The sequence below is a fragment of the Aquarana catesbeiana genome, linkage group LG01 (assembly GCF_042186555.1).
Source record: "Aquarana catesbeiana isolate 2022-GZ linkage group LG01, ASM4218655v1, whole genome shotgun sequence".
Lineage (NCBI taxonomy): Eukaryota > Metazoa > Chordata > Amphibia > Anura > Ranidae > Aquarana > Aquarana catesbeiana.
The window spans coordinates 825343024-825487202 of NC_133324.1; the positions used below are offsets into that span (position 1 = coordinate 825343024).

Genomic DNA, 144179 nt, shown 5'->3' on the forward strand with positions numbered 1-144179 from the left:
CCATCAAACACAGCCACTGTGCCCATCAAACGCTGCCACTGTGCCATCAAATGCTGTCACTGTGCCATCAAATGCTGCCACTGTGCCATCAAATGCTGCCACTGTGCCCATCAAACGCAGACACTGTGCTCATCAAATGCTGCCAGTGTTCCCATCGAACGCTGCCAGTGTGCCCATCAAATGCTGCCAGTGTGCCCATCATATGCTGTCAGTGTGCCCATCAAATGCTTCCAGTGTGCCTATTAAATGCTGCCAGTGTGACCATCAAATGCCGCCAGTGTGCCCATTAAATGCTGCCAGTGTGCCCATCAAATGCTGCCAGTGTGCCCATTAAATGATACCAGTGTGCCCATCAAATGCCGCCAGTGTGCCCTTGAATGCCGCCAGTGTGACCCCCGCCCGCTCGCCGTCTGCCCGGCACTTACCCTGTCTTGGTGGGGCAGCGGGTGACGGCAACAAGCGGGGTCCTTCATGCGTCTCCTGCCATCCTCATCACCCGTCCTCTCCTCCTGATAGGCGTCCAATAGCGGTGCCTGTAGTTTCAGCCAATCAGGTGATAAGTAACAGACCCAAGCACCTGATTGGCGGAGAGGCAGTTCAGTGTTAGGAAAGCGCATATTTATTCGCTTTTCTAACACAGCTGGGTGAACTGTGAGGGCCAAGCACGCTGTTTCCCTTTTTCATGCCTATAAGAGCCTATGGCTCTATACAGGTGCTCTATACAGGTGCTTCAAAAAAATACTCACTCTCTGTAATTCAGGTGCCCGGCACCCGAAAAGGGGCCGGATGCCTAAATAGGGGGTGGCAAAGGCGGTCATGGATAGATTCATGCAATGCATGAATCTATCCATTGGGCATAGAGGGGGTGGCTGGAGAGAGGGGGCGGCCCCCGTGCACCCTTATGGATATGGAAGCACCACCACTGATCCTGACTGCTTATCCTGCTTGTGTAATCAATGACAGGATAATCTGATTCATTCTAAAGCCTCGTACACACAGTTTGATTGTTGAAAGGGGATTGTCTGTTGACAGACTGTTGTCCTAAATTCTTACCGTTAGTACACTCCTTTAGACAATTGTTTTCCAATTATCGGCCAACAAATGTAGGATGACAGGCTAGTAAATTTTTGTCAAATGACAGCTCCACGTCAGATTTTTGTATGGTCAGTACACAAATCCGCCACACAAAAGTCGAAAGTACAAACACGCATGCTCTAAATCAATGCTGACCAAACACGAAATTAGCAGAAGGGGCCCAAAGGATGGTGCTCAAGAGCTGAAATTCCTCGTAGTACATCACTACGTTTGTGTTTGTGGCACGACAATTGTGTACCATTAGTATGCAAGACAAGATCCTGGCACACGCCCTTTTGACAAAAATCAGACGCTCGGTTGTCCAACAATTGTACCGTGTGTACGAGGCTTAATGCCTCATACACGCGGTACGAAAATCAGAAGGAAAAGTCTGAAGACGAGCTGTCTGCAGATTTTCGGATCGTTAGTACGGTGCATTCGACAGACAATTTGACTTTTACATCAGACAAAAGCTGGATGTGCAGGCTATAACATTTTTGTCTGATGTGAACTCAAAGCCTGATTTTCGGATGGTCAGTACAGAAATTGTCACACAAAAGTCGAAAGTACAAACACGCATGCTCGGAATCAAGGAAAGACCCGGAAGAGTCTGGTCTTGTAAACTACTGTTAGTAATCTAGAATTAACATTCGTTACGCGGCAATTGATGAAATGTCAAAATTCTCATCTTCTTTAATGGGATGATAATGAAGCTGCTTTGCATGTAGTTATGCCAAACGTATTTTAAAAAGCATTTGTTTTGTACGATCTGAAAATCACGAATCAACGCTCACCAAACTTCTACTAACATGAAATTAGCAGAAGGGGCCCAAAGGGTGGCACTTGAGAAATGAACTTCCTCTTTATACTCTCATAGTTTGTCACTACGTTCGTGTTTGTCAAACAACTATTTGTGTATAGTTAGTATGCTAGACAAAATCCTGCACACGTGCTTTTGACAAAAATCAGAGGCTCGGTCATCCAACTATCAGACTGTGTACAAGGCTTTAGCCTCTAAGGGCTTGTACATATGGGCTTCAGCTTGTATAACAGCAGTGTTACAGCAAGCTTTCATGAAGCAGTATGGTTGAAGCCTTTAAAGCAAACCAGTTCCTGTTTGGGGAGGTAAAACATAGATCTCAATGGGAATGCTCACTGTCAATTTACACAGCTGGTAGTAGGCTTTCCTTAAGGTCAGCTCCACTTTTACACGGGCGCCTCCACTAAGCAGAATCTGCTTGCTCAGCGGGGGACCTCTCCGCTGATCCCCTCTGAGCAGGCAGATGACAGGTCCGTGTCTGCTCTGCATAGTTCCGCTCTCCTCTACGGGGCAATCGGATGGAAACGGACTGCCTGTCCATTTCCATCCAATGCCATCTGATCTGATCTGCAAGACGGATGGGGAATAGGACTACCATCTGTCTGTTTTTAGTGGACAGGAGATGTGTCCCATGACATCCGCTGCTCCATAGAAGAGACTAGAGGGTACGATCAGGTCCACTTGAAAAACTGACAAGCGAACCTGATTGGACAGCCCATGTGAAAGGAGCCTAAAGCTCGTTGAGAGCTTGCTGAAGCCTGCTACCAGCATTAGTGACAGCCAGCATTCCCCTGTTTAGTATCCCCATCCTAGAACTTAAAGTGAATCCTGGAATAAAATACAAGGTCCACTTACCCTCAGTTCACACTATAAGTCGCACGTAAATCGCACAGGAACTGCACTGTATTCCTGTGCAATTCACATGCAATTCAGTGAGGTGCAATATGAGCCCATTCATTTTGAATGGGCTCAAATTGCACCACATCGCACCAAAGACATGTATGCAAGATGCAAAGAAAGTTCTGGTTGACAGCAAATCTGGTTAAAATCTCCTTAATTGTAACATATACAGTATCTCACAAAAGTGAGTACCCCTCTCACATTTTTGTAAATATTTTATTATATCTTTTTATGTGACAAATGACACTTTGCTACAATGTAAAGTAGTGAGTGTACAGCTTGTATAAAAGTGTATATTTGCTGTCCCCTCAAAATAACTCAACACACAGCCATTAATGTCTAAACCGCTGGCAACAAACGTGAGTACACCCCTAAGTGAAAATGTCCAAATTGGGCCCAAAAGTTTCAATATTTTGTGTGGCCACCATTATTTTCCAGCACTGCCTTAACCCTCTTGGGCATACAGTTCACCAGAACTTCACAGGATGCCACTGGGGTCCTCTTCCACTTCTCCATGATGACATCAGGGAACTGGTGGATGTTAGGGACCTTGCGCTCCTCCACCTTACGTTTGAGGATGTCCCACAGATGCTCAATAGAATTTAGGTCTGGAGACATGCTTAGCCAGTCCATCACCTTTACCCTCAGCTTCTTTAGCAAGGCAGTGGTCGTCTTGGAGGTGTGCTTGGGGTCGTTATCATGTTGGACTACTGCCCTGTAGCCCACTCTCCGAAGGGAGAGGATCATGCTCTGCTTCAGTATGTCACAGTACATGATGGCATTCATGGTTCCCTCAATGAACTGTAGCTCCGCAGTACCGGCAGCACTCATGCAGCCCCAGACCATGACACTCCCACCACCATGCTTGACTGTAGGCAAGACACACTTGTCTTTGTACTCCTCACCTGGTTGCCGCCGCACATGCTTGACACCATCTGAACCAAATAAGTTTATCTTTGTCTCATCAGACCACAGGACATGTTTCCAGTAATCCATGTCCTTATGCCGCGTACACACAAGCGGACTTTTCGACCGGACTGGTCCGACAGTCTATCCGACGGACTTTCAGTAGACTTCTGACGGACTTTCCTAACGAACGGACTTGCCTACGCATGATCACACCAAAGTCCGACGGATTCGTACATGATGACGTACGACTGGACTAAAATAAGGAAGTTGATAGCCAGTAGCCAATAGCTGCCCTAGCGTCAGTTTTAGTCCGTCGGACTAGCATACAGACGAGCGGATTTTTCGACTGGACTCGAGTTCGTCGGAAAGATTTGAAACATGTTTTATTTCTAGGTCTGTCGGACTTTTGGGGAAAAAAAGTCCGCTGGAGCCCACACACGATCGAATTGTCCGACGGAGTCTCGCGGAAAGTCCGCTTGTGTGTACGCGCCATTAGTCTGCTTGTCTTCAGCAAACTGCAGGCTTTCTAGTGCATCATCTTTAGAAGAGGCTTCCTTCTGGGACGACAGCCATGCAGTCCAATTTGATGCAGTGTGCGGCGTATGATCTGAGCACTGACTGGCTGACCCCCCACCCCTTCAACCTCTGCAGCAATGCTGGCAGCACTAATACATCAATTTACCAAAGACAACCTCTGAATATGATGCTGAGCACGTGCCCTCAACTTCTTTGGTCGACCATGGCGAGGCCTGCTCTGAGTGGAACCTGTCCTGTTAAACCGCTGTGTGGTCTTGGCCACCGTGCTGCAGCTCAGTTTCAGGGTCTTGGCAATCCTCTCCTGTGTCCTTTGGATTTCAACATATATCAGTGTTTATGAGATGGATTTTCATTTTCTTCAACCCAGTATGCCTATACCTCCTTGCCGTATACCCCTACCAGCCATCAACAGCATACCTTGTCAATAATTTTTCAATCATATGATTTTTCATGATTTTGAGTTGTGCAGGTTTCTGCTCTTTTACATCATTCCATAATAGGACTGCCTGGCCCTACGTCTGGTGTTGCCACACTGCTTATACATAAAACAGTACTTTTATGGCCCATATAGCAAGTGCAGTGTAGACGTTTCCTTAATTGTTGTTAGTCTGTCAGTCCATCTGTATCTGTCTCTCCACTAACAACGTTGTCATTAGATGGTGAACGGTGGAGTTTTCATTGATTTTATTGATCACTGTTTATTCATACAATCAATAAATTTCTATTTTGTTACAATTAATTAGTATAATTTTTCAGACACTATATCTCTGTGGCTCTATATGTGGCATCTTTTTCTATGCCTCTCCCTTCGGTATAGTTTCTTTCCTTCAATCTTCTTATAGCCTATGCCATCTTTATATAGAGCAACAATTCTTTTTTTCAGATCCTCAGAGAGTTCTTTGCCATGAGGTGCCATGTTGAACTGCCAGTGACCAGTATAAGCGAATGAAAGCGATAACACCAAATTTAACACACCTGCTCCCCATTCACATCTGAGACCTTGTAACACTAATGAGGGAAAATGGCTAATAATAAAATATTTACAAAAATGTGAGGGGTGTACTCACTTTTGTGAGATACTGTATATAAAAGCAACTCCAAAACACAAGAATGGGGGCGACAAAAGAAAGTGACCAGTCGCATAACTAAATATCAATGGCATGCTTCCATCCCGGGTTCATATATAAAAGAAAAAGAGAGGGGCAAGTGGGACTTTAAATGAAGCATGTCAATTGAAAGTATAATAATAATGAATACATGTGAGTAGGTAAAATGATTGGATTTAATTTATAGTCAAGTCCATGATTTTGATGCATACAGTACCAATAAAGTAGTATAGATACAGACATAGTCGCATGAATTGATATATAAGCATATTTAGCAGTAACAATCATTGCAGACTCAGTAGTGTAAAACAAATCAATGGACATACATATATGCAATTCATAACAGAAATACATGAATTAAAATCGCCAATCAAAATCACAAAATCGCATGAAATGAGAAAACTCGATAAAAAATTGATAAATGTCAGGGATATGATTTAGGCTTGATAGGGCATCCTTAGTTTGCGAACCCGACGCGTTTCTTGGCTTCTTGCCAGTCATCAGGGGTGGGATGCATAATTTAACTGAGAAAAACAAAGGAATATCATAAATATTGATACATGTGGAACCTCCAGCAAATAGAGAAAATCGTATCAGAAATGTCCATTGTCTACTTTGAATAGAGAAGCTACTTACAAAATAGCCCAAAAGTCAAGGAGAGTCGCCAGCAATGGGATCTGTTAGGGTGTGAGATATAACCGTCTCAACCGGGGTTGAGGCAGGGCACCGACCATCCTCCCAAAGTGATTGGAGGGTGGGCCAGGAGAAACCACAGCCAACTGATTCCTGAGCCCTCAATATACTGGTCAATGAGTTGTAAATGGGAAAATCTGCAGAAAATTGAAGAAAATGGAATGTGTCAAAGAAAGTAAATCTAGAGTAGAACGTGTTGGATGAATAGAATGACTGAAAAAAATATGTACTAGGTACATCTGAAAGAGTAAATGTGTGAAAAATGAGATGATAAAGGGGAATAGAAATAAAATAGATGCATAAAAATGCACGTGAAAAGAGATAGAAAAAGAAATCCCTAGGAAATGTGTGAAAATAGAGAGTGTCGTGCGCCAGGTAAATGGGTGAGAGGATGGGAATGTGTGTACTGTAAGCAGAAAAAAAGATATATAAAAAAAATAGATAAAAATATATATTAATTACCCATGTGTTGAATAGTGGCTGCTTAACAGAGCGGTCCCTTCCTAGCGAAGCACAGTGAGGGAGTGAACCGTCAGTCTGTCGGTCCCAGCTGATATACTCTGGCCCTGGGCGGGTCCCTGCCAGCGTCATGCATGACGTCATTGGCAGCTGAGAGACGAGAGAGCAATCACAGCTGAGAGTAACTCAGTGGATGTCTACTCATCAAAGCTGTAGGCGTCAGATGGAGAAAAAAAAAAAAAAAAAAATGCATGGCGCCGATGCGTTGAGATCGGGCCCCAGCCGCCCCGAAATAAATGAGGGGAGGTGCTGTTGCGATGCTGTTCCCCCATTCTTGTGATTTGGAGTTGTTTTTATATATATATACATATATATATATATATATATATATATATACATATATATATATATATATATATATATATATATATATATATATATATATATATATATATATATATATACTAATGCAGCTGTACCCCCATAGGAGCTGCTAAGAAATTTGGTTTGTCTGTCACCCTGCCCAGCCCTGTATTCACTCTCAGGGTGACATAAAGACATAAAGCAGTCAGTGAACTTTGTTGTTTTTGTTTTATTGAGGGGTATAACTTGGATGGGTATAGGAGATATGGGATGCCCAGCATGGATTAATAGCAATTGGTTTTGGAACAACTATGTACACTCCCTGTACATACTCCTTCAGCTTCCTCCTGCACAACTTGCTTGAAGCTCATAACTCCTCACTCCACCAGCACACCAATTGCTGCAGACTATTACCTTTAGTCACCTCCAGAACTTCACTTGGTTCCCCAGGGACAGCTAGTACTATTTGTTGGTTAGGCCTCACACTGACTCGGCCAGGCCTCAGCAATTGCCCTTTGCAGGCTGGGATCGCGGGCTCCAATGATGTAGCAGAAAAGTCATTGTGCTAGCTGCCCTAACTAGGCTACAGATCCCAGTTAGCCCTCTTCAGGCCCTGGCAACCCCCCTGTCATGAAGATCCTGCCAGTATTAGGCGCTCCAGTTCCCGTGGGTCGCAGCCGCAGGTGCCGTTGCGTGTGCGCGCGCCCCTTTTGGTGCCAGACGGGTTATTTAAACCTGTCTGTTGCAGACGGTCCCTGCTGTCTGCTCTACAGTGTTGTGTGCCTAAAACTTGATCTGTGATTGTTACCTGTGTTTAGACCCGGCTTACCTGTGACCATCCTGTTATCCGCCTGCATCCGACCTCAGCCTGTTTGTGACTACTCTTCTGCCTGCCTCCCTGTACCTTTGCCGCCAGCCTAATATCCGACCCGGCCTGTTTGACTATCCCTGAGCTGACCCTGTCTGCTGAGCTGATCCAGTCTGCTGCACTGATCCAGTCTACTGTGCTGACCCTGTCTGCTGAGCTGATCCAGTCTGCTTCACTGATCCTGTCTGCTGAGCTGATCCAGTCTGCTGTACTGATCCTGTCTGCTGAGCTGATCCAGTCTGCTACACTGATCCTATCTGCTGAGCTAATCCAGTCTGCTGTGCTGATCCAGTCTGCTGCACTGATCCAGTCTACTGCGCTGACCCTGTCTGCTGAGCTGATCCAGTCTGCTGTGCTGACCCTGTCTGCTGAGCTGATACAGTCTGCTGTGCTGACCCAGTCTGCTGAGCTGATCCAGTCTGCTGCACTGATCCAGTCTGCTGAGCTGATCCAGTCTGTTGATCCTGCCAGGCACCCGTGCCATTCCTTACTCCTGTGTCTTCTGTTACCTTACCAGGGGACCGAGAGTGGGAGCCGTAAGGGAGGCCTTCCTCTGCAATTCGGGCTCAAACCATCAGGTACGTGACAGAAGCAGACAGCCATGTCTGAGCCCAAGCAGGGAGCCTCTGCTATGGAAGAACTCTGTCAACATCTGGCAGGACTGACTGAGGCAGTTAAGAACCTCCAGCAAGGCTACACCCGGCTGGAAGAATGGGTGTTAGTTCTATCCAGTCCCACCAGTAAACCGGGAACTTCTCACCCATCAACTTCTTCAGCCAGGACAGGACCTGCACCCGCAGTCGTAATGCTGCCTCCAGAACCTAGAGTCCCCACACCTGAGAGGTTCTCCGGGAATCGTAGCAGCTTTAGGGCGTTCCACAATTCCTGTGAATTGTACTTCGCACTTCAACCACGGACTTTCTCTCTGGAGGCCACCAAGGTGGGCTTCCTGGTGTCCTTACTTACCGGAGACCCCCAGACCTGGGCTCACCGCCTTTTAGAACAGAAGGATGCAGTTTTAACCAACCTCACTACCTTCTTTGACGCAATGGCCCAGCTGTACGAAGACCCTCAGCTTTTAGCAACTGCGGAAGCCGCCTTGTGTGCCCTTCAGCAAGGACGAAGGGCAGTAGAGGATTACGTGGCTGAATTTAGGCGGTGGAGCGCAGATACGAACTGGAATGACGCTGCTCAACGTCATCAGTTCCGCATGGGACTCTCCGATTCCCTGAAAGACCAACTTGCTAGAGTTGGTATACCACAGACTTTAAATGCGCTGATCGATCTGGCCATACAGATCGATTGACGCTTAAGAGAATGAAGGGCCGAAAAAGCTACGGGGTTTTCTCACCCAACCTGGATGCTTCCAAGGGTCCCGAGTTATCGGAATCCAGCACCTACTGCTCAACCAGTCTCCACTTCTGATGCACCTGAGCCCATGCAGCTTGGGGTCCTTCGTCCTTCTCTTACCCCAGAAGAACGTCAACTACGTCGAATGAACAACCTGTGTCTTTATTGCGGAGAATCCGGACATTACATCAGAAACTTCCCCCTAAAACTTCATAAGTGTCTCTCTATGACTACACGGATCCTCTAGCCAAGATCTCATCTCACCTTGCCCTTTCTATCTCATTTCAGCTACCAGGAAAGACTTTGCAAACACCCGCCATTATTGATTCCGGAGCATGCAGCTGTTTCATGGATTCATCTTTCGCTGCCAAACACCAGATTCCTCTCCTTCCTAAGACTTTCTGTTCATCTGGCCGATGGGACTGCCATCAAATCTGGCCCTGTAGTCCAAGAGACTGTTCCTTTACCTGCTCTCATCTCCAGTTCCCACCGAGAACTTCTACGAATGGACATAATCTCCTCTCCATTATTTCCCGTAATCCTTGGTATGCCTTGGCTTCAGGCCCACAATCCGGCCAGCAACTGGGCCACAGGGAAGGTTACCTTCTCCTCACCTTATTGCCAGCAGTTCTGCGGCTCTCCTGATTCTCCGAGGCCATCTACCTTGTTATGTCTGAACCCAGAATCTGAATTACGTCAGGCCATTCCTGAAGTTTACTATGACTTTCTTGATATATTCAGTAAACAGGGGGCCCCCACCGAGCCTATGACTGCCCCATTGAACTGTTTCCCGGAGCTGAAATCCCAATCGAAAGGGTTTTTCCTTTAACAGAGGTAGAGCAAGGGAGGCTAAAAGAATATATTGATGAGAACCTGAAGAAGGGGTTTAGCCGCCCGTCCACGTCACCAGCAGGTGCGGGCATTTTCTTCGTTGAGAAGAAAGACCACACCCTCCGACCCTGCATGGATTACCGTGACTTGAATAAAATTACAGCAAAAAACGTTTACCCTCTTCCTCTAGTACCAGAGTTAATTCAGAGACTGGGGGGCCGCTGTTGTCTTCACCAAACTCGATCTCTGTGGAGCCTACAATCTGGTCCGTATCAAGGACGGGGACGAGTGGAAGACCGCATTCCGTACCCGATTTGGGCACTTCCTGTACTTGGTGATGACCTTCGGGTTGTGCAATGCCCCTGCCACTTTTCAATACTTTATAAAAGATGATCCCCGGGATTTTTTGGACTTATTTGTTATCGTCTATTTAGACAACATTTTAATATTTTCTTGTTCCCTTGAATCCCATCGCAGGCATGTCAAGAGTGTGCTGGCCCAGCTTCGATGACACGTTTGTATGCGAAAGCCGAGAAGTATCAATTCGAGCAGGAGAGTATACCATTCTTGGGTCTAATTATCTCCAGTAAAGGCATCAAGATGGACCCCCAGAAGATTGCTGCCATTCTGCCATTCTTGACTGGCCAGTACCAGCAGACAAAAAGGGAATCCAACGATTCATTGGATTCTCCAACTTTTATCGCAAGTTCATCAAAGGGTTCTCCGCTATTGTTGCACCAATCACTCAGTTAACCAAACAGGGAACCCATTTCCATTGGTCCTCTGAGGCCCAAGAAGCCTTTGAGACCCTCAAAAGGCTCTTTACCTCTGCCCCCGTTTTGAGACATCCAGATTCCTCCCTGCCATTCGTTCGGGAAGTGGACGCATCCGAAATTGCCGTAGGAGCAATATTATCCCAAAGACAAGGAGCCAAGGCCCTGCTTCACCCTGTAGCCTTCTTCTCACGTAAACTATCAACAGCCGAGAAGAACTACGACGTGGGGCATCGTGAATTATTAGCGATAAAATCTGCACTGGAAGAATGGCGCTATCTACTGGAAGGAGCTTCCTATCCAATTCTGATATTCACCGACCACAAGAACCTGGAATATCTGAGATCCGCAAAAAGACTGAAGCCACGACATGCCAGGTGGGTGCTCTTTTTCTCCAGGTTTTCCTTCCATGTTACATATCGCCCAGGTTCTAAAAATACAAAGCCTGACTCTCTGTCACGGATGTTCCACAAATCCAAAGAAATTTCCCCTCCGGATACCATCCTCGCTCCTGGAAATTTTCTTCTGCTTCAGGAAAATCTACTTTCCTGACTCAAACAAGCTTCTCTGGGGCAGATGCCTTCCTCTGAACCAAAACTGCAGGCCAGAGACGGGTTACTTTGGTACGAGGACAAGATCTACATCCCTGAGGACCTACGGGTACCTGTATTTAGAACTGTGACCATGCACTAGCTGGGCACTTCGGCATAACCAAAACCATCGACTTGGTACAACGTACCTTTTGGTGGCCTCAGTTACGGGAGGACTGTAAAAGATTTGTAGATTCCTGCACTACATGTATCAGAAATAAGAGTCATAGAACCAAGGCTTGGGGCCTACTTAAACCTTTGCCTGTCCCAGACAGGCCATGAAGGATGCTATCCCTAGATTTCATCGTTGAACTACCCCCAGCAGAAGATCATACCACTATCTTTGTGGTAGTTGATCGTCTGTCAAAGATGGCACACTTTGTTCCCATGAAGGGCACTCCTTCAGTCCCTGAAACGGCACAGGTATTTATTAAAGAAATTATCAGACTTCAAGGGGGACCAGCCAACATAGTCTCAGACCGGGGGGGGTGCAGTTCACCTCCCGATTCTGGAAGTCCCTCTGCAAGGCTCTGGATATTGAATTGTCTTTTCCTTCTGCCTACCACCCCCAGTCTAATGGGCAAACTGAAAGAACTAATCAAACTCTTGAGCAGTATCTACGCTGTTTTTCCTCTTTTGCACAGGATGATTGGATTTCACTGCTTCCATTGGCCGAATTCGTCTACAACAATTCTATTCACTCCGCTATCAAGCAGACCCCATTTTTCGCCAGTTATGGCTTCCACCCCTCGTTTCTGTCAAATTCCCTTCACGAATGTACGGTGCCAGCAGTGCAGGAAAAAATGAACTTCTTCTCAGCCAATAACCAACTCTTGAAAGAAACCATGACTAGAACCCAGGAGCACAACAAAACAACCTTCGACAGAAAGGATCGAGGGGAATTGGTATTGGTGCCCAGTGATTCGGTGTGGTTATCCACAGTGAACTTGAAGATGGCATGCCCTTCGAAGAAGCTGGGCCCCAAGTTCTTAGGACCATTTCCGGTTAGAAGGAAAATCAACGAAGTAGCTTACAAATTGGAACTTCCAGACTCATTAAAAATCCATCCGGTATTCCATGTATCGCTGTTGAAACCTTCTATTCCCAATCCGTTTCCAAATCGAAGTACCATTCCTCCAGACCCTGTCATAGTAGATGGTGAGGAGGAATTTGAAGTGGAAGCTATCCTGAACTACAGAAGAAGAGGAAACTAGAACCAGTTCCTGATTAAATGGAAGGGGTATGGGCCTGAAGAAAATTCTTGGGAGCCCAAGAGCAACATCCACGCTAAGAGTCTGGTTCAATCCTTCAAGAGGGCCCATCCCGAGAAATTTGCCGGAGGCTGCCCCTTGGGGGGGGGGGCAATGTCATGAAGATCCTGCCAGTATTAGGCACTCCACTTCTCGTGGGTCTCGGCCGCGGGTGCTGTTGTGCGTGCGCAGGTGCACGCGTGTGTGCGTGCGCGCCCCTGTTGGCGCCAGACCGGTTATTAAAACCTGTCTGTTGCAGAGGGTCCCTGCTGTCTGCTCTACAGCGTTGTGTGCCTAAAACCTGATCTGTGACTGTTACCTGTGTTTAGACCCGGCTTACCTGTGACCATCCTGTTATCCGCCTGCATCCAACCTTAGCCTGTTTGTGACTACTCTTCTACCTGCCTCTCTGTACCTTTGCCGCTAGCCTGATATCCGACCCGGCCTGTTTGACTATCCCTGAGCTGACCCTGTCTGCTGAGCTGATCTAGTTTGCTGCACTGATCCAGTCTACTGTGCTGACCCTGTCTACTGAGCTGATCCTGTCTGCTGAGCTGATCCAGTCTGCTGTACTTATCCAGTGTGCTGTACTGATCCTGTCTGCTGAGTTGATCCAGTCTGCTGCACTGATCCTGTCTGCTGAGCTAATCCAGTCTGCTGTGCTGATCCAGTCTGCTGCACTGATCCAGTCTGCTGTGCTGACCCTGTCTGCTGAGCTGATCCAGTCTGCTGCACTGATCCGGTCTGCTGAGCTGATCCAGTCTGTTGATCCTGCCAGGCACCTGTGCCACTCCTTACTCCTGTGTCTTCTCTTACCTTACCAGGGGACCGAGAGTGGGAGCTGTAAGGGAGGCCTTCCTCTGCAATTGGGGCTCAAACCATAAGCAACGTGACACCTCCTGGTTGCAGTTGCCTCTTTCCACTGCCCCTTCCACCACAGTCCACACTTCTGGTTCTGCACCAATTTCAGACTGCAAGTCCTCACAGGCATGCTTCTCCAGTCCTCCTGACTGTGCCTCACTCACCTGCCCTCCTGGCTGTGACCAGTTGTCCTCCCTGGAGTCTCTTAGCAGTGTTGTGTGCCTAAAACCTGATCTGTGACTGTTACCTGTGTTTAGACCCGGCTTACCTGTGACCATCCTGTTATCCGCCTGCATCCTCAGCCTGTTTGTGACTACTCTTCTGCCTGCCTCCCTGTACCTTTGCCGCCAGCCTGATATCCGACCCGGCCTGTTTGACTATCCCTGAGCTGACCCTGTCTGCTGAGCTGATCCAGCCTGCTGCACTGATCCAGTCTACTGTGCTGACCCTGTCTGCTGAGCTGATCCAGTCTGCTTCACTGATCCTGTCTGCTGAGCTGATCCAGTCTGCTGTACTGATCCTGTCTGCTGAGCTGATCCAGTCTGCTACACTGATCCTATCTGCTGAGCTAATCCAGTCTGCTGTGCTGATCCAGTCTGCTGCACTGATCCAGTCTACTGCGCTGACCCTGTCTGCTGAGCTGATCCAGTCTGCTGTGCTGACCCTGTCTGCTGAGCTGATACAGTCTGCTGTGCTGACCCTGTCTGCTGAGCTGATCCAGTCTGCTGAGCTGATCCAGTCTGCTGCACTGATCCAGTCTGCTGAGCTGATCCAGTCTGTTGATCCTGCCAGGCACCCGTGCCATTCCTTACTCCTGTGTCTTCTGTTACCTTACCAGGGGACCGAGAGTGGGAGCCGTAAGGGAGGCCTTCCTCTGCAATTCGGGCTCAAACCATCAGGTACGTGACAGAAGCAGACAGCCATGTCTGAGCCCAAGCAGGGAGCCTCCGCTATGGAAGAACTCTGTCAACATCTGGCAGGACTGACTGAGGCAGTTAAGAACCTCCAGCAAGGCTACACCCGGCTGGAAGAATGGGTGTTAGTTCTATCCAGTCCCACCAGTAAACCGGGAACTTCTCACCCATCAACTTCTTCAGCCAGGACAGGACCTGCACCTGCAGTCGTAATGCTGCCTCCAGAACCTAGAGTCCCCACACCTGAGAGGTTCTCCGGGAATCGTAGCAGCTTTAGGGCGTTCCGCAATTCCTGTGAATTGTACTTCGCACTTCAACCACGGACTTTCTCTCTGGAGGCCACCAAGGTGGGCTTCCTGGTGTCCTTACTTACCGGAGACCCCCAGACCTGGGCTCACCGCCTTTTAGAACAGAAGGATGCAGTTTTAACCAACCTCACTACCTTCTTTGACGCAATGGCCCAGCTGTACGAAGACCCTCAGCTTTTAGCAACTGCGGAAGCCGCCTTGTGTGCCCTTCAGCAAGGACGAAGGGCAGTAGAGGATTACGTGGCTGAATTTAGGCGGTGGAGCGCAGATACGAACTGGAATGACGCCGCTCTCCGTCATCAGTTCCGCATGGGACTCTCCGATTCCCTGAAAGACCAACTTGCTAGAGTTGGTATACCACAGACTTTAAATGCGCTGATCGGTCTGGCCATACAGATCGATTGACGCTTAAGAGAATGAAGGGCCAAAAAAGCTACGGGGTTTTCTCACCCAACCTGGATGCTTCCAAGGGTCCCAAGTTATCGGAATCCAGCACCTACTGCTCAACCAGTCTCCACTTCTGATGCACCTGAGCCCATGCAGCTTGGGGTCCTTCGTCCTTCTCTTACCCCAGAAGAACGTCAACTACGTCGAATGAACAACCTGTGTCTTTATTGCGGAGAATCCGGACATTACATCAGAAACTTCCCCCTAAAACTTCATAAGTGTCTCTCTATGACTACATGGATCCTCTAGCCAAGATCTCATCTCACCTTGCCCTTTCTATCTCATTTCAGCTACCAGGAAAGACTTTGAAAACACCCGCCATTATTGATTCCGGAGCATGCAGCTGTTTCATGGATTCATCTTTCGCTGCCAAACACCAGATTCCTCTCCTTCCTAAGACTTTCTGTTCATCTGGCCGATGGGACTGCCATCAAATCTGGCCCTGTAGTCCAGGAGACTGTTCCTTTACCTGCTCTCATCTCCAGTTCCCACCGAGAACTTCTACGAATGGACATAATCTCCTCTCCAAGTTCATCAAAGGGTTCTCCGCTATTGTTGCACCAATCACTCAGTTAACCAAGCAGGGAACCCGTTTCCATTGGTCCCCTGAGGCCCAAGAAGCCTTTGAGACCCTCAAAAGGCTCTTTACCTCTGCCCCCGTTTTGAGACATCCAGATTCCTCCCTGCCATTCGTTCGGGAAGTGGACGCATCCGAAATTGCTGTAGGAGCAATATTATCCCAAAGACAAGGAGCCAAGGCCCTGCTTCACCCTGTAGCCTTCTTCTCACGTAAACTGTCAACAGCCGAGAAGAACTACGACGTGGGGCATCGTGAATTATTAGCGATAAAATCTGCACTGGAAGAATGGCGCTATCTACTGGAAGGAGCCTCCTATCCAATTCTGATATTCATCGACCACAAGAACCTGGAATATCTGAGATCCGCAAAAAGACTGAAGCCACGACATGCCAGGTGGGTGCTCTTTTTCTCCAGGTTTTCCTTCCATGTTACATATCGCCCAGGTTCTAAAAATACAAAGCCTGACACTCTGTCACGGATGTTCCACAAATCCAAAGAAATTTCCCCTCCGGATACCATCCTCGCTCCTGGAAATTTTCTTCTGCTTCAGGAAAATCTACTTTCCTGACTCAAACAAGCTTCTCTGGGGCAGATGCCTTCCTCTGAACCAAAACTGCAGGCCAGAGACGGGTTACTTTGGTACGAGGACAAGATCTACATCCCTGAGGACCTACGGGTACCTGTATTTAGAACTGTGACCATGCACTAGCTGGGCACTTCGGCATAACCAAAACCATCGACTTGGTACAACGTACCTTTTGGTGGCCTCAGTTACAGGAGGACTGTAAAAGATTTGTAGATTCCTGCACTACATGTATCAGAAATAAGAGTCATAGAACCAAGACTTGGGGCCTACTTAAACCTTTGCCTGTCCCAGACAGGCCATGGAGGATGCTATCCCTAGATTTCATCGTTGAACTACCCCCAGCAGAAGATCATACCACTATCTTTGTGGTAGTTGATCGTCTGTCAAAGATGGCACACTTTGTTCCCATGAAGGGCACTCCTTCAGTCCCTGAAACGGCACAGGTATTTATTAAAGAAATTATCAGACTTCACGGGGTACCAGCCAACATAGTCTCAGACCGGGGGGGTGACTTCTGGAAGTCCCTCTGCAAGGCTCTGGATATTGAATTGTCTTTTCCTTCTGCCTACCACCCCCAGTCCAATGGGCAAACTGAAAGAACTAATCAAACTCTTGAGCAGTATCTACGCTGTTTTTCCTCTTTTGCACAGGATGATTGGATTTCACTGCTTCCATTGGCCAAATTTGTCTACAACAATTCTATTCACTCCGCTAAAAGAGACAGAAAGAGACGAGGGGAATTGGTATTGGTGCCCAGTGATTCGGTGTGGTTATCCACAGTGAACTTGAAGATGGCATGCCCTTCGAAGAAGCTGGGCCCCAAGTTCTTAGGACCATTTCCGGTTAGAAGGAAAATCAACGAAGTAGCTTACAAATTGGAACTTCCAGACTCATTAAAAATCCATCCGGTATTCCATGTATCGCTGTTGAAACCTTCTATTCCCAATCCGTTTCCAAATCGAAGTACCATTCCTCCCGACCCTGTCATAGTAGATGGTGAGGAGGAATTTGAAGTGGAAGCTATCCTGAACTACAGAAGAAGAGGAAACTAGAACCAGTTCCTGATTAAATGGAAGGGGTATGGGCCTGAAGAAAATTCTTGGGAGCCCAAGAGTAACATCCACGCTAAGAGTCTGGTTCAATCCTTCAAGAGGGCCCATCCCGAGAAATTTGCCGGAGGCTGCCCCTTGGGGGGGGGGGGGGCAATGTCATGAAGATCCTGCCAGTATTAGGCACTCCACTTCTCGTGGGTCTCGGCCGCGGGTGCTGTTGTGCGTGCGCGGGTGCATGCGTGTGTACGTGCGCGCCCCTGTTGGCGCCAGACCGGTTATTAAAACCTGTCTGTTGCAGACGGTCCCTGCTGTCTGCTCTACAGCCTTGTGTGCCTAAAACCTGATCTGTGACTGTTACCTGTGTTTAGACCCGGCTTACCTGTGACCATCCTGTTATCCGCCTGCATCCAACCTTAGCCTGTTTGTGACTACTCTTCTACCTGCCTCCCTGTACCTTTGCCGCTAGCCTGATATCCGACCCGGCCTGTTTGACTATCCCTGAGCTGACCCTGTCTGCTGAGCTGATCTAGTTTGCTGCACTGATCCAGTCTACTGTGCTGATCCTGTCTGCTGAGCTGATCCAGTCTGCTGTACTTATCCAGTGTGCTGTACTGATCCTGTCTGCTGAGTTGATCCAGTCTGCTGCACTGATCCTGTCTGCTGAGCTAATCCAGTCTGCTGTGCTGATCCAATCTGCTGCACTGATCCAGTCTGCTGTGCTGACCCTGTCTGCTGAGCTGATCCAGTCTGCTGCACTGATCCGGTCTGCTGAGCTGATCCAGTCTGTTGATCCTGCCAGGCACCTGTGCCACTCCTTACTCCTGTATCTTCTCTTACCTTACCAGGGGACCGAGAGTGGGAGCTGTAAGGGAGGCCTTCCTCTGCAATTGGGGCTCAAACCATAAGCAACGTGACACCTCCTGGCTGCAGTTGCCTCTTTCCACTGCCCCTTCCACCACAGTCCACACTTCTGGTTCTGCACCAATTTCAGACTGCAAGTCCTCACAGGCATGCTTCTCCAGTCCTCCTGACTGTGCCTCACTCACCTGCCCTCCTGGCTGCGACCAGTTGTCCTCCCTGGAGTCTCTTAGCAGTGCTCTCTCCCAATGTCCTCTCCTTTCCCTCTCTTGTGCCTCTGGTCCAGCACCTCTTCATGTGTTCCTGAAAGTGGTCCTGACTGCACCGGAGTCCAGGTCCCAGGTCACCCCCCCCAGACTGGGGGGCTCCCTCAAAGGCCCCGACAGCCTGTGCACCCTCTCACTCCAGCTATTCCAGCCGACGACTCCTCCCCAGCTGGGCTGATCCTGGGTATTGGCCGGGGCTCCTCAGAATACCCCAGGTGGCTCCACCTCCCCTCCAGCCTCTCTTTCTGGAAAACACTAGAAGATTATAGAAAGAAGTAGGAGGTCCTAGTGATGCCACCTGTGAGTCACCCAGCACTTACTCTGAGCCACTCCCAGCCTGGAATGAAAACAAACAGGCCTAGCTGCCAGCCAGGCCTGCTTAAATTTACCTATCCTCTCTAGCACACTACTAGAGGGTGCTACACTACAATAAATGTAATTTTAACTGGACTTGCGGCCAACCAGAACTTTCTTTGCATCTTGGAACCTGTGACGGACAGGGCTAGCACCTGGTAGTGTGTCAGTGGGGGTGGAATCAGGAGACCGACCTCAAGTGGTGTTTGCTTCTATTTAAAGACATGTATGCACCTTTTCTGGAGCCACACTGCAACAGGATTGCATGGTTGTTCTGCAATCTGGTGCAGGCAAACGCAGGGCATTTGTGACCTACTTTTGGGATGTTGTTAATTTTGTAGTGACACCCGCAGCGAATCACCTGTAAAAATTACCCTAAGATAAGGCAAGATACCAAGTGGAAAATTCACCTGTAAAGAAAAATGTTAGATTTATACTTCTATTACTCAAATATTCAGCCTGTGGTGTCTAGGCAACGGTGATATCGCACTCCATCTGGTAAGATTCTGGGGAATGCACTGCAGCCCAAACCATGCAGGAAAACACTTCTCCACTGGACTTAGAGACTCTTCTAGCTCGATTTGGTCTATTCTGTATTACCCACCCAGGAAGGATCCTGGAAGAATGGTGAGCAAACACAACAATGTAGAAGACCATGGAGAAGTAAGTATGTATTTTTTGAGCTATACGGGTACCTTTTGCACCTATTAAACGCAAGTGAATTTTACAAAAGTAGAGGGCCCAGAGATTCTAAGCAAATACTTTGTAAAAGCTTGCTATACAAATTGCTCTTTCACACACTGAAGTACATACAGGGTCCTATGGAGAACACAAATTTCATCAGTAGAATTATATTGCCCTGTGAAGATTTATTACACTAAATTATATATATATATATATATATATATATATATATATATATATATATATATATATATATATATATATATATCACCCTCTAGTGCAGGGGTAAGCAACCTCGGCCCTCCAGCTGTGGTGCGACTACAAATCCCATCATGCCTCTGCCTCTAGGAGTCATGAGTGTGATTGTCAGGGTCTTGTAATGTCTCATGGGATATGTAGTTTCACCACAGCTGGAAGGCCGAGGTTGCCTACCCCTGCTCTAGTGTGTGCTACTAGTGTTAGTACAGGCAAAATATAGTTTGTAAAATTCTGTGCTTAGGTGTAGGCTGAGCTGCTGCCTCCTGCAAGTGGCTCCAATGATGGAGCAATAGTTGAAAATTAAAAGATTAATAAAGGGGTAGGTGGCGCTGCCCGTCCCCCAAAGTGTGAACCTGCAATGGTGAGTCACACTTCTCAGGTGAAAGTGCAGGTCCTAGACAAAGGTTAATGTGTACCAGTGATATAAATATTGGTTGATTATAAACTCATATAAACATTAGTGTTCTCAACCTAATGTACTTATAAAGTGCAAAAAATGTTGTATGTTTGAGATAAATAAGCACTGAAAGGTATTTTCAGTGCTTATTTCCTGGGGTGTGCATATGTATCCCAAGCACACAATAACGTGAAGATAAAACATATAACAATAAACAAAATCAGTACATTTCATCAAAAAAATTAAAAAAGCAGTCCATATGTGAAAGATGCATATAAACACATATATGATTAAGTCCAGTCTTTAGTGCAAATTTGCAAAATTCCCAAGTGACTTGTGCAAATATCCAAAAGGACTTGTGCGTTCACTTAATCAAAAATCATGTGCTGGAAGTGAAGTGACATTCGTGCTCCCCTTCAGTTCCACACTCACCAGATCCTTGCACCCCTGCAGGTGTTAACCGCATGTAGTAGGTATAATTATAGTATCCAGAATGATCACCTCCTCTGTGGCACTTCAAAACCGTTGGGTATCCTCATATGCATAAAAGAGATGGGCATTCATACCATAAGTCCGAATAGGTTGAGTTTATTGTGGTAATGCATTAAAAGCAAGGCATACCATAGCCAAATAGCATAACAACTATAGCAGTTTAAGAAATCCAGGCTGGCGTGTACTCCACAGGCTGGTACAGCACAAAGCGGAAGTGACGTGGGTGTGTACTAGGCTCCACCTTACGCATTTCATCATAGCACGTCGTCTGTTGGCTCTTGGCTAAACCTGAGTCATTGAATCTGGGTCAGGGTTACTAGAAGCCAGGCCAGCATGACTCACACAGACAGCCCTCTGGTGCCTCCCTCTGGTATCTGGAAAGTTGGAGAACATTCTGGAACTAGTGGGTGGAGGTGAGGAGGGGCTGTTCTGCATATTTCTCTGATTCTACAAGACATCTCTGATATTTTTGATCAACTATACTAATGCTAAATACATCTGCCACATCCACTTTATTCAATATGAGATACACAATATAAGATTATCATGTTATCCTGCTTGGAAAACTTCTGCCAATGATCATGCATGTGAATATAGACAAGGCAACATCCTATCCATAGCCAGCAGGAAACAAGATTAGCTCTGCTCTCTATAAGGTCCAATACTTTGGCTTTAACTTTCTCTTCCCATGCCAGACAAATTCTGAATGTGCTGCCAGTGAGACTGGCCATAGACCACTCCCGCCCTTTGTTTACACTGTGTAGTGTGTTATGGATGATATGTTTCTTTAAATGCAACTCTATGGTGCATTTCTGTTGTACTTCTTCCTGTGTGGTGTTTCCTGTTCCTACTGGGTCATTCAGTAAACATGGCTTCTGTACAGTAATGGCTTGTGCTGTCTCTTTACATATATCACATCAAACATGATGTCAGAAGATTTCTGGATCCATGCTCTTTCTACACACTTGATGCTGAGAGCCTGCTAGCCTTGATGTGAGTGTTCTTTGAACTGATTGTGCCTCCTAACAATTGCAGTCCTGACCTGGATGCTGAGTATTTGCAGCAAGGAAAACAGCATTATGGCAGCTAACAGCATTCCACTGCATGAGGCAATGAAGGTGAGTGGAGATGTCAGCAGTAACTGGGACAATTTCAGGGCAGAGTTTGAGGACTACTCCCTCACCCCAGGGTTAAATGAAAAGCCTGCAGCAGTGCAAGCAGCCACACTGAGGAGGGTGATGGGCCTCCATGTTTACAAGCATAATCTGAACCTCATAGAGGAGCAAAAGAGGGACACCAAAACCATTCTGGATGCATTAGAAGCCTTCTTCAAATGTAATTTATGGAAGATATATATTTGGCTGCTGCAGGGTTGGCGCAAGGATTTTTGACACCCTAGGCGAAACCTAATTTTGCCGCCCCCCTTGGCTCCACCCCTGACCCCACCCCCTTTGCCCTGCTCATGTACACCGCAAATTTTTTTGAAGCGCCCATTAAATGCAGCCTCACCAGCACCCATCAATGCAGCCTACCAGCGCCCATCAATGCAGCCTCACCAGCACCCATCAATGCAGCCTACCAGCGCCCATCAATGCAGCCTACCAGCGCCCATCAATGCAGCCTACCAGCGCCCATCAATGCAGCCTCACCAGCACCCATCAATGCAGCCTACCAGCGCCCATCAATGCAGCCTACCAGCGCCCATCAATGCAGCCTCACCAGCACCCATCAATGCAGCCTCACCAGCGCCCATCAATGCAGCCTACCAGTGCCCATCAATGAATGTTTCCTTGCTTCCATTCATTCGGGAGTCGGGACACACAGTCCTCTGCGCCTCTGACGCTATGTGTGAACGGACTGCCTGCTGATGCTGAGACTTAGTTGCTTGCTGCAGAGAGAATAGAGTAGGAACACCAGTGGCTGGGTGTCCTAGGCAGCAGAGCGCCCTAGGCGGCTGCCTAATTTGCCTATTGGTAGCACTGGCCCTGGGCTGCTGTAAGCAAGAATACTGTGAATCAATAGACAGGTTTGTCACACGGCTAAGAGAAAAAGCTGCAAGCTGTGAGTATGGCTCTCTAAAGAGATGAACTTATTCGTGATAAAATAGTTTTGGGTATCACCAGTGAAAGCAAATGCTGCCACTTATTGAGGAAACATGATTTAGATCTACAAACAGCAATTGAGATATGTCGCACTGCAGAAATTACTGACAAACATATGAAAGCTATGGAGCAGAATAAACTGATTGACAATATCAATGCAGCCTCTAAACAACAGCAAAGCTTCAAAAACCACCAGCATAAGTTTCAGCACAAGGGTCACCTACACAACTCACCTGGGAGGAAGCCTGCATCATGCAAGTATTGTGGCAATGTGCATGTACAAGAGAAAGAAAAGTGTCCTGCATATGGGAAAATCTGCACTGCATGTGGTAAACCAAATCACTTTGCAAGAGTGTGTCTCTCCAGTAAAATGGAAGCAAGGAAGCTACACACAATTGAGCAAATGTCAGATCCGGGGGATGCACACCTGCTTAGCACTGATATGGTTTACTCCTCAGAATGCATTGGTGCTGTAAACACAAAGGGCAAAAAATGGTTTGTAAACCTCATATTAAACAATATAATCCAACCCTGCCAGCTGGACTCGGGTGCAACGTGTGATGTCATGAGTATAAAGGACAAAATGAAATTGGCACCAAGAGCACCCCTTCAGCCTAGTAGCACCAAACTAAAGTTGTATTCAGGGGAACTAATGGAATCATTTGGGGCTATTCCAAACAGAATGCAGCATACGTGATTGTATGCACAAACTGAACTTTGAGATTGATCGGGTTCAATATGTGAGCGCCTTGGACTGATGCTTTTCACCATTCCTTCTGAGCTACATAATGTTGATAATCAGCCTGCAAAATCTCTGACTAGGCCACTGACAAAACAGCAAATTCTTCACGCCTACAGTGATATGTTTGAGGGCCCGATAGTCTTTGTTCCAGGAGAGGTTCATTTTGAACCTGATCCTACCATTCAACCTGTACAATGTGCCCCACGCAATTTGCCTGTCGCTATGAAGGCACAGGTTAAAGCTCAACTAGATAAATATGAAGCTCAAGGACATCTAACTTCAATATCAGAGCCTACAGATTGGATCAGTAACATGGTTGTTATCAGAAAATCTGAGAAGATCAGAATATGCATTGATCCCAGGTTTCTGAATATGGCCCTGAAACGGTCACACTACTTAAGCTAACACTCGATGATATTTTGCACAAACTACCTAAAGCACGTGTCTTCACACTTGTTGATGCTAGAGATGCATTTTTACAGTGCAAACTGCACTACTGGATCGTTGTAGGCAGGTGATGCTGAGGCTTAGTGTAAAGAAATTGCAGTTCAAGGTGGAAAAAGTCCTTTCCATGAACATATCCTGTCTTCACAAGGCTTAAAAGCTGACCCGGATAAGATTAAAGCCATTGTGGACATGCTAAAGCTTGCTGATGCCAAAGCGGTACAGAGATTTATCAGCTTTGTTACATACCTAGCAAAATTCCTGCCACACTTATCTGAGGTGTGTGAGCCATTAAGGCGACTTCTGGACAAAGATGCAGTTTGGCACTGACTTCCCAAGCATGACCGGGAAGTAGAGAATATAAAACGCTTGTTCGCCTCTGCCCCAGTGTTGAAATACTATGATGTTACAAAGCCTGTTACGATACAAAGTGACTCCAGTAAAAATGGTCTAGGTTATTGCCTTTTTGCAGATAGGTCAGCCAGTTGCATATGCCTCCAGAGCTCTTTCCTCAGCTGAGCAAAATTATGCTCAAATTGTGAAGAAATGTTTAAGCATTGTATTTGCTTGCCAGCGTTTCCATCATTATCTTTATGGGCGGGATTCAATTACAGCTGAAACTGATCACAAACCTCTGATATATATTCAAAAAGCCCCTTTTGTGTGCTCCCAAGCGTTTGCAGAGCATGATGCTTACATTGCAGCATTACAACCTCAATGTTGTCTACAAGCCAGGCTGTGAAATGTATATCAGCGATACCCTGAGCAGAGCTATGTCAGATAATGTGGCACGTGGAGGTGAGCATGAGCATCATATAATTTGCTGCAACAGGAACAAAATTTCTTTGCTGATATCAATCAAGCGTATTATCTTAACCACTTCAGCCCCGGACCATTATGCTGCCTAAGGACCAGAGGACTTTTTCCAATTTGGCACTTTGTCGCTTTAAGTGCTAATTGCGCGGTCATGCAATGCTGTACCCAAACAAAATTTGCGTCCTTTTCTTTCCACAAATAGAGCTTTCTTTTGATGGTATTTGATCACCTCTGCGGTTTTTATTTTTTGCGCTATAAACGGAAAAAGACTGAAAATTTGGAAAAAAAATGATATTTTCTACTTTTTGTTATAAAAAAATCCAATAAACTCAATTTTAGTCATACATTTAGGCCAAAATGTATTCGGCTACATGTCTTTGGTGAAAAAAATGTCAATAAGCGTATATTTATTGGTTTGCGCAAAAGTTATAGCGTCTACAAGCTAGGGTACATTTTCTGGAATTTACACAGCTTTTAGTTTATGACTGCCTATGTCATTTCTTGAGGTGCTAAAATGGCAGGGCAGTACAAAACCCCCCCAAATTACCCCATTTTGGAAAGTAGACACCCCAAGGAAATTACTGAGAGGCATGTTGAGCCCATTGAATATTATTTTTTTTGTCCCAAGTGATTGAATAATGAAAAAAAAAAAAAAAATTACAAAAAGTTGTCACTAAATGATATATTGCTCACACAGGCCATGGGCATATGTGGAATTGCACCCCAAAATACATTCAGCTGCTTCTCCTGAGTACGGGAATACCACATGTGTGGGACTTTTTGGGAGCCTAGCCGCGTACGGGACCCCGAAAACCAATCACCGCCTTCAGGATTTCTAAGGGCGTAAATTTTTGATTTCACTCCTCACTACCTATCACAGTTTTGAAGGCCATAAAATGCCCAGATGGCACAAAACCCCCCCAAATGACCCCATTTTGGAAAGTAGACACCCCAAGCTATTTGCTGAGAGGCATGTTGAGTCCATGGAATATTTTATATTTTGACACAAGTTGCGGGAAAGTGACAAATTTTTTTTTTTTTTTTTTGCACAAAGTTGTCACTAAATGATATATTGCTCACACAGGCCATGGGCATATGTGGAATTGCACCCCAAAATACATTTAGCTGCTTCTCCTGAGTATGGGGATACCACATGTGTGGGACTTTTTGGGAGCCTAGCTGCGTACGGGGCCCCGAAAACCAATCACCGCCTTCAGGATTTCTAAGGGTGTAAATTTTTGATTTCACTCTTCACTGCCTATCACAGTTTCGGAGGCCATGGAATGCCCAGGTGGCAAAAAAAAACCCCAAATGACCCCATTTTGGAAAGTAGACACCCCAAACTATTTGCTGAGAGGCATGGTGAGTATTTTGCAGCTCTCATTTGTTTTTGAAAATGAAGAAAGACAAGAAAAAAAATTTTTTTTTTCTTTTTTCAATTTTCAAAACTTTGTGACAAAAATTGAGGTCTGCAAAATACTCACTATACCTCTCAGCAAATAGCTTGGGGTGTCTACTTTCCAAAATGGGGTCATTTGGGGGGGTTTTGTGCCACCTGGGCATTCCATGGCCTCCGAAACTGTGATAGGCAGTGAAGAGTGAAATCAAAAATTTACGCCCTTAGAAAGCCTGAAGGCGGTGCTTGGTTTTCGGGGTCCTGTACGTGGCTAGGCTCCCAAAAAGTCTCACACATGTGGTATCCCCGTACTCAGGAGAAGCAACAGAATGTATTTTGGGGTGTAATTTCACATATTCCCATGGCATGTTTGAGCAATATATCATTTAGTGACAACTTTGTGCAAAAAAAAAAAAAAAAATTTGTCTCTTTCCCGCAACTTGTGTCACAATATAAAATATTCCATGGACTCGACATGACTCTCAGCAAATAGCTTGGGGTATCTACTTTCCAAAATGGGGTCATTTGGGGGGGGTTTTGAACTGTCCTGGCATTTTATGCACAACATTTAGAAGCTTATGTCACACATCACCCACTCTTCTAACCACTTGAAGACAAAGCCCTTTCTGACACTTTTTGTTTACATGAAAACATTTTTTTTTTTTTGCAAGAAAATTACTTTGAACCCCCAAACATTATATATATTTTTTAAAGCAAATGCCCTACAGATTAAAATGGTGGATGTTTCATTTTTTTTTTTTCACGCAGTATTTGCGCATCGATTTTTCAAACGCATTTTTTGGGGAAAAAACACACTTTTTTAAATTTTAATGCACTAAAACTCACTATATTGCCCAAATGTTTGATGAGTTAAAAAAGATGATCTTAGGCCAAGTACATGGATACCAAACATGACATGCTTTAAAATTGCGCACAAACTAAATACATTTTTAAAAGCCTTTACAGGTTACCACTTTAGATTTACAGAGGAGGTCTACTGCTAAAATTACTGCCCTCGATCTAACATTCGCGGTGACACCTCACATGCATGGCGCAATTGCTGTTTACATTTGACGCCACACCGACGCTTGCGTTCGCCTTTGCGCGAGAGCAGGGGGGGGACAGGGGTGCTTTTTTTTTTTTCTTTATTATTTTTTTGCTTTTTTATCTTATTTTTAAACTGTTTCTTTCATTTTTTTTTATCATTTTTATTGTTATCTCAGGGAATGTAAATATCCCCCATGATAGCAATAGGTAGTGACAGGTACTCTTTTTTGAAAAAATTGGGGTCTATTAGACCCTAGATCTCTCCTCTGCCCTCAAAGCATCTGACCACACCAAGATTGGTGTGATAAAATGCTTTCCCAATTTCCCAATGGCGCTGTTTACATCCGGCGAAATCTAAGTCATGAAATGCTCGTAGCTTCCGGTTTCTTAGGCCATAGAGATGTCTGGAGCCACTCTGGTCTCTGATCAGCTCTATGGTCAGCTGGCTGAATCACCGGCTGCATTCTCAGGTTCCCTGTTGAGACAGGAGAGCCAGAGAAAAACACGGAAGAGGGTGGTGGTGGGGGGGCATTCCCTCCCACTGCTTGTAAAAGCAGTCTAGAGGCTAATTAGCCGCTAGGATTGCTTTTACATGAAAGCCGACCGCTGGCTGAAAAGAATGATAGCAAGATGATACCTAAACCTGCAGGCATCATTCTGGTATAACCACTCAAAGTCGTGAATGGCGTACCTGAAGACAAAAAAATGGTTAACAATAAAACACAGTAAACGGTAAAGTATAAAAAATTGCATACCTGAAAAGCAAACATGATAAAACATAATAACAATAAAACATTGCAGAATAGAATACAATAAAAAAGAGCAGAACAATAGAGAGAGAATAGAGAGAGAGAGAGAACAATAAAACTACAACTATTTTTTTTAATTTTATATATATATACTGTATATATATATTTTTTTTTTTTACACTTTATTTTGTAACTAACTTTTATAACTGTAACCGGTTCCAGGTTTGAGTCTCTCAAAATGCGATGGCATCTTGGGATGTTCAAAACATTCACCAATGCAAAGACCAGGATTGTCAGGACAGGAGGGACAATAATAGCGGGTGTCACGCCTATATCCGCGCTTGCTGCAGACACGACATCTTTTTTGGGGGGGGGTTGTTGGTTAGGGGTACTCGGGAGGACATAAAGAAAATGCCTCTCATGCAGCCGACTGCATTTGGTTGGGGATGTGAATGGGGGAAGTACGGGCGCTGCAGAAGTGGTGGGTTCCCAATTAGGACTGGCGAATGCAGCAGGAAGGGCACTATGGGCACGACGGGCCTGTGTTTGTCTTCTTCTTGGTGGCAGCGGGACACTACTTGTGCTTGCCACCTCACCAGCTTGAACTGCATTTATGGGACTCGCCACGTAACCAAGTGTTGCAGTGCTGGTTTGACTAAGACCGGGGTGTACTAGGCCGCTGGTGCTTGCCAGTTCACCAAAACGCTACCAAAAAACTGTTAGCGATTGCAGGGATCAGGCCTGACTCTGCGAACGCTGCAGTTATGCGTTTAGTGTTTTGTAAGTGACAGTGATCAATCGATACTGCACTTGGGTGGGCTGGGCTGGGCCGGGCGGAGGGTCAAAACGCAGGTGCTAGCAGGCATCTGGGCTGATTCCGCTAACACTGCGTTTTTGGGAACCCTAAACTGCTGGGGACGCTAGCATAGATCTGATCGGATCAGATATTGATCCGTTCAGATACTATACCACTAAGGGAGGTGTACGGTGCGTGCGTGGGTGTTAGCGGTACTGGCGCTAACCTGACGCTGCCTGGGGCTGGTGCTTGCCAGTTCACCAAAATGCTACCAAAAAAACTGTTAGCGATCGCAGGGATCAGGCCTGACTCTGCGAACGCTGCAGTTATGCGTTTTGTAAGTGACAGTGATCGATCGATACTGCACTTGGGTGTGCTGGGCTGGGCCGGGCGGAGGGGCAGAACGCAGGTGCTAGCAGGTATCTGGGCTGATCCCGCTAACACTGCATTTTTGGGAACCCTAAACTGCTGGGGACGCTAGTATAGATCTGATCGGATCAGATATTGATCCGTACAGATACTATACCACTAAGGGAGGCGTATGCTGCGTGCATGGGTGTTAGCGGTACTGGCGCTAATCTGACGCCTGGGGCGATGCATATCACCGCCGGGCGATCAGGGGGCTAAACCTTTATTCGGTAATAAACGGCGGGTGCCCTGACACTATAAAAAATAAACGAACTAACCAGCGTCACCCGTAACACTTATACGGTGATCAGTGGTGAAAGAGTTAACTAGGGGGCAATCAAGGGGTTAAAACATTTATTAGGTAGTATATGGAGGTCCCTGTCGCTATAAAACGCTGACGGCGAACCTAAATATTTACGTCCCTAACTAGCGTCACCAGTGACACTAATACAGCGATCAGAAAAATGATCGCTTAGCGACACTGGTGATAGGGGGTGATCAAGGGGTTAAAACTTTATTAGGGGGGGTTAGGGGGGTACCCTAGACCTAAAGGGGGCTAATACTAACTGCCCTAACACAGTAACTGTCACAAACTGACACCATGCAGTAATCAGAAAAAAAAAAAAAACTGCTTGGTGTCAGTGTGACGGGGGGGGGGGGGGGGAGGGGTGATTGGGGGGTGATCGGGGGGCGATCGGGGGTGTTTTGTGTGCCTGGCATGTTCCACTGTTTGTGTGTGTGTTTGTGCACTCACATTGATGTCTTCTCCCCTCGGCGCCGGAACGGAAAATACCGAGCCGAGGAGAGATGACATCATTTCCTTTGCTGCTCTTTAGCATACAGCAGCAAAGGAATGTTCTGATTGGCCGGCGGCGATCGCGAGGGGGGGCACGAATGGATGTCCTCCTGCTCACCTCCGATCGCCAGGGGACAAAAAAGGACCGCCTCTGGCACCGGGGGGGGGGTCCGATCAGACCCCTCACCCGCGGGAGGCAGATGTACGTGATTCTGCCTGCCCGTGCCGCCTTGCCGACGTACATTGGCGTGAGGCGGTCCTTAAGTGGTTAATGTCACAGATCAGCAACTACATCAACTCATACAGCACACCAACAGTGATGCAACTTTACAAGCTTTGACGTCTAGTGTTTTGAGTGGGTGGCCAGCTGAAAAAGAGGCAGTACCTGGAATTGTAAGGGAATACTGGTCCTTTAGAGATGAGATCAGCATACAAAATGGTATCTTGTCCAAGGGTCATTGTGCCGAAGTCACTGAGAGCAGAAATGTTATTACGCATACACTCCAGCCATATGGTGGTGAAGCATGCTACAGACAAGCTTGTGATACTCTTTACTGGCCCAACATGCATGCTGAAATCAAAGACTTTGTCAGTAATTGTCCCACCTGCAATGAATATGCCCATTTACAACAAAAAGAAACCATGATGTCACATGAGATACCTACACATCCGTGGCAGATTATCAGTATGGACTTATTCAACTACGCAGGCAAGGAATACCTGCTATTAGTCAATCATTATTCAGACTTCTGGGAAATAGACCTTCTTCCCGACTTATCCACTGAAGCTACAATTAAGAGGTTCAAGGCTCAGTTTGCACGTCATGGCCAACCAGATACAGTGATCTCCGACAATGGCCCTCAGTTTGCACGCCTACAGTTCAGAAAATTTGCCACTGAATGGGAGTTTGAACATGTTACTTCCTCACCACGTCATCCACAGGCTAATGGCAAAGCTGAATCAGCTGTAAAGATTGTTAAAAGTTTATGCAAGAAAGCACAAAGTGATGTTAAAGACCCATAGAAAGCCATTTTACATTGGAGAAACACTCCGACTGAAGGTATGGATAGTAGTCCGGCACAAAGACTAATGCCAAGGAGATTAAAGACCTCCTTACCAGTAGCAAATAGGCTGCTTAAACCCTCTGTCATACAAGGTGTTACAGAAAAGTTAAGGATTAAGAGACAAGTGTCAAAGGCACAATAGGACACATCGGCCAGAGATTTGCCAGAATTGAATATTGGGGGAGGAATCCGTATGAAACCATTACCTGGGGACTGAACAGGCTGTTGGAGAATAGGTACTTGTTTGCAAAAGGTTGCTCCTATCTTGTGGACGTTGAAGGAACTCTTTATCGCCGCAATCGAATGGATTTGAGAGTGGCAGAGCAGCCTGAATCTCAGTATCCCGTGGATAGATCAGACTCACCCAATATCACAAGGACAAACTCACCCATTGACAGTGAAGTATGTACAGAGGCAATGCCTCATACCAACGGCAATGACAGTTCTGGGCAAGCAAGTATACCTGACTGCTGTCAAGCGCAGAGCATGCCAGTACGTGATGAGAGGAGCCCAGTACCTTCAGAGAGGGCTGAAGGAATCCTTGCACAAGGGCCAGTCTTCACCCGTAGTTGTAGATGTTCAAAACCACCTAGGAGGCTTAACCTATAGAATGTGTTATTGCTGTGTCTCTTTTGAATTTCACAATGTTCATTTATTAACACTAACAGGGGGAGATGTTAAGGATGATATGTTTCTTTAAATGCAACTCTATGGTGCATCTCTGTTGTACTTTTTCCTGTGTGGTGTTTCCTGTTCCTACTGGGTCATTCAGTAAACATGGCTTTCTGTACAGCAATGGCTTGTGCTGTCTCTTTACATATATCACATCAAACATAGTGACTGATTTTTGCCAGATTATACCATACCTTTACACTGTCAAGTTGAGGCAGATGGCCACTTGGTCACCAAGCAGAAGATCCAAGAGTGTGAAAAAAATTGTGGCGCACCTATGTGCTAGCTTTGAAACTATTGTCCCACGTCTGATTGATACACATATTAACTGGCAAAGGCCATTGGATGTGTTCTGAAACGATATACTGATAATAAAATTATTTAATTGGTATTAATAATTATCACTGCATTCATGGGCATTTTCAGTGACATTGTAATCCACAGGATGATCTAGAGTTTTTTGTAGTGTAGTAACAACTGTGGATGAGCTCTAGTGGGAAGTATGAATATGCCACTATCATGCTAAGAGAACAAACAATGAGACAGAGTCTTTGTAACATGTAACAATACTTGCAGGCATTTATGAACAGAGTCACATGCTTAAACCAGTCACCTGCACATACAGTATATCCAGTCCCTTTCATTTAATACTGCTTGGCATTCTGGGTGATAAGTGATGTGTGCAGCGATGTAGTGGAAGTAGGATGCTGGAACACAGTTGCGAGTTGCTTTCTATTTATACACAGCGGTCTTACATCACTGCAACATGACATTTATCTTATTCAGCACTGACATTGTCAAATCAATTGGTTTTAGCTAAATCACCATTGATACTGCGTTTTGTTCATCAATTTAAACATACTGACATACACTGAACAATTTAAATTAATTTGGCTATACATTGTGCATACATGCCAACTGCCCGTATTTCAGGTACAGCACCAGCTTTTAAAGACCAAGTCCAACGAAGGATGATATTTCATTTTAAGAAGGATATTGGTGGAGTTCAAGATGGCAAAATCTGGGTGAAATGACTGAGATGATAAACTTTAAGCTTACTTTTATGTTCCCAATCCAATACTCCTTTGCTGTAAAAATCAGGTGCCGACCACTTCGGCAAGTGTTCTCTGCTCTGCAGCAGGCCAGATGCTGGTGAAATCCTAGGAAGTGTGGAAGTATGCTGGGACCCAAACTTTGTAGCTGAAGATCTCTGGATTGGAGCAATTAGACAGCTTTAACATTTAAAATACTCTTCCATTTTTTCAGGATACCATGAAATTTAGCAAATGTAACCTCTACCTGTGCCTTTTCGTTCTCTGTGCATTCAGGCCCATGGCCAGTGTGAATATTGCATTGCTTACATCCTTAAGCCTGTCTACACAGTACAGTGACTGAAGGCCTAAATTTAAACCATATGAGGCATAATGAATCCATCTAGAAGTACATTCTGATTCAACAACTGGCAGCTTGGACTTGCATGAGGGTGTGGGGAAGGTTTGATTCAACTTACTCAGTGCCTGCCTTCTTACAGCAATTTGTGATCTGTTTCTCCTATGATTAGTGATGTGCAGTATTGAAATTATAGCTGTTTGTCTTCAGTGCTAAAATCCATAAACTATGTGGAGCAGATACCCTTGATGACGTCAAATGTGACAAAACACATAGGGCAGAGTGATGTTGTAAGATCATCACTCAAACCAGAAGTGCATCACCGTGTCCCTGGGACTGTAATTTTGATATGGCACTGGTATTACAGATCTTATGTGAGTGTTCTTAATCTATTTTAATAAAAATTTGTTTAGCGGATTTACACTATTGGGTTTCTGACCCCCTTTTTTTCTCCGTTGTGTTTGCAGTATATTTACTGAACTGGATGCAAGCCCATGAGAAACAATAAGCATTCGAGCTGCTGAGCCTCTTTTATGATAACAAACGCCTCTTTGACCGGTGTTATTTAGAGGGTCATGGCTCTCTGGTAAGCCAGCATTCTTCTCACTGAGGTGATGTGAGAGTGGTGTTGCTAATACACTGGATGTCCTTATCTCACAAGAATTATCCTTATTTCACAAGGATTTTTTTCTGGTGGACTTATATCACTCACAGTTTTTCTGCACAGATATTGATCTTCCTTTATATATGTAGGTGCACATTTTAGAATATTGAATTGAATATGCATTTTAATTAGGCACTTTTATTGATTAGTGCTACACTTTTGGTCTATATGTGGAGTAGATGCTTATCCTGTTATCAGTCCTGAACTGCAGACAAGTGTCTCTGTATGTTGCACTATTGATCAATCATTATACAAAACACAAACAAGCTGAATGTAACCAGCGCAGTGTTTATACTGGCCTGGGTCTGAGTTTTCTGTGAAAGAAAATGCAAAAATTAAAGTAAACCTATAGGCAAAACTTCTTTTGTTTCATTTTGGATTGATTAAGGGAGGATTATAATCCCTGTAAGGTTTGTTTTTGCCCTCTTTGTCCCAGTGGGGAGATTTACCTTCCCGTCCCGTCCAAGAGCCACAACAGGAAGTGAGAGGAAATCCCTGCAAATTAAAAGAGAAGTATGGATTTTTTCTTTCTTCCTTTTATACTTACCTAGGTGGATGCAGCATTGGATCGATGCAGCATCTGTCCCCCCAGCATCTCTTCATTGAGAACCGAGTCATCGAACATTGCCGATAGCTCGGTTCTCACAGATCCCCGAGAGGAGAGCTGCTGCCTATCAATCAGCAGCTCTCTACTCTGCTCCTCCTCGCTCACTGGAGCGCTGAGCTGTGGTGGGGTGGGTAGCGGCCATCTAAGGCTCTCTTCGGCTCGCTGAGAGGCTGAGACAGGCATCAGTCCAGGCACCTGGCGGATCCAGACTTTATTATTGTGATGACGTGGTGCCTGGACTGATTCCAGTAACGTCAGCAGAGAGCGAACTTCAGACCGCTCTCTGCTGAAAATGGTCACAGGAGTGCAAATGAACTGTACTTCTGTGACCCATAGGAGAAGTCCAGCCAAACGAGCTCAGGCTGGACTTCTCCTTTAAGGAAATTCCTTGGGGACCCTCAGGTCACCAAAACTAGTGTCACCATTGGAAGATTGCCCTCTATTACTTTTCTGGGGACAACCCAAAATGTGGGATTTTGTTTTACTTTCAACGATAATGGTAAACAGAACAAATAGATGAGGTGAATCTCCCTTACGAAGGCACACACAGCAATAAAACCTGACAGGTTTTCTAATCCCTTTGCCCTCTATCCAAAACTAAAAAAAAAAAAAAGTTTTGCCTTTAGTTAAGTTTGCAAAGTTGCTTCCTGTGCCTAGATATATGAAAATAGGTATTGTGTTTTAAAAATGTATTTTTTAGATGGTATTACATTATGATTCTGTTATTTTTTTTTTCAAATAACATCTGAATTCCAATCTGTTGGATTTCGATCCCCCATTAACCTGGCTGTCTTAAACCCAAGAAAAAGGATGCTACTTCTTATTTCTTCTGCAGTTTTCTAAAGGTCATGGAGTGGGAAAATCAAAATAAGAGGGTAGAGCGAGAAAATCAAGTTCAGCGGTTTGTTGGAAGCCAGTGATTTAATCTACTGGCAATTACCAACACTGAAATATCAAATCTGGGTAAGTATGGCCTTTAAAAGATATTTTTTTCCTTTAGGCATCCCTATTGATTTGGAATTGTACAACTTACAATACAATAGACCATCTCCAGGTCTGTATATGTGCAAATATGAAACGCAACAAAGGTCTCTTACAACTAAGCCCACAATTTACTTGTGAGATGAAATGCATTATGACCATATATACTGAATATAGTATATTGTGCGTTCACACTCCCATTCAAGAGACCCAGAGAACAAAATCCAAATTCTGCAAACTAAGCATTGTAATGTAAACATATCTGATACATATATACAGATTTACATTGAATTAATAAAGTCCTGGTGTGGGCTCCTTTGGAAGAGAATTTTGCTCTTCACTGTTGACTGTTCCGTAAGATATTTCATTGATCTCTTCCTCTTTCAGTTTTTTATATGAGATATCTGTGTCTTCATCTTCAGATGGCTCAGGTTTATGGAGAACTTCCTTCCTATAGAGTTTGTAGACCAAGACATAAATACCTGCTTCTGCAGCTTGGAACAGAGCGTACAGTAATGGGAACATGTACATACTGCCAATTAGATGAGCAGGGAAGGCCAGCTTTAGGAGGGCCGTACAAAGCTGAACATTCTGACAGCCGGTCTCCAGAGACACAGTTCTCCTACAATTGGGAGGCAGATTGAATAAAGTGGCTAAGCCATATCCCATGGCATAGCCTATCAAAGGCATAATCACTGCCACAATATACACAGCAGGTGGAATTGTAGCCAGTAGTTCCGGGCCCAACATGGCTCCAGTGAGGATGAACAAGAGGAGCAGAGTAACCAGCAGAGACCACAGAGAAACCTAAACAAAAAAGAAAAAGGAACAGAGCTGTTGCTGCAGTTGATTAACTTATAGCAATGTAGTAACTAACTCAAGCAGCTGTGTGTAAAGGTGTACCACTCCTTTGTTAAAATTCTGAAGTTGACCACTCTATCAACAATATGGCAGAAGTGTAGGACTGCATTTTAGTGTAGGACTGCACTTGGCTTTTACATGGAACCTTTCAAGACACTCAAACCTAACTCTAGCACCGTAATACGCTGAGATTTTCATAAATCCTAAAGATGTTCTAAAGACAGAAGTTTTTTTACCCTAATGTCTTCTTTACATTAAGGTAAACCACCTTGCATTGTCTATGCCCCCCCCCAGACACTTACCTGACACCACTCTTGATCCAGACCAGCTGCACTGTGTGTACCTATGGAAGCATGCAGCCCAGCTTGGAAGAGCTCCCACACGAGTGCCCATCTAGCAAGCGGCTTACTATGGGGGCACTCGGAGAAGAGGAGGAGCAGACAGTGCCGGCGCGGAACCCCAGAAGAGGAGGTTCAGAGCTGCTCTGTGCAATACCATGTTTGTTATTTACAGATCTCTAGATTTACCGATTGTTTGTTTTGTAGTTTTCACTGTAGGTAAGCTCTGATTATTCATTTTTTAAACATATGTTCAGCTTAGATTTCCTAGGCCTTACTAGATGCTCAAGGTAAACCTCTGCATACATTGATGAATCATTTGTTTATCCAATTAGTGTGCTCTGATATGATTTAATATGCACATACAGTACACACACACACAATCATCTAAAATGGTAAAAGCTGTCACTATCACATGATCATTTGTGTCTGTACATGGGTACCTACAGTATCTAACAAAAGTGAGTACACCGCTCACATTTTTGTAAATATTTTATTATATCTTTTCATGTGACAACACTGAAGAAATGACACTTTGCTACAATGTAAAGTAGTGAGTGTACAGCTTGTATAACAGTGTAAATTTGCTGTCCCCTCAAAATAACTCAACACACAGCTATGTCTAAAATGTCTAAACCGCTGGCAGCAAAAGTGAGTACACCCCTAAGTGACAATGTCCAAATTGGGCCCAATTAGCCATTTTCCCTCCCCAGTGTCATGTGACTCATTAGTGTTAAAAGGTCTTAGGTGTAGATGGTGAGCAGGTGTGTTAAATTTGGTGTTATCGCTCTAACTCTCTCATACTGGTCACTGGAGGTCCACCATGGCACCTCATGGCAAAGAACTCACTGAAGATCCGAAAAAAAGAAATGTTGCTCTACATAAGGCTGGAATAGGCCATAAGAAGATTGCCAAGACCCTGAAACTGAGCTGCAGCATAGTGGCCAAGACCATACAGCGGTTTAACAGGACAGGTTCCACTCAGAACAGGCCTCGCCATGGTCGACCAAAGAAGTTGAGTGCACGTGCTCAGCGTCATATCCAAAGGTTATCTTTGGGAAATAGACGTATGATTGCTGCCAGCATTGCTACAGAGGTTGAAGAGGTGGGGGGTCAGCCTGTCAGTGCTCAGACCATACGCCGCACACTGCATCAAATTGGTCTGCATGGCTGTCGTCCCAGAAGGAAGCCTCCTCAAAAGATGATGCACAAGAAAGCCTGCAAACAGTTTGCTGAAGACAAGCAGACTAAGGACATGGATTACTGAAACCATGTCCTGTGGTCTGATGAGATCAAGATAAACTTATTTGGTTCAGATGGTGTCAAGCGTGTGTGGTGGCAACCAGCTGAGAGTACAAAGACAAGTGTGTCTTGCATACAGTCAAGCATGGTGGTGGGATTGTCATGGTCTGGGGCTGCATGAGTGCTGCCGGCACTGGGGAGCTACAGTTCATTGAGGGAACCATGAATGCTAGCATGTACTGTGACATACTGGAGCAGAGCACAATCCCCTACCTTCAGAGACTGGGCCACAGGGCAGTATTCCTACATGATAACGACCCCAAACACACCTCCAAGATGAACACTGCCTTGCTAAAGAAGCTGAGGGTAAAGGTGATGGACTAGCCAAGCATGTCTTCCAAGCTAATCCCTATTGAGCATCTGTGGGGAATCCTCAAATGGAAGGTGGAGGAGCACAAGGTCTCTAACATCCACCAGCTCCGTGATGTCGTCATGGAGGAGTGGAAGAGGACTCCAGTGGCAACCTGTGAAGCTCTAGTGAACTCCATGCCCAAGAGGGTTAAGGCAATGCTTGAAAACAATGGTGGCCACACAAAATATTGACCCTTTGGGCCCAATGTGGACATTTTCACTTAAGAGTATACTCACTTTTGTTGCCAGCGGTGTAGACATTAATGGCTGTGTGTTGAGTTATTTTGAGGGGACAGCAAATTTACACTGTTATACAAGCTGTACACTCACTACTTTAAATTGTAGCAAAGTGTAAATTCTTCAGTGTTATCACATGGAAAGATATAATAAAAATAATAAAAATGTGAGGGGTGTACTCACTTTTGTGACATACTGTATGTAACTCTATACAATAGAGGTAAGTGTTTGTTTCTCTTGGTTTAGGTGAAATGTCCTTGGAGAGTTATATAATTACTACGAGGCCACTTCTAGGCGTGGCCTAATTTAGTATATTCCCATTGGCAATACATTTAAAAGGCTTAAAATAAAACCTACGTGGCCAAAGTTAAAAAAGCTATAAATAATAAGAGAAGAGCTTTTAAAATTATAAAAATGAAGGAACACAATCATCATTTAAATGTTACAAAGAATATAACAGAATATGTAAAAAGGAAATCAAGAACGCAAAAATTCAAAATGAACGACAGATTGCAAAACATAGTAGGACAAACCCTCAAAAATTCTTTAAATATATTAATAGTAAAAGGTCAGGTCTGAGTATGTAGGCCCTTTACAAAATAATCTGGAGGGGGTGACTGGGGGCAAATTTATTAAATACTTTCTTCAGCTCTGTGTATACAAAGGAGCATGGGGGAGCTCCATAATGGAGGTGGTATTGACACAGCCCCAAATGATCCACAATGGCTCAAAAGTGATATGGTCCAGAAATATTTAGAATCAGAATCAAAGTGGATAAAGCACCAGGACCAGATGGCATCCACCCACAGATCCTAAAAGAATTGAGCTCCGTCACTTCAAAGCCATTGTTTCTCATTTTTAGGGACTTGATAATGACTAGAATAGTACCACTGGATTGGTGTAGGGCCAATGTGGTGCCTATATTTAAAAAGGGATCAAAGTCTTTACCAAGTAACTATAGACCTGTTAGTTTAACTTCTATATTTGGGAAGATACTGGAGAGTTTACTAAAAGACCACATACAGTAGATGACATACAGCATATATTTATGAAAGACAGAAGTTGTCAAACAAACCTGATTTCTTTTTATGTGGAGGTATGTAAAACCTTGGACAGAGGGGTGGCTGCGGACGTAGTATACTTGGATTTTGCAAAAGCATTTGACACAGTTCCCCACACGCGGCAAATGTGTAAAATGTGTAAAATTAAGTCCACAGGTTTGAAAAAATCAGTTTGTAAATGGATAGAAAACTGACTAAAAGACAGATATCAGAGAGTAGTGATTAATGATTCTTACTCTGAATGGTCTAACACAGGGATAGGCAACCTAAGAGGTGGAGATCTACCTGAACAACATGGGAGAAGTCAAAGATAACTGGGCACAGTGTCGTCTACTCACTCTACACACGATTTAAACCTCTAATTGCCGTAGTACCGTGTCGCAACTTTGTGTATTGCTCGGCAATCATGGGTTTAAATCAGGTGGTGAGGAGGTAACATATCGCCTCCTCATCACCTGTCAAACACACTCGGATTGCTTTTCAAGGGAGCAGCAGTGTCTGCTGCACTTGTGAATGAGCCTTTAGTTGCATTCGGCAGTGTCACAATTAGTGCTCGATCACACATAAAGTGTGGGGGGGGGGGTTTAAAACCCTGCGGTTGGGTCTTGGTTTTACTACCCCTATTCCTACCCCCTCTAGCTGTATACACATGCTGCAGCAGGAATTAAGCCCCCTGTTGCTTTTGGTGGGTGCTACCGCCTGCCAAATGCGACACATTCAAGTAAATGGGGCCACTCTGCAAGTGCCCCGTAACTGCATGATTCTGAGGGGTCCAAGGGATTAAAGTGGTAAGAATGCAACACACAATCCCTTATTTTCTGTACTGCACAAGGTTGCAGGGCACTTGCAGAGTGGCCACATTCACTTGAATGGGTCATGCTTGGCAACCATGACAGGATGTAAACTGTGGCTGCGACATGTATACACCCCTGGCCACTGCAGCTAAAGGGGGTGCAGTTGGGGCAGGGGTAAAAAAACAAACATCTTAAATATGGGGTTTTACCACCCCCCTAAACTGCACATGTAATTTAACCCCCTACTGTTCTGAGCCCCCTATAAGGCTGCTTTCACACTGATGTGCTGCTGTTTACCTACACCAAGGGTGCAGCGCAGTGCAACTTTCATGGGTTAGCTGCCTTTTGCCATAGACTTCTCTTATATCCTGCAGTTGTGGTGCGCTTTCTGAAAGCACAACAAAACTTCTGCATTCAGGAGTTTTGGTGCGCTTTTAAAACTTTTTTCCGATCGTGTGTACACAAGTCCGACGCACAAAATTCACGCATGCTCGGAATCAAGCAGAAGGAGCCACACTGGCTATTGAACTTCCCTTTTTCTCGGCTCGTCGTACGTCTTGTACATCACCACGTTCCCATGTTCATAATTGTTGGCCAACATTTGTGTGACCGCGTGTACGCAAGACAAGTTTGAGCCAACAACCTTCGAACAAAAATCCACGGTTTTGTTACCGGAAAGTCCGATCTTGTGTACGGGCATAAAGCTAAGCGCAGCTAACCCAGGAAAGTTGCAGATGCACTGCGCTGCAGCCACGGTGTAGGTAAACTGCAGCACATCAGTGTGAAAGTAGCCCTATACTATTATGCCCAGTGTGTTACTTCACACTGATCTGAAAATTTCTTCTTTTTCTGCTACTGGCACCTCTCTGGAGACCGCTAGCTGGGATAAGAGGTGGAGTGCAGTTGGTATTACTCCGCATGGGACAGGAGCCAGAGCTACAACAATACGTATTATGCAGCTCTTGTTCCCTACTACAGCTCCAACTTTACACGTACAGGTACTCCTCACTTAATGACCAGGTTCTGTTCCAACGACCAGGTCGTTAAACTAATTGGTTGTTAAATGAGGAGCCACAAGTAATCAATATTTGAAACAAAAATTCTGTACTGTACTGTACAATACAATGATGTAAAACGAGTTGTTTAAGTGAGGAGAGCTGGTTGTAAGTCAGAGTGGTCGTTAAACGAGGAGTATCTGTAGTTCCTCTGCATTGCACTCTGTTTGATGCTCTGGAATGGCTGGTCAGCAAGATCAGACTGTGATCTACCAGTCACCTGATCTCGATCAACTGGTTGCTGAACCCATGGTCTAAGGTTATCAGTGGTGTACCCCAAGGTAAAGTGTTGGGACACTTAATTTTTAATATCTTTATAAATGATATAGGGTCTGGGATTGCACTGTTTCATTGGGCAACTATGTGGCAAATGAGGTTTAATGTTGATAAATGTAAAGTTATACACTTGGGGGCTAAGAATATGCATGCATCATACATACTAGGGGGCGTACAACTGGGGGCATCTATAGTGGGGAAGGATCTGGGGGTTTTGGTAGATCATAAGCTTAGTAATAGCATGCAATGCCAATGCATGTATTAAAGTGGAGGTCCTCTGAAAAAAAAAATATTAAAAGCCAGCAGCTACAAATATTGCAGCTGCTGACTTTTAATATATGGACACTTACCTGTCCAGGGAGCCCGCGATGTCGGCAGCCAAAGCCGATTCGTCCTTCAGCTCTCGGCTGCTGCCGCCGCCATCCTTGGTAAGGAAATAAGGAAGTGAAGCCGTGCGGCTTCACTTCCCGGTTCCCTACTGTGCATGCGCGAGTCGCGCTGCTCATCCTCTCAGGTCCCTGCTGTGTTCTGTGTCTCACAGAATACAGCGGAGGAGGACGGTGTAGGAGCTGGAAGTGGAATAGGTCACCGCAAGCGCCGTGGTGAGCTATGCCAGGAAGTGGGAGCAAATACCTGTATTAGACATGTATCTGCTCCCTCCTCCCCCCTGAAAGGTGCCAAATGTGACACTGGAGGGGGGGGGGGGATCCAAAAAGTGGAAGTTCCATTTTTGGGTGGAACTCCACTTTAAGAGAGGTATGGACTTCAGAGAGAGAGATATATCATTTTACCCCTGTACAAATCATTAGTAAGACCTCATCTGAAATATGCAGTTCCGTTTTGGGCACCAGTGCCTCCATAGGGAGCTGCTGGCTGAGGGGGCACTCGATAGGAGGGAGGGGACAGGAGCAGCAAAGAGGGACCTGAGAAGAGGAGGATCCGGGCTGCTCTGTGCAAAACCAACTGCACAGAGGAGGTAAGTATTACATGTTTGTTATTAAAAAAAAAAACAAGCCTTTACAATTGCTTTAAGTTGCTCATTATAAAAAAAGCCCATGTAAGTGAATGGAGTTCATGGTGTACTAATTAAAAAGAAAGAGGGGGATCCTAAGAGGGAGATAAGGGGCTTGCATCTTATTGCAGCCAGGAACTAAAAGCCAGCTCATAACACATGCTATAAGTGAATGTGTTGTGTGTGTCTTCTAATGAGAGAATGCTCTATGATATAAACATTAGAGCTCATAACACCAGGAACCGAAGAGGATTGGCAAAACCGAAAATTGATTCTACCATTCATGAGTTACAGTGCCCTATACAGGGATCAGAAATGGTATTCTGAGTAAAATGCCATTTGCTGTTCGGATATTTATAGCTGCACTGTATAATGTGCATGCTAAATCATTACTCATACATGTGTCTCGTTTATGTCTGGAATCTATAAATCAGAGGGCTTTTGTGTTCTTTATTGACAGGGAGGGGATCTGCTGTACTCCACTAAACAAAAGCACATTCCTCCGGCTAGAAATAAATGGAGATTGATGGAACCATCAGCCTGTGGAACAAAGAATGACTCTGCAGAGATAATTTTTCAAACAGGAATATTTGGGAAAGAACCGTTTGCCACGTTCTGAATGATGATCACAGGCTATATAATGAAGAATTTCAGTATGAGACTGGGATCCAAAAAGCTTGATAGGGTATGATGGGTAAGACATGTTTAACCAAATCTAAATTCTAGCTTCCCAACATTGCTCGTAGCATTTCTTATTGGATTGGAACTACTATGTCAATAAATCAGAATGCTTTTCTGTGCTCAAATGTGGACAAGTAATACCTACTACAGGTATCTTGAATCCACAAAAGTAGTCAGTCATCGGGTGTTCACTAAGCATTGCCGCCCAAAAAAAACCAAGAAGAGGGTCCAAAAGCTTAGTGCATTATCCAACACACAATTTATTTAAAGGATAAAAAGTGGATGATTGTACTCACAAATGAAACTATATAAAAGTCTCATCACATATAGAAGATGAGTCACAGCCTGTTTATGACCCCCAAGTAGGCTTATGATGACACCACCACTTACTCAGAGCTGGCTTCTGCTCAGTGCTGAATAGAAGGAAGAAGAGTGGGGATTTCGAATCCCCAGACCTCTGGACTGGCTGCGTGGGGACAGACAGCTCAGCATCCCCAAAAGTAAGTTCAGCGAGGACTGGGAAGGATGTATAGTGTTCGTTCACCTTTACATTATTCTATAAAGGTGAACTAACACTTTAAGGCTCCATTCACACCATGGCGTTCAGGATCACAGGCGGAATTGCAGCGATTCTGTTTGTAATTCCAAATCGCTGCAAATGGCGGGATGTCCTTTGCAATCCCTGTTACTTTCAATGGCACCCAAATCGTGGCCCATTTTTGCCACGATTGTTGCCCAACGAATTGCAGTAAAATTAAGCAAACAGAATCTCAGGACGCCTGTCGCCCAAAAGAAGTTCCTAAACCACGATCCGTATTGCCATGGTGGGAATGGAGCCTAAGGGCAACACTAAAAATACAAAGTTCCTTCAAGTAACATGCCTGGGAAATACCCTTAACCTGCCTGTGAAGTGGTGCATCTGTATAATGTATACAACCTACTATAGCAAAAACCAACATTTACAAAAAAAAAATTCTGTTTAAATTGACAGAAAATAGTGGCAGTGTTACGTTACATGAGGGGGGGGGGGGGGGGGGCCAGTATCTGGGGGGGCCCCTTTAAGGGTTTTCAGATTCTGATAAGCCCCTGGTCTGCAGACTCCCACAACCACTGGGGCAGGGTTTTGGGGAAGAAGCTCTTGTCCTCATCAACATGGGGACAGGGTGCTTTGCCAAGGGAATCCTTCCTGAGGCACCCACCTTGTTGAGGGCATGTGGCCTGGTAAGGTTCGTGGGGGAGGGTGTTTTTTTCACATTTTAGATTCAAAGTGAACACTTCAAAAATACTTTTAAGAGATTGAGAATCTTTACATGATAAATTGTGTCAACATTCCCTTTATTTATCCGCTCATGTAAAAATACAAATCCCTATTTGCTTATTTCATTTGAGATTAAGATTGGATGATTGAAGTGAATACTCTTGCCATTTATTGTGTGAAGATTCTCAACCCGTTTAATAAATCAATTCTATAGTCTTATCAATGTATTTTTCTTCAAGAAATTGACTTGATGTGTTTTTTTAATTAATGTGTGTTACTTTTAATATATATATATATATATATATATATATATATATATATATATATACAGTATGTATGAATTATATACATACACCGATCAGCCTCAACATTATGACCACTAACCATAACCTATCGAGGCATAGACTCCACTAGACCTCTGAAGGTATGCTGTGGTATCTGGCACAAAGCTGAGTCCTGTAAGTTGAGAGGTGGGGCCTCCATAGACTGGACTTGTTTTTCCAGAACATCCCACAGATGCTCGATTAGATTGAGATCTGGAGAATTTGGAGGCCAAGTCAATACCTCAAACTTGTTGTGTTCTTCAAACAATTCTTGAATTAATCATTCCAAGCCACCTTCTTCTATTGCTCCATGGTCCAGTTCTGGTCCAGAACTGGACCATGTTCATTGTAAGTGCTTTCGGCTCTGGACACGGGTCAGCGTGGACACCCTGACCAGTCTGCAGCTACACAGTCCTATAGGCAACAAAATGTGATGCACTGTGTGTTCTGACACCGCTTTACCAGAACCAGCATTAACTTTTTCATCAGTTTGAGCTACAGTAACTCACCTAGAGGTGGCAGGGGGTGAGTTTGAGTCCCTTTCCACTAAACCTATCGTGGGTATGGTTGGCGTTTCATGAGTTCTTTCAGTGGTGAAAATGGCTTCCTCAGAACTTTCACCTAAGATATTTTAATTCAGTCTTTTGGGGGGCTAAATTGTTCGCTTTTCTTATTGCTGTTTTGGCTCTGATGGCCCTTCCCCAACTGGCTCTCCCTCTGGTTTTGTAAGTGGTTGAGATTTCACTGTGTTCTCTGTCAGGGAAATTGGAGGGTCTTTTTGACATTCTAAAGGGTATAAATTATGGAGCCTCAGACCTGAGGGTTCCAGTATCTATCTCACGGAGAAGGAGAAGTGGCAGTCTTTGACAGTGTAGATGGCCACAACCGGTCCATGTAAGCATCATCCTTATCACTACTTTCCCCTTTGTCTGCATGTGGTGGCGAAGACTGAGATCTGGTCACTGGACATTATCTTTGAGAGCCTATTTGAGTAGTCCATGAATCTTAGTTGCTGAGGCACATGAACTGCTTCTATAATGGTAAGAGGTGGTTGTGATGCCAGGTCTTTAATGGAACCATTCTTCCTTCTGGATGAATCCAGGGTGTATACTGGCAATATGGGCAACTGCTTACAGATGACGTTGGGCTGAAACTTCCACCGGTCAGTAAGCTTATGTTTCTTGGGGAATGCCCAGATTTATCACCAGGTTGTAGGTCCTGCACCCTTAAGCCGGCCATAGATCGATTGAATCTTGGCCGGTTCAGCAAGGACCAGATAAAATTCGGTCCATGTACGGGCAGGCTGGTTGTACTGAAGTTGATTCATTGATCGACTTCATTACAACCAGCCTGTCAGATTTTTTGCATGCGAGTACTGCCAGCAGCACAGCGGTACAATACGCCACCTAGCCCAACTCTACTGGCATTGCCATGTAGTTTTTTAAAATTTGGTTGGATCTGCATGGGCCAGAACAGTGATGTTCATTAAGTTCCTCTTCAGCTGATGGAGGGCTTCCTCACACCTATCAAGCCACTGGTCTTGAATGACTCCCGAGACTTTCTCGGTCCTCCAGTTTGTTTGACTGGTTTCAGAGAGTCTGGGTCGTTGTCCTCACCCTCGATTTACAACTCGTTGAGGGGCAAAACTCCCTCAACTAATCTTTGATAGTATGAGCAAAATATCAGGAATGATCTAAGCTCACTCATATTGGTAGGTCTTGGCCAGGAGAAGACCACTTCCAGTTTTTTGGGGTCAGTGGCCACTCCCTTAGCTGAGACAACATGTCTGAAGTAATTGACAGAAGGCTGGTAGAACTGACACTTCTCTAGGGACAACTTCATCCCCTCATCATGAAGTCTCTTCAGGACCTTCTCCAGGCACTCTTAATGCTCTTCAAGGGTTCTCCAGAGACAATGATATCTTCGGTTATCTATCAGGTTCATGTCCCCTGCTGTCTTCTCCATCAATCTCTGGAAGGTTACTGAAGCCCCTGACATGCCTTGGGGCATTCTTTCGAATTCAAAGAATCCTAGCGGACAGGTAAAGGCCTTCTTCTCTGTGTCTTACCGAAGCATGGGTATCTAGCAGTACCCACTCTTCAGGTCTAGTACACTAAATGACTTCATCCAACACAGACATTGTAACACAGACATTGTAGGGCATCTTCTATCCAAGGTGTGGTATACTGGTGGGGGACAGTCATGTTGAGTTTGTGGTAGCCAATACACATCCTCAGGTAACCATTCTTCTTTTGCATCAACACTGTTGGGTAGGCATAAGGGCTTTGTGACTCTCGAATGATGCCTATCCTCTTCAACTCTGTCAGGTGCTTGCAGAGATTTTCCAGATCACCCAGTGGAATCCGCTTTTTCTCTGAATGGATTATCTTCCTGAAAGTGAATTTGGTGCTGGGCACGCTGTGCACCCCACATCAAAATCACTCTTCAAGAACATTTCCGACCATCTCAGAAGCTGGGCTTTTTTTTCGACTTGGGTGAGAGCAGAGTGTTCTGCCAGTAGATCCTCTCTAACGGAATCAAATCTTTTGCTCCTCCCACAAGCCAGAGGGTAAGACAGGGGTAGCTGGATTCACTTGTTTAGGCAGCATTTGGGCCCATAATTTCTCTGCTGGATCAGTGATATTGCGAACACTGACCTGTGTGACCTTTCCCTGAGAATCAGCTTCAAGCACAACAAATGATCCTGGCTGATTCCAGTTGAGCTTGACTGAAGCTTAAAAACATGCCACTTCCCCTGGCTGCAGTATTTTCTCATGTCTGTCTAATCGCCACAACTTCCCCGCTCCTTCCGCTAGGGCTTTCTGTTCTTGAACCAGGCTTCGATACACTGACCGTACCATGGGGTTTACACTCTCGGTTGGGGTATCATGCTTTGAGACAAGAGGAATGAGTAGTCTCCTGATGAGGTCAGTGTTTGTCCCTACTATCAGGGGACTCTTGGCTCCAGGTGGGTGAGGGGACACAATGACTAATGTATTGAATGTTCCTGATTGCCCAGCCACGGTGGGGTCAAAGGTCAACTTGATCGGCAGGTACCCATCATAAGGGAAATTCTGAGTTCCAAGACCCCAGCTCTTTCAACTTCTGTAGGGGTAGGTGTTTGAGGTGTTTGTTGTAGCAGGGTCACCTGTGCTCCTGTATCCAGAAGGGCCTTTGTATAGATGCTTTCTACTTGGATTGGCACTATGGGAGAAGGTCCTACTAACATGTCAGGAAACCTGCTTGAAGTTGGTTCAGCAGTCTGTATTTGTACTTTCTTCTTGACCCACTTCTAGGGGAGCAATGGCTTCACTGAAGTTCTGTTAGAATGGAGTGCATTTTCTTTCCATGACTGTCTGCCTGAGGTCAAGGAGAGTGACTAGTACGTTTGTTTCGGAACACCAAGGGGAGTCCTCTGTGAGGCTTTGGCCCTCTGCTGTTATTTCCTTGCATATTGGATTTGGAGCTAGCTGTTGTAAATAGGCACCAGGTTCACTCCTGGCACTGGTTCGCAGACTTCCGTAGGCTTGTGCATTCTCATCTGTAGTGTCCCACTGGAGTTGAAACAAATCTCTTGACTTGCCAGCTTTCAGCAGGAACTACCGTAGATGTTGATCCAGTGATCAGGAATAGCGATCTTTGTGGTGTTCCAGTGAGCACAGCCCCCACACAGTTAGAACACACTCGGGGAACACATTTGACCCCTTGATCGCCCCCTAGTGTTAATCCCTTCCCTGCCAGTGTCATTTATACATTGATCAGTGCATTTTTTTAGCCCTGATCAATGTAATAATGTCACTGGTCCCCAAAAAGTGTAATTTAGATTCAGATTTGTCTGCCGTAATGTCGCAGTCCCGCTAACAATCGCAGATTGCCGCCATTACCAGTAAAAACATAAAAAAAATAAAAGTCCATAAATCTTTCCCATAGTTTGTCGATGCTATAACTCTTGCGCAATCCAATCAATATATGCTTATTGCAATTTTTTTAACAAAAATATGTAGAAGAATATATATTGACCTGAACTGATGAATAAATTAGTTTTTTCATAATTTTTTTTTTCAAAATTCTTTTTTCAAAATTGTCGGTCCTTTTTTATTTATAGCGCAAAAAATAAAAACCGCAGAGGTGATCAAATACCACCAAAAGAAAGCTCTATTTTTGGTGAAAAAAAAGACATCAATTTTGTTTGGGTACAACATCGCACGACCACGCAATTGTCAGTTAAAGCGATGCAGTGCTGTATCTCAAAAAATAGCCTGGTGATTAAAACCTTCCGGGGCTGAAGTGGTTAAGTAATCATAGGCAGCACAGTTTGCTGAGTTGCAGGTTGTTGATAGCTTCTGAGTAGGGCCGTCTTTTATGCAGGGCAAATGGGGCACCTGCCCTGGGCCCAATCTTTGTTGGGGGGGCCCAAAGCATTGAGCCCACGATACCCACGAATTGGGGCCCAATGACGGCTTTGCAGAGTGCACAGAGGACACTGGAGACTGTATTCCCGAGCTAGCAAGCAGAGAGGGGGTGGGGCTGGGAGCTCCACTGATGCTCTGACCCTGCCCCATGCAGTCTGTATGTTAGGAACAAAGCGGCTGTAGTGAGAGCAGTGATCGCAGTGTGAGCATCAGTGGGGCTCCCAGCCCCGCTCCTCTATACTGGCTAGAAAATACAGAGGTCCGGGGGTGGGGCCGGGAGCTCTACTGATGCTCTAACCCTGCCCCATGCCTGTATGCTCAGGGGGGAGAAGTTGTAGTGAGAGCAGAGAGTGAAAGCCCCACCCCTGGACCTCTGGCTGTATGCATTTTGCCAGGTATGTCCTTACAGCCATAAAATGCCTGACTGCTGAAACTCTGAGCTGTGTTATTTAACGGTAAAGCTGTGCATTGCTGAAAGTTCTCTGAACATCTCCTGTATAAAGTCTCTGATTGTCACCTGTAGTATATCCGCAGTCTCAGATTGTCACCTGTAGCATGTCCGCAGTCTGATTGTCACCTGTAGTATGTCCGTAGTCCCTGATTGTCACCTGTAGCATGTCCGCAGTCTCTGATTGTCACTTGTAGCATGTCCGCAGTCTCTGATTGTCTCCTGTAGTATGTCCGCAGTTTCTGATTGTCACCTGCAGTATATTTGCAGTCTCTGACCCTCTCCTGTAGTATGTGTATTAATGTGCCTCTTTACTTGCTCAATTATTTGTGATTGCTCCAGTGCTCAGTGAGTGGTAATGATGTGCATTAACCTGTAGCAACCAATCAGTGAACAGTAGTAATCTGCTGTAATCTCTAGCAACCAATCAGTGAGTGGTAATGATGTGCTGTAACCCCTAGCAACCAATAAGTGAGCGCTAATAATGTGCAGTAACCTCTAGCAACCAATCAGCAAACAGGAATTATTAGAGGTCCACCGATATGGGTATTTCTTTGACGATGCCGATATTTAGAAATCGGGGCGACTGATGGCCAATATATGTTGCCGATTTTTGCGGCTGATATTTTAGGCCGATTTTTCTTTTTCTCTTCATCTCATAAAATCTAGGGTGGAGAGGTGGGTTAATGTTTAGGGTGGAGAGGTGGGGAGGAGGTTATTGTTTAGGGTGGAGAGGTGGGGAGGAGGTTATTGTTTAGGGTGGAGAGGTGGGGAGGGGGTTATTATTTAGGGTGGAGAGGCGGGGAGGAGGTTATTGTTTAGGGTGGAGAGGCGGGAAAGAGATTATTATTTAGGGTGGAGAGGTGGGAAGGAGGTTATTGATTAGGGTGGAGAGGCGGAAGGAGGTTATTGTTTAGGGTGGAGAGGTGGGGAGGAGGTTATTGTTTAGGATGGAGAAGTGGGGAGGAGGTTATTGTTTAGGGTGGAGAGGCGGGGGGAGGTTATTGTTTAGGGTGGAGAGGCGGGAGGAGGTTATTGTTTAGGGTGGAGAGGTGGGGAGGAGGGGAGGAGGTTATTGTTTAGGGTGGAGAGGTGGGGAGGAGGTTATTGTTTAGGGTGGAGAGGAGGGGAGGAGGTTATTGTTTAGGGTGGAGAGGTGGGGAGGAGGTTATTGTTTAGGGTGGAGAGGAGGGGGGGAGGTTATTGTTTAGGGTGGAGAGGAGGGGGGGAGGTTATTGTTTAGGGTGGAGAGGCGGGGAGGAGGTTATTGTTTAGGGTGGAGAGGTGGGGAGGAGGTAATTGTTTAGGATGGACAGGCGGGGAGGAGGTTATTATTTAGGGTGGAGAGGTGGGGAGGAGGTTATTGTTTAGGATGGAGAGGTGGGGAGGAGGTTATTGTTTAGGGTGGAGAGGCGGGAGGAGGTTATTGTTTAGGATGGAGAGGTGGGGAGGAGGTTATTGTTTAGGATGGAGAGGTGGGGAGGAGGTTATTATTTAGGGTGGAGAGGCGGGGAGGAGGTTATTGTTTAGGATGGAGAGGTGGGGAGGAGGTTATTGTTTAGGGTGGAGAGGTGGGGAGGAGGTTATTGTTTAGGATGGAGCGGTGGGGAGGAGGTTATTGTTTAGGATGGAGAGGTGGGGAGGAGGTTATTGTTTAGCGCGGAGAGGTGGGGAGGAGGTTATTGTTTAGCGCGGAGAGGTGGGGAGGAGGTTATTGTTTAGCGTGGAGAAGTGGGGTGCACCCTATCAGTGTCCATCAGTGCCAACCAGTGCAGCCCATCAGTGCCGCCTCATCAGTGTCCACCAGTGCAGTCCATCAGTGCCACTTCATCAGTGCTGCCTATCAGTGTCCATCAGTGCCACCTCAACAGTGCCCATAAGTGCAGCCCATCAGTGCCACCTCATCAATGCCCACCAGTGCAGCCTATCAGTGTCAATCAGTGCCACCTCATCAGTGCCCACCAGTGCAGCCCATCAGTGTCCATCAGTGCCACCTAATTAGTGCCCACTAGTGCAGCCTAACAGTTTCCATCAGTGCCCACCAGTGCAGTTCATCAGTGCCACCTCATCAGTGCCCACCAGTGCAGCCTATCAGTGTCCACCAGTGCCACCTCATCATTGCCCACTAGTGCAGCCCATCAGTGTCCATCAGTGCCACCTCATCAGTGCCAACCAGTGCAGCCCATCAGTGCCACCTCATCAGTGCCCACCAGTGCAGCCTATCAGTATCCATCAGTGCCTCTTCATCAGTGCCCACCAGTGCAGCCCACCGGTGTCCATCAGTGCCACCTCATCAGTGCCCACCAGTGCAGCCCATAAGTGTCCATCAGTGCCAGCTCATCAGTGAAAACCAGTGCAACCCATCAGTGCCACCTCATCAGTGCCCACCAGTGCAGCCTATCAATGTCCATCAGTGCCAACCAGTGCAACTGCAGCCTATCAGTGCCCACCAGTGCAGCCCATCAGTGTCCATCAGTGCCCACCAGTTCAGCCTAACAATGTCCACCAGTTCAGCCTATCAATATCTTTCACTGCCACCTCATCGGTGCCCACCAGCGGAGCACTCCCGGCTCTGTTCCGGTCCCTCCCATGGCCACAGACAGAAGACAGAGCTCCATTCATCCCCTGATGCGCTGCGCACCCTGCCTCTGCCTCTGCCTCCAAACTACAACTCCCAGAATGCAGCCCAGCCGGTAACAGCCAATCTGCGGCTGCCGCGGCCGACTTTCTCCACCAAAAAAAAAAAAAAAAACGCCAGCAGACAGCGACTGTGATAGCAGCTGTTTTGAATAGAAGGTAGGCAGCCTGGGGGAAAATTTCCATCCTGCCCCCCGGCCCAACCCGCCCCTGCCTCCGATCCCCGCACTCACTTAGGTTGAAGCCTCTGGCAACAAATTACAATCGCTGCATGATCTGCTGCAGTAAACTGATTTTGAGTCCACCTGCTATTTTTTGTATGTCACAGAATGGAGGGGGGGGCCCAAGAAAATGTTTGCCGAGGGCCCAATCAATATCAAAGATGGCCCTGCTTCTGAGGTTCCCCATAAGCTCTCGGTGATCCTCTGTTTTTTCTTGGCCTTGAGAATGTCCCATTCATCCAGGGCTTGCATGGCTTGCTCCAACCATTCCTTGAAACTCTCCTCACCGGCAGGCATTGGCTGTTTCCCTGAAAAGGTTTTCAGTTTTTAGTACCCAGAACCAGTGTATGTTGGGCAGTTCTTCTGGCACTTCGCCACAAAGTTTCCCAAAATGGCAATTAATTCAGGCCCTATCATTGCTACAGGCCCTGATAGGATGACTCCTTCTGTTGTAGTTGACTGACTTGAACTTTTTGGGTTGATGTCTGGCACGCTCAGCTGAACCAGGCAGGCTTCAATGTCATTAGTCAGCTGCAGACTAACCCCTTAGAAGCAGACAGGGATCCTCCTTCCCCATTTTAACAGCACAAGGGTGTGAGAGGCATCTTGATGATGCCTCTCTGATCAGGAACTAAATTAATGCTTGCAGACTTGCTCTTTCAACCAGATATTTCAGACAGTATAATCACTATGCCAAGGTAACTTAGAAAAGAGTTCTGTACCACAAGACTGGGATTAACTCATGAATCAGCAAAGTCAGCAATAAACAGTGCATATAAACATTAACTAGTCTAGAGTGCATTCTAGGAGAATGGCTAGGATATGGTGCAATGTCTCCTGAGAGGTTACTGTTTTTATAAGCAATAGGTGAAGGTCTTGGTGTAGCAGCTGTAGAGGGACAGTCTTTAGTCCTAACTCTTCAGCTGGCTAGTGTTGGTGCCCAGTTGTACCATTGGTGCACATGAGTACAGTCCCAGTCACACCTGCAGGCAGTAAATAAGGCTACATGATGGCTGTATTGTCAGTTCTTAAAGGGCTCAGTCTCTTTCTCTAGCAACACATAATAAATCCCCACAGCAGCGGCTCACTAGTCCCAGATATATTGCAGCTCACCATCTGGTCACACACAGCGATTAGTCTACTCTCTGTGCACCCAGGTGACTCTGTTGGCAACCCCAAACTCAGCACTCTGGATCCCGCTCAGGCCCCTGATATGCAGCAGTAATGATGCACACTAGACAGCGATGTGCACTGTCTGGTCTCCCTCACAGCAAAGCAAGAGGAAGCTGTGTCCTGTACAGCCTGAGAAAGTGCAGCTCTTTCCCCCCCTCCTGGCAGACTGTCTGGATCAACTTGTGTACAACCATGGTGCCCATACATGGATCGATCTATGTTTGGCCAGCTTTAAGCAGAATTCTAGCCTCCTTGACAATTTTTTTCAAAAAGCACCCCTGTGATTCTTGTTAGTTGGACTATATAATTAGACTACTGCTGTAAGTGTAAACGTTCTTCTTACTTACCAATTTGTCATTATCCACAGGATCCCAGAATGTAGGCAGCAACCATTCATGATGTGGGCACCTGAAGCCCGTTCCTATTTGCTTCCGGGCTTCCGAGCAGCTGGCTCGCGCCTGCGCAGTAATGACACTGCGTGACGTGTTGTTTACAGGTTGCCATAACAATGTCAGCATTAACGGAATTTCCCACCCCATTGTTATGGAAACCTGTCAATCAACACAGAATTTCCTGTCTCGAAATATCACAATATTTCATTGTTAGCTGTCCCTAGGACTTCTGGGAGAGATCACGCCAATATAATTTGGAGCTGAGGTCTCAGCCGAATCCAAAGTACCATATAACATCCCTATGCTGAGAAAAGTGTCAGACATTTTCTGAGTTTACTCCTGTGATGGGCATAGAGGAACTCTTGGCTACAGGTCTCATTAGAAGAAGACTAGAAGATGGTTAGTATTGCTGAACCTTTAGTATGGACTGTGTGCTACTTTCTGTACACTGAGACTGCTGGGACTTGTATTGAAAGATTCTGAACTAATGCACCATCACAGGGTGGCAACAATGGGTGCTTGTAAGGTACTTGAGGTGCCACATCCTAACAATATCTGAAATCTGTGACTACAAACATGGACTTTATCTGCACCAATATAAGTTTATTCATAATCTGTTAACAATATTTAAAAAAGTCATATATGTATATTAAACACCATACAATTCACCCCACACCATCACATACAAGACCCTGCATAGTTAGATGTTCCTGTGCACGATGACCATGGGTATAAACCACGGCAGGGTAACTTGATGTGTTGGGGCTTGTAGATGAATGTGCTCTACATGTTTTGCGAATATTAACACTTCCTCTGAACAAAATGAGAAAACAAGTAATTACTTTCATATACTGTATACACATGTAAACATTAGGGTACATCTCATCATAAGATACAAGAGAATATGTGCTTACAAAAATGTGTGAACAGGCATGCTCACATCAAGGTAGGATTGCCAGACAGCACAGTGTGAGCCCCATGGCAAATGTGGGGACCAAGCCAATTTTGGAAAGGAGGGGTCCTGGGGATAGGACAAACTAAGCATTGCTACCCTGAGGATAATTATTTTGCCCTGGGGCTGCTGCCCCTGGGATGCAGCTTTTGTATTGGAGTTGCTTCTTGGGCTTGAACATGTGCTCGGCTGAGTGCCTGAAGGAGATCTGATTTAGAGACACTGCTGGAGGGTATCACCAGTGGAGGCTGGTCTGGAAAAGGACCCTTTTTTTTCCCTCACTGAAGCGTGTTGCATGGAGGCTGTCCTTGGACTTTGTAAGTAATTTTCAGGGTGCTATTCAGAAAAGGAATGCGCACAAGCAAAGACCTGACACACCTGCCAATATGCAACCTGTATTACTAGGGTAGGACCCACTAATTCGGGGTACTTTGTTGCAGTAAGTGGGCTTAGCACTATATGACCATATAGTGTGACCAAACCCCCGTATTTTTTGAATATGTTCAGGTGTTTTTAACTAGCCTTGCAGGAAATGTCATTCTTGTATGTGTGCGCTGTAATATGTTTTGTACTGTTTGTTGGTCTTATAGCAGCACCATCTTGAATTTAAACGCATTTTAGGGTGTGCTCCCCAAATATGTTTTTGTATATTGTAATAGACCCTGACCAGGTTTTTTTGGGCTGGAGCACCCCCCCTCCTCATTACCTCTTATTTAGTGGACACCAGTGCATAGGAGGTATCCCTTTAGATCTCCCACATAGAGGAGTTTGGCTCCCATGGTTGAGACAAAGGATCTTTGATTCTATTACTAGGGTAGGACCCACTAATTCGGGGTACTTTGTCGCAGTAAGTGGGCTTAGCACTATATGACCATATAGTGTGACCAAACCCCCGTATTTTTTGAATATCACCTGCCTTTACACGCACATGAACTTTAATGGCATCCTAGTCTTATTCCCTGTACACACGACCGGTTTTCCCGTTGGAATAAACTCTGAAGGTTTTTCCGACGGCATTACAATGGAATTCCGCTGAAACTGTCTTGCGTACACGCGATCACACCAAAGTCCGACCGTCAAGAACGCGGTGACGTACATCACGTATGACGGGACTAGAAAAAGGAAGTTCAATAGCCAGTAGCCAATAGCTTCCATCTCGTACTTGCTTCAGAGCATGCATCGTTTTTAGTACGTCGGGACAGCATACAGACGAGCGGTGTTCACGATAGGAATTGGTTCCGTCGGAAATATTTACAACATGTTCTCTTTCTAGGTCCGTCAGAATTTTAGACATAGAAAGTCAGATGAGGCATACGCACGATCGGAATATACGATGAAAAGCTCCTATCTGACTTTTTCTGTCGGACATTCAGCTCGTGTGTACGGGGCATTAGTCCATAGGGTTCAACATTGAGTTGGCCCACCCTCTGCAGCTATAACAGCTTCAACTCTTCTGGGAAGGCTGTTAACAAGGTTTAGGAGTGTGTCTATGGGAATGTTTGACCATTCTTCCAGAAGCGCATTTGTGAGGTCAGGCACTGAGGAGGACGAGAAGGCCTGGCTCGCAGTCTCTGCTCTAATTCATGCCAAAGGTGTTCTATTGGGTTGAGGTCAGAACTCAGGCCAGTCAAGTTCCTCCACCCCAAACTCACTCCTCCATGTCTGTATCGACCTTGTTTATGCACTGGCCATCCCCAAACTGTTCCCACAAAGCATGGGAGCATGAAATTGTCCAAAATATCTTGGTATGCTGACTCCTTAAGAGTTCCCTTCACTGAAACGAAGGGGCCAAGCCCATCCTCTGAAAAACAACCCCACACCATAATCCTCCCTCCACCAAATGATTTGGACCAGTGCACAAAGCAAGGTCCATAAAGGCATGGATGACTGAGTTTGGGGTGCAGGAACTTGACTGGCCTGCTCAGAGTGCTGACCTCAACCCGATAGAACACCTTTGGGATGAATTAGAGTGGAGACTGCGAGCCAGGCCTTCTCGTCCACATCAGTTTCTGACCTCACAAATGCGCTTCTGGAAGAATGGTCAAACGTTCCCATAGACACACTCCTAAACCTTGTGGATAGCCTTACCAGAAGAGTTGAAGCTGTTAAAGCTGCAAAGGGTGGGCCAACTCAATACTGAACCCTGCGGACTAAGACTGGGATGCCATTAAAGTTAATGTGCCTGTAAAGGCAGGCGTCCCAATACTCTTGGTAATATAGTGTATGTGATATTTGTGCTTGCCAAATACATGAGCAATTAGAATAACTAAAAAAATCTCAGTGAATGAACCCTTATAACTATTTACAATCGTTTTTACCCTCAAAAACATGTAAAATTTAAAACATACATTCAGTACTGTGCAAAAGTTGTTAAAAAATGCTGTAAAGTGAGCACGCTTTTAAAAAGTATAAAATTCAGTGGCGTTTTAGGGGGTATTAGGTCAGTCCACACCAGGTACCACCACTTGGTGGGTGCCCTGGCACAGCTGTCCATGACATGCAGAGTGGCAGTGGCGTAATCTCCAGCCAACAGTAGAAGTTTAGCCCCATCCAATAAGTAGAGGCAGCAGTGTGGGAAAGCATACCCCAGGAAAATCACTGACCACTAATGCTGGGAAGGGGGGTTCTTATTACAGCCTAAGCCTGCCCTTGACCACGAGTGCTGGGAATGGTGAGTTTCCTATTATAGCGTAAAGGCTGGTACACACGGGCCAAATATTGAAAAAATAAACTGGCCGATATTCGGCCAATGTGTACAGCAGCCTGTCTGACAGAAGCTGGTCTAACGACTGGTTTTAATCGAACGGGCATGCTAGAAAACCAGCATCTGGTCAGTGCTTGCAGCCAATGGCTGCGAACGCTCATCATTGTGTCCTATCACTGTAGGGGGTGTCAAAGCACAATAGCTTAGCAGGGGAGATCACTGTACTAACATTGCTTGTGTTAGTACAGCGATCTGTCAGGTTTTTTTTTGTTCAGCCCACTGGGTTGAACAAAAAAAACTCCCCATGTGTACAGGCATAAGGCTACCACTGACCATCGCTTCTGGAGGAGTGGGGGGGAATCTTACAGCCTTACCTTGAACACCAATGCTGGGGGGTTTAACATTACGAACACTAACCACCAATGAGGTGGGGATTATTGTGGCCACTTATACCAATGCTGAGGGTTACCATTACTGCCACCGACACTAATGATGGGGCTTATTTTACTCCCGCACTATATAGCATATAGTACATTGTAAAGCAACACCCACTTTGTTGGCCACAACTCCATGTGCTTGGCAAGCATTTTTCTTGATGCTCTCAAGGTGTCCCTGAGCTCCTGCACATCAGGCAGATTGATCTGTGTCTCAGCATAAAGTTGCAGACATACTTACAGTTTTTGCTACTTGCCCTCTACTGGTTTCCACACCCAACATGCTTGAGGTTTAATTTCATGATTATACTGAAAACAATTTGATTGTATGGGAAAAAGGGTGGTAAAAAAAATTATCTGCCTGGGTGGCAGGTATGCCACTGATTAGTTTAAAAGTTTTTATTTATCAATTACATAGTCCATGAAGAGAAAAAAATCTAAATCGATCCAATATTTGGCGTGAAAAAAAAAATATACACAAATCTTAGAGGAGGCAGGACTTTTGAGGCAGCACACAATTTACAATTTAATTTACATAAAATCCATATTTTGTTTGTACAAAGCTAAACGTTATAATATAAAATTATCCAAAAATAAAAACAAGCAAGATAACGGTTTAGACTCAAAATTACATATACTACTATCATCCACTAGACTGGAGCACATATTATGATTCTTAGGGGGGGGGGGGGGAGAACAACCCCTCACTTATAGTATTCCCAGTAGTAGTAGTAGTAGTAGTAGTAGTAGTAGTAGTAGTAGTAGTCCCATAATGCTTGTGATAGGTATTTCAGCTTGACGTATTTCCCAGATATAGCGCAGTCTGCTTCATCAGGTGCTACAGGGTCATTTTGAATAAAGTAAACAAAATAGCACAGTAAAAACATGAATGTTTTAATGTGTCTCCCTGCTGTCAGAATACAATGACTCTGCAGGGAGGATTCCCCCATCTATCTCCAATGTGTGGATGGGGGAATCAGGTCATTTGTTTTTTGTTCAAATCACTCCCAGAGAGTCCTAGTAGAGATGGTGCCAACATCATTCTGTCTGAGATTTTATGAAAAAACAGAAGCAAAATCCACAAAAGAACTGGGGTTAGGTCTCCTAAGAGAGGGAACAACCTACCCGCTGAGTTCCTTAAAAATGGTGTACCTAGGTGAATTGATGTTGTTTTAAATGTAAAAGGGTGGACAGTGGACACACCAAATATAACTTTAATTACGTTTTTTTTTTTTAATGTTTAGGCACTTTGTAGGTTCTTAAATGATAAATAAAAACTATCCATTGCATTATTTTTCAAACTATTCTTATTTTACAGCGTTTTTTCACAAGTGCCTACATTTTTTGCATTGTACTTGATAACATAAGGTATATAGGATCCATGTTCATTACTAAGGTAATGGCTGCAATTTTTACATTGAGAGAGAAGTAGGACTTCTCAAAGCTCTTTTGGCGCTACTTCTCCTGTGGGTCACAGAAGTACACTTCATTTGTGAGATGGCTATATATTTCTGGTATCATTAATTGTAGGGAATATTAACAAAGAACCAGAAGCGAGGGGTTTGTATAAATAATACACATTATTATAGATACAGTATAATTTACATAAATATCCATATTTGGTCAGTAGGCTTTAATACTTTATGGTGATGAATACTGTGTGCAACAGATGTCAACTGTTTGTACCTCATATCCACTTTTGGTAAAACCAATCGTCAGAGTAAAATAAGCTGCTACAAAGTTAAAGCCAAAAAAATCTTCAATTTAAATAATCTATATCAGTGATTCTCAACCTGGGGGTCGAATGACGATTTGCCAGGGGTCACGGAATCCTGGGCTGTTCCTGAAGCCCGCACCGCTCTCCCGGCCTTTTCGCCGCCACCCAACAGGGCTATCCCTGGAGAACGCGGCCGCCCCCTCAGCTTCTTTGCAGCCGCCCATTCAGTTCATGGCATGGCTGGGGGGCAGAGACTGGAGGTCAGCTGACTGGTAAGGAATGTGAAGTGGGAGGGGCTGGCGGAGACCCTATCTCCTGATTTCGGCATAGGTGTCACTGCTGCGAGACACCACAAAGACACAGTGAAGCCGGAGTCACAGTGAGTAACACTACCTGTGATTAAAAGTCCCCACTACAATTCTTAGATCAGCAGATGACCTTGATCAAGAGCACCTAAGTTGGCTGATCAGAACTCCCCCCAGCGCTGGCACTCATCCCAACTCCCCGCCACTCATCCCATTCCCCCCACCAAGGAGTAAGAGAAGGATTAAAAATAGAGAATACATGGAAGGGAGAGGAAAAGAGGGGTAGAAGCAAAGAAAAGGGGAGAGAAAGAATAAGAGAAAGAACAAGAAACACGGCTAGAGAGAGGGACGGGGGGAAAAAAACAAGAAATTTGGATAGAGAGAGATCTAAATCCTAAATCCTAAAATGTACCATAAGGGGTTTTAATACTGTTAGAGTGGAAGGGACTCAGGGAGCGCTCAGGGACAATAAACACAAAGGTGTTTATTGTCTTACTGTTCATTTTCTTTCCAAAATCGAAAGAGTAGAAAGTCTGTCCCCCTGACAGCAATTGCAGGGTGGGACCATTGCTCTCTGTCCAATTGCAGAAGTATTATACACCCCCTGCTGAGTCACTCCCTACTGATTGGAGAGCTCTGACTCAGCTGGGAGTGTGTCAGACCTCTGCAGAGAGATCACTGCTTTTCCAAGGAAAGCAAAGGTCCCACCCTGCAGCATGCTGGCAGGGGACAGGCTTTTCTACTACAACCTATAGCTGAGTTTGAAAGAACACAAACTGTATGGCTGGGCACACATTTTGTTAGTTGAGTTCTTAGCAGATTCTATTGCCCTACAATTGCAGATAGTACAGAGATGAAAAGGGTGGGGGCAGGATAGGATGGGATAGAAGTATATATGCCATCCCTACAATAGTTATTTAAACAGCAGCATGGAGACCTGGTAATCATTTTAATTCGCCTGAGTCTGTGGGCCAGTTCCACAGAAGTCCCAGATAAGAGTATAGCTAGCTATATTTCCTGCTTATTATTGCAGCCAGGTTCTGGACTATCATGATTTAAGACAAAGACTCTCTGATTCAAAATGCATTTGTCATGCTTCACTTTCACTGACCTTTTTATGCGATTGCGTCATTCTCCTCTGGCCAGCAGGGGGAGAGCCAAGTTACTCAAGACAAATAGACTTTGCTACAGAGTACCTGGGATTCTGGGAGACAGTGTCTTTGGTAATGAAACGACTGTCATCCCAAGCTACAAATCCCTATGCCCTCTGTGTGGCAGAATTAGCCAGGTGGGCTTTATATTCTTTGCCTGGGAAAAGCCTGCTTTCCTGTCGCATCATGGCAGCATACACGTTGGGTTGTGACTCCGCCTCCACAACCTGATAGGACCACATAGCTATAAATTAGAGAGTAGACACCTGCCCCAGTATTCTCTTATTTTTCCTCACCTGTCAGGACGCACGGATCAGCACCCCCTTACCGCTTCGCCCCAGCCGGGTTCTAGCCTCTCCTGGGTGGAAGTCCTTCTTGTACAGCCTCTAAACGAGCTAAATGGAAGGAGCCCCACTCAAGTGATCTCAGGGGCACTCTCTCATCTCACTCAGCTGTCTGACCACAATATAAGCCTTAAACAGGCTTCAAGTGCAGCAGCCCACAAAAGCCTTAAACAGGCTTGCTGGAGGAATGGCCAGGGAAGCTTCGGTGTGGCCTCATGAAATAAGCCTTAAACAGGCTTAGTTGTGTGCAGCGGTCTCCATCCCCCCTCTTTCCCCCTCTCCTACCAGTATCTCTGCCCATCTGCTGGGCTCTGTGGTTCTCCAGTCTGCTGTCCGGGAGCGCCGAGCATTCTTGGCGTCCTCGCGAATGCGCGGTGCGTCGTTTGGGCACCTCTGTGCCGCTTTCCAGCTTCCAAGATGGCGCCGGGTGTCCCGCGGCGCTACTGCGCATGCGCGAGCGTCCGACGCTGATGGCGGCGGATTTAAAAGCCCAGCAGTAGCTGTATTTGCTGCTGCTGGTTGTCTGTGTATGACAGATCGTTTTTGACTGCAAAAGCGCTCTACAAAGGTAGGTGGCCTTCCTCTACTCAGCTTTTAAGTCAGGATTCATGCTCCCTCTGCATAGCTCTGCTTATTTTTTTCTCCCTGCAGGTTTCCAGTCCTCTTTCTCTCAATGGAGACCGCTGCCCCAGTAGATCACCGCCAGCCTATTAGGTAAGGTGGGGGGAGACAAGTGTAAGTACTGAAGATTGAAAAAGAGAGCACTACTAACGCTGCCTAAATTGGTCAGCCCTACCAGGTCTTCAAGAACGTCTGCTTCAAGACAAAGAGAGTCCTCACGCAGGAGGAGTCGCTCCAGACACAGAAGGAGCCGTTCCTATCATAGAAGAAGCCGCTCGAGAGGAAGCCGCAGAAGAAGCCGCTCCAGGTCGCACTCTAGACATGGAAGCCATAGAAGATCGCCCTCACGCAGACATCGTTCCCCCGCACGCCACTCCCGTCCTGCCGGGAACGCATGCTGGGTTTGCGGCGCAGCGGCTCTTCCGGATAAACTGGTCTGTCAAAAATGCCTGGAAGAGGCCACAAGAGAGAGAGTCTTGGAGGTCGGAGATTCAGCTGGGGCCGTAGCCCCCCAGGCCTCGATATCAGATGTGGATTTCTCCACTACTACCTCTCCAGCCCGGGCTAGCACATCAAAGGATCAAGACTCCCTGTCTGATAATGAGGGTCTGGAGGTATCGGCCGGATTCGACTTCGGTCTGATAGAGCCGTTTGTTAAATCGGTTAAGGAGGCAATAGGATGGGAGGAACCCCAGGAAGCCCAACCGAAACAAAGGAAGTATTTTCCTCAGCTTAGAAAGGATCCAGAATCTTTTCCGTTCATTGACGAACTAGAGGACCCAATCAAAGAAGAATGGCAGAGGCCAGAAAAAAAGTCTAGTCTGAATAACAGACTCCTGAAGCTATACCCACTCAAGGAGCCTAAAATGAACCCTCTGGTGTCCCCTCCGGTAGTGGACGCATCCCTGATGCGCCTAGCCAGGCATGTTACCCTCCCGTTAGAAGACGCGGTAACGATTAGAGATGTCCTCGACAGAAAGATCGACACGGATCTCAAGCGGGCTTACCTGTCAGCTGGAGGCGCCTGCAGGCCTGCAATAGCACTCGCTGCAGTAGGAAGAGCCATCTCGAGCTGGTCCACAAGCACAGAAAAGCTCGTATTAGAGGGTGCAGACCAAGAAAGAATAGTGAAGGCGTTGCAAGAGCTAAGCTTGGCTGGTGACTTTGTGGCTGAAGCTTCGGTCGACACCATCAGGTCTGCGTCTAAATCTATGCTGGCCTCAGTAACGGCCAGAAGAGCATTGTGGCTGAAGCCCTGGACGGCGGATCCAGCTTCCAAACTAACTGATGTCGTATTCCGTTCGATGGTGAGCACCTCTTCGGAACAAAATTAGACACGGCCATCTCCAAAGTAACCGGTGGCAAGTCCGGGCTCATCCCCTCAGACAGGAGGCCCAAGCAGCAGAGACCTCCTCCCTTTAAGCGGAACCTCCCAGAGAGATATAGGGACGCGAGAGCGTACAGACCAGGGAAGGAGTATCGAAGGAGCTGGAAGAACCCTCAAACCTCCTTTATGAAGTTTCAGAAGCCTAAGGCTCCTGCTTCCAGTGACGAGAAGCCCTTTTGAAGGTGCGCCTGTCCGGCCGGCGGTAGTGGTAGCAAGACTCTCCAGTTTCAAGCTGGTCTGGGCGGAAACCATAAAGGATACCTGGACCCTGGCCACTGTCACCTTCGACCACAGGTGGTCCTTCAAAAACCGACCCCCAGGGGATCAGTTCTACCCAACCCGTATTCCTCCATCTCGGGAAAAAAAAAAAAGTTTCTACTGAGCTACATTCAAGATCTTCTCCAAAAACGAGCGATAATAGAAGTTCCGCCAGCACAACGAGGCAGGGGATTCTATTCTCCATTATTCCTCGTCAAGAAGAAGTCAGGGGACTTTCGACTGGTTCTAAACCTAAAGAACCTCAACAAGTCCATCAGAGTGGAGTCATTCAGGATGGAGAGCTTACAGTCTATCCTCCAGGCCATAAACCTGGGAGACTGGATGCTCTCCATAGATCTCCAGGATGCCTACCTGCACATTCCAATCCACGTGGCATTCCAGAAATTCCTGCAATTCTCGGTGGGTCAGGGGCACTTCCAGTTTCGAAGCCTTCCCTTTGGGATCTCAACAGCCCCCAGAACATTCACGAAGGTTTTACTACCAGCAATAGCCTTTTTGAGGGAGAAAGGTCTAAGGGTTCACCATTACCTGGACGACATCCTCCTCCTCTCAAGCAGCCAGGAATCACTCGTTCAGCATCGCGAGATCCTAGTTTCCACCCTAAAGAGTTTGGGATGGATAATTAACTGGCAAAAAAGCAACATCCAACCTACCCAAAGGATGGTCTTCCTGGGAGCCGAACTAGACACCCGAGCAAACACAGTGAAATTGCCAGGGGAGAAGTTGTCCCTACTAGTTCAGAAAATGAAGGATGCTTTTCCAGCGTCATGCCTACCGACCAGAGCATACCTCAGCCTCCTGGGCTCCCTATCATCAACCATTCCAATGGTCAAATGGGCGCAATGGAATACCAGACCCCTGCAAGCCTCCTTCTTGCGCTAGTGGGATGGATGGTCCATGTCCCAATTGATTCGCATCTCAGAGGAAGCCAGGCTATCTCTACGGTGGTGGACCCACCCCGACAACCTCAGCAGATGCAAGCAGATAGTCATCCTCCACCAGCAGGTGGTAACCTCGGACGCCAGTCTGGAGGGATGGGGGGCACACTACCTACATTATGCAGCTCAGGGCCGCTGGCACTTCAAAACCAAGGATGTAGTATCAAATGTCCTAGAAATGAAGGCAGCCTTCCAAGCCCTCTTGGCATTCAGCTCACTTCTGAGAGGGAAACAGGTCCTCATTCAAATGGACAACCGAGTGGCTGTAACCTACATCAACAGGCAGGGGGGTACCAAGAGCATCTCCATGATGCGGGAAGTCGGTCCGGTGATGCGATGGGCTCAACTGAACCTGCGGGACCTGAGGGTGGCCTATATTCCGGGGGTTCAGAACCTAATTGCGGATTCTCTCAGCAGAACATTCGTTTCCAACGAGTGGTGTCTAAGCCCACAGGCTTTTGCCCTCATATGCCAGACATGGGGTCATCCAGACATAGACCTCGCAGCAACGCCAGAGAACGAGAAGTGTCAGAGGTTTCTGTCAAGGAACCCCTTCCCCTCAGCGGAGGGAACGGATTGTCTCCAGCATGCCTGGAACTTTCGCCTAGGCTAAATTTTTCCACCGACTCCACTGATAGCCAAGTTCCTTCTGAGGCTCAAACATTCAACAGCTCTAGTTCTGGCTGTGATTCCCTTTTGGCCACGGAGGCCTTGGTTCACCACCCTCCTGCAACTGAGCACAGCGGATCCACTTCCACTCCCGGTGACAACGGATCTACTAACCCAGGGCCAGCTACTACATCCGAATCCAGAGAGATTGCACCTAGCAGCCTGGAGACTGAAAGGTCTAGGTTCCTAGATCAAGGCTGTTCTCAGAAGGTAGTCAATACCCTGCTCCAAGCCAGGAAATCCTCCACGAATAGCACCTACGAGAGAATCTGGGGAAAATTCTCTTCCTTTGCTCAGGAACAAGGTTGGGACCCTTCTTCTCCATCAGCAGTACAAGTGCTTGAGTTCCTCCAGTCAGGTCTGGACAAAGGCCTTAGGTCCAGCACCCTGAAAGTCCAAGTCTCTGCCATCTCTGCTTTGACAGGGGTTAAGTGGGCACTCAACCCTCTGGTGGTTCAATTTCAAAGAGCCTGTCTGAAGCTAAGGCCTCCCAGAAAGCCTTCATTTCCAACATGGGATCTATCGACTGTCCTAGAGATCTTATCCGGAGAGCCTTTCTTCCCACTTGAGGATACCTCCCTCTGGGACCTGACTCTAAAGGTATCATTCCTAATTGCCATCACATCGGCGAAGAGGGTCTCAGAAATGCAAGCTTTGCTGATCAAAGAACCGTATCTGATGATTTACCCAGACAGGCTAACCCTGAAGCCTTCAGACAGATTTATCCCAAAAGTCTCCTCTTCGTTCCACTTTAACCAGGAGATTGACCTCCCGGTTTTATTCACGGATCAGGGCGTCCCTCATCCCCTGGATGTCAAGGGCAACATTCTGCATTACCTCTCGGTAACCAAGTCATTCAGAAAATGCGAGAACCTTTTAGTCATCCCACATGGGTTCAGGAAGGGCCAGGCAGCTTCTGCCTGTACCATCGCCTCATGGCTCGTGAAAGCTATCAAGAAGGCCTACTCCTTATGCACCTTGCAGATTCCGGAAGATTTAAGAGCGCATTCCACCAGGGCAATGGCTACTTCATGGGCAGCTTACTGTAAAGTTTCAGCGGAAACCATTTGTAGAGCGGCCACTTGGTCTTCGAGGAACACCTTCATTTCCCATTATAGAATAGACGCTGCACGCTTAGCAGCAGTTGAATTTGGGAGGGCCGTCATACAGGCCAATTCTTCTGTTTCTTGTCAATAAATTTAATTTGGCATTCCCACCCAGTTTGGCGAGTTACTCCCCAACGTGTATGTTGCCATGATGCGACAGGAAAACTGAAAATTGTATACTCACCTTTCCGTAATTTTCCTTTCCTGTCGCATCTTCATGGCAGCATACAATCACCCACCCTCTGAGGTGACATGTGTATATATTTACAGAGAATACTGGGGCAGGTGTCTACTCTCTAATTTATAGCTATGTGGTCCTATCAGGTTGTGGAGGCGGAGTCACAACCCAACGTGTATGCTGCCATGAAGATGCGACAGGAAAGGAAAATTACGGAAAAGTGAGTATACAATTTTCCATTATCTTGGCAGTGCAAGAATCCGAGCAGACCAGACCTGTTGGAACAAGCCACTGAAGAGGGCCTCTGAATAGGCCTGAAGTCACTGTAGTTGAGTTCATTACCTGTGCTGTTCAAGAGGCTGCTGCTAAGAGCTCAATACATTTGTCGGACTCGCCGCCTCGCTCCTAGCCCAGAGATCTGTCTATGTGTTAAGTCAACACCAGTTAGAGACCAGCTTAAGAGGGGGGTCCCCTTACATCACAAAACACTGCATCCCCCCATGGAAGTTGGTAAGAGGGCTCACCTGTATCTTTTATACCAGACATATCGCAAAGGGTAGTATACCTTTAGCTCTTCTTTTATAAACGGATCCTGCCAACTTAGCTTTTTATCGTTGTCCTCACTTTACATTATTGTAATCACTGGGTGCAGTTACTGTTTATCAAAGGTATCATGCACTCTCTGGATAGCAAATGTTACTCATCGCCCAGTTATAATGGCATCTGGCATGTTTACTGCCTGCAGAATATAAGGACACCTCTAGTGCACCAACTGTCATCTAAAAGTGCCCCAACGTGAGCCGACAGAGGATCCATCTTAGAGATTGTCCCTTTATTACTAATTCATAGTCCCCATCGTCTTCTCTTTTGTTGTTTAAGCTGTTTGGTGCTGACTGTGCTCACTCAACTAGTCTAGGCCTAGCACAAATGCCATTTGGACCCGTGGGCAATCTAGTTCTTTCATTGCTAAATAAAGCATCATGTGTTGCCTGCTCACTGTTCTGGGTAGTATTGCTGCTGTTTCTGCTGATTTGGGGCTAGTACGCCGTACGCCATTTCCTGCCCACTCTCCTACTCCTGATTGTTAATTATCCAGTATGTTGAAATTGTAACTATGACTGTTGTTGGTTTTTCTTTGCCTATTAATCCTCTTTCTAAATAAAAACATACAGTGGGGACGGAAAGTATTCAGACCCCCTTAAATTTTTCACTCTTTCATACATTGCAGCCTTTTGCTAAAATCATTTAAGTTCATTTTTTCCTCATTAATATACATGCAGCACCCCATATTGACAGAAAAACAGAATTGTTGACATTTTTGCAGATTTATTAAAAAAGAAAAACTGAAATATCACATGGTCCTAAGTATTCAGACCCTTTGCTCAGTATTTAGTAGAAGCACCCTTTTGATCTAATACAGCCATGAGTCTTTTTGGGAAAGATGCAACAAGTTTTTCACACCTGGATTTGGGGATCCTCTGCCATTCCTCCTTGCAGATCCTCTCCAGTTCTGTCAAGTTGAATGGTAAATGTTGGTGGACAGCCATTTTTAGGTCTCTCCAGAGATGCTCAATTGGGTTTAAGTCAGGGCTCTGGCTGGGCCATTCAAGAACAGTCATGGAGTTGTTGTGAAGCCACTCCTTCGTTATTTTAGCTGTGTGCTTAGGGTCATTGTCTTGTTAGAAGGTAAACCTTCGGCCCAGTCTGAGGTCCTGAGCACTCTGGAGAAGGTTTTCGTCTAGGATATCCCTGTACTTGGCCACATTAATCTTTCCCTTGATTGCAACCAGTTGTCCTGTCCCTGCAGCTGAAAAACACCCCCACAGCATGATGCTGCCACCACCATGCTTCACTGTTGGGACTATATTGGACAGGTGATGAGCAGTGCCTGGTTTTCTCCACACATACCTCTTAGAATTAAAGCCAAAAAGTTGTATCTTGGTCTCATCAGACCAAAGAATCTTATTCCTCACCATCTTGGAGTCTTTCAGGTTTTTTTTTAGCAAACTCCATGCGAGCTTTCATGTGTCTTGCACTAAGGAGAGGCTTCTGTCGGGCCACTCTGCCATAAAGCCCCGACTGGTGGAGGGCTGCAGTGATGGTTGACTTTCTACAACTTTCTCCCATCTCCCAACTGCATCTCTGGAGCTCAGCCACAGTGATCTTTTCTTTACCTCTCTCACCAAGGCTCTTCTCCCCCGATAGCTCAGTTTGGCCGGATGGCCAGCTCTAGGAAGGGTTCTGGTCGTCCAAAACGTCTTCTGTTTAAGGATTATGGAGGCCACTGTGCTCTTAGGAACCTTAAGTGCAGCAGAAATTTTTTTGTAACCTTGGCCAGATCTGTGCTTTGCCACAATTCTGTCTCTGAGCTCTTCAGGCAGTTCCTTTGACCTCATGATTCTCATTTGCTCTGACATGCACTGTGAGCTGTAAGGTCTTACAGATATAGATATAGATCTAGATATAGATATAGATAGGTGTGTGGCTTTTCTAATCAAGTCCAATCAGTATAATCAAACACAGCTGGACTCAAATGAAGGTGTAGAACCATCCCAAGGATGATCAGAAGAAATGGACAGCACCTGAGTTAAATATATGAGTGTCACAGCAAAGAGTCTGAATACTTAGGACCATGTGATATTTCAGTTTTTCTTTTTTAATAAATCTGCATAAATGTCAACAATTCTGTGTTTTTCTGTCAATATGGGGTGCTGTGTGTACATTAATGAGGAAAAAATGAACTTAAATGATTTTAGTAAAAGGCTGCAATATAACAAAGAGTGAAAAATGTAAGGGGTTCTGAATACTTTCCGTCCCCACTGTGTATGTTCACTTTTGTTTCTGGTCTTGTTGCCTTACTTGAGATAATCACTGTTGATAAAATATTTCTGTGAGTATTTAATCCTTTATTTGAATAGTCTGGTGTGTCAGAAGGGCTGAGGCCTGTGAAAGGGTTATGGCAGAGAACAGAGGACCCATCTTAACCAGCGGCTCCTTCGGGGTTAGCCCTACAGTATTATTATTATTATTACAGGTATTTTATCATTTATAATTTTTACTTAATTTCCTTTGCTCAGGATGGGGCTTCGAAAACTTTGCTTATCCTGAGCAGAAGGTATGGAGATATAATTATAAATGATTAGTTAAAATCTCAGCACCTCTCTCTGCCCCTGTCAGTCTTCATCTATTTGCCATTTCACAGTGTGTACATTTAAATGCTTACAACATTTTACCGCATTGTGTATTTATAGAAAAATACACTATTTTAATGAGCTCAGATTTGGCTTACTTTTGGTAAATATTTAAAAAAAAGTATAATTTAAATGTGTTTTCCAGTAAAGATTGAAAATCCTTCGATTTCTTCTACAACATTTTGCAGGCAGTCATTTTTGTTGCTTTGATACAACTGACATCAGATTATCATGGTTGTACTGATTACAGGGATAAGAAACACATAAATAAACCCCAACCATAATTACCGTATTTTCCGGCGTATAAGACGACCTTTTACAGTAAAAAAAAATGGGCAAAAAGCGGGGGTCATCTTACTTATACGCCGGGTATAAAGCTGGGGTTATCATATGCCAGCTGCCCGCTGCATGTTAAGCCCTCCGGATGCTCGCTGAGTGTGCGGTAATACTGTATACATACAGTATACACCGCTGAGCCAATCCCTGCGAGCGATGTATTCTATTAATGAATACAGAGCCTGCTCGGATTGGAGTAACAACCTGTGCCAATCCAAGCAGGCTACCTACAGTAGCCTGCTCGGATTGGCTGTAAGAGTCAGAGGTGCGGGCTGATGATGTTACAGCCTCTGCCAATCCGAGCAGGCATTGTATTCAATAATAGAATGCATAGCTCGCCGTGATTGGCTCAGGGCGGTATACTGTATGTATACTGTGAGACAGCATGTTACCCGGTACCAACATTTTTAAATGTCAGCATATTGTCCCACAATGTCTGGAACAGAGTATTCCATTGGTATGTTCCTCTGCTCTCTTTCAGGGGGATTACACATTAGGACAAAGCAATGATTTATGCACTGATTTATTTTGTTATCTCTGTCAAAGATATCTATCTATCACTAACAGCCATGATGATTGGCTCCTGCAATATCTGCTGGCCTGCTAATAACACTTTTAATAACAAGCACAGGAAGCAAGTGCAGTAACATTGATACTGAAGCAAGGAGAGGCAGTTAGATTGCTGAAATGTCAGATGAACCCTGCTGAATTGGTGGAAATTAGAGGGCAATGGATGGCCCTGCAAGCACCAACTGGCTCAGCAAAAGTTGATTTAGCCCTTGTTCACACTGAACATGGCTTTGAAATCGTGCGAGTTCCACATCTGCATTTCAGTCCCACTTCGGTGGCGATTTGAAAGACACCTGTGCGGGTTCATGCACAGATGTCTATTGGAATCACCCCCGAAGTCGCCAAAAGTAGTGCAGGAACTACTTTTGAAAATCGGTGTACCACTGCACAATTGGTCGCACCAATTGGGACACTCCTATTGCTGGCAATAGGCTTCAATTTGACATGTGATTTGACCTGTCAAATCGCGTTGATATGAACAGGGGCTAAACCTTGCAGGAAAATTATTGGCTGATTAATTCCTATCAGATGCAGTCACTGTTCGTCAGTGCAGCTGCACTCAGGTAGCCACAAGTGCTTCAGCCACCCAAATACAACAGCCAATAGGAGAGACTCCTCCATTCACATTGTAGTGTGAAATAGGGAATCAATTGTGTAGATCTATAGTCTCTGGTCATTAAAGTGACTCTAAAAAATTTTACAAAAAAGTGCTTGTAAAAGAACACAATTAAGGATTCATGCACACTAGCATTTTTATAAACTCAAAAAACACTAGATAAAAATGCTGAAAGAAAAAAGCTGATAATAGCATTTTTGTGTCAGCTTGTAGTAGTGTTTTAGTAGCTTTTAGAAGTTTTTGGGAGCATTAGCATTTTTACAGTTCGTTAAGAAAAAAAAAAAAAAAGCTGTTAGGAGCGTTTTAGTAGCATTTAGAAGTGTTTAGGAGCATTTAGAAGCGTTTAGAAGCGTTCAGCGTTTTTTTTCTCCTGGAAAAACGCTCCAAAAAACCCTACAAAAACATTTTTTTTCTGCTGAAGCTCAAAAATGCTGTTCTCTCTGTATTGCTTCCTTTGTTTGAAATCCCTGGTGTTTCTGCTATTCCCTCTGCTTTCCTATTAATAACTGACCACACTAAGCAGGAGAATACACCATGGTCAGTTCTCTAGCTATGCTGGAAACTCAGCCTGTACCCCTCCAATGATCAGACTTGTCCTGACACACCCACCCTGCACAGCCATTCACTGGCAAGTTCAGTCTTCTGCTGCTTCTCCTCCCCCAGCTCTTATGCGGCTGAGAGCAGAGGGAATGTGATCACTTATAAAAAAAAAGGGGAAAAAGGTATTTATAGTGTTTTTTATATCTATACAAAAATGTTTTGCATTTCATTTCTATTTTAAATTGAATAGGTTGTTTTACAAAGTGATCGTTTACAATCACTTCAATACCTGTCCCACTGCCTAAGCCACCAATCCTCTCTCTACCACTGCATCTAACACTTTCTGGTGTATTGGATGCCTGGTCCAATGTTGATCGCTCTGATTCCATCCACTGGTCCCTGTGTCACTATTGGGTGTTATAATGATGTAGGAACTGGTAGAAAGAACCACAGACCACAGAAGGGACACAGGCATCTTATACACCCAAAAGTGTGGGATGCAGAACATTCTTCAGCAGTGTTTGGCGGTGCAGGCAACAGGACAAATAACTGTGTTCCTGTACATGGAGGCCCCATTCACACCTGAGCGTTTTGTAGCTTGAAGCCTGAAGCTACAAAACGCTGGAGGGGAAAAAAATCAATTATTCTCTATGGAGATGGTTCACATCCCCACTCCAAGTGGCCTGAAGCCCTACGCCTGAAGCTCAAACAAGTTCTGGACCCTTTTTTGTCGCTCGAATCGTGCAGATTTGGGCATTTTTGGAGCAGGAAGCAGATGACAACATAGCAACAAATGATGAAACAGATGATCATTTTTCCTATTGGCTAATAAAAAAACGACAAAGCTCAAAAACGCTGCATGGAAACGCGCAAATACGCACAAATACGCTCGACAAAACACGTGACAAAACACCGGAAAAAAGCTCAAAAACACCACACTCAGGTGTGAATGGGGCCTAAAGGGCTTACAGAGTATCTACAAAATAGTAATTAACATAATGCTGTGAAGAAGGAGATAAAGGGAGAGAAATCCTGTTTTAATTGTTCCTATTATAAAGGTTTTAGAAATGCTATCTTTAAGACCTACTCTAGTCATGTGTCCCTAAATGTGGTTCTCACAGGTTTTTCCAAGGTGCACTACAGGTGCTCTTTAAATCTTGCATGTTCATTCCATGATTTCCAAATAGGTTTAATGTTCCCAGGCAGATTCTATTTCTTGGTGCACACTCTAGGTTGTGACAGTATTATATGTCAAAAGCATGATGGTATTGAGTACTGACTCCTCTGTGTGCATGGGGGTCCCTGTGCTGTGTGGGCACCAAAGCAGTTTCACAGTCTGCAATGACTATGAAGCTCAGTGCTGACCACGTGTACTGTAATGTTGACCATGCATAGTGTGCTGTTGACTATGTACAGTGTCATAATTCTGCCAGTGCTTAGGTAACTTTTCCATAATACAGTGAAAGATCTTTTGCAAAAGAAAAATCAAACCAAGATTAGTGACTCTGACTATTTTCTTCAGAAGCCTTTCCTCGCATGTTTTCCCAGGCAAAATCATTTTGTCTGGACAATGGACAGTTCATTTCTGTCCCTTATGCTGTATGATTGTTAATTTATAGGAGACTTTTTTGCTTGACCTTAAATCTCCCAACATTCTTGGAATAAAAAAATCAAACCATGCAAACATATCAGAAACATCCAGTTAGACATGTGCAGAACGAAAAAATTTGTTTTGTTTCGACTCATTATTTACATAAATTAGTTTAGTTAAATTTGTTTAATTCGTTTTGTTTATTTGTTTTCGAATTGATTGGAAAAGTTTTCCAAGTCGAAAAGTTTTTGAATTCGAATAGTTTTCTAATTTTCAAAGAGAATAAAATAGAATAGAAAATATAGCAATAGAACAGAAAAAAAATTCTATTCTATTCCTTTATTTTCTATTCTATTATGATCTCTTTGGAAATTGGAAAACTATTCGAGTTCGAAAAGTTTTCAAATTCGAATTTGAAAACTTTTCGAATTCAAAAAGTTTTCGAATTTGAAAATTATTCGAAAAGTATTAGAAAACTATTCAAATTTGAATTTCATATATAATTTCGTATTTTAATTCAGAACGAAACAAACCACATATGTCTAACCAGTTGTTCTTCATGTGCAGTTATTGAATTTTTAAGTTAGATTCTGTGATTTGGAAGCCTACCTTAAGTACAACATCAGCAATCCTATTGTACCGATAACGTATAAAAACTCCTAGACCAATAGGCAGAAGAGTGCTACAGAGGGTCAGGGTCATGGCTCCAAATGGAAGAAATTGGACCAGTGTTGTGTTAATCCAGGGCCTGCTGTAGATCCACAGGCACAGTGGCATTAATATCAAAGCCAGAATTGTAGAGGACGTTGTCATGATGATGCTGTAAAAGAGACAAAAACAACAAAATTCTGTTACACAGAGAATATATCACTGGGCACTATTTTGTTAAATTATAAATATAAATTTATATTAATATAGTATATAGGTTAGACCAGCCTTTTTGAGGTGCCTTGAGGGTTTCCTCAGGGGTGCCTTGGCAAAATGCATAAAATATTTTATACAAGCCAGCATGTGGATGAAGGCTGCCTTTTAGTTACACAAAGCCACAGGTTTTCATTGTGCACCATTACAACCTTCTAGCTGTCGGCATCCTAACAACCAATGGCATCATCAGTTGATACGGAGGATGTCAGTCGCCTGCACAGCATCCTTGTATCCCCCTCTCCTGCCACTCTCCATCAGTGTTGGGGTCACATTAGCTGAGTAATTGAGAAAAATTGAGGTAGAAGAGAAACATTGGAATACGAGTCCGTACCAGTTTGCAAAAGTGTATTTGCTTTGGAAGAATAAATCCCCTCTAAAGTTGGGTGTCCTACTTGTATGGATGTTGCTGAATTATGTAAAACTATTAGAATAGTTTTTACATTTTAGAATGAGGTGCCTCGAGACTGTTCATAATTTTTAAAGGGTGCCTTGAGATCGTCCATAATTCTTAAAGGGTGTCTTGACTGAAAAACGGTTGAGAAACACTGGTTTAGACTATCTGTATATATATATACAGCTAGGCCTAAATTAGAACAGTTGTACCTGTGCCGAACAATTCTACAGGTAGAAGGAACTATTTGATGGACATAGATGATGTGCAGTGAACATGAACTTGTGCAGTGAATTTTACGCAGTAGAGTTTTCCCTCAAGCTAAACTCTATGATTGACAAAATATGTCTGTATTTACAAACTCACTTATAATTTTTCTTATGGCATCAGGCATCAGGAGGCAGCCAAGTGTAGCACATCAATTCAAAAGGTCCAGAAATATCTTCTAGCTCAGATGTCATTTACAAAATACAGTGAGCTATAGGCTAGCGATTGGCAGGCAACGTTAGGATTTCCTTTGAGCTGTATGTATATGCTGTAAGATATACAGTAGGTCCTGAGAAAAGCAAGAGCAAAACTATAGCCATGAAGGAATAATGTAAACTGAACAACCATTGATACAAAGATTGTTAGGGCATTAGACTTACTTATTTGGAATATCATAATTTAATTTGAAGTAACACTGAGCCATTTCATTTAAATTACACAGAGTGGCTTAAAAAAGCATGTCACGCACTTGTGTTGGTGATAATAAAGTATTCAGAGACATGTTGATGTGTAATGTTTACCGAGATTCCCTGAGAACTGATACACAAAAGCAACTTGCAGAGATTGATCATGCTCTTTCTGCTCTCACAGATTACAGTAGGACTGCATGAGATAGCTATGCCTGACAGACAGGTTCTCTTTGTTAAAGGATAGACCCAAACTGCTGGGAATTTCTTTGTTGTGTGCGTCATGCATTTTAAGCGATAACTGCCATTTTTTCTGCTCACGTATATTTTAACCTGAACCTGTCCTGTGCTGGCAGACACAGATTAAAGTATAGCTGGTCCCACCATTTACTAAACATACTTTTCCATAGTACCATACCTGGTTTTATCAGTGGATAACTGGAACTCCAGTAATGACAGGTAGAGTCCTACAACTTGGGAGCCCAGAAGACATATCTTCAGGGGGCTTTGCAGTACATATTTGGATAGGCATGCACATGTGACACATGCAATTCTAACACCTACGCTTTAGATTACTTTTTTGTTGCTTCAAAAAGTAAATAAATGTTTTTTTAAGAAGGTTTAAGGCAATAATTACTATTTTTATACAGAGGTGCCAAAAACTCAGTGTGTGGTATTTGAGGAAGAAGGATTACATAAGGGAGAGAGGCCTGGCAGAGTATGAACTTTTGGACAAGCTTTGGACAGCGATTGGATGTGGGGCCGAAAGGAGAGTTCAGAGTCCAGTATTACACCTAAGACCTTGGTATGCAGGGATGGGTTGATAGATGAGCCATTGATTTTGACAGAAAAATCAGGGGAAGTGGCATGTGGGGGAGGAAATATCATGAGCTCGGTTTAGAATAGGTTGAGTTTGAGTAAGTGATGTGACATCCAGGCTGATATATCTGTTAAGTAAGTTGGTGATGCCTGAGGAGACAGGTGGAGTAAGATGGGGGGTGGAGAGGTAGATTTGGGTGTCATCTGCGTAGAGATGATATTGAAAGCCATGGGAGGCAATCATCTGACCCAGGGAGGAGGTGTAGATTGAGAAAAGGAGAGGTCCAACAACAGAACCTTGGTGAACCCCGACGGAGAAAAGAAGAGGAGAGGAGGAGGTAGAGTTGTAAGTGACACTGAAGGAGCAGTGGGATAGGTAGGATGAGAACCAGCGAAGAGGGGTGGTCCACTGTATCAAAGGCTGCAGAGAGGTCCAGGAGAAGTAGTACAAATAGTGTCAGTTGGTTTTAGCCGTTAGTAGGTCATTGGTGAGTTTAGGGAGAGCAGTTTCCGTAGAGTGTTGAGGGGGAAATGCGGACTGGGGATAAAGAAGTTTGGTCGCTCAGTTGGTTGTAGACAACTCTTTCAAGGAGTTTGGAGGAGAAGGAGAGTAAGGAAATGGGGTGTAGGTTGTTAAGATTGGTGGGGTCCAGTGAGGGCTTTTTAAGGATAGGGGTGAGTAGCGCATATTTTAGAGAGTTGGGGAAGATGCCAGAAGAGAGGGAGAGATTGAAAATGTAAGTTAGAGAGTGTAGAATAGTCAGAGGGTGAGCGTAACATTTGCGAGGGAGCAGGATCTAGGGGGCAGGTGGTTAGGTGGACGTTAGAAAAAATTTTAGCAACCTTGTTAATACTAGCAGGGTTAAATGAGGGAAGCAATGATTGTACCTGTGGACATGGGGTGTTGAGTGGGGGAGGTTTCTGCGCATTGGAGATCTCCTCACGAATTGTATCAATCTTATTTTTGAAGTGATTGGCGATCTCCTGGGCAGTGAGTTAGAGGGTGAAGGACAGAGTAGAGTGTTAAATATAGAGAAGAGTTGACGGGGACTGGATAATAATGTGTTAATGAGCGTGATAAAATAGGTCTGTTTGGAGTGTAGAGGCAGGAGGGCAGATTTATATTGGTTGAAGTCTTCCTGGGACTTAGTCTTCCGCCACAGACTCTCAAGGTGCACAACTACATTTTCTGAGACTTTTTCTGGCGTCGTCTGTTTGCCAGGGTTGTAGCGGTCAGGGCCTGATTCTGCCTGTAATGAGGGGGGCAAGCTTGTCTGGGGAGGATGACAGTGAGCTGTTGCAGACAAAGGTGGCTAGGTTGGGGAAGGACAGGGGTGAGATTTTGTCATAGAGATGGTCAGTAACAGAGTAAAGAAGAGAAGGGTTGGGGTGGCGAAGGGTTCTACGGGTAACTATTAGGCAATTGGAGGGAGAGGAAGTCGGAGACCTTGAGAGAGTGAAACTAATAAAGTGGTGATCAGAGAGTGGGAGAGGATTGTTGAAGAGGTTGCACGGAGTGCACAGATAGCAGTAGACAAGGTCAAGGGTGTTACCGTTGGAGTGAGTAGGAGCCTGTATCCATTGCTTCAGGTCAAGAGATGAGGTTAGACTGAGAAGTTTAGAAGTAGTAGTAGTAGTAGTAGTATTAGCATGTCATGACATATTTGGCTCAATTCATAAAGCTTTAGGATAAGAATAAGCACCTTTTATTTAAGCCATGTGCCTGTCATTTTTAGATCTAATTAGACTCAACAGAAAAAAAAATGTCATTTTTTTTTTAAATTAGTAGCCTCATCATATTGTGTTAGCTTTATAAACTGATCCTATTGTATAGGTATTATGTCCTTGAAGAACCAGATTCATTTGACTTGAACTGTAAATTATAGGTGAAAGAACCAATATGCAACACGTGGGACTTTTCTTCCAAAGTTTGATGTGTTTGGATCCCATTGAAAACAACATATTTTGTAAGAAACTTTGATCTTCCTTGGTTTTATGTAGTGATTAATTTAATGACAAGAATATGCACACATAGGCTGTTATCAACTGTTTTTGGTTGGGGTGTTTTTTAGCTGTAGAAAAAACCCCAAAGTCGTGGGTTCTGAGAGGCGTTTTTCAGCTGTAAAAATGCTATAATGTCAAAAAAGCCTAAAAACGCCCACAAAACGCAGATAAACGCTCAAAACTGCGTCTCACCAGCGTTTTTTAAAAGTTTTTGATCCATTGAAAAAATAAAAACGCTAAAAAACGCTAACGCTGAAAAACCCTTATAAAAAAAACGATAAAAAAACGCTACTGCAAAAACATTGAAAAACGGAAAAACTCACTGCAAAGCTACTGGCGTTTTTATAACGTTAATAAAATGTCCAGTGTGCATGATGCCTTATACCATGACCTGAACATCCATTGTCACTGAATAAACTGTTAAAGTTCAAGTCTTGCTAAGAAATTAAATATATAAAACAAATGGTATTTACTATTGTAGCAATATGGATTACAATTGCAATAAATAGTTATCCCCGGATATCATATCATCCCTCTAGTGCTCAGTGTTACTAATCTGACATCATATTTGTGAGCCAACAAAAAGGGATTGTGGGATTGGTGGTTCCATCGGGTGACTGTTCCCCTACGTGACCATACACCTGGACCACATATCCCAGGGATATTTGCTACCTTCGGAGAGATTGCTGGGAAGAGCTATAAAAGAAACCAGAGACCCACCCCGTGCTCTCTTCTTCCCAGGCCTCATGAGAGAAAGGTCTCTCCGTGCAAGGGGAGTGAGGTCGCTGCCTACCACAAGGGGTACGTCATCCTCACCTGGCCGAGAAGGGGTCCACCACTGCCTGTTGTTCATTGGACGTTTGATCAGCATCAATTCTACAGTCCGTGTGACCATCCCAAGCGGGTTTGCAGCCAGGACGTCTACCCGGGAGTCGCTGTCCGGAAGGCGCTGAATCAGTCTGGTTGTTGGTGAGAGGGCAATTGCCTACCTTTGAAAACTTTTCTTTGGTTGTTTTACTGGGACACCGTGTAAAGACAGCTTTACTTTGAGAACACTTCACTGCACTTATATTTGAACACAAAATAATACCACTCTGTTACTACACCTTATTGGATATAGTTAATGAACTCCGATTGCCGGTGAAGACCATCAGATCTGCAATGGGGACATTCTGTTATTGCTGCTTAAAGGGCCCTATTACCATCCTTGTTTAGCTTCATCTCTCATTAGGATAATAACAGGTTGAACAGGCCGGCCTGGGTTTCTCTCTCTAGAAGTATTGTCAGAATTGATGCTTAACTTTGCTTATCCTTTCAGGATGTCCAAGTGATATTTTATTGTATATATATATATCTATCTATAGATATATATCTATATCTATAGATATATATATACAGTGGAACCCTGGATTTCGAGCATAATCCATTCCAGGAGAATGCTTGTAATCCAAAGCACTTGCATATCAAAGTGAGCTTCCCCATAGAAGTCAATGGAAACAAAGATAATTAGTTCCGCATTGACTTCCATTGCATGCAATACCGAATGTGGCCAGAGGTGTGGGGGGGGGGGGGCGCCAGAGAGCCTCAGGTATACTCAGGGACAGCTCGGCTGAACTCAGAAATCAGAAAACCTTGGAAATGCTCAGAAACACTCGGGAACGGAGTATTTCCAAGTGTTTCCGAGTATTTCCGAGTGATTCCGAGTATTTCCGAATGGCTCCAAACCATTGCAAGTGTCACCGGCGCCCCCACACCTCTGGCCAAATGCGGTACTGCACAACCCATTGGCTTGAATCCTGCTCGTTTTGCGAGACAACACTCACAAACTGAATCAGGATTTTTTTTAAAAAGTTGCTCGTATTTCAAAACGCTCGTTAACTGCATTACTCGTAAACCAAGGTTCCACTATATATATATATATATATATATATATATATATATATATATATATATATATATATATATATATATATATATATATTATCCTGTTGTTGCCAACTGTTCTAACTGTTTTACTGGGGAAATCATTCTACGGAGCTGGTGCGGTTATCCTTGGCTCAGGTGAACCATTACCTCTTTGTACAACAACATCTTATCTGAAGTATTTCAGTAAAGGTTAACAAAATATAAACATCATGAGTGTTGTCTTATTACCCAAAGGTGTTGCAATGATGTCTGAACCCAGTGTCAGGTGGGTTGGAATGTTCACAAAGTCATGACGATGTGGATGAGCAGGTAAATCCAACCAGTCCCCAAGGGGGCCGTGCTACACTATGAAGCATTTTAAGTCCATAGATATAGCATCTTTAACCTCTTCTGTTTGTTTAGACTTACATCAGTAATTCCACTGCTTCTATCCATGCAACTACTATCAGTCTGCTGACCTTCCATATGCCTTTCCCAGCACTGTTATATTTTATAGCCAGCAGTTACGTAGTTTCACTAAAAACAGGTCATTAATCGATCTAATATCTACATATTCAGTTACATAAATCAAATCTCCTTAATAGATGAAATAACACAAACACATCACAGAACATCAATACATCACTAAGCATATTTAATCAAGCTAAGAACAAAGCACAGTAAATGAAAGCATACATCCAGCTATTTGACAGGATTGCTCTAGTGATGAAATGTAAAGTTCAGTTGGATTGCTTTCGGTTCCAGTATTGTACATTCCTGGTTTTCTTTTTTTTTTTTTTTTTTTTTTTACGAGAACCAGTTAAAGTGGTTGTTAACCCTAAAAAACAAAAAAACAAACAAAAAAAAACCCTGCAAGACAAAGGCATAATAAGCTAGTATGCTTAGCATACTAGCTCATTGTGAATTACTTACCTGAGATGGAAGCCCCCACAGCTGTCCTGTTCACCGCTCCGGTGGCCGACATCGCTCCTGGGGGTTACTTTTGGGTATCGCGTCTCCGGCGCTGTTATTGGCCGGAGCCGCGATGACGTCTCTCCCGCGCATGCACCTGGGAGCCACCGGTAACGGTTGCCTGTAGTAGAAAGTGGTTGTAAAGGGTTTACAACCACTTAAAGAGGAGGGCCAGTCAAAAAAAAAAAAAAAATTTAAAGTCAGCAGCTACAAATACTGCAGCTGCTGACCTTTAATTGGACACTTACCTGTCCCAGGGTCCAGCGATGCGGGGGATCGAAGCCCCGCTCGTCTCCCCCTCCCTTCAGCGGCGCCGACATTGCAACTGTGGGCTCCGGGCTGTGGCTTCACAGCCTGGCACCCACTGCGCATGCGCGAGCGGCGCCGCGCGCTGTGATTGGCCGCTCAGTCACCTGGGACCTGTAATGGGTCCCAGATGATTGACAGGAGGGAGGGAGCAGAGCTGAGCCCTTCCTGTGCCGAGGGGGAAGTGATGTCACCAGCCCAGGCACTGAAAGAGGCAGACTACGAGGGACCCCCTAGCAACAGGCATTTAGAGGTGAATAAAAAAAAAATATCCAAATTTTTTTTGTATTTTTTTTAAAGATTTTTCGTGTAGTTTTTTTTTTTTTGGGTGGAACCCCACTTTAAAGAGCCTCAGCAATTCTTCCTCAGCACATGATAAAACCACATGTTAAAGAAGATGGAATCCTCATTGCTGAGAAATACAGGGAAATACTTAACCATCATGCCATACCATCAGAGAGGGGTGTGATTGGCCCCAAATGTATTCTGCAGCACAACAATGACCCCAAACATATAGTCAATGTCATTAATAACTATCTTCAACGTAAAGAAGAATAAGGAGTCCTGGAAGTGATGGTTTGGCCCCCACACAGCACTCTTCTCCCCACTTTATGGAGTGTATCTGGGATTACATGGAGAGACAGAAGGATATGAGGCAGCCTAAATCCACAGAAGAGCTGTGGTTAGTTCTCCAAGATGTTTAAAACAGCCTACCTGCCAAGTTCCTTCAAAAACTGTGTGCAAGTGTACCTAGAATTGATGCTGTTTCCAAGGCAAATGTTGATCACACCAAATGTTAATTTGATTTGGGTTTCTCTTCTGTTCATTTACCTTTCAATTTGTTAATTGATAAAACAAAACTATTAACACTTCTATTTCTGAATGTATTCTTAATTTACAGCATTTTTTCGCACCTGACTAAAAACATTTGCATAGTACTGTAGAATTACACTAATCCTTCATTAAAGGATAAGTTCACCTTTTGTAAGATGTTACATGTTACCTATATTTAGGGTGTATCATGTTACTTTGGAGCAGTCCCCCGCACTCCCCTCATGACACTGGGTGTGGGATCCTCTCCCCACACTCGCTGTCAGATTTCAAAAACATTGCAGCTGTGCAGGGCTCTGCCTTCACAGCCACCAGAGATCTGTAAGTGAATGAACTAAAATTTCTGTCTGCCAGCGTGGCAGACGGCTTGTAGTTGTTAATAAACTACGAGAGCACTGATGAGCTCCCTCATAGTTAATTGATTCCTCCTGTACTTCAGTAACTGTCCACCCATACAAAAGTACTGGCAGATAGCTGTACTGAGTGTCTGAAGGAGCCTGGCACTGCACCTGCGATCCATTGATCATGGGTGTAATGCTTTGCAGGATGCAGTGTAAAAAAAAAATTGTAAAAATAAATCCTGTATAATAATAATAATAATACTGAAAATAGTAAATGCACATTTTTTTGTTTTTCTTTATTTACCTTGACATCTGCTTTCCTAAACTTTGAATCTTTACTTGGTTTTAGTCTTTGTAATGAGACCCATAGGCCAATGATTGTGGTGGACATCCTTTTCTTTCAAGAGTTCTATGTTGCCCACTTGTATGTTGTGTTTGCTAGTTTGCCACTTGTCACAACCTTGAAGGTTGCAAAGGTACTCCAACGATTCCAGAAGACCAGATTGGACTTCCCTATGTGATCTCCAACTTGAAGCAACTTGCCGTGGTCAATCATTGGGTTCAATTTGTAGAGCAGGCTGTCCTTAGAAAAGTGGAGTTCCTTTAACATGCTATCTATCTCCTGTCATTACACTTCGTGTTGAACACATCAAATGATGATCTTTTCTGCTTGCAAAATTTCCTTGATGGTGGGAGGCTCTTTAGAAATGTGCCATCCAAATTTATGAGCAACATGGATAGGTCATGCAATAGCTCATACAATACAATTCAAAATGGTGAGAAATCCACCTTGTCTTTGATTTCACAGAGCTGTTGAGTATAACAGTATTAGATCTGATTTCCTTATCGGACTCAGAATTAACCAACTCAAATGTAGAATCAGTGTGAATTATGATGCATTCATCGTTGTCGTGATACCATGGGAACCTGAGGAAGCCTCTGTTGTCTTCTCAAACAAAGAAACTATGGAACGTTTGCTGAATGTCAACCATAACAGTAACTGGTTCAATAGATCAAAACTCCTATATCTTTTTTGTTCAGATTAGGCCTGAGAAGGACATTGTTGAGGGAAACACCTTCATATTGAGCACTTAAAGTGAGGACCACCCTGATCTGATCTGGCTTGTGGGGATGGTATATGCCAAAGCATGGAATATACTGACATTCCTCTCTTTCCCTAAGAGGTGGTGCAGGCTGAGCATGATCTCTTGCAAACACCTTCTGCATAAAGTGAACTCCGGTTTTCTGTTCAGGGTGCGCTGTAAAGAAGTAAATTGTGCTTTTTCATGCTGACTATTATTTGGTAGTTTCCTTCTGGAAGTACGAAATGGTAGTAGTGCTAGCTTTTGGAATTGTCCTGATAGAACCTCTTAGCCATAGTTTAGGAATTCCTTGTCTTCCATAGTGGCTGCCAGCTCCTTGTCTTTAGTTGTTACCGAAAGCTTTGTCATTATCATTCCAGAAATAAAGGGCTTTGTTATTGCCTTGTACATGCCTTTACTGTAAGGTCTTTTATTGACATGTAGTGATGTGAAATAAGTCTGATAAAGCCTCACTGTAAGGGGTAGGATGCCCATCATGCCCCGGGACTGTGACGACATAAGGGGAGGGGTCACTGGGTGACATCACCCGGTGGCCACGCCCCATGCCTATATAATTGGTTACGGACCTCGCTCACGGCATTACAGCGAGAGGGAGGGTCGTGTCAACATCTCAGGAAGAGAAGAGAGGAAAGAAGACGTCTCAGAAGACCGGGCTTCTCCGCTAGCAAAAGAGCGGCAAAAGAGCAGAAGATAGCGGAGGAGGCAGGTAGAAGGAAGAAGGCACCAGAGAAGAACCAGAGAGCGCGGAGACGACACCGAAGAGAGGGAGAAGAGGCCTGAGAGACCCCCGAAGTCATCAGAAGACCCCCGAAGTCGGAAGAAGACCCCCAAAGTCGGCAGAAGACCCCTGGAGCTGCTTAATAAATCACTTTAAAAACCTGTCTACTGTGTTTTTTTAATTTACACTTTTTTCCTAGGTGAATGGGTAGGGGTACGATGTACCCCATACTCATTCACATTGGGTGGGGGGCTGGGATTTGGAAGCCCCCTTATTAAAGGGGGCTCCCAGATTCCGATAAGCCCCCGCCCGCAGACCCCGACAACCAACGGCCAGGGTTGTCGGGAAGAGGCCCTTGTCCTCATCAACATGGGGACGAGGTGCTTTGGGGTGGGGGGCCTTGCCCCAAAGCACCAACCCCCCCATGTTGAGGGCATGCGCCCTAGTACGGTTCAGGAGGGGGGGCGCTCACTCGTCCCCACCCCTTTCCTGACCGACCGGGCTGCGTGCTCAGATAAGAGTCTGGTATGGATTTTGGGGGAGACCCCCACGCCGATTTTTTGGCGTAAGGGGTTCCCCTTAAAATCCATACCAGACCGAAGGGCCTGGTATGCTCTTGGAGGGGAACCCATGTCGGTTTTTTATTTAAAATTTGGCGTGGAGTTCCCCTTCAAGATTCATACCAAACAGTGCCGGGCATTGGCAGGGATCCAAGTCGGATCCCCGTGCTTGTCGCTCATTTGGAAAGGAAAAAACATTTTTCCTTTCCCGATGAGCAGCTCGGCGCTGTTATCCACAGCTGACACAGTGCACTGAGATTACCTGCGGTTATGTGCGGATAGCTGCGCTAAATAGCTCCTGAACGCAGTCGATTCTATTTTTTCTATCCGCACCAAACTGCATGTAATCAAAACGCAGCTAAATGCAGTGTGCGAATGGGGCCAAAGGAAAGCATTGTGTGCTTTTAGCTGCGGTAGAAAACTAGAAAATCCGCATCCGTGTGAAAGGGGCCTTATACGTGGAAACCTCTTGTCTACTATTTGATCCTGTGATCCTCTCTTTCTCTCTCTCTCTTTCAGCCACTGACCATAGCTCATGACTATTAGGATGTAACGTAGGCTAACTAGTGACACAGAAGCCTTACCTGAAATCTCAGCTCATGCTTTCCAGCCCCAGTCCTGTGCAATGTTTGTAAAATATTAGACCCACTCCCCAAATGAACCTTCATTCTTTGTTTTCATCACAAGATCCCATAGTGACGATTAAATATGATATTTGTATGACAAAAATGTATCTTAAATGCAGAATATGGTAAACCAGTGATAAGAAAACTAAGAGGTGTTACTGAGTAATATTAATTTTGCTTTGTATATATTGAATGTAGTACAAATATGAATTTCTGACTGAAGATGTTTTTCAGTACACACAAAACCTAAAAACAATAATGTATGCATGCTGAAAATTAACCTGTTAACAAAATCCTGTTGTACTAACATCATAATTGTATTTATATCTTACTGGTTCCTGTGTAGTGTCATTTATGTTAGGCCTCACTCTACTCAATATGTATAATTTCCCTTTATGTTCGACCTCCCTCTTCACAATAGGACAATTTTGTGCTGATACAATTATGAATGAAAGAAATGAATCTAAAGACTACAAATGTGCAGCATATACAGTAAAAGCAGCATAAAGATTACGCTTTAATAAATTAATTTGCAATTACTAAGAACTTCAGAGCAAATCATTACAATGACAGCATTCAGTACAGCTGGTAAAATATTTTGTTCCAACCTACCTAATTATTACCTAAGTATTCAATGATATCATACACATACATGAGAGCTTTATATGCTGCCTGCATATTACAATCTCACTGTACGATTCACTAAATTGTGATTGGATAATGTAATTTCCAAGGTTTTTTAATCTGAATCATAGGTGAACCATATCTTAATGGCATTTTATATTGAATAATCTAATTATAACTGTATTGAAAGAAACTTCACATGTGCTTTTTGTATGGAAACTAATATGATCAATGTAATGAATTCTACTATTTTCCTTCCAGTTTGTACTGGATGCAGCAACACCTACTGCATATGAAAAAGAAATTGTAGCCAGTGAAAGCAATGTAACATGGTTCAGATTCCCAGTCTATGGCACATGTATCTCAGGAGATACTTCCCTCTCTTAAGTCCTATTAACCAACAAGCTGCATTAATGAATGTTACTGCAACACCCAGTAATGTGCATTACACATGTTATGTGGCCTTATTTATTGTGTATGGAACCCCAACACACCTTGCTGACAGACAAACCTTGTAGTGCACTGCTTTACAAAATCAGTGCTTGTACCTTTATTGGTGCGTTAGCCAGCCCATTTTGTCTGCCCTAACGCACTACACATTACAGCATGTGCGTTATTGCAGCACAACAGTTTAAACCCAGCCATAATGTAACTTCAGTCATAACATTCCTTTTTTAGCATATATGAAACAGTTGATCAAACAAACACTTTCACAAACTCCATTCAAAGACAGAGATTTATTGTAACACAATAACAGTAGCTTTAGTGTCGTGATCAGTACTAAATGCATAGAGATTTTTTTCACAAGTTACAATTTTTTTCACTTTTAAGTACACAATGGGGTTTATTTACTAAAGCTGGAAAGTGCAAAATCAGGCTCACTTCTGCATAGAAACCAATGAGCTTCCAGGTTTTATTAACAAAGCTTAATTGAACAAGCCGAGGTTAGAAGCTTGTTGGTTTCTATGCAGAAGTGAGCCTGATTTTGCACTTTCTAGCTTTAGTAAATAAACCCCATTGTGTACTTAAAAGTGGGGTATGCCTGTATAAAATGTATGTAAGCAATAAGGGGGTGATTTATTAAAGGAGCACTGACTATTCAGTTAGGAAAGTGGATGTTTACCTAGCTTTACACACAAGGTGAAGTTTATCCACCAAGCTAGGTGAACATTGCAAGCAAAATTCCCTTTTTTCCCCTTGCATATAATTGGGTTTTCCAAGTGAACATAATTTCACTTTATTTACAGACCTAAGTGAACATGCTTTACTTCTTTTTTGTAAATCAACTTCATAGATAGCTTCTGATGGTCAGGAACACCCATTACCAGCCCTTGAAAAGCCCTCAAGGTTGGGGAGAGAACTGGGCTGTGTATGGCCACCTTTAGAAAAAAAAGGAAGGGCTTGTTCACACCATCGGCGATGTGGTGTGTTGCTCAATGCAGTCAAATTGCAAGGTCAGACAATAACATTATTTTTAATGGTGTCAGTTCACACTGATGGCCTGCATTGGTATGTATCAAAAAATAGTAAAGATTTAATTTTGTGTTAAAGTGGTACAGGCATACCCCACTTTTAAGTACACAATGGGGTTTATTTACTAAAGCTGGAAAGTGCAAAATCAGGCTCACTTCTGCATAGAAACCAATGAGCTTCCAGGTTTTATTAAAAAAGCTTAATTGAACAAGCCGAGGTTAGAAGCTCATTGGTTTCTAAGCAGAAGTGAGCCTGATTTTGCACTTTCTAGCTTTAGTAAATAAACCCCATTGTGTAATTAAAAGTGGGATATGCCTGTAGTAAAGTCCCCTTTGTGGTTTTTACCTACAGGTAAGCCTATAATAAGGCTTACCTGTAAGTAAAATGAATATCTCCCGCACGCATGCGTGGGAGTGACATCATCGTGGCTCTGGCCACTCACATAGCTGGAGTCCATGAACCTAGAAGTAAGATGGAAGGAAGATAGAAACCATTTCAGTGGTGACAGGGCTTTGTTTTAAGGTATTTCATAATGTGCTAGTATGCAATGCATACTAGCACATTATGCTATTATTTTGCAGGGACAAGTTTTTTTTATTGCAGCGGTTTACTACCGCTTTAAGTATTACAATGTGCACTGAAGGAAGACCTCCAAACTGCAATCAGACAGCTAGTTTAGCTCCTGCTGTGGCAATAGGCACAATGTAACTCATTATACTGTCAGCCTGCTAACAATGTGCATGTTCCTATGTTTTCCTGTGGGGAAAAAGCCCTTAGTTTGGATGGAATTTCTGTCTTATTTGTATAGTATGTAAAGTGTATTGGTGTGTGTGAATCAAAGGTAATTAAAACACTGCAATGACCTCAGCGTCTGCGTGGAAGTCAGTAAATTAATAATCTGAAAATGATTAGGTTAGGAGCACAAATGACAGCACTGAGTTTTGTGCTCAGGAGTTTATCAGTATAAGGTAAGTGAGGCCTTAATGTTTTTCCATCTCATAGCATTGCACTGAACATAGCACATAAGACTGACCAAAGATGCTTCATTTTTTTTTGATCAGTCAGAGGCCTGATTGAAAACAACAAGAAGATTCCCCCATCCACACATGTGAGGTGGATGGAGAAATCCTCTCCGCTGTGCCATTGTATTAGCTGCCAACAATAAATCAAGAACGTTTTTCAAACAGTCCTGTTCGACAGAAGTAGATTGTTAGATTGACTTCTGTCGAGTAGGAACAACCATAGATGGATTGAAATTCAGCGAGTCCCTGCCGAACTAGACACATTTCGATCCATCTATGGGTAGCTTATCTCTCCATAGAGTAGTACCTGAAGCTGAAGATAGAAACTGATCCGTTACTATGTATGGTTGCTCCTGATTTTGTCTGGTCCAGTTTTAGTAAAATTACCCCTGTGTGTGGCTCAGGGCTGTGATTGACAGCAGGAAATCATCCAATCATCATCTTGGCTTTGGCCTTTCATATATTGCAAAAGCTGTGTCACATTGTAGCTTTTATCAGAATCATTTAAGTCATGACAATTTAAGCCTGTTGGAAAACCCCCCACAACTTGTCTTCAATCATTTCCCCTTCCACATGTACATATGGTAAAAGGCAACATTGTAGAGTAGAGCCTTATATTGGGAGTATTAGAACACTTTGAGGACCCATTCACATTTATCATGCATTGTGCTACATTCTAATATGTTTTATAGGTGTACCATTCATCTCAGGATGTGATTGCTGGAAACTGTGCCAAAGATTAAAACACTGTGATCCAAATAAACCCGGTATGTGAGCCACTCAGGCTTTAGGGGGTACAGGTCCTCTGTGTCCACTACTGTAAGTGCTGGCTTGAGAGGGAGCTTGTCCAAGCTCCTACCGTCACTGAGTATAGAAGAAAATCTCCCCTGAGCCCCATATCAAAACGATGCCATAAATCTTATGTGTATGGCAACCTCAGCCTGGTCTCCAACCAGACCACGCCCCCAATGCATTTCGTGCAGCCCCTCAGGGCTTAATAATGGGGATTAAAAACACACCACACTAAATCACAAAGATCTGAGATTTTCTTAGTATTCTCCGAGGAGGAGATCAGGTCATCTATGGGCAACCTGTGCTAAATGTTCCTATGGTGGTGTCCTTCCACAAGATTTAAGAGGGATCTACCTAAATCTGTGATGAAAGAAGGACCACGCCATAGCTGAGTTCTTCTTCTGAAAAGCTATCTGCTTGGCTGTAATGAAGTCCCTCTTAATTCAGTTATTACCTGGAACAAGAATGTAGATGAAGATTTCAGATTTTTCAAATGGAAATTTCATGTTATGGCAATAAAGTCTTATTATTATTATTCTTGACCGATAATTGCTCTTTGGAGGACACCAGTGGCAACCCTTGTATTCTATTCTTGACGCTCTGTTTTTGTTCTACAGGGACAGTCAAACATGAATTAGACCCAAGGCATACTTCTGCTTTCTTCAGTAATACATATTAAAGATGTATAGCATGCATTATTGTGTGCTATCATGTACTTTTATTATACTTTAATGTAAGCTTTTGTAACACATTGGTGCATTAAAGGCATGAAATAAGCACACAATAGTACATGCTCATACATGTAAAGGTCCCAGTGGCAGCCTTATACATTGGTAAATTAGTAAAAGCTAGTACAAAACACTTTGTGTTTGCTGTTAAAATGTAATGGCATAAAGTGACTCTTGGTATGTACAGTATGTATACATTCTAGGGAAAATGTCTGACAAATATATACAATTTTGTCATGGTAAACTAAACAAAGACAAAACCAAAGGTTATGTATTTAACTTGTGAAGACATTTTTTATATTTAAAAGGTTGCAGGAAGTATAAAGATATACAGTATAGGTGTATGGTAATACAGCTAAACCTTTCATAGTAGCTCTTAGGCTGCCAGAGCATATTGGTACTAATGGCTCTACAACAGCTGGGGAGTCACAAGTTGATAAGTTGAAAATGAATGTGCTCCTGATTGAACGATGAACAAATAAATGAAAGAAAGGATGAATGAACACGTACTGGCTGCCCCTGTACCCTTCCATCCCCCTCCCTGATAATTCTCAGTGTGGGGGTCATTTACCTGAGATTCATATCTCCATTCACCAGAAGTGACATGATGTTGGAAAGGTTTCCGCCAGGACAGCAGCCACACAGCAGTACAGCAATAGCAGCAACTTCATTGAGAGAAAAGATAAGAGCCAGCAGGAAAGCCACCAGTGGCATGAGAACAAACTGACAGATGAGTGCCAGTAGGGCTCCAATGGGTCTTCTGAGATGTTCCCCTATCTGACTGACTTCCACTGTACAGCCCAGACCCAACATGGTGACACACAGAGCCACTCCAACAAACACACTCAGAAAATGGTTCAGTGGGCTATCCCAGAAGGGAGTAGAAGTGGCTAATGGTTCGGGTAAAGCTTTCTCAAGCATCGCTGCCATGCTGTTGAGTTCTGTCCTTTCATCTGCTGTAGTGTCAGTGGTGGCCATCTCCAGAGAAGAGCTTTCAAAGTTCCATAGGGAAGAGTTGAATAAATCCATTACAGTGATACTTGAGTTTTCCATTCTTGGAAGTGTGATCAGCCTTGTTCCCTTGTTTGTGAATGAACTGGGACCAGTAAGGAGGGGTAGGAGGAGGCAGGCTGGCCCTATCTCATCCTCAAGCAGCAGCCAGACAATAATCTGACCAGGAACAAGCTCTCTCTCCTCTATCACATCTCATGCAGCCATCCACCTCACCCTCCTTACCACACCCCCGCCACAGCAGCACAAGCACACTGACAGTTGATGGTCTATCCCCGTCAATGAGCTTCTCATCCTCCCTAGTAAATGATAGTTCAGATAGAATTATTTTAGATTGCAAGATCTCACAGGCGGCTTGGTTTGAATTGTATTGTAAATGTATTTTCTCCCTTTATTTTGAAAAACGCTGCACTGACTGTTGGCACTATATAAATTCTGTATAATAATAATAATAATAATAATAATTCTGCTCTTCCATTATTTCTCATTCAAAACAATAGACATATACCCTTACCTAGAAATTTCTAGCTCACATTTATGCAGGATCACAAATTGCTCTAATTAATCTGTCTGATCTGCAGCATCTTTTCGAACAATAACTGACAAGTCCACTATGGATTGAAGGCTATTACAGATCATTTTGTATTGCATTTGAAGATCTGGTATTGTAAGGCTCATAGTGGCACTAAGCAGGGAATGCATAAAACCAACCAGGTGGATCTGTCACTCATAAACCTATATTCAATATCAAACGCTTAGAAAACAATATCTTATCTGTGCAACTAGCAGTAAAAATATGTATCATCTTTTTGAAATTTATTTTATATGTTGCTACAGTATATCAATCTATTGGGTTGTTTTTATGCCAAATGAAAGCAAAATCTAATGTACATTAAGTATATCACTACGATATATTATTATTATTGTTATTATTATTATGAAATGTCAGCAGTGGCTTGCATGAAGCTAGCATGGTGTCATCACAAAATCGAGACAATGATATAACTGGGGGAGAAATAGAGTAAGTATACACAATGTATTAATAAACGTCATTATCAGAAGAAAGCCAGGGCAGTGCTGCTCTTAGCCTGGTACACACTACAGTTGCACGAAAAAAACCTGACATCTCAGATCGGGAGCCACTGTACTAACCAGGTTAGTTCAGCGATCGTCCCCACTGAGCTGTTGTGGTGTGACAGGGGATGGCCCCCCGCCAGAACGCTCCGATCAGCGCTCTCTGCCTTTGGCTGAGAGCACTGATCGGGAGTCGGTCGGCTGCTGGTTTTCCAGTATGCACGTCAGACAGAAGTCGGCCGAATGCTTCTAATGCCGTGTACACACGCGGAATTTCCGACAACAAATGTTCGATGTGAGCTTGTTGTTGGAAATTCCGACCGTGTGTAGGCTCCATCGGACATTTTTTGATGGAATTTCCGACAAACAAAATTTGAGAGCTGGTTCTCAAATTCTCAGACAACAAAATCCGTTGTAGTAAATTCCAAGCGTGTGTAGACAATTCCGACGCACAAAATTCCATGCATGCTCTGAATCAAGTACGAGACGGAAGCGCTCGGTCTGGTAAAACTAGCGTTCGTAATGGAGATAGCACATTCGTCACGCTGCAAAGTTTGTAATCTTTTAATGCAGCGCATTCTCTTCTTCTTTATGATGCTAGAATAAGTTGTTTTGCTGCTGATATTCACACAGAGTTCTGACAAACTGATTTCTTTATTATTTCTCGTGATCTCATGAATAATCTTTATCATTTTCTTTGCCAGATCTCCAGAATAATGTTTATATTTTTTTATAGTGATCTACTTTTTTGTAATTTTCTTATCAAGATCCCCTGATTTTTTTTTTTTATAGTGATCTCCATAATATTTTTTTTTGTTTTGTGTATCAAGTTACCACAACACCATTATTATCTTATATTTTTTAACCTCAAGGAGATTGGTTGGTGTTGGTTTTCCTTGTTAATTTGACATAGTATTTTTAAAATGTAACTGACTACTCACAAACAAACTGTCCTTTTTGAACTAAAACACATAGCCAAGTATTTGTGATAAAAAATAGACATTTATTAGGGGTCATAACAAAATAAAGAGGAAGGCAACGCTGGATAAACTGGTGAAATTGGCGAAGCCTTTGTACCCCAGGGCACACATCAATTATTTGACAGGCAAAATTGGTAGCCTGAGGAGTCCATTTAATAGGGAGCACAATCCAGTCCAGGACTCTGAGAGATCAGGAACAGCAGCAGATGACATATATGTCCCCAGGCTGTGATCATACAACAGCCTGCGTCTTTTGTCAGATCAGACTGAACCCAGGCCATTACACTCTTGTCTTCCTTCCACGCTTGCTTCCACGCTTGCTTCCAGGCTGTGGCTCTGGTGTTGGAGTTGTGGCAGGTGGTGGAGGAGGAGGATGGTCCAATCACACAGGTAGGTTTTGATTGTGAGTTCGCCCCTCAACCCCTTATTTAGTGCTAGATACATCACTTCCTCACAAATGAGGCGGTGGCCAACCTCCATTTCCAGCATTTTGCTGGCAGCCATGCAGGCATAGGCCTCTTGAATATTGGGGCTGGTTCTGAGGGCCGCAGTAGCCTCCCGAATCAAAGAAACTGCTGACTCCTGCACTTTCCTCCCCTTCCTGGATCTTTTTGTTGGAAGGTGGTGGGGAGAAACCTGTGATTTGGTCAAGCTACTGGGCCCGGCCACCTCCTGGCTGCTACTTTCCCCTGCCACCTCCTGGCTGCCACTTTCCACAGCCTCCTCCTGGCTGAGGCTTTCCTGCATATGAAAATGGGACAGTTTTAGTTTATTGTTCATCAATCACACACAATTTTGAGAAATATATTGAAGCCCAGGTTGGACGTCGGAAGCCTCAGCTAGGGTGTAAGGAAGCATGGAAGGAAGAGTGGAAGGAAGGGTTGAGAGTGATGGCCTGTTTTCAGTCTGGTCTGACAGAAATCACAATCTGTCGTAGTACCACAGCCTGGGGACATGAATGTCATCTGCTGTTGCTCCTGTACTCTGGGAATCCTGGACCTTCTCACGCTCCTTATTATATGTGCTCCTCAGGCCACCAATTTTGCACTTCAAATAGTTGATGTTTGCCGTGGGGATCTGCAACTTCACAAAATACAACAGTTGATCCAGCGCTGCCTGCCTCTTTATTCCATTAGTATAAAAGGGGTGTTTTGTCTGCCACAGGCAGGGCAGCTCTCTGTGCATATCAATGAATTGGGAAGAAGTCGTGATCGTTGAATCGATCCATTTTATCTGCAAGACACAACACAAGACAAACCCTAATGTCAGGCTAAACTCTCCTAATCTTGTCCCAATATAGGCCTCGATCTATAAGCAGTATAGCCCACTGATGCCCAAGTTAAAATGGTACCTTTGTTAGCATGATCGGCGCTTCCGCTACTCTGTCCTCCGCTCACAGAACGTACGTACGACGCACGCGTGTTACGCTTTATATACACTGCGCATGCATGAAATTCCGCCCGCCCCTGACCTTCTTTCTAGTATATTCCCCGCCCCTTCTCTTTCGGTGCAGTGGGAGAGCACATGGCGGAGAAAGAGCAGGTGCATGCAGAGGAGAGCTGTAACAAGGAGGACGACAAAAGCCTGGAGCCACAAATGTCCCAATCCCGGAGGAGAGTTAAGTCCTCAAATATGTCCTTTGTAGAGATGGTGGAGATGGTGGACATCTTGAAGAGGGCCGACTATGATGGGAAGCATGGACCTTACCCAAACCCAAATGTGAGAAAGGCCAAGATCATGGCTAAAGTTGTGAAAAGTCTGCAGAAGAATTTTGGGGTACAGCGATCCAAGGATCAACTGAGGAAACAATGGTCAGACCTTAAATTGAGGGAGCAGGATCAGTACAAAAGAATCAAGAGAGTGCTGCAAAAAAGTAAGTATTTTGTCGTGTATTCCTATAATTATTATCACATTCGTGCTGCTCCATGTGCTTTTCTTTACTGTTGTACAGTTTAAAATGGTGTTTAAAATGGCAAGTTTCAGGTTCGTGGGCACAGTAATCGTTCGTAGTAAACATTGTTTGTTCGCTCACTAATGCAATGTTTTTGGCAGATGCAGGTTAACTAAATTTGTTCATGCCTATTTGTCTTAAAAGAAGTTTGCTGTCTAGATGGGTTTGTAACTAGAATGAAATGCAAACTTGATTCAGTGTAAGGAGAGGACACTCAGCAGCTGTTTACACATCTGGACGCAGGAGCACTAGTGTGGGACACCAGAACACCCTTTTTAGGGTGTCCCACACAGGTGCTCCAGTGGATACTAGGGGTGTCTCCATGTGTGAAACTTGCACAAAATAGGTAAGTATTCTAGCTTTAGAAATTAAAAAAAAAATGTCTTCAGCTTGGAACTCTGCCAAAACAGACAATTGTACGACACTTCAAGCAATGTTTCATATTCTGTCCTCAAATATCTGTGTGCTAAGTATACCTATTTTTTCATTCACATAGAGGAGAAAAGACTCAGGACATCAGAGGACACCAGGGACCCACCACCTCATAAAGAAGTGGAAGTCACCACAACCTCAGGATGTGGAGGAAGGAGAGATTTTTGAAGTGGGCGAAATAGTGACCACAACAGTGTCTGAGACCACAGCTTCAGGTAATAGATGTATGCCTGCATATTTATAATACATGGTGTGTTCTTTTATTTTTAGGTGATGTGGATGTTGTGGAAGAAGAATCTCATTTCACCACTCCCTCAATGAACCTTCATGTAACTTTATTGACAACGGACAGTCTGACAACAGAGGGGTAGCTGGCTTCTACTCAGGGGAGGACTGGTTCATCATAAACATGGGAGTTATGAGACCTCCAATTCATTGCCGCGGGTTATATCCATCCATCTATTAGCCCTCATTGATCCCCCATGATGGGAGCTAGCACATGTTGACATTAGGCATGGGATCAGGAGGGAAATCCACATTTTGACTCCCAATTTGTGTGCATCTTCAAAATTTGGCTTTTACAGGAGTGACATCACCCCATCTGATGAAGCCAATGTCAACACAGTTTAGACATACTAATGTCTGATATTGCCTTCACTTTTTCAAAGTTGAACTTTGTAAGTTCCTGAGTTGTGTATGTTTTATGGTTTTAAACATGCCTGTTTAACCCAAAAAGGGTATTTGTACTGTCAAACCTAAAAATGTTATACAACAAATATGTTGGTTTGTTCAAAAACCCTTTACGAACGCACATGTGAATGTGCTTTGAGTAAAATGTTTTCTACTCAACGATGTGTGGCTTCTTCTTCCAATACTCAATACCAGTTTTTGGACTAAGTTGGTGTTTACAGTGGCAATGGGGGTTATTTACTAAAGGCAAATCCACTTTGCACTACAAGTGCACTTTCAGTGCAGTTTCAGTGCACTTTCAAGTGCACTTGCAGTGCACTTGTAGTGCAAAGTGGATTTGACTTTAGTAAATAACCCCCACAGTGCTCTAAAATTTGCCCCAATCAGGCCATTTTCGGGACTCCAAAAAATTAATTAATGGTGCTGAAAAGGATGTGTTTTTTTGTAGCATTAATGCATTACATACATTAAAACAAAAACAGGGTGTGTGTGTAGCAGACCCACAACATAATAGTTAGCTGAAGAAGAGATTGTCACCTCATGTATCAACTAAATTACGTTTGCACTATTGATGAAAATGGCCAAAAAAGAAAAGCCCATTGGAAAACCCCTAGGAGACAGCTAAAAGATACACAAGCAGTAAATCAAATGAAATATTATTTCAGTTTAAAAAAAAAATTATTTTAAAAATGTTTCCCAAACATTTGCTGGCATATCAATGGCCCCCCTACCCGCAAAGTATTCCATATATTTTTGACGGACCTCGCGCGTGCTTTGGGGGGGCAAGCCAGGACGGCCAGCTTCAAGTGTCGTTAGGGTTGTTTGTTCTTGAAATCCGGCCTCAGGCCCAACTGAGGCCACATAGTTCAGCGCATTTCTCCTTAGAAAGTTGTATAGAATGCAGCATGCAAGTATTATATGGTTTAGTTTATATTCCGCCATGTTGATTGGCGTCAGGAATAGGCGGAACCGGCTGGCCATTATGACGAAAGCATTCTCCATCACTCTTCTGGCTCTGGCCAGCTGGTAGTTAAAATAATGTGAAACAAAAAGAAGATTGCACTTTTGTTTCACATTATTTTAACTGACTATTTGGACCTTGATTTTTCAGGAAGTTTTTTTTACACTCTTTCTTTCGTTTTCACTTTGATATTTTGTTATATTTATTTATTCAACTACTTAATTGTGTTGTCACCTGCAATTCAAAACATTTTTTCACAAACCATTTTTATATTCACATATTTGTTCATATTCAACCTACTCAGCACTGGTGGTCTCACCGTTTAGCGCAGCTATTCCTCTCCCATCTGATGTGAGAATTGGTCACGCTGGAACAACCAATTCTTGGCCCATGAACTCCTCCTCCCCCTGTTCATGGACTGGGCTTGGGTCAAAATAAGAATCCCAACAGCAAGCCCCCGCATAGCACGAACTCTACAATGAGTATTTACCCGCAACATGGCTTCAAAACGGTCAGCTGGTCAGAACGAACTAACAGAACAAACTGAAAATCAGAAAGGCCTGAGAAGAGCGAGCTGAGAATCAGAAACGAGCAGACAAGAACGCACTGAAAACCAGATATGAACTGACTACACGCACTGAAAAACAGATACAAACCCACAAGCACAAACTGAAGAGCAGAAACGGACTGAAAAGCACGAGGCTGAAAAGCGCGAATCGTCTCTCACCAAACTTCTACTAACACGAGATTAGCAGAAGAAGCCCAAAGGGTGGCGCACTTGGTATTGAACTTCCTTTTTCTAGTCCCTTCATATGTGTTGTACGTCAGCGCGTTCTTGGCGATCGGAATTTCCGACAACATTTGTGCGACCGCGTGTATGCAAGACAAGTTTGTGCCAACATCCGTCAGAAATAAATCCAAGATTTTGTTGTCGGAATGTCCGATCGTCTGTACGCGGCATTACAGTGACCCACAGTGATTATTTTCACTTATTCATGTCAACAGTGTGTGATTGGGTCTCTCATTTAATTTGTCTGTAGCAATTTGATAACTTGCCAATTGTCTGTGTAATACATCCCTTATGTGTATGTTATAATGCATACCTTGTCTTACCTATTACTACATGCTACATACAGTGCCTTGCAAAAGTATTCACCCCCGTGGCTTTTTACTATTTTGTTATACAGCCTTCAGTTCAATATTTTTTTAAATCTGAATTATATGTGATGGATCAGAACACAATAGTCTAAGTTGGAGAAGTGAAATTAGAAAAATATATACATAAAACTATTTTTCAGAAATAAAAAACTGATAATTGGCATGTGCGTATGTATTCACCTCCTTTGTTATGAAGCCCATAAAAAGCCCTGGTGCAACCAATTACCTTCAGAAGTCACATAATTAGTGAAATGATGTGCAATCTAAGTGTCACATGATCTGTCATTACATATACACACCTTTTTAAAAGGCCCCAGAGGCTGCAAGACCTAAGCAAGAGGCACCACTAACCAAACACTGCCATGAAGACCAAGGAACTCTCCAAACAAGTAAGGGACAATGTTGTTGAGAAGTACAAGTCAGGGTTAGGTTATAAAAAAATATCCAAATCTTTGATGATCCCTAGGAGCACCATCAAATCTATCATAACCAAATGGAAAGAACATGGCACAACAGCAAACATGCCAAGAGACGGGCGCACACCAAAACTCACGGACCGGGCAAGGAGGGCATTAATCAGAGAGGCAGCACAGAGACCTAAGGTAACCCTGGAGGAGATGCAGAGTTCCACAGCAGTATCTGTACATAGGATGACAATAAGCCGTATGCTCCACAGAGTTGGGTTTTATGGCAGAGTGGCCAGAAGAAAGCCATTACTTTCAGCAAAAAACAAAATGTATGGAGGAAGGTGCTCTGGTCTGATGAGACTAAAATTTAACTTTTTGGCCATCAAAGAAAATGCTATGTCTGGCGCAAACCCAACACATCACATCACCCAAAGAACACCATCCCCACAGTGAAACATGGTGGTGGCAGCATAATGCTGTGGGTATGTTTTTCAGCAGTCGGGACTGGGAAACTGGTCAGAGTTGAGGGAAAGATGGATGGTGCTAAATACAGGGATATTCTTGAGCAAAACCTGTACCACTCTGTGTGTGATTTGAGGCTAGGGCGCAGGTTCACCTTCCAGCAGGACAATGACCCCAAACACACTGCTAAAGCAACACTTGAGTGGTTTAAGGGGAAACATGTAAATGTGATGGTATGACCTAGTCAAAGCCTAGACCTCAATCCAATAGAAAATCTGTGGTCAGACTTAAAGATTGCTGTTCACAAGCGCAAACCATCCAACTTGAAGGAGCAGGAAAAGTTTGCAAGGAGGAATGGGCAAAAATCCCAGTGGTAAGATGTGGCAAGCTCATAGAGATTTATCCAAAGCGACTTTGAGCTGTGATAGCCGTAAAAGGTGGCTCTACAAAGTATTGACTTTAAGGGGGTGAATAGTTATGCACATTGACTTTTTATCAAGCTTTGGCTGTACTTCTTCAAAATCAGGCTCATCGCATGGTAAGGGCTTCAGATGGGCAATCTCACAACAACAGGGAACCTCAGGCCAAGGTAGAAACACTGGGTGGGTGGATACACCTTCAGGACCAAGAGAACACATATGGGGGGCACCAAACTAAGTGCAGCATTAAATGTACTGAGAAATACTAGTAAATTAGCAACTCACGTGGGAAGAAGAAATGGCACTTTTTGTATGTAATCCGTGAGTGGTTGGCTCATGCATCTGGGACAGGGAGTCTCTTTTTACAACTTGCAGCCTGGAAAGTTCGAATATCAGGCTGGATGACAGCTTAGATGAGGAAGTAGGAACCAACAAGATGTTAGAGGGTTTGTTGTGAGATGCAGAGCAGACCGGAAATGATATCATCGGGATGTCAGGGGGGCTGAGCTACATGTAGCACCTGATGGGGACTTGAACCGGACAGCTGAATACCTTCCACCGGAATCTCGGGGAGCACAGATTGACCCGCACACAAAATGAGATCAAATTATGTCAATTTAATAAGGGGGAAATCCCCTTATTTTATACAAAATAAAGGAAGGATAGATTACAATATATTAGGGTTTGGTTACAGAGAAAAAAGAATAACAATTCTGGGAAAAGGTGTTTACCTCCATATGACGTGTGGTCTCATAATATTTGCGATAAAAAGTACAAGCTAGAATGTTCCCACAACAATCCAGCCAAACTTAAAGGGGCTGTAAACCCTTGCCATTTTTCACCGTAATGCATTCTATGCATTACGGTGAAAAACCTCCTGTGCTTCAGCAGTGCCTGTCTTGGACTGGCACGACCAGAACTGTGTGGACTGCAACAGAGTAAACCAAACACATGTAAAGTGAAAATAATATCATTTATTATAAGGAAAATAAATAAACAAAAGTAAATGCACCTCCAATATGACAAACAGTGATTAACCAGCAACCAACCCCAGTGACACACAACAAATAACTGCCTAAACCAAAAGTATATACAGGAGTAAGAGGTAATCATAATCATAAACAAGCCAGGGTCATACGCGGGAGATCAAGCAGATTGGGGTGGGAATAAGACAGAACAGAGAGAGGGTAACAGGAGACAGGGGGAACAGGTGGAAGGGATCAGGCTGCAGGGCAGGGGTCCAGGAACGAAGACACCCGCTGGTAGACACCAGTACTGCGTCCCATAGATCTGACAGTGCCACCAGCAGGTGAAACCTTTCCTGACAGCGCCCCCGAGCCCACCTTACACTTACCTGAGCCCCGTAATTCCCACGACGGGAACGAGCACACCAGCTCCGGCCGGTGTCTCGTGTCCTGATTGGATAGATTGATAGCAGCACAGCCATTGGCTCCTGCTGCTGTCAATCAAATCCAATGACAAGGGCGCCGGGAGGGCGGAGCCGAGTCCTGCTGTCTATGTCTATGGACGCAGCAGCAGGACATGGGAGTGTGCCTGCAAGGGTGTCCACGAAGGAGAGCGCTTCTCCGATGAGGCACTCGAGAAGAAGAGGAGCCAGGAGCGCCGGGGAGAGACCCCAGAAGAGGAGGATCGGGGCCACTGTGCAAAACCAACTGCACAGTGGAGGTAAGTATGACATGTTTGTTATTTAAAAAAAAAAAAAAGAAAACCTTTACAACCACTTTTATCTATTAGCCTAAAAATTTCTAGCAAGTAAACACATTCCAAGTCAAACTCAGATAATAAGAAAGACATGGAAATATACAGAATAGAGACAGCAAAGTAACATCATTAACCCTTCAATCCACTCTTTTATTATGAATATGATTATTTTCTCCACATTATTTTGGAAATAAGCTTGCCCAGGCTTTATCATCAGCCTTATTGATCATTCTGTTAATTTTCCTCTTTATAGTACAAACCAAATAGTAATTGTATAGGACAAGTATAACCAAAATAATTACACAGACAGCAAGTGGGTAGAAGAAAGTTTTTTCTACCTCACTTCCTGTGGGTAACCAACCCATAATAAAGAATTTGCACATAATAATTCCATAATCTTTAGGGACGAACACCTTATAATGTCCCACACAATAAAAACTAGATACAGTGGGCAGGCCCGGATTTACTCCCTTTGCCGCCCCAAGGCCGGGTCTTTCTGGCTGCCACCAGATGGGGATGTCACTTGCCATGCTGCCTGGCTGCCACCAGATGGAGATGTCACTTGCCACGCTGCCTGGCTGCCACCAGATGGAGGAGGGCGGAACAGTGGTGCGGGCAATGAGAGATGTCATCTCTCTCCCCCGCCGCCGCCCCGCTGACATTACTGGTCTCCTCCGCGGCCCGGCAGCAAAGGCGCCGCGGCACACAGGTTGGAGACCTATCTTTTCAAAAATGGCGCCGGGCGGCGCAATCACGCTACCGTGCATGCGCCGCCCGGCCGAGCGCATACGAGCTTTCCCGAGCCCGGCCGGCTTCGGAACGGCGCATGCGCAGTAGTGGGCGGCTCGCGGCCATCTTTTCTACGGGCACCGGTGCCCCTAATGGACATTAACGGGCAGCCTGAAAGGGGGGGCAGCCGCGAAGTGGCCGCAGGAGTGGCGCCGCCCCTGCACCACTGCCGCCCCGAGGCCTGGCCTCGGTGGCCTTGTGGCAAATCCGGCCCTGACAGTGGGGACGGAAAGTATCCAGACCCCCTTAAATTTTTCACTCTTTGTTATATTGCAGCCATTTGCTAAAATCATTTAAGTTCATTTTTTTTCCTCATTAATGTACACACAGCACCCCATATTGACAGAAAAACACAGAATTGTTGACATTTTTGCTGATTTATTAAAAAAGAAAAACTGAAATATCACATGGTCCTAAGTATTCAGACCCATTGCTCAGTACTTAGTAGAAGCACCCTTTTGATCTAATACAGCCATTAATCTTTTTGGGAAAGATGCAACAAGTTCACACCTGGATTTGGGGATCCTCTGCCATTTCTCCTTGCAGATCCTCTCCAGTTCTGTCAGGTTGGATGGTAAACGTTGGTGGACAGCCATTTTTAGGTCTCTCCAGAGATGCTCAATTGGGTTTAAGTCAGGGCTCTGGCTGGGCCATTCAAGAACAGTCACGGAGTTGTTGTGAAGCCACTCCTTCGTTATTTTAGCTGTTTGCTTAGGGTCATTGTCTTGTTGGAAGGTAAACCTTTGGCCCAGTCTGAGGTCCTGAGCACTCTGGAGAAGGCTTTTGTCCAGGATACCCCTGAACTTGGCCGCATTCATCTTTCCCTCGATTGCAACCAGTTGTCCTGTCCCTGCAGCTGATAAACACCCCCTCAGCATGATGCCCCCCCAGCATGCTTCACTGTTGGGACTGTATTGGACAGGTGATGAGCAGTGCCTGGTTTTCTCCACACATACCGCTTAGAATTAAGGCCAAAAAGTTCTATCTTGGTCTCATCAGACCAAAGAATCTTATTTCTCACCATCTTGGAGTCCTTCAGGTGTTTTTTTAGCAAACTCCATGCGGGCTTTCATGTGTCCTGCACTGAGGAGAGGCTTCTGTCGGGCTACTCTGCCATAAAGCCCTGACTGGTAGATGGCTGCAGTAATGGTTGACTTTCTACAACGTTCTCCCATCTCCTGACTGCATCTCTGGAGCTGAGCCACAGTGATCTTTGGGTTCTTCTTTACCTCTCTCACCATGGCTCTTCTCCCCCAATAGCTCAGTTTGGCCAAACGGCCAGCTCTAGGAAGGGTCCTGGTCATCCCAAACATCTTCCATTTAAGGATTATGGAGGCCACTGTGCTCTTAGGAACCTTAAGTGCAGCAGAAATGTTTTGTAACCTTGGCCAGATCTGTGCCTTGCCACAATTCTGTCTCTGAACTCTTCAGGCAGTTCCTTTGACCTCATGATTCTCATTTGCTCTGACATGCACTGTGAGCTACATGGTCTTAAATAGACAGTTGTGTGGCTTTCCTAATCAAGTCTAATCAGTATAATCAAACACAGCTGGACTCAAATGAAGGTGTAGAACCATCTCAAGGATGATCAGAAGAAATGGACAGCACCTGAGTTAAATATCTGAGTGTCACAGCAAAGGGTCTGAATACTTAGGACCATGTGATATTTCAGTTTTTCTTTTTTAATAAATCTACAAAAATGTCAACCATTCTGTGTTTTTCTGTCAATATGGGGTGCTGTGTGTACATTAATGAGGAAAAAAATGAACTTAAATGATTTTAGCAAATGGCTGCAATATAACAAAGAGTGAAAAATTCAAGGGGGTCAGAATACTTTCCGTCCCCACTGTATGTTGCTAAATATCTCGGTGTGACACACTGTGTCCTGAGAAAAAGACATTACCCAAAAATCCATAGGAATCTGACAGTTTCTGAATCAACACCATTCAGGACTCCAAGAGTGTAATGTGTCACACTAGGCTCTTTTCTTTCTGTTATGTGAACTAAGATTCTACATGTGGTGTAACTTGTACATAGTGTTATGATCAACAGTGTGTGTCATGGGCAATCTTGACTCATTCATACTATAATTGTCCTCAAAACACACAGTTTGTTATGATCCATGTTGGCAGAAATACTGCCAGGATCAGGAGGCTAAATCCACAAAGTGTTTCCCAGAAGTTTGGGGAGACAGTAACCAGGACATTTTCTGTGTCTTCTTCTGGCTTGTCTGTTGTCTCACTTCCGGGGTCTGTATCACTTGCTTCGCCCCTCTTTGTTACTCTCTTTACTCTGGTCGCATGGATCCACTGGGGACACTGTTCTATCGGGACTGCTGTTCTGGTCACTGCGATAACCATTGTCTGTGATTCAAAGGGGAATCCAGATCCCTTGACTTTATTCAGTTGCTTTATCACGACCACATCTCCCGGTTGGAAGGAGTGTGTTGCTTCCTGTGAAGGTAGAGGAAAAGAGACAGATACATCACCATAGATGCCATTCAAAGTCGGAATCAATTTTCTACAATACTCTTCCTGAATCAACTTCAAATCACCTGTTTCCATAATAGGTGGGCCTTTTGCCCAGGGTGTTGGAAGTGGTCTCCCCATAATCACTTCAAATGGTGATAACTTAGTTGTCTTAGCAGGTGTCATTCTTATTTCTGCTAGTATCACTGGCAGCACAATTTTCCATTTGGCAAATGTGCCTCCAGTAGCCTTTCTAATATTGTCTTTGATTGTCCTATTCATCCTTTCTACTATACCAGAACTCTGTGGGTGGTAAGGAATGTGGAACTTCCATTCAATCTGTAATTGTCTTACAAGTTCCTGATACACTTTAGAAATTAAAGCTGGCCCATTGTCTGAATTGATCTGCATTTGACAGCCCCATCTTGGTATGATTTCTCTGACCAATATTTTTACCACTGTTTTATTTTTACCACTGTTTTAGCATCTTCCCTATTACAGGTGAAGACCTCCGGCCACTTCAAAAAAAGCATCTACGATTACTAGCAAATATTTCTGTGTCTTACCGAACTTGGGCGTGTGTAAAGTCAATCTGCAAATGTGTAAAATGAGCACTAGGTGGCAGTAGATGCTCATGTTGTACATGATGCAGAGTATTGGGGTTATTCCTGATGCATGTAATGCATCTTGGTACACATTCTTTGCACAGATTGAATACGTTTTGTATACACAAATTCTGCAGTTAGGTCCCTTGCTGTTTCCTTAGAAACTTCTGTGTCCTATTCCATGGTACTGGGGAATAAAAAGCGGGGCACTACTTTGAGATATGCCTACCCTCCCCTCTTTGGAGTAATTTGCAAACCTTGTGAAGACCAACACAGAAGATCCTCCTTTGTTGCAAAAGTCTGCATTGTCTGTACCATATGCTCTTGTGGTAAAATGGGAGGGGGCAGGGCAACCATGTCTACTGTTCTAAGGACAGATAAAGCCGCCTCTTTTGCAACCTGATCTGCTAGTGCGTTTCCCAGAGAAACAGGATCTCTCTTGTTTGTGTGTGCTCTACAGTGAATGATGGCTAGCTGTGAGGGGAGCTGAATGGCTTCTAAGAGATCATTTATAAGGGCATAATGGGAAATTGATTTGCCATCTGCTGCTATAAAGCCTCTCTGCTGCCAAATTCTACCAAAGTCATGGACAGTTCTATGAGTATATTTGGAATCTGTGTAAATGTTGACTTCTTGTCCATCAAAAAGTTGGCAAGCTTTTGTTAACAGCACCAACTCTGTAGCCTCTGCAGACGAGACACAAAGCGGTTTGGCCTCCAGAATAATATCAGCTATTATAACCACAGAGTAGCTTACATGATACATGTTGTCATAGGGCCTGGAACATCCACAAAAATATCAAGTGCATTAGGGATGCGCGTGGACATTAGATCAGGCCTTGGTGAGGTCACAGAGTGTATAACTTCTATACAGTCATGTTGTTCCAACACCTCATCTTCCTCTCCTTTCAAACCAAGCATGGCAATCAGAATAGGAGCCAGTCCTGAGGTGGGTGAAGAAAAACTGATGGTCAGAGCTACAGTGGAGAGGAGAATAATCTCATATCCAGTGAGCCTGAGTGTTCAGATTCTTAAGCAAAAGTAAGTGTGAGGTATGTAAATGTGTAGCATGTCCCAGAGTTATCGTGGCTGACAGCTCAATACCCATGGCGCAGGCCTCTAGGGCGCGCAGACACACCGGCATGCCTTGTCCTGGAACTGGAACTACTTTGGATAAAAAGGCTACAGGTCTCAGCTTTCTCCTGTAGTCCTGGGTCAGGACGGCTGCCATGGTTTACAGTTGTCCCTTGTGTACAAATGGAAAAATTTACAATACACAGGGAGTCCCAACCACGGGGCAGTAACCATTGAAGTTTTTAACCTTGTATAAGCATGTATTCTCTCATTATCCCAAGTCACCAGGTCCGGGGCTTCTGTCAAAGTGCTTTGTCTGAGTATGTTGTCAAAATGGAAACAGTCGGGTATCCATTGGCAGCAGTATCCAATCATACCTACTGAGGACCGCATGTCTTTCTTTGTTAGTGGGCGTGCCATTCCTTTGACAACAGTAACCCTTGCAGAGCTTATTTTGCATTCCCAGGGGATGAGTGTGAACCCTAAATACTCAACTTCTGGAAGACAGAGCTGGACCTTGGCCTGGGAGACCTTATGACCCTCTTTACATAGATAATTCAACAAACTCACAGTGTCTAACTGAGAAGCCATCAGGGGGGGACTGCACAACAGTAAGTCGTCAACATTCTGAAGAAGGACAGAACCATTTTCAGATAACCAAGAGTGTAGAGTCTCACGAAGCGCTATTGAGTAGACTGCAGGTGAGTCAACATAGCCTTGAGGAAACAGGTCCAGGTATACTAGACTTTTTCAAAACAGAAAGCCATAAGTAGTTGTGTTTCTTCATCCATAGGGAAGGGAAAACAAGGCGTGACTTAAATCCATGACCGAAAATATCTTAGAAACATAAGGAATCAATGTTATCAGTGACTGTACATCTGGGACAATAGGAGCTATTGGTATTACAAGATTATTTATTGCTCTTAAATCCTGCACAAATCTATAGGTACCATTTGCCTTGGGCACTGGATTGATGGGAGTGTTGCAAAGTGAGACTATTCTTTTAATTATTCCTTGTTCCAAAAAAGAATGTATGAGTGGTCTGAGTCCATCTATCTTTTCTTGAGACAGGGGGTACTGTTTGTGAAAAACCAGACTTGCCCCATCTTGAGTCTGGCTTTGTAAGGAGTACAATCAATGTATCCTACATCAAATTTACTCTGTGCCAACATATTGGGGTCAATCTGGACTGACAAGTCAGTACTCAAAAAACAAAAATGGGAATCTACATATAAACCACCCGTTTCACAAGATAAAATACATACCGTAGTTGTAATTTACCAATAAGTTCTCTTCCTAACAAATTAACAGGACATCCAGGTATCAACCTGAAACAGTGGTGAAACATGAGATCTCCTGTAGTTGCAGTGTTTTGTAAGTTTTGGTCACTATCCCATTTATTTCCATTGAAGGCTCAGCATTCTCCCTTGGTCCATTATACATCTGCATAGGGACAGTCGACCGAGTCGCTCCCGTATTCCCCACACGAAGCTGTATATATGGGTTATCTCTGTAGTGTTCAGAGAGAACTGGGAATGCCGGGACAGTACCTTCAGGGCACCTCTATTGTTGCTGACTTTGCTGCGGCCACTGCAGGGGGTATCTCACCCCTTGTGTATTTTGGGAAGGTGTTATGGCTTGGGACTGGGCAGTGGAAGCTGATTGGGCATTGCCCTGGGGGTTATATGCATTGCCTTGGGGGCTGTATGGCACATTTTGTTTTGAGGGGGTATAGGCACTAATTTTTCCAGTGTCCCTCCTCCCCGCAATTAAAACATCCCGAACACCCGGAGGCGCTCCCCACCTCCCTCTGCCTCTACCCTTTCCTCCCCGTGGAAACTGTCTTTGCATTCCTGTGTTATCTCTAGCCCTTGCCTGACTAGGATGACAATGTTGCAAACCTTCCTGATAATACATTTTAGCATTGCTAACTTTGCTTTCAAAACAGCCTGCCACTTCCTTTTCTAACATTTTCCCATTGAAACCTTTCATATCCAGACCAGGCCTGTTGGAAGGCAACATGGTTTAATATCATAGTTCTGGAGTTTCTTTCTGGTTGATACAACCAAGTTGGAATGCAACAAGTTGCACATCAAAGCTTTGTAGCATATCAGAATATTCAGAGATCAGGACTCCATCAAGGCTGAACAAAAGCTTGGCTCCTGATCGACTGATGTGATAACATGGAAATCCTTGATTAGCCCTCTGCAAGCAAGCTTCCAAAGGACCATAGCTGACAAGATGATTTATGAATGTCCTGCTACAAAAATCAAATGATCAGCAGGCACTGTATTGACCCAGGATACATAGACATGATGCATGGACAATGCTGCCCCTAGAGACCAATACAGCAGGACGGACAGTAATATAATATATTGAGAAGGACTGCCCCAGAACTACTTTCATTCGTTAGAAACCTAAATGGGCAGGCAATGGGGTGGGTCTGGACTGTGGTAGAAGTATGCGAGAAAGTCTGGACAGCCGCACACCGGGAAAAATGCAAGTGTCTTTATTGTAAAATCAGGATCATACAGCATACAGGACACTGTGGCGAAAAAAGTACAGGCAATCAGCTAACGTGTTTCTCTCTTATGCTAAGTGCTTACTCAAAGCTCATGAGCTATGTATGTATGCTGTATGATCCTGATTTTACAATAAAGACACTTGCATTTTTCCCGGTGTGCGGCTGTCCGGACTTTCTCACATACTTCTAGCATGACTCAGCATTAGCCAGCACCTGGGGCTCTTTCCTTCTGGAGACAACCATTTGGCTTACACCTGGTTTGAATCTACACCTGTGCGGTGAAGACTCTCTCGCCACGGTGGATCTGGACCTAGTATGGATGAAGTTTAAAAAGTGCACACAGGAGGGAAGTCGTCCCTTTTCGCTCTTGGCTCGTGCCTGATGGCTCTCTGAGCCTCATGGCTCTCTCTATTACTACTATCTTGAGCCCAGCTGATGAGACCGTGTCTAGCGATAAGTATCTTTGATGTCCTTTTGTTATATGCTTTGTAATATCTTTATATAGTATTTTCATGTTAGCATTTTCCTATTTTCTTGGGAAATAAATAAGACAATGTTTTATTAAGCAGTGTGTTTGTTTTCATAGCTAACCTTATATTATTGTGCTATCAACAGTAACTATCAGTTTTATAGACTAGTTAACTATAGGAATAGACAAGTTAATAAGTATATGGAATAAATAGAGGGAATTCATAATCACCTTCGGATAATATTTATTTAGATTAGAAGTTATTTCAATTTCAGTATTTATTTTAATTGGCACCCCAGATTGTATTTCAATTGGCACCCCAGATTGTATTTCAAGGCCATTCTGAAATCAATTGCTTTACCAGAAGGCCCTGCTCTGGGTAGACATGTGCAGGATGAAAAAATTTGTTTAGTTTAGTTTCGTATCGATTCATTATTTAACTAAATTCGTTTAGTTAAATTCGTTGCATTCATTACATTCGTTTTCGGAATTCGTTTCGTTTCGTATTCGAATTCGAAAAAATTCGACCGCATTCGAAAAAATTCAACCGCATTTGAAAAAATTCGACCGTATTCGAAAAAAAACTATCAAATTCGAAAAAATTCTAACACATTCGAAAAAAGCTGTCAAATTCGAAAAAATTCTACCACATTCGAAAAAGCTATCAAATTCGAAAAAATTCTACCACATTCGAAAAAAACTGTCAAATTCGAAAAAATTCTACCACATTCGAAAAAGCTATCAAATTTGAAAAAATTCTACCACATTCGAAAAAAACTGTCAAATTCGAAAAAATTCTACCACATTCGAAAAAAACTATCAAAATCAAAAAAAATGTTACTACATTCGAAAAAAATATCAAATTCGAAAAAATTCTACCACATTCGAAAAAAACTGTCAAATTCAAAAAATTTCTACCACATTCGAAAAAACCTACACATTCGAAAAAATTCTACCGCATTTGAAAAAAAAATAACTGAATTTGAAAAAGTAAACTATATATAATATAATATAATATATATATAATATATAACCATTTTGCGAAATTTGAAATTCGTATAGAATGAAATCGAATTCCAATAGAAAAGATTAGGATAGAATAGAAAGTATAAAAGAATAGCATAGAAAAACAATAGAACAGAATAGAAAAAAATATAATATATTGTATTCTAATCTTTTCTATTTCAATTCGAATTCATTCTGTACCAAATTCCAATTTTGGAAGATGGTTAAATATATATATTATATTTTTTTTCTATTCTGTTCCATTGTTTTTCTATGCTATTCTTTTCTATTCTATTCTAAACTTTTCTATTCGAATTTGAATTAATTCTATGCGAAATTCGAATTTCGGAAGATGGCTTCTGAAATTCGAATTTCGTATAGAATGAATTTGAATAGAAAAGAATAGACTAGAAAAACAATAGAACAGAATAAAATATAATATTTATATTATATCTTATTCTATTCTGTTCTATTGTTTTTCTAGTCTATTCTTTCTACTCTATTTTAATCTTTTCTATTCAAATTCATTTTATACGAAATTTGAATTTTGGAAGCTGGTTATATATATATATATATATATATATATATATATATATATATATGTGTATATATATATATATGTGTATATATATATATATATATATATATATATATATATATATATATATATATATAAATAAAACCATCTTCCGAAATTGGAATTTGGTACAGAATGAATTTGAATAGAAAAGATTAGAATAGAATATTTTATATTTTTTTCTATTCTGTTCTGTTGTTTTTCTATGCTATTCTTTTATATTATTCAAATTTCGTATAGAATGATTTCGCATTCAAATAGAAAAGATTAGGATAAAATAGAAAAGAATAGAAAAGAATAGAAAAACAATAGACCAGCATAGAAAAAAAAAAAAAAAAAAAATATATATATATATATATATATATATATATATATATATATATATACCGTATTTATCGGCGTATAACACGCACTTTTTTCCCCTTAAAATCAGGGGAAAATCACGGGTGCGTGTTATTGCGATCCTGAGCTCGGCTCTTCTCGGCCACTTTCGGCTTCACTCGAGCGCCGCCCGAACCTAGCCGAGTGTACTCGGCTAGGTTCGGATAGCTCCGCTCACAGTCATGCCCATCCCGGACGGGACTACGAGTGGAGCCGAAAGTGAACGAGAGCCGCCGAGAAGAGCCGGGGACCGGCTCTGTGTATTTTGGCTCCGGCGGCACCATTTTCAAATCGCGGTCGGCGATTTTGAAGCTCAGATTGCAGGGGATCACAGGATTTTGCGAGCTGCAAGGCTGCACTGGGGCAAGGCTGCACTGGGATAAGGCTGCAATGGACACTGGGGAAGGCTGCACTGACAAGGCTGGACTGACAAGGCTGCACTGACAAGGCTGCTCTGGGGCAAGGCTGCACTGAGAAGGCAGCAATGATGGGCATTTAAATGTAAGTTTTTTTCCCTTAAACTTCCCTCCTAAAAGTTTTTTTTTCCTTAAAATTCCCTCCTAAACTTGGGGTGCGTGTTATACGCCGGTGCGTGTTATACATCGATAAATATGGTAATTTTTTTTGTTTTATTCTCTTCTATTTTCTTTTTATGCTTTTCTTTTCTATTATTTTATATTCTATAATAGTCTTTTCAATTCAAATTCATTCTATACGAAATTCGAATTTCGGTACATGGCTTCTGAAGTTTGAATTTCGTATAGAATTAATTCGAATTTGAATAGAAAAGATTAGAACAGAAAATAATAGAAAAGAATAGACTAGAAAAACAATAGAACAGAATAGAAGAAAATATAATATATATATTATATTTTCTTCTATTCTGTTCTATTGTTTTTCTAGTCTATTCTTTTCTATTATTTTCTATCCTATTCTAATCTTATATATATATATATATATATATATATATATATATATATATATATATATATATATATATATATATAAAATATACATATACACATATAATATATATATATATATATATATATATATATATATATATATAAAACCATCTTCCGAAATTTGAATTTCTTATAAAATGAATTCGAATTTGAATAGAAAAGATTAGAATAGAGTAGAAGAGAAAAGACTAGAAAAACAATAGAACAGAATAGAATAAATTATATATATTATATTTTATTCTGTTCTGTTCTATTGTTTGTCTAGTCTATTATTTTCTATTCTAATCTTTTCTATTCAAATTCGAATTCATTCTATACGAAATTCCACTTTCAGAAGCCATCTTCCGAAATTCGAATTTCGTATAGAATGAATTTAAATTCGAATAGAAAAGTTTAGAATAGAATAGAAAAGAATAGCATAGAAAAGCAATGAAACAGAATAGAAAATTATATATATATATATATATATATATATATATATATATATATATATATATATATATAAAACATCTTCCAAAATTCTAATTTCATATAGACCGAAATCAAATTTGAATATAAAAGATTAGAATATAATAGAAAATAATAGAAAGGAATAGACTAGAAAACCAATAGAACAGAATAGAAGAAAATATAATATATATATTATATTTTCTTCTATTCTGTTCTATTGTTTTTCTAGTCTATTCTTTTCTATTATTTTCTGTTCTAATCTTTTCTATTCAAATTCGAATTCATGCTATACGAAATTCAAACTTCAGAAGCCATGTACCGAAATTCGAATTTCGTATAGAATGAATTTGAATTGAAAAGACTATTATAAAATATAAAATAATAGAAAAGAAAAGCATAAAAAAAACAATAGAAGAGAATAATTAAAAAAAAAAATAAATATACTGTATATATATATATATATATATATATATATATATATATATATATATATATATATATTTATATATGTATATATTTATATATATATATATATTCTATTGCTTTATTATTTTATATTCTATCTTATTGTTTTTTTTAGAAAAACGTTTTCTATTTTTTTCGAATTCGATTATGTTTTCGAATTCGATTCGAATATGTTTTCGAATATGTTTTCGATTTCGATTCGAATATGTTTTTGAATTCGTTCGTTTTTTTTCGGATTCGTTAAAATTCTCTACTTTTGTAATTCAGAAATTCGGATTCATCCGAATTTCCAAATAATGAAAAATTCGTCCGAATTTTGATTCGGAACAAAACGAAATGCACATGCCTAGCTCTGGGTTTAAACCTAAAATAAATGTTTGTATCATCATCTTTCCCATATTAGCTTCTGTAGATTTTTGCTTAAGTTTGTCCCTTTCCCAGCAGTTCAGCGTCCTTATTAATTTCTTCCCATAGCTTGTCTGACTCGTGCTGGAGTAGGAAGAAGTGGTTAGTAGGAGAAAAAGGCAGTGCCATTCCCACAGGCTCTGGGCTGGGCTGCGCAATCACTTCCTTACTCTTTTTAACTTTTTTTCTCCTCTCCCTTGGTATTATCCCCTGCCCGGGGCATTGCCACCCACCAGGGGCCACATTTAACCAATTTAAACCTCCTTCTTTCATGTATGTCATATCCCACCCAGGATCGGATCCAAAAGATGAAAAAGCAGCCCTGTCACCAAGACAAAGACCCCTTATCATGTTCATATGGAACTCTTTATTTGACCCTTCCCTGGGAAAAGGATTATGACTCCCCATAGCTTCTGTCCAGCCTGCCAAATTTGAAACCCAAGAGTCCACATAGTAATAATTTGTGGATGACACTCTGCCCAGGTAATCCCTACAATTTTCTCCATAAACTGGAGGAGCATATTTACCACTTTGAGAGCCCATTTCCAACCAAGCCTTAAGCACTCTATAAGGATGCAGAGAAGCCACCGTACCAAATGACTTCTTCTCTTGCTATCCTTATGTGAGTGTGTGTAGTTTTTAGACCCGCTGCTCTCTTGGATCTCCGTCTGAATTTAGCAGAGCGGAGCAGAATCGGATGTCGGCGGACATGTTAATTTTTAAAAGTGACTGGCGCCCATCTTTCCACCTTGCACTACACCCACCGTGCCTAGTAACCTGCACCCTGAGGAGGAATGTCAGCCCTCCCTGACTCTGGGGTTCACCACCAGGCCTCTGGAGGTCGGCGAGAGCGCTACATATGCATTTCAAGGCCGCCCAAGCCTCTTTCTCAAGTGATTATGCGATGAGCCTGATATTAACTGTCACAATGTGAGTTGCCATTTGTCTTTTCACCACAATAAATCTTCTAATATAGTACACTCAAATTTACTGAAATAATGGGAGAGGAGGGAGCAGGCAGGAGAGATGACATAATTTAAATGGGAGAAGGACCGTCTTACCCATAAAGCATCCCTACCTCATTCACTCCACTGTGTTCTACCAATGCTTCTTCTTATAAAAAGCAATATAAATCACAGAGAGTGAGACGCGTCACTTTCCAGTGACATCATCCATCTGTGCCTGCTACCAACTGCGCTCCAAACCTCGTTTTGAACTGTCTCCACCGCGGCCGTCCTTCTCACAACCAGCAGCACCACAGCAAGCGAGCCCATCGCTTCTCCTCTGCCAGATTGGACTGCCAACTGATGACCTGATCTCCACCTCCCCCTTGCTGGGACTGTACATGCTTGATTATGACTTCACAAATGTGAGTTGCTTGTGTTAAGTGTGTATTAAAACTTGTCATACATCTGCACCCAGAGGCACCTCTCTCCTTGTCCATATAGAGAACTTGGTGTAGAGTTATTCACTTCAAGGTCCCTTACAAAGCACAAGGGTGTACTCACAACATCTGGAGCGGCTCACAGCAGGGGTCCAGTGCGTCCCTGTTCACTGTTTCAGGTCCTATTTTGGTCTGAATTTTTGGCTCAATTTGGACCTTAAATGGACTGCAAACGCTCCACAGCTGTCCTGGAGATGTGTAAACTGGCTCCATTGAGAGTCGATCACAGTCTTCTGATATGCGAATTGGATGTGGGGAAACCCGCGTCCAGTTCGCAATAGTGTGAACCCAGTCTAAACCTCCATATATGGAAAGACTAGGTAATAATCACCAGAGATTGTTGATCCGGGGAGTATTTGGATGCCCTCTGGGGGATCAGGAAGGAATTCCCTAACCGCTGGAGCAAATTGGACCATGCTGCAGTATATGGAGATTTTCTATTTATTTTTCTATTGATTGAACTAGATCGATTTGTATCTTTTTTCACCACTGTGTAACTATGTATGGCATTGGCTGTTATGGGCAGCACCACTGCTATTCCTTTGCTGAAATTAGTATTCATTAGGCCCAGCAATGACACATGTGCACGCACTGATAATGATGGTACAACAAGGTTGCTGTGTCTGTCTGGCTCTTCTTATCTATCTGTACTACACATGTCTCAGGACTGCTCCCAGATACTGCTGACTGGTTCATCTCCAGATATATGTCTGTAGAAATGCCAGACATGGCTAAGCTAGTTAGAGAACAATTTGAAAATGAATTTTCTTGAGCCTGCCAGCAAAGGGCTGTCAGTGGTTAATCCACAGAGCTGCTTTATGTGATGGAGTAAACCCTGCATGTATTTCTGTGTCATTTATCACTGTTCAGTGAGCACAAATAAAGCAAACAAGCTTGGCCGGGACTAATATTTCTTGTTTGCAGAGATCTGTAGGAAAGAACAACATAAGAAATAATTTGGCTACCTAAGCAAACTCAATACCAATAATGCACATGGAATGCCCTCTGCACTGCAAGAATTACATGCTCCTTTATGTCTAGGATACTGGAAAAAACAGGTTTTCCACTTCCCACCGGTAGCTGGTGCTCTCCACCTCTCCCCTTTGCTCTGGCTTGTGGACTGTCCCTCAGCATCCTCACACCCAGTGCAGGGCTATGGGCCCTGCAATGTACTTGATGATATCAGAGGGTATGCAATTGCTGGAGCATAGGGAAGAAGAGGATGCAGGTGCCAGTCTTACATCCTGGAGTGAGTCTGCAGAAGCCGGTAATCAGGTAAGTGAAACTGCTTTTAGGGGGACAGGCTCTCAGGCTACTAGTGATTCCATACCTCCCAACTTTTTGAGATGGGAATGAGGGACACCTATCAGCAAAAATATGCAGGCACAGGACACACCCCTTGCCACGCCCCCTTAAAGGAGAATTGTGCAAAAAAAACAAGATTGGTTAAACCCACAAGTGCTTTTTTACCACTACTATTCCTTTATATTGGCTTTTAGAATTTACAAATGCAGCAATTTAGAAATCAGATGAAAGGTTTAGAACTTGGAAACACTTTTTGATAGATAAAAAGTGCATTTTATATACAACTATAAAGATCAGACCAAAATGAGGGACAAATGAGGAGGAATGAGGGACAGAGGGACAATCAAATCAGGGACAGTCCCTTGAAATCAGGGACAGTTGGGAGCTATGGCTGATTTTTTGCTTCACTTATCTCTGGCCCTTCACTTTAATATGCTCTTACATTGAGCTGATATGTTCTGATGATAGAGTGTTATGTGTACAAACCTAACCTGGTCAGTGTTGGTTTATTATTTCTCGATTGAAATGATAATATAGGTGAGCACCAGTTACTTTACAACAATGTGATACCTGTCGTTCTGTACTCTGTATGTTTACAGGCAGTTGTGCTTCTTTGTTTTATCTTTTTCTTTTTTTACGTTTTGTTTGTTTTTACTCTTCCTGTACCCCTGCGATATAATGTTGATTATTACTATGTGGATATATCTCTCTTTCAATACTATTCAACTTATTGTATCAATACATTTGCACGTATATTGTAAGATTGAAGTGCACAATTTTTTGAAGAAGAAGAACTTAAAAAAAAACTGCTTTTAAAACTGTTGCTGTCTTGCGTTGCGGAAGGAGGTGCCACTGCAAAGGAGGATTTTTACTTTCCCTGGAGTTCAGTTTAAAGCTAAAGTTTAGTTTTAGTGAAATTATTTTTTTTATAAACAGCACTAAGTATGGTACTTACCATGAATGAAGAGTGTCCCCCTGGTGCAGGTGGTCACTGTGTTTTGAAAGCCCTCCCTTTCCCCCTCTGTGTTCCATTCATGTAAGTAGGCTATCAGTTGCCACAATGAAAAGATCTCTGAATGGAGAATGGGCGGTTGAATGCAAGGTTTGCCTTCTCCATTCATAGAGGCTCTTCACTGTGGGAACCAGTAGTACAGCTTCTATGAATGGAGAAAAGGTTCGGGCATAGTCAGCACTTATCAAGTGATTGTCACAGTAGCAGCCGCTCATATTAACCCATGCTACGCCAGAAGATGACTGCTGCGGGGGTAACTGGGGGCTGAGTACCATCCCTGGTGCTGTGTTTTTTTTGTATTAAAGTGGTTCTAAAGGCTGAAGGTTTTTTACCTTCATGCATTCCATTCATTCCATGCATAAAGGTAAAAAAATCTACAGTGTGCAGCTCCCTCTCTAATACTCACCTGAGCCTAATCCTGATCCAGCGATGTGCATGAGAGCAGAAGCTCTCTTGAGTCTCTCCCTCTTCATTGACTGAGACACAGAAACGGGAGCCATTGGCTCCCGCTACTATAAATCACAGCCAGTGGGGAGTGGGTGGGGCCGAGCTGCACTCTGTATGTCCAATAGACACACAGAGGCAGCTCAGGAGCGAGCAGGCACGAGTGCCCCCAGAGCAAACAGTTTGCTCTGGGGGCACTCAGCAGAGAAGAGGCCAGGAGCACCGGCAAGGGATCCGAGAAGAGGAGGCACCATTGCACAGAGCAGGTAAGTATAACATGTTTATTATTTTAAAAAATATATAACCTTTACAAACACTTTAACTTTACTTCAGCTTCAAGGTCTCTTTTACACTGCGGCTGTAAGAAGTAATGATGGGCTCAGGCGTGTTCGGATCGTATCCTCCAGGAAGCTGTCACTGCACACTGCCAATCATAGGCACTGGGGCATTTCCCAGCCCGTAGATGCACATACACACGCTGCCTATGATTGGCGGTGTGCAGTGATGGCTTCATGGCGGGTACGATCCGAACACACCTGAGCCCGTCATTAGCAAGGAGCACTTGGCAGGCAGATTAATAAAAATGCTGTGTGATTCAACCTGCTGCTTTGAACCGCTTTGAACCAGCTGCCGTCATTATACTGTGGCAGGTTGGCCGCTTTAAGAGCGAAAGGGGGCCCGACACAATACCAGAGCCGAGTCGCGTGGCCGGCGGCCGCGATGTCTGCAGGCCACCCACGATCACTCCATAGAGAGCCAGAATGGGGATCTGTCAATGTAAACAGACAGATCACCGCACTGACAGGGGGAGGAGAGACAGATCTGCTGTTCCTGCTGTTCCTAGTGATTAGGAACAGCGATCTCTCTCTTCCTTCAGTCAGCCCCATCCCCCCACAGTTAGAAACACCTCCTAGGGAACACATTTAACCCCTTGATCGCCCCCTAGAGTTAACCTCTTCCCTGTCAGTGACATTTACACAGTAATCAGTGCATTTTTATAGCACTGATCACTGTATAAATGGCAATGGTCCCTCAAAATTGTCCGATCTGTCCACTGCAATGTCGCAGGCCCGCTAAAAATCGCAGATCGACGCCATTACTAGTAAAAAAATAATAATAGTAATAAAAATGCCATAAATCTATTCCCTATTTTATAGACGCTATAACTTTTGCGCAGACCAATCAATTTACACTTATTATTATTTTTACCAAAAATATGTAGAAGAATACATATTGGCCTAAACTGATGAAGAATTTTTTTTGGATATTTATAATAGGAAAAAAATATTGTTTTTTTTTTCAAAATTGTCGCTCTTTTTTTTTTGCTTATAGCGCAAAAAATAAAAACCGCAGAGGTGATCAAATATCACCAAAAGAAAGATCTATTTGTGAGAAAAAAAAATTTGTGTGGGTACAGCGTCGCACGACCGTGCAATTGTTAGTTAAAGCGACGCAGTGCCATATCGCAAAAAATGGCCTGGTCATTAAGGGTGCAAATACTTACGGTCCTTAAGTGGTTAAGTTACATCTGAAATATTTATTTTGTGTGGACTGAGCACTGTAAAACCAAGCAGCAACAATAAAACAGTTTAGGCAAAAAGGGGCCAAGACAAATGTTCCAAAGGTAACTACTGGCTAACCAGGAGATAACTTGCAACCAGTGGCAGCTGGTGCTCTATTTTTTGGGGCGGCGGAGAAGAAACCAACAAACCATCTGACCCCCCCCCCCCTCCCATTTGTTTGGTTTCGTCACTCGGACGGACGATCGGTCAGCCGGATAGATGGTCAAACCCCCCACTCCCCCCCGTCACTCAGTCGATCGTCCGTCAGTCCAACAGCCCATCCAGGCTGCAGGCGAATTCGGTGTCTTCCCCCTGCATCACCTCCCGCCTTGCTCCCGGCCAATACGGTCGCTTCTCCTCTCAGGCCAATCGGGTCTTAGGACCCGCTTCCTGATTGGCTGGGAGGAGAAGCAGAAAGACAATAGCGAATATTAATTTGCTATTGTCACACAACTGGGTGGGCTCAGGGTGCAGTGCTCTGCTCCCCAAGCCCATCCTTTTTTGAAGCCAATTAGAGCTTCTGGCTCTAATATTGTGCTTCAAAAAGAAAAAAAAAACCCCATGGAAATCCATTCTTCCGGCACTCTGCATGTAGATTAGGCGCTGGGCACATGGATTAAGGGGGCTGTGCCCTTAATGGAGCGGCCGCCACTGCTTGCAACCCCCTGCCCCCTCCTCAGTAGAGAAACAGCTCTTCAAGGAACAGTTTGTTGGTTGTATCAAGCACTGAAAGTGAGCCTAATGTCTGATCACGCTGAATGCTAGCTATCAGAGGCAGGCTGGAGATGTGTAGATACATTCAGCGTTTTGACAGGGTTACTGAACTAATGCAAATAGCTTCAGATCATATCCACACAGCATCCATCTTCTGGCGGACAGTGGGATGAAACAGAACTGACAGAGCGTTGTGATAAAACACAGCATGCAAACAGATGCATTCTGTCAGCCTCTTCCACAAAAACATCCCATTAGAAAAATGTCAAGAACTCGGAAGTGGTGATTAATGAACATGAGGATGAGAATAAAACAATGGCACACTCTAGTCAATCCATCACACCACATTGGTATCACGCTTACTTGTGTAATGCTGACACATATTCTTGTAAACAGAAAAACTGTCAATGATCTGGTAAAACCTTGTCTTGACAGAAGCCTACTTAATTTCTTTACTAATACTGTCAGTATTATATTGTTAATGAGATTTCCCAGTTGTAAAATAAGAAGCATCAAGCTGAGAATAAAAAAACGGACTTATTTTTCAGAAATAGGTAATTTAGGGGTGTATTGTAATTTGCACAGCTGTTTGCCCGGTCAAAGTGCGTACACATTTGTTCTGTGCAAATGGAGCAACATATGAATGCTATTTGGCTAATTCCTTTGTCGAATAAATGTTTTAAATTAATTTAAAACAGAAAATACTGCATTTGGCAAATAGATGGTACTAAGTACCATAGGATTTTTTTTATGATACTTAGCTCCAACTAATGACCAAATGCAGTTTTTTTTTTTTTTTTTTAATAAATGAAAACCACACTGGTATTAGTAATAGGTATAATGCTCTATTATTGGTGCACTGTAGTTGGAGGAATAGACCCCCATTTTTGATTGGCTTTAGTGGGAGGAATAATGCCCCATCAATGTATCAGTGGGAGGATTAATATAATTGGTATCCCATTGTTTGTGTCACTGTGAGAAAAGTGCCCATTATTTATGTCAGAGGGTTGAATAATGTCCTATAGATCAGTGGTCATCAACCCTGTCCTCAGGGCCCGGTAACAGGTCAGATTTTATGTATTACCTTGGGGAGATGCAGACAAGAATACTGCAATCACTGAGCAGCAAATGATATCACCTGTGATGTATTTCAGTTATCTTGCAAACCTGGCCTGTTAGTGGGCCCTGAGGACAGGGTTGATGACCACTGCTATAGATGGTTCAGTGGAAGGAATTATGCTCCATCATTTGTGTTAGATGGAAGAATACTGCCCTATTGATGGTGGCGAGAGAAACTGGGCCCCATCATTGGTGAAAGTTGGATGAATAGTGCTGCATCAATGGTGTCAGTATGAGCAGTTGTGTCTCGTCATTGGTGTCAGTGGGAGGATCAGCAACCCATTGTTTATAAAACTGGAAGGAGTAGTGCCCTATTTGTGTCAGAGGAAGGAATTGTCCCTCATTGTTTTTGTCAGAGGAAGAAATAGTAAGCCATTGAGGGTGTCAGTGGGAGAAATTGGGCACATCGGTGGTTTTAACACCAAAGGCTGGTTAAGGCTAGCAAAGGGACGCATTTTGTTGTTTACAAATGTTTTTATTTGGAAGATTATGAACAAACAATAAAGAAAAGATCACATTTTTATATTAAGAAGCAGTTTTGTGAATTAGTGTAACAGTAGTCATCTTTTATCTATAACAATGATATAGTAAGTTACAGAAGGAGTACAATCATGAAGTACATACAGTGGTTATGCTGGAGTTGTAAGGGGTATAAGGTAGAGCTGTAGCTTAAAAAAATATGTATCATAGCTTAATAGGGATATCTAAAGGGGGGGGGGGAATAAAAAGGACTCAGAATTGATAAAGTGAACATAGTAAGTGAGTGATTGATCAAGGTAAATCCCAGAAACTCAATTTTTTTCAAAGATATGTAGATTATCATGTATGGTGGATTGATGGATCATCGTGTATGGTGTATACGTTGTATGTATATACGTGTATGGTGTATACATCGTGTATGGTGTATACATAATGAGAGTTTAATGATTTCCATTCTGGATAGAACCTGAGCCTAGATAAGGTTGGGTGATTTCTAGTTAAATGCAATCATCCATTGAATGGAACCGAACAAAGAGTGTAGCAATCTGTTACATGGAGTGGGAATATTCGGTATAGAGGCAAACAGAAGGCATATATGTGGAGTGAGAGTGCTTGTTTTGCCTGTGGCTTGTGTTATTCTGCGGTCGGTTGCTTGTCATATTGGTTGCAGAAATTTGCAGCTCCAAAACATGTAGAAAGGAGCCTGGTTATGTGCAACCTCTATAACAATTGGGAGAGGTTGTAGGGTAGAAGAAGTGTATTCTGGTAGGGGTCATATACCATTTGGAAAGAAGTTTTGTTGGAGTTTCCATGATTGAAATTGATCATTTACTTTTGTGAAGGTTATCAATCATGGTACTCCAGACCACAATATCAAAGGAGCACTCCAGTTCCTCTTCCCATTGCAACATTGGTTTAGATTTTTTGGGGAGAAAAAAATTATTGAGATGTCTATACAAGTGAGAGATCAAGATTCACGCAACAAACTCAATGGTTTGCCTCTGATACTAATATCCCATGGATCTCCTTGGAATCTTTCTCAATTCTCCCTTTTTATCTACAAGGCCTACTTTGGACAGGCACAATCCCTCCTTGTGTAATCCTCACCCAAAGGGACACACTTTGGGGACCACTGATTTAAATCTTAGTCATAATGAACATATACTGTAAAATCGACCCAGGTTTTAATTACATTATTCTGACCAGTCCCTGCCTTTGCCTGAGCTGCCACATTATCACTCTTAAGTGTCCCTGACTGACTACATAGTCTATAAAACTTATTTTTACACCTACTGACTAGTAATGTAATGGAACCTATGTCACATACTTCTGACCCACAGTATACATTATGTTGTATGTTATAAAATATGTAGCATTTTACATACTGTAGATATGATGACCACACTCAACAGTACATACTATGTAGTATGTTATATAGTCTTGAGCACTGTAAGCTGTGTTAATCGTTACATTCTCCTGACGAAAGTATTTATTGTTTCCATAGGTGTTGGCTGCTAAGTAGTCCCCAGCTGTTTCATAAAGTACTTCTTTACCAAAAGGCCTCTTGTTTGACGATGATTAATGCTTCTAACACACGGCCTGAATGTCGGGAGACAAGAACCAATTCAATTAAAACCAGTCGACAAATTGATACCCTACCCAAACTGTGGTACCTATTTCAAACTTTCCCTATCCTGGTGCCCAAGTCCTTTTTTATTTCTTTGCAATCCCTCTCCATTTTTTTTTTTTTGGAATCATGGCCTATCTAAGTCAAGTATAAATTGCTCACCCTACCGAAATTTCAAGGGGGAGCAAGTCTACCCAATTATGAGCTTTACTACAAAGCTGCTCTTATGGCGCGCACCCTTGAATGTTTCCCTCACCCATTCACAACGGCCTCTGTTTTGGCTGAACAGGATTTAGCTTCTGTTGATCTGCAAGCCCTTCTTTGGTGTTACAATAGAGATCTGTCCTGCTTGACCTCTTCCTCTCCATTGACCTTAGCTGCTCTTAGATTATGATATAGGAGAGGATTATGCTCAGTTTTATCCTCAAATCCTTCCCCTCTGACTCCTCTATTTGATAATCCTGTCTTTCCTCAGGGTATAGGAGTTCCCACTGTGGGTTCGTTCTCACATTCTGCGTGGCCACGGGTGCATATGTTTATCCATTCCCAACGGGGAACGCCAGTTTTCCCTGTGGGACTGCGCGATTGGCTTAATACGCTTCACCTGTCAACCTGCACTAAACAGCTGATCCTTCCCTCTCAAACGTATGGCCCTTACACTGCATTTGAACGGCTGTGCTCTCTCCATGATATACCTAGACATCTACTCTCATCCCTATATGGTTTGATTCATGCACTCACACATGATGACTTGCCAACATACACTAGGAGGTGGTCCGTGGATTTGGGAGAGGTATTTTCGAGGACAGACAGGCAGACTTCATTTCATTTTACGCACCAATTCGAACATTGCCATTGCCGGCAATAGCCACTGATTTGGCATAGGATTTGTCAAATCACATGCCAAATCGCACCAATGTGAAACTAGGCTAAATGTCTGGCACTATAAGCCATAAGCTGTCCATTGGTTGCTTACATCAAGGAGTAAAACCAATAATATGTATAACATAAAAATGCTAATAAAGCTCAGAACAGCGGAATAAATAATTATTAAATGCCTTTGCTCATAAATTAAAGCTATCACAGCCTTTCTATAATGAATGAATTACTTCAAATAGTTAAATATATGCATATTACCTAAACCTATAATATTTATCTGTAACTTACAGATAAATATTACAAAGTTATTGAAAATATTTTAGTACTACATTAGTGACTTATATTAAAAAAGTGTAGTAAAATATTTTGCCATTAGGTGTCACTCACATTCTTTTTTTGCAGTGACCATGCTAGGAATAGAAAGTGTAACAGTATCTAAAAAGTAGCAAATGCATAAACTGACATATCATTTTTCATTTTATTAGTGATTATGACAAAAATACATGTGGTAGTGGAAGAGTAACTATACATTTTAAAAACAGTTACTTTAAAATGACTGTCGCTGAAATAAAAAATAAAATCAATTGTTTTCTGTAGTAATGTAAGAGCCTGGAAAGCAACCACAGAGCACTTTGGGGGATACAGCATCCGACAGTCCCGAAAGTGTGTCAGAAATAAAGATTCGTCAGGCACTGCATCAAACTAAAGACATGAAAAAAGGGACAGGCATGGAAGCATAAAATGTCTTCTTTTAGGCTTGGTTCATACTGGTGTGATTTTAGATGTGACTTTGGTTGCACTGAATCGCCTGACAATGGAAATAAGATTTCTTCCAGTGGTGCCCGTTCACATCAATGCAGTGAAATTTGAAGAAGGGTCCTGTGCTACTTTGGTGTGATGCAGTGCGATGTTGTGGTCCATAGATAAAAACATAAGAAAAGAATAATTGGGACATTGAATGAGGTATGCTACTGCTAGATAAAAAAAAAAGTATGTGGGGTATATATATATATAGTGTAGTCAAACCTTTTATTATCAAACGCATTTCCTTTGGTCTAGAGCTGCATTATACAGTTTCCATAATATAGACACAACCATATACAAATGAGTAGATATTAAAAACACATTTACCAAATGAACATATGAAATAACATGTGGTGATCATACATGCTAAAATATATACACACAAATACATGAATGCACGTTGGATATAGGATATAAAGAGTAGAAGCTGAGCTTTCTTGGCATCCCATGAATAAAAAACTCTACGCGTTTCGTGAATCACGTTCACTCATCAGGAGTATGGATGCAGAGATTCACTGTAGGTACAGAAAAACTATAGATATAACATAACCTTCAAACCGAAGGGGGAAAAAAAAGGAAAAAATTCCCTGAATAAGCGTTTCAAAAATCTGGTACTCACATATCAGCTTGAGAAATGTATGTCGGGCTTATGCATAGATCGGGGGATAAGGGAAGGGATCCCCAATATAGTGTCAGGTCCGGAGCTGAGACAGGAAAAAACCTGTACCGGATTAAGGGGACCGCCAGAGAGCAAGCCAGGTAACCACAGTGCAATCTAGGTGAGATAAGATGGTATGAATGCAAAGGACTGCATGAATCTGGATTGGTTTAAAAATAGAAACTCATCAAAATTGCATCTACAGACGCCCAGTGGAGGGGACATCAAAACACATGAAGATACTCATCGCTTTCATATTTGTTGCAGCAAGAATAGTGATAGCCAAATCTTGGAAATCTCCAACGATCCCTTTTCATTTACTAAAGTCTAAACTGTCATGGATAATGGTGAACTAATGCCTCTCGGCGATTTTAAAAGATAAGGTAGCTGTGTTTGACAAAATATGGGACCCTTGGATTAAATATCTCTCGTTTACATAATGAGATGGGAGTGGCTCGGGAGTACTTTTATCCAGGGCCAGAGTGCACCCCCCCCATTCTCCTCTACTCTTCCTTCTATCATTCCTTTCTTCTCTCTCTTTTCTTTCGACCGGAATTTGCCTCTGAGGGCCCATGGACCAATTGAGGCCCCAGGGCCCACTTAGAAGTAAAACAAGTTGGATACACCTAGTGGAGGTGACAGAGGGAATTGGGGTTTCCCCCCATGATTCCCCGTGCAAATTGTTAGAGCACTCCTGTGCACCTCCTAGGGGAGGGTTTTTTCCTGTTTATTTTTCTTTGTTTAATTTTTTCGGTTTAGGTCTGACCTTTATAATATAAACCTAAAATAAGGAAAAGGGTACATAAAACCTCACATAAATATAAGGTAAACTGTGATGTAACCGACTCATAACCGATTTGTCACCTGTACCATTACTTTGTACTAAGATGATTAATATCGATATTGTACTTGTTGAAAAAATGTTCTGAATAAGCAATATTGGAAAAGAAAATTGCATCTACATGTTTTTTTTATGCATTTTTGTGTGTAATTTTTGCTAGTTGTGAAGAGCTGGCCCTAGCCCTTTCGTCTGGTTTGGACTTTAGGGAGACCCCCATGCCAAAAAAAGACATGAAGTCCCCCCAAAATCCATACCAGACCCTTTTCTGAGCATGCAGCTGGGCAGGAAAGGAGAGGGAAGGGAGGAGTGAGTACTCGACCCCCTCCTGAAACATACCAGGCCTCAGGCCCTCAACATGGGGGATGGGGGCACCTGATACGGACAAAGGCCTCTTACCCACAGCCCTGGCCTGGTGGTTGTGAGGGTGTGCTGATGAGAATAGTGACAATGACCTTGTGGAGGAAGACAACTTGCCCACATCCCTATGAGACTATATATTAGAAACTGGTTTTCTTCTAATGGTACTTTATAAGGCAAGAGTCTTTAAAAATATCAAAAACATTTATAGTTTATTTGGTATCAAAAAGATTAAAAATATAACAAAACAACATATATAAATGCTGAAGAAAACATGAAGGATGCTACAAAAAAGGTGTGGACAATAACCATATGCTTGTAAAGGTACACTGTGAACATAAAACCACATCAACTGGGGTGACTTATCTGAATCTGGAAGCCCCCAGATCCTGGCCTCCTCCAAATGAATAAGTATGGGGTATATAGTTCCCCTACTCATTCACCAAAAAAGTGTCAAGTAAATAAAAACCCAAGACAATTTTTGACAAATCCTTTATTAAAAAAAAAAATTGTCTGCCAATGTAAATCCATGATGAACACTGGCCGCCGACCTGCACGATTAAAAAAAAAAAAACACATACACACCGAGCACGACTGATCCTTGACACTTGCTGAATGACAGGGCTGCTTTCCCCCGCTGCTAAGTAAACAAAGGGGGGGAGGTCACCCAGTGATGTCACCGGGTGACGCTGTTCCCCTATGACGCAATGGGACAAGATCTATGAGGGCTATCATGTAACATCAGAGGGGGCAGGGTCCCCCAGTGATTTCACTGGATGATCCTTTCCCCCCTATGATGCCATAAAGTGGGGTCTCAAAATGCTGTCATGTGACTTTTTAAAATTTTTTTAAATTTATGTCAGCTGTTTTGATTTCGTTTTGTTGTGTTTACATGCTGCTGTCAGCGGGGAATGCCCCACTGACAGCAGGGAGAACTCGTTGTTAGGATGCTGGTAGATGCCAGCTTCTACCAATGACTCATCCCTGCTGGTTGACAGCAGGAATGAGTCGCAGTAAACACATATTAAAAACGTATCAAACTTGCATCAAGTCGTACTGCAGCTTCACTAGAAAATCAAAATAAAAATTTTGCATTGGTGACTAGTCTCCAACTTGTCTGAACAATCAGTTGAGTGAATTAATGATACTGAAGAAAGCTAATAATTATACAAGAGGGGGATAAACATAAGTATATGTATTTCATTAAGAATGGTCTTGAGTAAAGATGGAAGCGTAGTCTGGTGGGTGCAAATAGGCAAACTAGGAAATATGCCTTTTTATTTGTTTGTTTTTTTTGGAAGGTATGATTGGGTGAGGGTTTGTGGGAAATGTATTATATGTTTTTTTCTTTACTTCTTGTATCGCAGTTATTTTATGAAAAAATCAATAAAAAAATATATGATTGAAAAAAATAATAAGAATAATTAGATCGAAATCGCACTGCACCAGCCTTACAGAAGCTGTTATTAAATGTTAGTTTAGTGGCAGAGTTGCTCAAAAGTGAATATATTCTTGTTGAAGCGAATAATAAAAAAGACCCTTTAACTAAAGTTGTAACAAAATTGTGTGAGATTCAATTTCTTCTTTTAGTTGAATGGGGGAGAACATATCCATGTAAAAAGATCAGAAGGTGTCCCTTTCACATAATATTTTAAATCTATCTGTCTGAGAGATGCTTATATGCCAAAAACCAAAATCTGTGACGGATCATTATTATGTTGATGCAACAGATGATGGAGAACTTTGTGTTTTAGGTTTTGGAGACATGAATTTCTCCTATGTGCTCAAAATTGAAAGCGCTTGTTAACCCAAAAAAAAACCTGATCCTGTTCTCTTAAAGCATGTTATACAGGACAATGCTTGTGCTGTGTCATTTGGCCCCCTGTATACCCTAAAAAACCTGGCTGATCCTGCCTGGTTATACCCTTCCCTCTGCAAACAGACCACAATAATCATGGCTACTAAGCCCTGATACCGTGGTCCGTTTGCGTGATTGCATCAGCCGCAACCTGCTATCTGCAGCTCTACCTGTATCTGTGTCCTCTGTCTCCCCCCCCCCCCTGCTCGTACCTGCATCCGCCCCCCCTGCTCCTGCTCCTCTCGTGTCTGATCATAAATCTTCTTATCCCCTCTGTATCATTAGAACATCTGTCCCTGTGCCTGTGTAATGTAAAAACTCAGCCGATCTGTACCTGTATAAACAGCTCTCGGCACCCAGCTGATTGTCAGTGCTCTCTCTCTCCTCTTTCCCCCGCTTCCGCCAGCTGACGTCAGCGGGACAGCTCGGCCCCGCCCACTAGAGCTGAGAGCCGGAGAAACAAGGGAGCTTATACAGGTACAGAGCGGCAGATTTTTTTTCATTACACAGGCACAGGGACAAATGTTATTATGATACAGAGGGGATAAGACTATTTTAGTACAGTAGGTTAACAACCACTTTAATATATAAGGATCCAGTGGTGTGACCATACATTAAGGGCAATAAATAATAAATGTGATTGAGCAACTAATACATTGTTGTATGGAAAATGTTCTACCCTGCTCCTCTCTTCCTTTATGCAATGCTGTGACAGTGGGAGGAAAGGAAGGCCGATAACCGCTAAGGCCTGATTCACACATGTGCAGTTTGCATATTACATGTGCATTTTGCGTTTTTTTCAATACACATCTTTAAACCATTGAAGTCTATGGAACCAAAGACCAGAAAAAAAAACCCTGGCCCTTTCCATAAAATGCAGGAATAGTAGCCATTTGGGTTATACTACTGTCTTCGGGAGTCCTGAATACTGGCAAAACAAAAGACCTTGAGCTAACCCTCTGTATAACCTAATCTCCAGTTCCTATGCCTCAGTCTTTTGCTTGTGTCCTAGGCTGAGGAAATCCCTACATGTTTGTTTGTTTTTTTTTTTTATATCAACACGCTCAGTACTTTTTGGATGATTCTTTCTCTTCAATGAAACATCTGTCACACCACCCAAGCTTGTCTCTATACACCAGCTATTTGGATTGGCTATCCATCAGTGCTGACTTGGACTCTGTACTTGGGCTGTAGAACAGTCTGTGATGTGACCCCATCCCAGAAGACTCACTTGTGAATATGCTTATGTATGAGGCGAAGATTCCTGCCACGTGTCTGAGCAGCACTGAACTCTGCACTATTGTCCCTGTAGGCCAGTAATGGCGAACCTTGGCACCCCAGATATAGGCCCATGTACTGTGTCTATTAGCTGCAGAGTACCATACTCATTTAGAGTAGTGACAACTCTGAGGTGCTCAGTCTCTAACTATTCCTTTGTAGCAAGTCATAGCACAGCGATGACAAATACACCCCAAGTTCAGAGCAATGGCACCAGGGGAGTTGCTAGGTCTACAAAAGATCTGAGGCTAGAGCCCATAGCAGCAAAGTAAAGAAAGTCATACACTTGGGCGGGCATACACATGTATATAATATACATGTGTGTGTGTGTATGTATAGATATAGCATTATATATTATCATTACATCAGGGTCACCAGAGAGCTTGGCACATCACCTACCACCAGATACAGATTGTTACATACAGAGAGGCTAGGATATATAGAAGAGAGGCTAGTGTATACAGAGAGGCTAGTTTATACAGAGAGGCTGGGTATGTAGATAGGCTAGTGTATATACAGAGAGGCTGGGTATACAGATAGACTAGGTATACAGAGAGGCTAGGTATACAGAGAGGCTGGGTATACAGAGAGACTGGGTATATACAGAGAGGCTAGTGTATATACAGATAGGCTGGGTATACAGAGAGGCTAGTGTATATAGAGAGAGGCTAGGTATACAGAGAGGCTAGTGTATATACAGAGAGGCTGGGTATACAGAGAGGTTGGTGTATACAGAAAGACTGGGTTTATACAGAGGCTGGGTATACAGAGAGGCTGGCTATATACAGAGAGGCTGGGTATATACAGAGGCTGAGTATATACAGAGAGGCTGAGTAGATACAGAGAGGCTGGGTATATACAGAGAGGCTGGGTAGTACAGAGTGTCCCCCCCCTCCTCCATAGTCTGCACTCACCTGCTCAGGAGCTCAGTGTGAGAAAGTTCCTCCCGACTCTATGATATGGGCAGAGGAGACTCACTCTCACACTGATCTCCAGGCTCTGGATGTCACTGAAGCACGGACGGAGTGCAGACTCAGTGAGAGTGCCGCGGCTGTGCGGGAAGCGCTGTGTCAGGCAGCCCAGTGTCAAGTCATACACTTGGGCGAGCATACATCATGTTTATAATATATGTGTGTGTGGGTGTATGTATAGATATATCATTATATATTATCATTACATCAGGGTCACCAGAGAGCTTGCCACATCACCTACCACCAGATGCAGATTGTTACATACAGAGAAGCTAGGATATATAGAAGAGAGGCTAGTGTATACAGAGAGGCTAGTTTATACAGAGAGGCTGGGTATACAGTTAGGCTAGTGTATATACAGAGAGGTTGGGTATACAGATAGACTAGGTATACAGAGAGACTGGGTATATACAGAGAGGCTAGTGTATATACAGATAGGCTGGGTATACAAAGAGGTTAGTGTATATATAGAGAGGCTGGGTATACAGAGAGGCTAGTGTATATACAGAGAGGCTGGGTATACAGAGAGGCTGGTGTATACAGAGAGACTGGGTTTATACAGAGGCTGGGTATATACAGAGAGGTTGGGTATATACAGAGAGGTTGGGTATATACAGAGGCTGGGTATATACAGAGAGGCTGGGTAGTACAGAGTGTCCCCCCTCCCCTCCTCCATGGTCTGAACTCACCTGCTCAGGAGCTCAGTGTGAGAAAGTTCCTCCCAACTCTATGATATGGGTGGAGGAGACTCACTCTCACACTGATCTCCAGGCTCTGGATGTCACTGAAGCACGGACGGAGTGCAGACTCAGTGAGAGTGCCACGGCTGTGCGGGAAGCGCTATGTCAGGCAGCCCAAGGCACTCTCACGGTAGGACTAGCCCTGGACTCGGAGCTATGGGCCCCAGATTCGGGGCTCCAGCCTCAATAGCCACCACTTAACGACGCCACTGAATGGCACAGACTCTGGTGTACAGACCCATTGTGTACTTCACTCACAAATGTAAATTTAGAGCTACATCCTGGTCCTTATTGTGTCCCAGTTTCTGCTTCCTCACTTTATAAATAACCTCTAGCTTTCATGTAGACATTATGTTCTGATACCTTGGTTATGGGATACAAATTTCATGGCTGTTACATCATACCTTAATATGTATAAAACATAGAAAAAGAGCAAGTTTATTATTGTATATTCAGCCTGGCTACATTACAGTAATAAATACTAGGGCTTTTATTGGGCTTGAAGTAATTCCTGCTCTTATTTCTCCAAAATGGAATATTCACCAAACATTCACTATGGATATGTTGTCCCGGTGCATGTGTTTTAAAGTGGTTGTAAACCTCAGACATATGAACAAAGCATATCCCTCTATAGTGTGTACTTGTCTCAATTAAGAGCACTAAGTGTCATTTCTGGCTGATGCTTCATTCCACTGCTGTTGGCATGAATCACTTCTGACAAGTTTTCCTGACATCAAGAGCAAAAAGATGACAGAGGAGGGATCTCCAGCAGATTGACAGTCTCAGCTCTGTTCCTGTTTGCTGTGTGAAGGGGGTGTGTCCCTCCCCTCCAATCAGCTCTCAGAGCTCTCCTCACTGATGTAGAGAATAGAAGAGATACACAGCAGGAGCTGATCAACGGGTACGGGGGACTCCATGTCTTCCGGCACTTGCCGATGCTTCGGTACAGAGGCAGAACAGCGATCTGCCTATGTAAACAGGGCAGATGCAGCTCTGTCAGGACAAAAGGCATGGATCCTGTGTTTCTGTAAAACAGAAACACAGATACATGTCTTCCACTAGTAAAAGCACCTCCCCCACTACACTGAAACGCCAGCTAGGCCCATATTTAACCCTTTCCCAGCCAGTGTCATTAGTACAGTGACAGTGCATATTTTTAGCACTGATCACTGTATTAGTGTCACTGGTCCCCAAAAAGTGTCAGTTAGTGTCCAATTTGTCTGCCGCAATATTGCAGTCCCGCTATAAGTCGCTGATCACCGCCATTACTGCTAAAAAAAATAAAATAAAAACATCCCATAGTTTGTGGACACTAACTTTTGCGCAAACCAATCACGGTATGCTTATTGGGATTTTTTTTTTTTTTTATGTAGCAGGATACATGTTGGCCTAAATTTATAAAGAAATTAGATTTTTTCAAAAAAATTTTATTGGATGTGTTTTATAGCAGAAAGTAAAACATTTCTGTTTTTTTTTTTTTCACAATTGTCGTTTTTTTTTTGTTTATAGCACAAAAAATAAAAACTGCAGAGATGATCAAATACTACCAAAGGAAAGCTCTATTTGTGGGAAAAAAAGAACATCAATTTTATTTGGCTACAGTACTGCATGCCCGCGCAATTGTCAGTTACAGTTACGCAGCGTCGTATTTCAAAAAATGGCCGGAGGTCAAGTAGGGTACATAACTAAAGTTAACCCCCTGTTTTTTTGGGGGGATTTTGAGGTTTATTGACGGATTGGATCATAGGAGGTACTGTGGTTTATGACTTCCTTACAGTGGTACCTTTGATCTTGGTTAGATGATATCATGTGAAAGTGGAATAACGAGGAGTATACTCAAATACTCAAATAGTTCTCCATAATCTTGTTCCTGGGTCAGATTGTAGTAGACAGCAGTGCCTAGTCATTTTATTCCAGTTCAAGACAGTTTGAAACATTTTTTCTTTCCAAAAAACTGCTTCCTTCATCAATGCAGGAAATATATAATTTAGTGAAATCCCCAAATGATAGTGGGGAACCCAAAAAAATGATTTGTGACCATTTTTTATGTCTGGACCTGTGTGATAAAAGTACTTCGACCTGAAGCAGAGATGCTGCCATAGCAAAAATAATTAGATTACAGTCATTGGCAAAACTTTATTAAATAAGTCTGAAAATAACTTTAAAGCGGAAATGAGAAGCACAATTGTAGCTCATGAGGATGTGACTAGATATCTGGAAGAATGAGCCAGGGACTAGCTCCATGTCCTTGATGCTTGAAACTATTGTACATTTTCTGCACTGGAGAAAAGAAGGAATGATACTGATCTAAGCACTGAAAGATTTAATATCCACCTGAGTTACTAAGATGTGCCGCTAGATGAATATAAAGCAGAGCATGACGTTATGTCTACAGAACAAGTGAAAGGTGGTGTGAGTCAATGACGTGATGTGAGCAAGAATCTCAGGGACACAAGTAGAAACGTTATTTCAAACGATGAAGAATATCTGCTTCATTTGACAGTGCAGGGAAAATACAACACATTTCTTGGTAAATCAAGTTACCTAGTCTGGGTAGCCATACAAAGCAGATTGTTTAGCTTTTTGTATATGCTAATGAGTCAACGACCCACAACTTTTTTTTTGTGAGATTTTAACATCTCTGAGCTTTTAAAGTATTACTAAACCTAGGACCTTCCATTCACTTTATCTGGTCTCCCACAGTACACAGAACATGGCAATGCAATTATTTTAGTAAATATAAACTGCTAAATACCTTTTTTTATCAGCAGTATATAGCAGTCTTGTGATTTCTATCAGTGTCTGGTTAAAGCTTGTAGGAGGAGTTTTCATTCTCAATAACAACAAAAAGTCCCTGCTATTGGTATTAATCAATCAACTCTCACAGGGTGCATCTGCCCACGCATCAGGAAACGTAGGAGCGACACCTAAGAATGTTTAGGACTTTATTAAAGTAGATATGTTTGATGTGTGTTTTTTACTTATAGGAAGGGGTGAACTGAGAGATACCTCTTACAACTACAACTTAGAAAAAAAAATCCTCCCCACCAACCAAAATACTACATCTAAACATCTAAACATTGGCAGGGAAGGGGTTAACATCAGGGGTGATCAAAGGGTTAAATGTGTTCCCTCAGTGTGTTTCTAACTGTGTGGGGGGATGGGCTGCTTGGGACAACACACAGATCCGTCTTCCTGCATAGCAGAAAGAGAGGATCTGTGTGTGATCCCCTGTCAGAACGGAGATCTGCCTTGTTTACTATGGGAGATCCTTGTTCTGTCACTGCAGAGAACGATCATGGGCGGCCAGCAGACGTCGAGTCCACCGGACCCGCTGATTGGCTCCCTCCGCTGGCCAATGGGCGATTTGCGCAGCAGAGCCAAGTATATTTTATATACAACTATATAAAAAAATAAATAAAACAGTGTAAAAATGTATAAACCTAAAAAATAAATAAATAACTGAAAGACTAAACATGAGCACTTAGAGTTAAATAGTAAAAATAGATTTTCCTGTTTTGTATATGATTAAACACCTTTTTTCAGTGTATGCTATAGGCTGCTTCCCTCGGTACACTAGGCTGTACAATATCTTCTCTAGGCTGTTCACCAGTGTACACAATACAGGCATACCCCACTTTTAAGTATGCAATGGGGTTTATTTACTAAAGCTGGAAAGTGCAAAATCAGGCTCACTTCTGCATAGAAACCAATGAGCTTCCAGGTTTTATTACCAAAGCTTAATTGAACAAACTGGGTTTAGAAGCTCATTGGTTTCTATGCAGCAGTGAGCCTGATTTTGCACTTTCCAGCTTTAGTAAATAAACCCCATTGTGTACTTAAAAGCGGGGTATGCCTGTACTGTACACTATACTATACTTTATATTTCACACTGTTCTACTCTGTCTATTGATACATCTTTTTTAAAGACTAACTCCACTTAAAGTGGGAGTCCGGCGACCAATCTTTTTTTTTTTTTTTTTAAGTCAATGAGACACTTTGCTAATCCCAAAATAATACTCACAGTTTGGGTGTAATATTTCTGCCTCTGTCTGTTTTCGTACTGAAGAATAACTTTAAAAATGTGATGCTGGCTGTTTCCATCTTGCTTGTGGGCATGTGAAGCCCACAAGCATTGATTTCCTGGATGCGGTGAATGCTGTTCATTCACAGCTTGTTCACAAGCATGATCATTGTTCCCGCACTGAGTCTTGGGAAGCCTGACACTAAGCTCCCAGGAGACAGTGCAGCGCCGGGGAAAGGCAATAAACACGCCTACTCCCATGGGAGGAGAGACAGGAAGTGCCACAATAAAGTACAATATAAAGGTAATTACAGCGATAAAAAAATTTTTCGTGTGGCATTTGAACATCTATGCAATTAACTGAAGGGGTTAAGATTAAGTTAAAAATTTGAGTGGAACTCCGCTTTAACAAACTTTGTTGCAGATTCCTACCTTTTGTTATTGTGAAGAAATCCCTGTGTGTTTGTCTGTGTCCATGTGGAAAGTAATGCCCGGTACACACGATGAGATTATCGGATGAATGATCGTTCATTTTTTTTTTTTTTGCATGCTAATCTCAGATCGAATCTGATGAGTTTACTGAAGTCACCAATATTCCCGTACGACAGAATAAAAATTCGGAAGTGATGTCATGTATGATGTCATATGTTGTACGATCTGGCATCGTGCAGAAAAAATCTTTTGTGCATGTCCGATAATAATAATAGAAGAATAATATCGGATGAACTGTCATTATCGGCTCTCGAAAGCTCTGGACAGTACTAACGATCCGATTATTGTACGATCACTTCAAAAGTGGTATTTTCCGTTCGATTTTCTGATCGTGTGTACGGGGCTTAAAGCTAATGGGAATGGTTTCATAATTATCAATCAGCTGCTGTACCTTCAGGGCTCTAATGAGGAAAGCTGCTAGGCCTGCATCCCTTTAGACATGATTTCCTATTGGGAGTATCTCAACAAAAATGAAATTAACTCTGACTTGTATCTTAGTGTAGACTTCTGGGAAAATCAGGGAGCCAATCACACAAGCAGGAAATTATGTTTCTGGGGGGTGTTCTGTACAAATTCTGTGCACAGAACACCTCCACATATTGCATTGCATTTTACAGAAAATTACAGAGCTGAAGAATGAAGGAAAGGTAATTTTTAATGACATTCAATTACAATATGACTTGTGTCACGATGGTATACGTTACATCAGGGGTAGGCAACCTTTTGAGTAGAGTGTGCTGAAAAATGTTTTCAAAGAAATTGAGCGTGCCGATTTTACAAAAAAAATTCCACACTCTCAATCGCGAAAAGGATTTTTTATAAAATAAACGACTTGAGTAGTGAGAAATTAACATCCTGCACTCACACGCCTCAGATCAGCCCCAATTCCTGCAACTCCACACCTCAGATCACTGTCCCCCCTGCAAATCTGTTTCACCACTGTACCCCCCTGCTCATCTGTCCCACCACTGTACCACCCTGCACATGTGCTCCACCACTGCAACCCCCTTCATATCTGCACCACCACTGTAACCCCCTGCACATCTGCCCCACCACTGTAATCCCCTGCACATCTGCCCCACCATTATACTACCCTGCACATCTGCCCCACCACTGTACCCCCCTGTATATCTGTCCCACCACTGTACCACCCTCCTCATCTGCCCCACCACTGTAATCCCCTGCACATCTGCCCCACAATTATACTACCCTGCACATCTGCCCCACCACTGTAATCCCCTGCACATCTGCCCCACCACTGTAATCCCCTGTATCCCTTTCATGACTAAGCCTATTTTTTAAATTTGGTGTTTACAAGTTAAAATCCGTATTTTTTGCTAGAAAATTACTTAGAGTTCCCAAACATTATATATATTTTTTTAGCAGAGAATCTAGAGAATAAAATGGCGATTGTTGCAATATTTTTTATCATACGGTATTTGTGCAGCGGTGTTTTAAACGCAAATTTTTGGAAAAGGGACACTTTCATGAATTTAAAAAAATCCAAACAGTAAAGTTACCCCAATTTTTTTGTATAATGTGAAAGATGATGTTACGCCGAGTAAATAGATACCAAACATGTCACCCTTTATAATTGCACGCACTCGTGGAATGGCGACAAACTACGGTACCTATGAATTTCCATAGGTGACGCTTTAACATTTTTTTAGGTTACCAGGTTTGAGTTACAGAGGAGGTCTAGGGCTAGAATTATTGCTCTCGCTCTGACGATCGTGGCGATACCTCACATGTGTGATTTGAACACCGTTTACATATGCGGGCGCGACTTCCGTATGCGTTTTCTTCGCTGCGCGAGTTTGCGGGGACAGGGGCACTTTAAAAAATTTTTTTTTTAAATTTATTTTATTTATTTTTTTACTTTATAAATTGTGTTTTAAAAAAAAACATTTTTTTTTAACTTTTATTGCTGTCACAAGGAATGTAAACATCCCTTGTGACAGTAATAGGTGGTGACAGGTACTCTTTATGGAGGGATCGGGGGTCTAAAAGACCCCCGATCCCTCCTCTGCACTTCAAAGTATTCAGATCGCCGAAAACGGCGATTCTGAATACTGTGTACTTTTTTAAATTCGACGCCATTGGCAGCCGGGTAAACGGGAAGTGACGTCATGACGTCGCTTCCGCATTTACAATGAGAAGGCTGGAACGAAGCCGCCCACAGCTTCGTTCCAGCCCACCCCCAGCCGCTGAAGGCACACGATCAGACACCGGGCCTCCCGATCCCACGGGAGGCCCAGTAACAGCGGCGGGAGGCGGTGGGAGGGGGGGATGTCCCCTCCCGCTCCTCCGGTATAACAACCGAGTGGCTTTTAGCCGCATCGGTTATTATACTCGGGTAGCCGATCGCCCGCTGTAAACAACGGTACCGGGATGATGCCTGCAGCTGCGGGCATCATCCCGGTATAACCCCGGAAAGCCCAGTAGGCATATCTGCGTACGGTCGGCGGGAAGGGGGTATATCTGTCCCACCACTGTACCACCCTGCTCTTCTGTCCCACCACTGTACCACCCTGCTCATCTGCCCCACCACTGTACCTCCCTGCACATCTGCTACACCGCTGTGCCCCCATATTCTTCTGTCTCACCGCTGAACCATCCTCTCATCTGTCCTAACACTGAACTTATCTGCTCATCTATCCCACTACTGTAACCCCCTTTCTCATCTGCCCCACCACTGTACCTTCTGCACATCTGTCCCACCTCTGTTACCCCTGCTCTTCTGCCCCACCACTATAACCCCCTGCTCATGTGTTCCACCGATGTAACTCCTTTCTCCTCTGCACATCTGCCCCACCTCTGTACCCCCCTACTCCTCTGCCCCACCGCTGTAACCCCCTGCTCATCTTTCCCACCAATGTACCTCTATTCTCCTCTGCCCCGCAACTGTACCCCCTGTACATCTGCCCCACCTCTGTACCCCCTGCTCTTCTGCCCAACCACTGTAACCCCCTGCTCAACTGTCCCACCAATGCACCTCCTTTCAGATCTGCCCCACCGCTTTACCCCTCTGCTCTTCTGTCCCATCGCTGAACCCCTTTCTCATCTGCCCCAATACTGAACCCCCCTGCTCATCTTTCCCACGACTGTAACCCCCTTCTCATCTAGTCTAACACTGAACCCCCTGCTCATCTGTCCCACCATTTAACCCCCTTATCATCTCCCCATCACTGTACCGCCCTGCTCATCTGCCCCATCACCTGCTGAACCTCCTTCTCATCCTTCCCACCACTGTACCTCCTACACATCTGCCCCACCACTGTACTCCCTTGCTCTTCTGCCCCACCACTGTAACCCCCCTGCTCATTTGCCCCATCAATGTACCCCTTTTCTCATCTGCCCCACCACTGTACCTCCCTGCATATCTGCTCCACCACCGTATCCCCATGCTCTTCTATCTCCCTACTGAATCACCTTCTCATCTGTTGTAACACTGAACCCATCTGCTCATCTGCCCCACCACTGTAACCTGCTTTCTCATCTCCCCCACCAATGTACCTCCTGCACATCTGTCTCACCTCTGTACTCCCCCCGCTCTTCTGCCCCACCTCTGTTCCCCCTGCTCATCTTTCCCACCAATACAGCTCCTTTTACATCTGCCCCACTGCTCTACCCCCCTGCTTTTCTCTCCCACCACTGAACCCCCTTCTCATCTGCCCCAACACTGAACCCCCTGCTCATCTGTCCCACCACTGAACCCCCTTCTCATCTTGGCCAACACTGACCCCCCTGCTCATCTGTCCCACCACTGTAACCCCCTTCTCATTTGGCCCAACACTGAACCCCCCTGCTCATCTGCCCCATTACTGTAGCCCCCTGCTCGTCTCTCCCACTGCCGAACAACCTGATCTCTTCCATCACTCTACCCCTCTGCACATCTACCCCACCACTGTACCCTCCTGCTCTTCTGTCCCACCTCTGAACCCCTCCTGTTCATTTTCCCCACCGCTGTACCCTCTTCTCATCTATGATATGCGTGATATGCAGAGTGGTGAAAGGAAGCAGAGATGAGACACATCTACCTGTCCTGGCACACTCATCCTGCTGATCCACCTCTCACATACAGCCCACATGCATTGTATGGGATGTATGTGATGTATGTGATATATGTGATGTATGTGATGTCACACACAAGCATCTGGAATGGATGCACAATGATGAGCTCAGGTCAGGGGCATTTTCTGAAAGCAGTGGGCCTCTGTGCAGGATCATAAGTTGGGCCCCCGCAGCTGAGAATAAGTGTGGTGCTCAGCGCCGCAGCAAAAGTTGGGTGTGATTTTCATTGCGCTGAATACTGGCTGTGGCTTAAAGGGACACAGAGTACAGGAGTTCAGTAGTAAGTGATGTAAAGATTCAGGAATAATTTCAAGAAAGTTCCCAGAAGCTAAACAGTAATTCCACAAACTGTCACCTGATTGTGGTTTTCTCAATCACAGTGAAATCCCTTCTTTCTGAGATTGGTAGTAGCAACCAAGCGAGTCATCTTCCTCCAAATGGTGGGTGGGGCTAGCAGGACTGTAATTGGCTTTAGCAGTGGCCAATGACAGTCCTCCTCCTCCTGTAAACAGGAACCGCCCCCCAGAAGAACTGCTCCCAATCTCTTCCCCACCATAAAAGCCGACGATCGCAGTTACAGCAAAGTTAGAGAACCAAATAATGTTTACCATCTTTTACAATGTGTGAGGGCACAGTGCTTCCCCCTCAGTGCAGGTGCGGCGTGGTAAATACTGAAACTGGAATGCATTAGTGTCTCACTGACACTTCCCTGCACTGCTCTGCTGATGGGGAGGGAGTTGAGTGCCAGCAGAAGAGGCTTTGTGTGCTACTTGCGGCACCCTGCACTATATTATTTTTTCTTTATTTGCTATTTTTTCCCCATCAAAGTAGTGTTACCCTTTAACCGCTTCCCGACCTGCTCCTGTATGGCTCTCCTGCGTGAATCGCCGTATATATAAGGCGGCTCATTTAAGAGCCATAGCAGGCGCACGCTGCCGCTGGCCACCCACGATCACGTGCACAAGAGCAGGAACGGGGATTTGTGTGTGTAAACACACAAATCCCTGTTCTCACAAGGGAGGAGAAATAGATCGTCTGTTCCTACTAGCTAGGAACAACGATCTGTCTCCTCCCCCAGTCAGTCCCATCACCTCACAGTTAGAACACACCTAGGGAACACACATTTAACCCCTTGATCGCCCCCTAGTGTTAACCCCTTCCCTGCCAGTGACATTTATACAATAATCAGTGGCTATTTAGCTCTGATTGCTGTATAAATGTTGATGGTTCCAAAAAAGTGTCAAAAGTGTCCGATCTGTCCAGCGCAATGTCACAGTCCTGATAAAAATTGCAGATCACCGCCATTACTAGTAAAAAAAAAATAAATAAATAAAAATGCCATAAATCTATCCCCTATTTTGTAGATGCTATAAATTTTATGCAAACCACTCAATATAAGCTTATTGCGATTTTTTTACCAAAAATTTGTAGAAGAATACATATTGGCCTAAACTGATGAAGAAATTTGTTTTTTTAAATTTGGGATATTTATTATAGCAAAAAAGTAAAAAATATTGTGTTTTTTTTCTAAATTGTCGCTCTTTTGTTTATAGCGTAAATAAAAACTGCAGAGGTGATCAAATGCCACCAAAAGAAAGCTCTATTTGTGGGGAAAAAAGGACGTAAATTTTGTTTGGGTACAACGTCGCAGGACCACGCAACTGTCAGTTAAAGCAACGCAGTGCCGTATTAGTTTTCCTGACACCAAGAGGGAAAAAAGGTGACAGGGGAGGGATCTCAAGCTGTTTGACAGCCTCAGCTCTGTTCCTCTGTGCAGGGGGGTGTGTCCCTTCCCTCCAATCAGCTCTCAGACCTCTCCTCACTGAGCTCTGCAATGTGTAACTTCAGCTCTTATGTAGAAGGATTTGTTTCATGTCTGTGTATCGCTTCACTGGGTATATGTGAGGGTTTACAACCACTTTAACCCTTGCTGTGCCATAGTACTGGCTAGAGAATTGTTTCCCCTTGCCGTGCCTTGATGTTGCCATGTGGACTGTTTCTCTTTTGATGTGCCGTAGTCACACTCCATGGACTGTTAAGCCTTGCTGTGCCTATTACCACCTTGAGGTTCATCTCCTTGTTCTATGATAGCTACCGATGAAATATCCATTCTGCGCCCATTGCTACCCCTGTGAACTGTTTATTTGTGTTGCGCCCATTGCTACTCTGTGGACTTGTGCTGTGTCACTCCTCCTATCTACCCAAGTTCCTCAATAAACGCCTGTGTGTTAGATTCCATGCAATTTGCCCTTGTGAGCTTTTTCTCTGCGCTCCTAGTTCGTCACAGCTTTAATTAATACTTTTTATGTAAAAAAGGAAAAGAAAATGCAATGTCCCATCCCCCCAATTGGACTTTAAGCAGTATTAAACCCAAAAGCAAACACTTAATATATTGCAGCTTACCAATTCTTAGATGTGGTGGTTGCATTAGTTTTATTTTTTAGGCTTTCTTTCTTCTATTTTCATCTGGTGATCCAACCAGTAAGTCTGTTTTCCAAAAGAACAAGCTCTCTTCCAGATGTAGCAGTTTACAGTGATGAGACAAACCTTTTATTAATTTTTTTTTTTTAAATTAAAAACAAACAGCTTGCTGCAATTGATTATAAATTGTGAGTGTTAGTGTATTCAAATCTGCTGGTCCAGACACTCCATTCTACCCAAACTAACAATGCTGCTGTCCAGGGGGCAAGCACTCTAATACAGGAGGTGGGTTACTGGCTAGATCACCAGGTGAAAAACAGAGGAGGGAAAAAAGCCTAAAAAAAAGGAAATCTAATGCATACAGATCATTCAATGATTGGCAAGCTGCAATATATTAAATTTTTGACTTTGAATTTAATATAGCTTTAAAGCCTAACTGCAGCTTAGCTATAAATTTAAATAGTTAATTTGGGCCAAGTTTACCCCCAACAAATCGTTTCCTACCCTAAGACATATGGAAGCTGTGAGCACAGTGTAAGCGATATGTAGCATTAGATATACACAGCACTATATTCAGGAAGCGGTACAGAGACTTCCTGTCACATCCTGGAACAAAACCAAGTCAGGCTGAGTGCTGCTCAGCCAATTACAGGAAGCTGTTTCTGTTATCTATGAATACAAGACATCCTCTGAATGGTTTTGGTGAAAAACATGATGTCATCCACCCTCCTCCACACTTCTGCCAATCAGAGGAAGCCTTGTACTCATTCGTAAAAATACAAGGCCTTCTCTGAATGGTGAGCAACACCTAGCCTGACTCGATTTTGTTCTGACAGCAGGTGGGAAATCCCTGTACCGCTGTCGCAACAAAACATTGTATATGCTACATACAGTTTATACAGTGCTGACAGCAGCCACAGCAATTATTAAAGGCAATTGTTCAGTACCATTTAAGGGTCAATCTGAATTTTAACACAGAGTATTGTATTTAAAATCTAAAATTCCCATGCACATTGACACACAGTATCTCACAAAAGTGAGTACACCCCTTACAATTTTGTAAATATTTTTTTTTTTTTCATGTGACAACACTGAAGAAATGACA

At 43.5% G+C, this 144179-nt stretch overlaps 1 protein-coding gene across 1 annotated transcript; it reads right to left on the bottom strand.

Annotated features, from left to right (window-relative positions):
* Positions 1-32330: 32330 nt before the first annotated feature.
* SLC10A4 (solute carrier family 10 member 4) lies at positions 32331-91718 on the bottom strand. The gene is made up of 3 exons (XM_073608474.1): positions 91099-91718; positions 74324-74534; positions 32331-36060 (listed from the first exon to the last, which is right to left on the bottom strand). The coding sequence occupies exons 1-3, from the start codon at positions 91578-91580 to the stop codon at positions 35545-35547; spliced, it is 1209 nt and encodes a 402-aa protein (XP_073464575.1). The 5' UTR covers positions 91581-91718; the 3' UTR covers positions 32331-35544.
* Between the last annotated feature and the right edge of the window lie 52461 nt (positions 91719-144179).

What these genes read in the sequence shown, in the direction of transcription:
- SLC10A4 (XM_073608474.1), bottom strand. Translation starts at nt 91,580, where the DNA reads ATGGAAAACTCAAGTATCACTGTAATGGATTTATTCAACTCTTCCCTA. An exon ending in AATGGAGATATGAATCTCAG is followed by an intron (nt 74,535 to 91,098) that starts GTAAATGACCCC and finishes TCTCTTTTACAG; the next exon opens with CATCATCATGACAACGTCCT. An exon ending in TTGCTGATGTTGTACTTAAG is followed by an intron (nt 36,061 to 74,323) that starts GTAGGCTTCCAA and finishes TTTTTTGTTTAG; the next exon opens with GTTTCTCTGTGGTCTCTGCT.